This window comes from Melozone crissalis, unplaced genomic scaffold, assembly GCF_028551555.1.
Source record: "Melozone crissalis strain CALT ecotype California unplaced genomic scaffold, PUWL_Pcris_2 ptg000016l_1, whole genome shotgun sequence".
Taxonomy (NCBI): Eukaryota; Metazoa; Chordata; class Aves; order Passeriformes; family Passerellidae; genus Melozone; species Melozone crissalis.
This window is the reverse complement of record NW_026535794.1, coordinates 18768039-18912217: the sequence shown is the minus strand read 5'-3', so window position 1 is coordinate 18912217 and position 144179 is coordinate 18768039. Positions and strand designations below refer to the sequence as shown.

The 144179-nt window shown below is 39.5% G+C and overlaps 1 protein-coding gene across 2 annotated transcripts; it reads right to left on the bottom strand.

Moving 5' to 3' along the window:
- Nucleotides 1–27988: 27988 nt before the first annotated feature.
- On the bottom strand, nucleotides 27989–136202 carry PIP4K2A (phosphatidylinositol-5-phosphate 4-kinase type 2 alpha). Of its 2 annotated transcripts, XM_054274129.1 has the most exons (10): nucleotides 135942–136202; nucleotides 78491–78588; nucleotides 77285–77381; nucleotides 61062–61214; nucleotides 49195–49341; nucleotides 46534–46572; nucleotides 36922–37035; nucleotides 33218–33461; nucleotides 32018–32121; nucleotides 27989–30297 (listed from the first exon to the last, which is right to left on the bottom strand). In XM_054274129.1, exons 1-10 carry the CDS (start codon nucleotides 136080–136082, stop codon nucleotides 30217–30219), a joined length of 1218 nt encoding a protein of 405 aa, XP_054130104.1. In that variant the 5' UTR covers nucleotides 136083–136202; the 3' UTR covers nucleotides 27989–30216. The 2 variants fall into 2 exon arrangements, with proteins under 2 accessions (XP_054130104.1, XP_054130105.1); XM_054274130.1 differs by lacking the exon at nucleotides 46534–46572.
- Nucleotides 136203–144179: the final 7977 nt, after the last annotated feature.

The window sequence follows — 144179 nt, the reverse complement described above, 5'->3', positions numbered from 1 at the left end:
AAAAGGTGCTGACTGGGGTGATGAGAATGACACTGCAATGAAGCACCAATAATAAACAAATCAACTAACATGTGAGGACCTTGGAAAACCAGGAAACTTTGAACTTATCAGAAGAGAAAAGACATCAAGGACTTGACCTAATCCAGCTACCAGGATTGGGAATCTGAATTACTGTAAAAGAAATGGTGTCAAGGAGCATTTGGATAAGTCAAGGATGAGGTAACATTTAGAGATTTCCCTGAAATTATAAGTGAAAAGGAAAACCAGACAAGAACAAATTTACACATCTTCTCTTTCCATGATTTCAAACATTATTGCATTGATTAAAATCTCACCATGCTGTTTTCTCCACATTTAACTAGTGCTTTTAAAAGCCAAAACAAACAACATATGTTTTGTCCATGGGTCTCTCTGATTTACTTCAGATTGGATTAGATTATGCCATATATCATTTTTTACTGCATTCTGAACAATATTAAACCTTTCTGTTGGCACAAAAAATTGAGGACTTGCTGAGAAATACTCAATTAAAGAGAAATTAAAAACTGAACTTTCTGAGAAAGAGAATCAAAGCAGCAATAACTTCAGAATCTAAATGGCAAAGCTGTTTCATTTTTAAAACCATATTTAAGATCTCACTTAAATAAACATCAACCACTTCACTTACGCAGGCATTCCCTTTGAAGTCAATGGGATTAGCCATGGATAAAATTCATCCTAAATTCTGTGTAGAAAGACAGGTACAAAGTCACTAAATCACTTAAACCCCACAGAGTCTCAGGCTTAAAAGCTGCAAAGGTTCCTTGTTAGTCCTTTGGACCGGAGTGCTTAAAAATGTGGAAATCTGGGGGGCAGGATTTGTCCTCAGTGGAAGACGCTTTACGTCTCTGCAGTTACATTCCTCTCTTCCATCGAGCTGCAGCTTCAGCACCCTCTTGTTCTCTCCATGCAGCGCTGATGAGTTTACAATGATGCTGTGGTGCCTTTCTGCAGGCAGTGCAGGGAAATGTCATGCAAACTCCATTAATAAATCATCCTATCGGCAAAAACTGTTTGAATGGCACAGCCAGCTCTACTAGCAGGACAAAGTACTGCATGGTTGTGTGTGCGTACAAAAGTATATATACTCATCTTTCAACCCCAAAAAACCTGATCCATGTTTTTATCTCTTTTTTCCCTCCTTTTTTCCCCTCCTCGTTGAAAACAGCAGCTTAGTCAGTAAATGACGAGGCATACAACGGGATACAAGCTGTATAAGTCAATGGTGACTGGTATAATACACCTCTGGCTTCCACTGTAAATGGTGTAACTATTCAGAGCTGTACTTCTCTCTATGCTTTCTTATTTCTAGTTCATGAAAATAAAGCCCAGATAGAATTTCAATATAGGTATAAAATCTGCCAGGATTTAAAAAGAATTTTAAAAAGAATAAAAATGAATAAAGATGGTTTAATTTACTGGCATGAGAACTGAGAGCTGGGAATGTAGCTGTTTGAAGGCTGTACTGCGAGCATTTGGCAGTCCTCAGAGACGGAAAACCAAACAAATTATGGCTGCTGACTCCCAATATTCCTCTTTAATTGGTGGGGGTTGTCCTGGAGAAAGATACATGAGCCTTTCCCGGCGGCAACAGGAATTTGCCGTATATAAATACAGGGGCCCATTTGCGTTTGGGTCTTTCACGCACCCGCGTGGGAAGCTCGCGCAGAGAGGCGGCCCGTGAGCCCCGGCACCGCTCCGTCCGCGGCTGCGGACCCGGTCCCGCGGGGCTCGGAGCCCGGCTCGGGACGCGGGACCGGCCCCGCTCCGGGAGCGCTGCCCCGCCGGGGCGGCTCCGAGGGCTGCGCGGAGGGAGCGGGGGCTGCGCGGAGCTCCCGCCTGCCCGGTTGCCATGGGACCGGCGCCGCCGCCCCGGGGCCGCCGCTCCGCGCCCGGCACCGCCGCCCTCCCGGAGCCGCCGGCCTGCGGGAAGGGGGAGGGGGCTTCGGGGCGCTCCCGCTAATTTTAACATCCTTCTCCTTCTCCTCTCCCCGAAATCAGGCGGCCGAAATTGCCAGAGAAGCGCCCCCGCCCCCGCGGCAGGCGCTCGCCTTTGTTTTGCTGAGCCCGGCAGCTGCGGAGGCGCCGCTCGGTGAATGGCAAAGTGTCTCCAAAAGGCGCTGGAGGGCGATGCCCGTGCCTGGCCAGCCGGCGGCGGGAGCGGGGGGCGGCCGGTGCCTGGCGCTCGGACACAAGAGGCGCTTTGGGGGGTTCAGACACCTTTCTTTCCCCGTTTAATCCCCTCTCACCCTGGCGTGACCGGCACCCCGACACACTGAGTGCCGAGTGAGCCGGACACACAGGGTAGGCAAGGGCGCATGTGTGTAATTAATAAAGTAAATTAAAGGGTTTTAAAAATTAATTCTACTCATTTAGTCACCAGTCTGTTAATGAGGCAAGGAAAGCTCCCGGGACCGATAGTCGGGAGTAAAGCCGAAGTAGGTGAAGGAGGTGCCTGCTGAAAGATAAAAGCTTTATAGAGGAAGTATCCGTATCTCAGGCGATATAAATATATATAAGAGGATGTGTATAAATCTTTGCCTGCTCTGGCGGGGTCTGGATTCCATCGGCGAGGTGGAGGCAGCCGCCGTCTCCCCTGGTTTATGGGGCTCCGAACTTTCCCTTCGCCGGTACCGCGGGGCTTCAACCTTTGCTCCGCCGCATCCTCGCAGCCACAGGAGCCTCTGGCTCCTACCATAAATATTAATACTCTGCGCTAGTGCGAGGCATAATTATCTCCCCTTAATTGCAAATTCAACCAAAAATTGAGCCTGCTGTCATTCAGGCACCTCTAAATTATTGTAATTAGGGCTTTTTTTTATGTCAAGTGAATCTCTGGGCTGAATGTTAGTCCTTGTATGCAGTAGTGCAACATGTAAACCATATGCTGTGCCGCTGCTCGGGAGAAGCCGGCCGGGAGAAGCCGCCCCATCCCCGCTCCCGGGGAGCGGCTGGGCTCCGGGAAGGGCTCCGGGCGGAGCGAGCAGCCCTCCGGGAGCCCCGCAGGCTCTGCTGGCCCCGGCAGCATCTCCAGCACCGGGGGCGATGCGGGCGCGATGCTCCGCACCAGCACCGCGGCTGCCTCCCCACTCTGGCACCGCCAAATCCCCTTCGGAGAGCAGACCCGCTCCCCCTGCTCCCCCTGCCCTTTGTTCCGGGCCGGAGGGGCCTGGGATGGAGCATCGGAGCCGGGCAGGACGGGCTGGGGAGCGCCGGTGCCTCAGCTGGTGCTGAACCAGCTTCCAGTGCCAGCGCGGGGGCTGCCGTCTGCAGGTGCTGCCAACTCCTGTCTGTTCCCTTCGTCTTTTGGGAGGGGGAGAATGAGTCGGTGCCCAGCACAGGTGCCTTGAGTGGCCTGGCACCGTGTCACTGAGCCAGAGGTGAGGCTGCAGGGCACAGCCAGGGTGTGTGGATACAACGCTCCAGCCATGCCTTTCCCTCAACCAGCCCTCCGAGCAGTGGGCAGAGCACAGCTCCTGCAGCCTGCAGCCCTGCCCAGGGCACCCGGGGGCTGGGGTCTTCTTCAGGCTCATGAGAAAAGCCTTGTCTTTCCCCAGAGTGCCTTGGTAGCTGAGGACACTGCTCCTGACCAAGGGCATGATCATTCTGTCTGAAGCTGGGCTGCTCCACCAAAAGGAATACCAGGTTTGTTGGGCCAGCAAGACAGACAAGAAGGGAGCCCAAAGTCCGTGCTGAGGACCTTCTGCCAGGATGAAGGGACTCTGGGTCTCTGTCCTCTGAGATTTATACACTTCATGCAGTAATTCGCATACAAAATATATAAGCAGCCTTTATGTCAGATGCTGGAGTTGTCCACTTGCATGTGGTCTGCTGATGATACTGTTTGTGAGTCTTAAATCCTGCCTTCCAAGCTGAAAGGGTGAGAACTAATTGTTCATGTGGAAACTTGCCATGTGGAAACATGGCATCAAGCTTTCAGAAAACTGCTTAAAACCACAAGTTTTTAAATTGGTGCTCAGGAAATGACCTAGCACAGCACTAGGTGCAAGAGCCACGTGAGCACAATGTGCTTCTGCCCAGAGAGAGAGATGCTGCTGGCTCTAGTTGTGCGTGATCTCACTTTTGGTGGCAAGGCTGTGCAAGGAGCTCTTCCCCTCTTATCTCCAGTTTATTCATTCCTGTCCTTGTGCTGCCTGCTGTGCTGGACTGGCAGAGCTCTTTGAGTGGTGGTGAGTGATGAAGAACTGTTCGCCCCCAATTCTAATGACTCAGGAATCTACAGGGAAATTGTGCACCTCCCTTTCCTTTCCTGGGCACATCCCTACACTGGGCCTTCATTAGCACAGGCTACACAGGACTCACCTGCAGCTTCTGATTTCCCAAGATGGAGTGCAGGATAGATGGAATTATATTCAGCAAAAAGTTTACTTTTTGTGATGTGTAGTGTTCTCAGTGCAAGGTTTTTTCTGAGTAAGAAATTCACAGAATAGAAATCAAAAGAAAAAGTACATAGAATGGAGCGCTCAAAAGTAGGAAATAACAGGATGAAGCTTTCCTCTGCAAATTAGTGTGGCCTTACTATAAAGGGCTTTTGGTCCATTTAGATTTTGAGATTTCACCTTATCTTTGCTGCAAGACTCTCATTTAAAGCAGAAGATGCCTCCTGCCCTGCAAGTGAGTCCAGATTGGTTTTTGTCCTTCCCTGGCACAGGCTGCAGGGTTGGGCAGGCAGCAGGAGCCGGCAACTCTTTTCCTGAGGGGGAACCCACAGGCAGCAGCTTTGCCTTTGGGACAGCTCATCTGTCACCTGGGCTGGCCCTGTCACAAAATTTTCTGACGTGGCTTTTCAGTGCAGTGCTTAGTTCTGGTCCTCAAAGAGCAGGTGAGACCTGAGGTGAAGGGGACCTGATTTGGGAAAAGCTTCTGTTTGAGTTGTTGAGAGCTATGCTGTGAGTTCATGAAGCACTACAAAAGGTGAAGATATCACAAGACTCAGCTCTGAGGGGATTTAGGAGATCCAAAACTCAAGGCCCTGACACATCTCACTGTGTCTGCCCAGCCTCACCTGGGCCTCCCTGGCCCTGCCCTTGGCCCAGGGCCCTGTGCCAGCCCAGTCTGTGGCTGTCAGTCCCTGCCCCTGCCCTTGGCCCCAAGAGAGCAGCCAGCCCTTATTGCTCCCTGAAGAAAACCCTTCAAAACATCTGACATTTCTGCTTTCATTTTTTTCTTTCAATTTATGTCTTGCATATACAACTAAGAGAATAATGCCACCTTGCCTCACAGTGATGTAGTGCAAATACATCAGTATTTCTAACAAAATGAGCTGGCAAGGTGGGAAGGCCAGAGAAAGACCCACAGAGAAACTGGTGGCAAAGTGAGAGGCTGGAGAGTCCCCACTGGAGCACAGCTACAGCAGCTCCCACCTTAAGTTCTCCACATGGGAGTGAAGAACTGGTGCTTCTCTCTCTGTTGTTTTGAGCAGCTAAACTGCTTAAAAACAAAAAGGTCCTTTGAAAATCACCAGACATGTTAGCGGCTCTGTATATCTGAAATTATGTTACACTGTGATATTTTTCAGTCTGTGGCCTGTTACTTGCCTCCTTCAAAAGTTTTTACTTTGCAATGGCAGAGGCGACCTGTTCTGGCCCTGTTGAAGTCAATGGGAATTTCCCTGTGACTCATGAGCGCGAGTATTTCCCATGGGGTAAAAAAATTTGCATTCCTTTGCCTTCTTAAATTCAGCCCAGGTTAGTGCAGATTTGGTGAGTCCTAAGTGTTACAGAAAGCTCTTTCCATGAGCCTGCAGATACTGGCCCTGTTTGAGATAAACTGAGTTGTGTGTTAAGTTCCAATTTTAGAAACAAACACAGATGTGATAATTACCACCTATGAGCAGGAAACCAAGATGGTGTAAATGGGTCAACATGCTGCCTGGGCTTGAGCCAGAGAAGTGTTTTATTTATATAGCAGAAACCATAGTGTGTTTAGAAGGGAAGTTTTAGATTCAATCATAGGCCCTTAGAAACAGCGACAGTCAGTGAAGCTTGTGTTATTGTTAGTTCTCAGTAATTCTGCAGAGTTAACATCTGCTGTATATTTTATTTGTTTTGTATATTATTTGCAACAGTATTAATAACATTGTTTGCAATATTAATAATGCAGGATTTCTGTGAACTTGTGCTGAACCGTGTGCAGAAAACGGGGCCAGTAACATACCACCTGTGAACGTGCAGTTATCAATCAGCAGCTTTGGTGGGAAGGGCCACCATGCAGGAATTGCTGCCCATGCTCTCAGCCTGAGCCTTGCCCGTGGGCTGCATCCCAGCCCGAGGGGCTCCGCCAGGAGGGAATGGTGCTGGCTCTGCAATGTGACAGCATGGAAATGGCACTCAGAGTCTCTGGCCTCCTTGGAAACAGAGGAGGATGTGAGGGTGAGCTTCTAGAGGAAAGAGGATGCTTTTCTGGAAAATGTATTTTTGCGCAGATGAAGAATTCCCGCCGAGTGCCTCGGCAGCAGAGAAAGGCGGGTGATGAGATGCAGGAGATGCAGAGCTCCTCCGTGCCCACCTCGCACGGCGCGCTCCCCGCCGGGATCCAGCCCTTGCTAGCTCCACTAACAAAGTCTCAACCCAGATTTTCTTTGTGTCGGAAAAGAAGCGATTTTGGGGGGCGAGCCTTGCGGCCCGCAGCTCAGGAGAGGGAGCAGGAGAGGCACCGTATCCCATGGAAACTGCAGGGGGCACAGTGTCATTACTGCAGCGCCGGGATAATTAGATGCTGCTAACTCGCCTTCCCTAACGACGAGCTCAGAGGGGCTGTGGGTGGCAGGAGATGCAGTCCGGGCTCCGATCACCACGGCAGTGCAGGTGTGATGCTGAGGCAGATCGGGGCCGGGGCCGCTCCTTGGCAAGAAGCCCCCTGTGACACCGGGATGCCACCCGTGTCACCCTGGGAAAGGCGCTCGCTCCTGCCCGCAGCAGCAGCGACCCGGCTCGGGAGGATGCGCTAAACACCCTGGCAATTTAAGGCAATTTAAGGCAATTTAAGTTTGCCTCACCTTTTCAAAAATGTTAAAAAGCACTGGATATAAAAGAATTCTTGTTAACAGCATGCTTTCAGCTAATGCAACAATTGTTTTATCTTCAAAATATTTTCGTTTGGAAGCTGAATACATTCACTGTTACTTTTTCCTCCTCACCTGTTCTGGGTCAGCAGGATGAGGCATTTGCTTTCAATGTGAGACATACATAGGGCCATTCAAACGGTATCTTGTGGCTGGTTTTTTCCCCTGCAGAAACGCTTTGTATAGTTGACATCACTGGTTCAGCAATCTACAGTGCTGAATAATCATAAACATGTTTGTCCTAGTTATTCCCCTGGAGGATTTTTCCACCTAAGATATTTAAAGGAATATATTCTTGCTGTGACACAGGTCTATTTTAGAAATTCTGTCAGGTTATCGTGCTGTTAAAGTTCATAGATTTAGTAATTGTTTTCCCACAGCTAAAACCCAAAAGGTTTTGCCTATAGATACAGGGCTCTTTACCAGCTGAAGACATCATAGCTGTCTAAGCAAAAACATTTATTCTATTTACATAAAACATCCTCTCATATTAAATACATATATGTGAAATGACTGTTTTGTGGTCTTAGAACTGATAAAGTAGCTCTGGAAATATTTTTTTCTCTGTGAGTCATTTCTGTGAAATATAGCTGGGTACATAATGAGTTTGATATTGCCTGAGCACTTGCTCTTTCTATACACTTCAGATAGTGTTATATTTTGTAAACTTTTTCCCTCTAATACTTGTCTCCAGGACCAGAACAAAAATTACAGCCTTTTCTTTTTTCACATTATGTTTAGGAAAATGACAGTCAAACAAGAGAAGACTACTAACAAATAAAAAAAAAGCAATATAATATTGCTTACTCTTATGTAAACCTAATCTTTGTGAAAGCAGAGGAAAAGAAAAAATTATTGGGGAAATGGTGTTTCCTGAGCTTCCAGGAAGCACTGTTAACAGTTTATTAGAATATGTTGTAGTAGTTAATAGAATTTCAATGAAAGTATTAATAATATGTATAGTATTTAATAATAATTATAAACAAATTAGTAATCATTAATTTTAGTTGTTTCCTGGTTTTGTTTTTATCTGATACCAGTGTTATTTGCAGATTACCAGTCATGTATAGCATTAGGATTTATTCAGATACTTTATTACAGTTAAGCTAATTAATTAAGGAAGTTTATTAAAAATTATCCAAAATACACTGTTTGTAACAGTACAGTGGGTTGGACCATGTAGTCTCCTAGTTAAAAAGAATTATCTAGTACTTCTGCATATATTTAACAGCAGAAGGATTCATTTAAGTTGGTAGAGGTTTCATCTATGTTGAGGTGACTGCATTTTTAGCTAGTAAAGGAATCAAGCATAGAAGAACCTGCCAACTCCTTTCACAGGTGGAATTAGGAAAGGAGTCCAATGGAGAAGAATCTTCTGAGTACTTTTCATAAACTGAGTTACTTATAATCCATTTTTCAGCTCAGCAGGTTCCTGTGATGGAAGGGAACTGTTCAGAGGACATAGGGGTGGGGGATTCCTGCAGGTGAAGCGTGGCTCAGCTGCAGGGAAGATGAACCTTCCCCACAGTTTCTCCCCTCTGATGTGGCAGCACCCCCTTGCCCAGGCCTGGCCAGCTCTGCCCTGGCTGTCCTGGAGCAGTTGTGCCAGGCACATCTCCCAGGGGCAGCTTTCTTCCCCTCCCTTGACTTCTGATCTGTCAGCACCTTCCAGCATCTGGGGCTGAGCTCTGCGATTTCTGAGGGGAACCAGAACAAATAATTCTGCCCATCTGCCTTCACCCCTTCCAGCACTTCCTACAGATTTGTGTTTTGTGATTGATCCTGAGTTCCTAACGGAACTTTGCTGTGAGGAAATATTCCATGGTGTCTCAGTTAGTGGCTGTTACCTTGGGGACTTACACTTTCCCTTGTGCAGGGTGCTTAGTCCCCCTTTTCCACCTGAACTTCTGTTCCTCTGAAGATGTATAGGAACTGGGTAGCTCAAAGCAATCTGCACCTCCCTGTTAAATTTGGTAAAAGCTGGCCAGAGGATCTGGATGAGAACTGGATCAGACACATCCAGAGACACATGGTGCCTTTGCGTCTCGGTTTCCTTAGGAAACGAAGTTAAAAAGACATCCGTATTTTTCCTAAGATCAGAAGCCAAATTAATGCATCTGTGTCCACGGGGAAATCCTTCCTCTGTGACTCCTGTACTAAATAGCAAAAAGCTTAAATGAAATACTTGAAGAAAATAATAGCTGGCTTCATGGGAGGCTAGAAAACATACAGGTCTGGCCAGTGTCCATAAGAGCTGGGTAGAAAACTAGTTCCAGGGTCAGGAAGAACAGCAGCTATCCAGCCCAACTTAGGCATGCAGTTGTTCCTTGGCTCACACTTTTATGACTTGTTTTCCAAATTTTTATCACTTTTGTAGGGCTGTCTGTAAGGAAGCTGAGAGATTTAAAAAAGTGGGCATCAGGATTGCACATAGTAGTGATCTTGGGAGTGAATTGTACTGTAGCAAAATCAATTCCTTTCACTCAATATTTCCATTTGCACCTTATGCCACAGGCTTGTGTTCTGGATGGCCTTTTCAGCTTCCCTCTGAGAAACTGATTTTCAAAGTAGTCTTCTGTCCTTCCAGCACCCCTTGCATTTCTGATTTCCATTAGACTTTCCTGAAATTTCCTGTGGGGCTGTGTACATTTGTCAGAGCACATAAGAATAATGTGTTCACTTCTTTCTGCAGACCTTGGTTTTAGTGCCATGCACCAGCTCTACTGACCAAGATCTTGAGACTGAGTAGACCATCAATGAATAGATGAAAAGACTGAGAACTACACTTAGGAGGTTCTCCCAGGAGAGGCCCTTTCAGATGTTTTCTCATTAAATGACACCTTGCATTTTGATATTCTTAATTGAGATAGTTTTTAATCTATATGTGCCTTTTTATCATCATATAAAGTATCACCTGTTGTGTGGTTCCAAGTCAGACACCTGGGAGAGATCCAGCTGTGCTGGCATGGCCTCCTTCTGCCTTCTACTCACTGATGTCAGGCAAAATGGTCCTTAACTTCTGAGGCATTTTTCCATGTTTTAAAACAAGGAGGCACAATTTGGCATTTTCTGTACTTTTGAGGGAACCAGGGCTGTCCAGGCAGTGTTTGAGCTGAGAAGCTTGGTGTAGGTACAGGGGCTGTGATTGAAATGCAGAGTGGAGGATGGGGCAGAAAGGGGTCAGTCCCAAGGAGAAAGACTGGAAGTCTATGTTGATTAAAGCAGGGATGGGATCTATGCTAAAATTTCTAAATCTTGCCTTTCTCTTGCAATTACAAAATAGCTGAGACCTTTTCTGGTGAGTTGTGCCATGTGTTTCCTTCCAGGGCTGGTCCATGCAGATGTGACAACCTGCTCCTGCTGCCAGCTGCTTCCTCACCTCAAGTGGCACAATGTGTTTGTGGTGAACCCAAGGGTGTCAGCCCAGGGGCTGAGCCATGTGGTTCATCATCCATCCATCCATCCATCCATCCATCCATCCATCCATCACAACTGCAGCTGCTTGGGGGGTTTGCCTTCAGTAAAATATCTTCATTTGCCATAGGGATGGTATAACCATTGTTTAATGATTAAGGCAGCCAAATGATGGTCTGGAGAACAGCAGCCTATCCTTGCCCCTGCGGGGCTCTACATTTTCCTCATCAGATTACTATTTAAGCCAAATCTTTTCCAGGCAATCACTGTTTTCATGTTTGCAAAACGAGGCCTGTGGGAATGCAAGACACTCAGAGGTGGAGTTGGCATGATAAGACCTGTTCCTTGAATCTATGAAGTCCTGTATAATGTCCAATGCTTTGAAAATAGGTTACAGGCATCACAAAATTAAAATTTCCCCCCCTAATCTGTCTCCAGTTCCTGGTCTATAAAATGGGATTAATAATGGTGTCTCACATCTGACGTAGGAGAAAAATAATACAAAATTAGAGAAATAATACATCTGATCCAGTGATTAATGTCCATAAGGACGTGAGTAATTCCTTTAGGATAGTAGAGTTTCAATAGCATGTACAAATAAAGTCTTGGATTACACCTTGAATAACAGGAAGAAAACAGAATGCTGGTTTTGTGTTTGTTAGATTAACACTGTCTTCTCTGCATGAATAACATAAAGACCTTGTGGCTGAACAGTGTGCCTGTAGTCAAAGATCATATATTAAAATCTGATAGACAGATATGCATCTGGAGGCAAGTCAAAGTCGCACAGATCTTTAGTTCTATTATTTCCCCAAATCCAGGGTCAGAAATCCACTAAAGTGTTAAATATTTTATTTCAATAGACTGCCTGAAAGATTATTTATCAGAAAACCACGATAAAGAGCATCAGGAGTGGTTTTGTGTCCGTCTCCCCACACTCCCTCCCTGCCTGTTGCCTCATCCATGTCGTAAATCCTCCACATTGTTGCTCTCTAAGGAACTGTGCAACTGGTTCATTGTTCGTTTGTCAGTTTGCATATGCAAATGGCACGGCGCCATACATTTCAGCAGCAGAAAAAGCTGTTTCTATAATCAGGAAAACTAGCAATTAATGAGGTGGGAGTAGGAGCAGATATTGCTATAGGCAGGAACAGCAGGCTTTTGTGCCACTCCTCCGCCACTTGTCGTATCCCCGCCTGGGTTTCTGAACTGTTCTGTGGTGGAGACAGCCCCTGGTCCTTGTCTTTCCAGTCACTGCTGCCTTCCAAGGGCTCAGCACTGTGTAAACATGCAATTGAAAACTCATTTGCTCTGAGAATTAATTTGAAGGTGAGGAGACTGGATTTGAAGCGAACAGCCTAACTGAATGGCTTTCAGAAATGTCATTTCCTCAGCACGTGTGCTGCTCTCTGGGCTGCCTGAAGGTGGGAAAATAAGAAACTGCAACTACTGAGGCAGACAGTGGCTGGAGATGTGTGTGCATGAGAGCTGGGACACCCTGCCTGAAGGGGCCATGGACAGGAGATGCTTCATTCTGGACATTTGCTCTGCCATATTTTCTGTGTATACTTCCACATAACCCCTGTATTTATCTAGTAGCACTCTACTCTGGTATAAACTGACATATTTTACGAATGGTTTGGATTGCAGCATGATATTTAAAAGGAAACACAGATGTTAGAGAGCAATTCAGAGAGGAAATGAAAAGAGGAAGAGCATCTGGAGACTTGAGTCTGGGCTGGAGCTCTGGTTGTTGGTTGATTTACTAGTTGGGGCTCTTTGCAATCAGATCTGGCCTTTCTGCTTTTAAGTAGGTGCTCCAAAGTATTCCCCAGCACACCTGACTTTGTTCTGGCTATGGGACCATGCACTGTGCAAGGCTCTGGAGAAAGGACAGGCAGAGGAATTACTTTGATGCCAACTCCAGTTGCAATATTCACAGCCAAAGGTTTTAGATCCCCTTCAGATCTTATCAACCTTCTAGTAACACTGGTGTCCACCAGCAGTTGTCTGTTTTAGGAAAACATTGGCAAAGGACAGTCACCCAAAGGGAAGAGATTCTGGGGACTCTACCTAAGGGTTTTGTGTTTCAGTCACAGCTCTGAGTCCAGGTAAAGCTGGCAAGCCTGCTCCTTTCATAGGTTTAATAGACAGGTTTGTGAGCATCTGCACAGCAAACTGTTCCACCACCTGTGGCAATGATAAATATTTTATACTGTGCAGAATTTGTGACTTGGTTACCATTACTTGCATGTTTTTGTTGTGCTCGTGTCTGTTTGCTGAGTTTGTGCAGATGGTATCTGTGCATCTGAACAGGCTTGACAGAAAATTCTTGTGTTATTCATCTTCTCTCAGGCTGAGGAATAGAGAGTTCAGGAGCAGTTTTATGTTGGAAATGTAGTGGTGCAATGTTATTTTCACTCCCTGGTACTTGTTGGGAGAGGGGTTTCTTTAACATCCTCACAGCCTGGTACATTCTCTCCCTCAGCCTCTCTTTGTCCTCAGTGAAATATGAGATTTAATGAATTCTAAGGTTTGCACATTGCCAGTCTCTTTTCTCAGCTAATTTTATTATTTAAACAAACATTCTGTACCCTTCCACTGACTTTGTTAATGCATAGCCCTGCAAATACTGAGTGATTTATCTTTTACTATCAGGGATGCAGTTCATGTCTCCTAATAAGTAATATAGCCATTATCTGTGTTTAATGTAGAAATTTCTTTCTTTCCTTGAGGTTTGGTGCTGTATATTATATGCTATCTAAATCTAGTCAAACTTAAAAGCATCATGGAAGACATTTGATGGAAACCAATCTTAGGGCCGGTTCTTTGTTGTCTTTGGAATTTTTTAGGAACAGCGTGAAGGAAAAAGTAGAATCAGTGAGACAAGGAGATGCAGGGTTTTGGGTTTTTTTCTGCAGATTTTTTTCCAATTTATATTTAAACTTATAAAAAAGTAAATTCTCAAGACAGAATCCCCTTTTTAATTTGTTTGAGGTAGTTCTTCCTTCCATTTTAATTTTTGTTGGAGGAGGAGGAATAGTTTACTCTGCTCTGGAGTATTGACCACTTTACTCCTCTAAACACAATATCCAAGCCTCCTGGATGTTTCTGCCAGTGCAGCTTACTCAGGCTCCCAGGGCTGCAGTGAGGGAACAGCATGAGAATTCATGCAACACTTGTGGAGGCCAAGGGCATTAAAGGGAGGGGTGGCTCCACTGAGGGCTATTAAACATAATGGCCCAGATGCAACTGTGGTGTTAGTGGGGATGTGGACTCTGAATGCAAACTCATTGGTTAGATCAGAAGATTTTGTGGTAGTATATATGTGGGTTTGGAGATATTTTTATTTAGTGTGTGTCTGTTTTCTAGATAACTAAATCATGTATGAGTGTTGCAAGTGTATCGGGGTTTTTATTTCTAAAAGATAGAAAAGAAAATGTACCCTTTATGTAGCTTCCTTTAAATAATATAACATGTAGAAGAGTATAATAGCTTCAGCTTTAAGCAGGCTGCACAATACTTGTTTTTGAGGGAATTGTTCTGTTCTTTTGGAAATCCAGTAGAATATTATCAACATGAATAGGATTGAACGGTAAATGCTTAAAATTATCAAAGCTAAATACATGCAATTTAGCCACAAATTGCATACAGTAACAAAAATATCACTAGCAGAACTTGTAAAGGAGTCTACATATGGGTTATGGTGAGCTTCAGCATTTAGAGGAAGAATGATGAAAAGAAAGAAGAAAAGCAAGCTGCTTATGGAAATCATTTTCTGGCTATCCTGGGTCATAAATAATCTGTGCCAAAATGCACAAAAAGCACTAAAAAGGTTTCTTCAATGCAAGTTTGACTGTTCTAGTATTGGACAAAGCAGCTAAGTTTGCACAATTGCATAACTGCTGTGTGCATAAGCTATTTTTTTCCTAATTTTTAAAAAATTGTTGTTATCCCTTCTGTTGTAATGAAGTCTCTATAGCTAGGATATAGAAAAGTTTGCAGTCTTTAACATTTTACAGAGCTAAAAATAAAGTCCGTACATTAAAAAAAATCTGAATTTCTTTATAAAACCAAATGACACCTCTGTTGATTCTATGTGAACAGGAACATGTAGGTTGTTTTTACCCCACATTCATTGTCTTTTAAAGACAATGCAAGTTTTGATGGTGCCTTTATGTGCCGTGATTCTCTTCATATTGTGAAAAATGCTTTCATGTTTCTGATAGAGAAATGATAATTTGCAATCTTGAAGAGATTGTCACATAAAGGAGACTGCATGCACTGAGCTGCATCTGCTGCACAGATGAGGTAATGTCTGTGGTGCACACTTGAGATTAACCTGTTTGAAGCACAGAATACCATTTTAATGATGAATTAAAAACCAAAGGGGTGTGTGTGTGTGAACATATTACTTTGGGCAAAAAGGTGAAATCCTTCTCTAAAAAGGTTAAACGTGAAAGAAAAACACTGTGCTGCAGAAATGAGCTGGAGAATTAATTCATTGTCAGGAATGGACATTGGAGGAAAAAAGAATATCTTCTCAAGATGACATATGACTTACTGAGGGGCTGAAGAAATGTAGTGGAGGTGTAGAGGGGAAATAGATAAAAATAATTCCTGTTTCCTCTTACCATCAGACTTCCAGGTGTTACATGTTTTCTTTGCCTCCTGAGTCTAATAAAAGACTTGTGGGAGTCGATGAAAACATTTTTGCCTCTGTATTCTATTTTCCCCCAATAACAGAAATTCTGAGGGGAAAAAAATGAAACACCATGGCAATCTGAAAGGCATTTCTTTAGTTGATGTAGATTGGAAATTATTTTCTTACAGGACAAGAAGTGCAGTCTTGGGTCATAGTTCAGCTTTTACACCAGTTTTGATCAATTTTCACAAAATCAAGGCTTTAAGAAAAGTAATTGCCAGACAGCTTCAAAATCTACTTACTATTGCAAGTGATACATTGAAACATACCTTTTTGAAAATAATTGGGGTATCATCATTGAGTCCATATACTACTGTTATGAAATATACTGTTTTATATACAAAGAGGGGAAAGAGAAGGTTTGATAAACTACTACACTGAAGCTTTAGAAATGCAGCACAGTACTGCATATCTAGATAGACTCAGTAATTGCTGGGACTTTGTAGCCTAATGACTGAGTCTTTTCATTTTCCAGATGTGAGGAATTTCAGCCCCTGTTATGCAAAGAAACTTCTTGCTTTATTTGTATTTCTTTTAAACTGAAATTGTAAGCTACTTCACTAACATGCTCCATTTATCATGCTCTTAAGAGTACACCTACAAAAGGGATTTTGTGTAACTGCAGAAGGGGAAAGATGAGAGGTAGTTTTAGTAATCGAAGAAGGTTAATGGTGAACTTCTTGCATGGATAATAACAAATGTCACCAAAACTTCAATTGTTTGCTGGTGTTCCATTGCCACTAGTTACAATAATAAATGTTATATTAAGAGGACAATTATATTAATATAGAAGTCCTTAGATAATTGTTTTTGTAATGATAGTATCTAATTCTGGATATGCAGGTGCAAGAAACACCTATAATTAAACAACTGTACATAATGTTGATGGTTTCATGCCAGCCAGCAAGAATATTTCCCCTGGAAAGGCAGCCAAAATACCAACAGAAGCATGATGCAGGTCAGTGGGCTTTAACTCATGGATTAATGACATGAAGGGGTGTCAGGGGAAGTTTAGGCTGGATAGCAGGAAAAGGCTCTGCCACTGGAGGGTGGCTGGGCACCAGAGCAGGGTCCCCAGGGAAGTGATCACAGCACCAAGCCTGACAGAGTTCAAGAGGCCTTTGGACAAAGCTCTCTGGCACAAGGGGTGACTCTTGGGATGGTGCTGTGCAGAGCCAGGAGCTGGGCTCGATGATCCTGACGGGTCCCTTCCAACCCAGCAGATTCTCTGATTCCTTGCTACTTGAGGTCAAACTGCACCTGCAAGTGGTGATTTCTGTGGATGCACCTTCCTGTACAGCATCTAGAGGAGTGGAGGGAGGAGTTCTTCTTGGATTTGCTTCATATTACTCTGTGGAACAGGGGTTTTGTTCCATTAATGTCCTTGTGTCTCAGCTGGTGTCCAGCACTGTCAGTGATGCAGCGGCCGTGCCGTGTTCTCTTAATGCACGGAGTGAAGGCTGCTGTGCCACCCAACCCCTGTGTGCCGGGGTGTTCAGACAGAAACTGCTGCACTCCTACTCTGCTCAGCCTGTGCATGAGCCTGAACCTTCTGGGAAGTGTTGGATTCACTGTAAATGTGCAATAAATTTAGCACTCGGGAAGCATTTTGGGCTGACTGTGAATGTGTGAATCAGTTGTGCAGGCTGCTAATGGCAGATCTGGAGCTTCCAGGCAGTGTCAGACCTATGCTGTGTGAATGTGCAGCCACAACCACAGCTGGCTTGGCTTGGGAGGGACCTCTGACGACCAGCCAGTCCAACCCTGCTGTCATGGGATGGTCACCTCTCACTAGCCCAGGCTGCTCAGAGTCCCTTCTGGCCTGGCTTTGAACATTTCCAGGGATGGGGCACCCTCAGTTTCTGTTGATGGCATGTTCACCTCCCTCACTGTAAAAAAAATATTTTTTACTCCTAATCTAAACATCCCCTCTTTAGATTAAACCCCTGATTTTATCATAGTAGACCAGGACAAATCTGCAGGAAATGCATTTCATTTCCAAATGACAAGCAGCTGTAAAAGTGGCCTTGTTTGGGAAAACCTGGGCTAAGGCAGTCCAGCACAGATTGCTGTAGAGCTGGTCAATGCCTTCTGAAAATCAGAGAGACTTCAGCCTTATCTTAGGTTTGCTGTTCCTTTAAGAGGGCTGTGTAAGGCCAGGAAAAAAAAAGAAGAAGAAGAAAAAGTAAAAGTTCCTTATGGCTTTGCATTGTCTTCCCATAAGCTGCATATGAGGCAGTGATGGAGAGGAGAATGTGGAGTTCCTGGAGATGAAGCATTTCAGGGGAGCAAGTACAGGTAAGCATCCAAGAAAGCAAAGTGTGCTTTGCCTCTTTCTATGAATCAGCTGAAGAATGGATTTTTTTTTTTTAATCTCATTGGGAATAATTTTGCTGCCTAGTCTTGAAGCTGGAGGCTATTTTTAATTTTAAGAGGATTTCTCTCTTGAGGAGGTGATAACCTAAAATGGCACAGGAGGATCAAATGCAGCATGGTTTTATTCAGGGACTCTTGTTTTACAGTCAAGCCTAGCCAATATGAGAAGGAAGCTTAAAAAGAAATTGTTAACTTTATTGATCCAAAGTTGTTCACTTATCTGCACATGTGTGTTTATGGTTTTGAACATTACACTACAACTTACATGCCAAAGAAATACTTGGATCCCATCATGCAGTCCTCCAACTGCTAATGCATCTCCAGAATGTTGCTGTATATGTGGAAATACACATATTGCACAAAAAGCATCTTAGAGAAGTAGTTAGGGAAAGCTGTCCAGCACAGGACAGGAGGGGATTTGAGGATGGACTCCTAACAAAAAAGTGAAGAAAATCATCTAATAATAAAGTTGTTTAGGTTGGAAAAGACCTTTTATATCATTGAGTCCAAACATTAACTCAGCACTGCCAAGTCCACCACTAAACCATCTCTAAGTGCCACCTCTAGGTGTTATTTAAATACCTCCAGGGATGGGGAGCTGTGAAAGACTGAGTTGTTAAGTGATAATGGCTCCAAACATTCCCCCATTTGTGGAGTGTGCAGAGGCCTTTGCTCAGATAGAAGTGAGCTTTTGGTGTGTAATGCCAAACCTCTGATCTGGTAAGACAGAGAGAATGAGGGGCTTGAGTGAGAGAGGAGAGGATCCTGTGCCTATGGAGATGGACTGTGCTTCTCATCACGATAAATTGTCCTCCCCTGCACAAACCACAGGGCTGTGGGGCTTCCCCTCTCCCCGGGGAAGCAGGGACACTGCTGGGCCCTGAGGCTGCTGGTCTCTGCTGGTGGGGCACAATCCACTCAGCTGCTGATGTGATGAGCAGCTGGGCTGACTTACAAGGCATCCAGGGCTCCCAAGTGTCCCAGATCAACACTATTGCCTCAATCTCCCTGCCCCAGGGGAGGTCCCTGGGTGTTCCTGAGTGGTTATGAACCCAAGAGATCATGTTCCCCACAGATTTTCCCCACCACTTCTTAGGGACTTCCTCCTCCACCTGATGGATCCAGTCTGTGACCAAGACTGCAAGCAGCCAAGTTTTGTTGCAGGGCCTGTGGGTGGTGTGATCTTCACTCTGGTCCCTTCTCTCTCTATTTATTTTGTGCTTCATGCTCTTGTCCTTTCTTTTCCCTTGTGCATGTCCTTGGATGATGTTGTTGTACTTTGATATTGCAATGCTTTTATGTTGTTCTATTAGTGCAGATAATCATAAGCAAAATGGCTCCATACCTGCTTTCCTCTGCAACCAAATTGTTTCACAATAAACCCCACATGTGTGCTCACTGACACCAAGCCTTGCGTGTTGCTCCCCTCTAACCTGCCCCACGGGATCTGATAACAAGAACCTGGGTTGTTCTCACCTTCTGTAGGGGGTTGGAACAGGATTCCACCACTGGGCAGCCTGTTCCAGTGCTTGATAACATTGGTGAGGATTCTTTTCCCATTAGTCAATACTTAAATCTCCCCTGCTGCAACTTCAGGACATTTCTTCTTGTCCTGTTACTTGGGAATAGAGACCAACTCCCACATTTTAAGTAGAAGTACCCCAGGAGAACCATGACTAGCAATTGCAGGGCTTCTCCCAGTTGCTTATGGAATTTTTCATCTGCCTCTTCATCCTGGCTGGGAGGTCTGTAACAGAATCCCATCATGGTATCTGCCAGGTTCTCAACCATAAAGATTCAATCCCGCTGGTACCCTCATTAAACTGCAGATAATCAAAACTGCCCCTAATACACAGAGCTTCCCCATCTTCTCTCCCTCCTTCCATATCCATCCTGAAGAGTTTATACCCATCCACTGCAGTTTTTAGTCGTGTCAGCCATCCCACCACTCTTCTGTCACAGAAACGTGTCTCAGTTTTCCTGCTGCACAACAGCTTCCAGCTGCTCCTGTGAGCTGCATTGGTGCAGATTTGCACTGGTCACAAGGTTAAAGCCCAAACAAAAGGCAGAGGGCAGAAGGAATGTCACCACGTTGGGAAATATGCACTCACAGCTAATACTGTTGCTGCAGATGGATTTTCTGGGCACAATAGCTGGGAGCTGTCCCAGAACAAGCACAATTGGTGCTTCTACCCTACAAACAGCTGATTGTGGGTGGTGAAATTGCTGCCTTAAAATCAAGTCAGGCCATGGACATCCTTTTTCTTTGCCCTTATTGCTTCTCTCTAGAGTGACTTCCAGGGCATCTTTAATAACCTTTCCTTGGCACATACACCAAAGTTATCTATTTTTTTTTCACTTTTTTACCAGAACAGCTGCATATTTCTTCCTGTTTGCAGCCTCCACCCTCACCCTGAGGACATGAGGTAGGCTATGAACTTCTGAAGTCAAGGATCTGCCCCTTAACTGCCATAAAAAGTAAAAAAAAAAACAGAAAAAAAATCCCAATCAACCTTGGCATATTTTTCTAATTGATGTGAATGAGATGAAAGGGATAGCTGACTCCTGTGACCTCTGCCGGGTAATTGTGTATCATGTGTTGCATGAATAAAGGGGTGTGCCATAGCTGCAAAAATGGGAATTGACACCATTCTGCTCTTTAACAACATCCACTGGTGTGTGACATCCAAGTACATTAGCAGCTGTCACCCTTCATTTCTCTTCTGCTCCCCTCCCACCTTCTTTGTTCATTTGCATGATGAAACTTGCATGGTGAGCAAGACAGTTTGATGCTTACAATTGTTGAGACTCTTGTTCCAAAATATTTTCATAAATGTAACTAATTATTAGTCTGCTGATACTTTTTCCATCTTTACCAGAGCAAGACAGAAAGAAAGTCAGCAGAATATCTGGGCAGGTTCTTCCATATCTTGCAGTGTTGGAACATGGAGGAGTTCTTTGACAAAGGTCTACATTACAGACAAGACATTCCTTTGATTGCTTATCAAAGGTTCTTCAGTGGTGCAAACTGACGTGCATTGTTAAGATTTAAATTGCTCTCCAATGTTTTTTTTTCAAAAAAACTATTTTGAGTTGATTTTGTGGTATTTCTTTCTCAATCAAGAATGATTAGTATTGAAAATGTTTTGAGAAAAATCAGTTAATATTGTATATTTGTGAAAGAAATATTTCTTCCATGTTTTTAATTCATTAAAGCTTTTGTGTCTGGCTGCAAACCAAACTTCTGTCATGTCTTACTCTTCCATGGAAGGTTCTGTAGCAACAAAAGCTGAAGAGCATTATCTTACTACACCATTTCAGTCAACTTAGTGTTGAAATGGTCATGCTTGTGTTTTAAATTATGTATTTAAGTATCTTTTGGAATTGAGAAGTCTAACACAGTGCGAGCTTGCTTTCCCTTCCCTTGGTTAGGGCAGAGAGTTCTCCTGTTGCATAGAAAAGCTGCATGGTACTAATTACACTGCAGGAAAACTAGCTCTACTCTGTGTGTGTGCTGGAGCTGGATTTGTTCTGCTCTCATCTGGTCTGTGGGAATTTATTTGACAGTTGAAAGGATGTTTGAGCTGGCTGTTAAGTACTACAAGAGCATTAGGCAAACGGGTCTAAGATTCTGTTCAGAAGGTCTGCTCAAACATCTGTCTTGCTAAGTCATTATACTTAATATAGTTATAGTCAGTAAACCTTTTGGTGAGAAGTTTGACTCTCCTTTTAAAGCTGCAGTTATGCTGTAGAGCTTTTAGTACAAGAATCATCATAGATCTTATGCTGGTACAAAGCAGAATAACTCCAACAAGCATCATAAGGAAATACTGGGGTATGGGCTAAGAACAGAATTACTTTTACCAAGATGTATCTTGATCCATGGTAAGAAAGACTGGAAATACAAGTTTATGCTGGCACAGTTAAAACAGCAACACCTTTTGGTTTCACAGGACTAATTTGTGTGAGTCATGGATGATGAAAAGGTTATGCTTGAAGAACCTGGTTCAATAACTATTGAATTTAGATGGAGTCTTTCCTGGGCTTTGGATCAAGTTATAATTTCCAACACAAGTTATTTGTAAGTTAGAAAATATTTCAAATGCCTCTGGATTTCTTTTGATGTGTTGAACATGTTCCAAAGTGAATAATTTGAAGGAATAACATGTGCTTGACAGAGTGAACTTCAGAAATAGTAAAACTTGCTTTTTACCATGGTAAATCTTTGCTATAGGAAACTCACAGCTAAAGCCAGACCTGATTGTGACTGCACAGGGGGCAGTGCAAAGGAAGTTGATGAGACCATTTACTAATATTCTAATTAAAAACCAGAGCAGTGCACTCCAGGCTGTGAATTAGTCTGGAAGGCAGCATTTTGATTTGTGGAATAAACAAGAAGGGGCTAAAGAAGTTTTTGTGAGCAGCTTGCTTAAAAACCACATTAAGCCATGTAGGAGGTCTGTTTAAAATTACTTTGTTTAGCAAAAAGCAACAATTAGAATTAGAAACAGTTTGGCTGTTAACATCTAAAACTAATTTCCTAGTTGAGACTTCATGGCAATATCTGTATTATATGAAAGACCTAAACCCAAACACTGGTCAAAAAATCCTGAAAAGGTCCGGAAATATGTTACTATGTGATCCTTGCCTGGTTTCTTTGAACTATCTGAACTTTTCCACCTTTTATCTTCAGGAGAAACTGTGAAATGTAGCCCTCTGGTTATGCTTGGTTGTGACATTATGTTTCCAGGAGCTGGCAAGTCCCTTAACTCTCATATGCAACCTCCCTTCTTTAGCTGCCCTATGTAATGACAAAATGTGCGCTTGGAAACGTCGCAAGCCTGAGTACAGGGACTTTCTTTACAAGCACTCCTTTCTCCAACACAGCCCCTGTGTTTGTGTGGGCTGGGGCTGCCTTGCAAAAGCTACACCTGCTCTGGTGCCCACGAGCCCCAGCAAGCACAATTCTCTCTGAGCAGGGTCCCAGCAGGGTTTCTGTGCTGCTCACAGCTTGTGCCACTCATTTACTCCCTGACTTCGGTTCCTCTGATCCTATTATGTCCCAGCTGCATTTTTCACACTGTCTGCCTATAAAGCATGGATTAATTCAAGCTGATAATTTTGATCTATAAAGCATTTAACAGCATAAAGCTTGGCTGTTTGAAGATCATCTTCAGCCTTCACCTTCTGGGTATCTGTGGTCAGCCACGGTTCACTGTGTAATGTTTCCCAGCCTCTTGCTCTAAATTACAGATGTATACTTGTTCTTACTAGGGTGCAACCTGCTTTGTTTCTTTGTTTGAAAAAGCTTATGTTTTTGTTTGAGCATGTAATGGAATTTGATTAGTTCTGTAAATTCTTTCTCCTCTGTGAAGCCGTGTTTGTGTCAAGAATCCAACAAATCCTGTTTCAGTAATAATCTTGGTAGTAAATGTACAGTTGTTCAGTGGTCCACTGTGCCTTTGGAGAGGGTCTGGATAATGAGCCCTGTTCACCAGCACAAGAAAATACATGACAGCAACTCTTCTCTGGATGTTTTTAAGTACAGAATGCCATTTCAGGAAAGCATTTTTTTATTTAAAACATTTGTATTCTAATTTTTCAGAATAACCACACATTTAAAGCACGAGCCTTCAGCTGCTCTGTATATATCAGACTAGGTGACTTCTAGGGTATGAGCTGTGATCTGCTCTTCCACTGCAGCATCATCCAGTGAATTGATGAGACACATGATGCACCTTCCCCAAGCAGACAAGTCAGAGCCCTGTTTGCTACCTTAAAGGCTGAACTGAGGGTTCAAAGTTAATTCCCAATATGTGAGAAGGAAGAGCTCCTTCCCAGTGGACCTTAAGAGAATGACAGCCTTTTCAAAACCGTCTTCTCATCTGAAGACACTGTTCCTCTCCTCTATCAGCTCTCCCTTGCCCAAATGTGCCCATGAAAACAATTGTGTCAGGCCAGGCAACTCAGCACTCTAAAGGAAGCCACAGAGTGTTTGTGGGGCTGTGTCTGATGGAGAGGCTGAGTTAAAATGTGGGGAGATGCAGCGACACAGGGCATGAGGAAATGTTTCTGTCCAAAGAACATCCCATCCAAACAAAGCATTTCCACAGACTGGTTTGGGTCACTGAAAGAGCTTATTTTGATGATGGAAATGTTCCATGTAGCCATCTTCCTGCTCAGTCTTTTCTTTATCAGCATACTATAATATGACCCAAGTCCAGCAATTTAATTATGTTTTACAGGGATATCTCCTTGAACCTTTTACTGCATTGCTTCTAAATATGCTGTGGGTCTAGGGTTTTTTTTTTAGGGTTGCTATCATTTGCTCTCTAGGCTGATCAGTTCTCTCTGATTAGCTCTACTGCTCTACTTCCAGCCTTACACCACAGCACTGTTCCCATTACTTCAGATGACAAGGTAATTATTGTAAAATGCTTTTATGGTGTTGTCAACATAGTAATTTACGCCTTTCCTTTTGCATCATAATCTTTATGGTCTAAGATTTTTCTCTGCTCCCATAAGGGACTGTCCTCCCTGACCCCAGAGCAGAAGCAGATAATGCCAAACCCAGTGCTGCTTCTTTGTATTTTGTTTCTTATTCTCAGATTTATTTCTTTACTAGCCTCAGTACTAGGCCTCTCTTCCTTGCCACTTCAGAAAAGGCTTTTTGGTTTGTGCTCTCCTCTTACCCTAAACCCTCGTTACTGCAATCTGTGGAACCCCCCTAGTGACAGGTCACCAGTCTGATGCCACTCCATGCTCTGTAACCCTTTGTGCCTGAGCCATGAGCCAGCTGCTCACCCATCACAGGATGTGTTCATCCAGCTGTGAGCTGGACATCTTGTGCACAAGGGCTCTGTGAGAGACAGCACTGAAAGCTTTTCTGAAATCCAAAAATCTCATTACATCAACTGGTTCCCCTTGATCAGCCCCATGGGTTACCTTGTCACAAAAGGAAATCAGGTTGGATAAGCAGGACTTTCCTCTCATGAAGCTGTGCTGGCTGTGACCAGTGAGTGTGTTGTACAGAAAACACGTTTTCCTCCCTCCAGACCAGCACCTCCAAAAGCATCATTGTACTGCTGGGTGCAGTTTCAAGGCCACAAACACACTGAGCTTTCTCTCCTTCCACTGACTCAGTGCCACCCCACTCCTGAATGCTGGGGTGAAAGAGCAGCCCAGCACAGAGATGCTGCAGCCTGTGGCATGGGAAACACAACTTGCGAACTTCTGCTCCAGAGCCCTTCACAGTGTAATCAGATCAAACACTGCAAGTCCTGCCACACAGATCTTGGCTGACTGAGGCTGCAGAGCAGTACTAAGCAGGTCAACATGCCTATCACTGCTTAACTAAAAGCAGATTATTTCCAGTCTACCCTATGAAGAGATGATCAGCATTGCACAGTACAATTTGATATTTTAACATCTTAAATACAAAGTCTCTGGTGCAGCTGATGTACAAATAAATTTCTATCTAAGACTTACTTGGTTTTGTTATGCAATTCCACAGTGTGAAAGAAGATGGGGACCTGACCCAGAGTGTAAAGTTCAATTTAGGATAACATGCCTGGCTGAAGTAGGCACTAATTAATCAGACCTCTTTGGCAGAAAGGATTCTTTTTTTATCACTTGAATCCAAGGTGCTGGGATAAACAGGCACATCTCAGGAACAGAGGACTTTCTCTTAAACTGAATCAAACGTGACCCTGTTATCCTCAGGTGATGGAAGACAAACCAGAATTGCTGCCAGCCCAGCCACTGCAAGAGGGAAGAGCCCTTTCCTCTGCCTTGGGAGGACACATCCACTCTAAACATTAGAGTGACTGAGAGATTCTTGTAACAAAATAGCTTTATGCATCCACTTAAAAATACATAAAACTGAAAAGAAAGTAGAGTGCTTTGGCCTTGGGCAAGGTGAAACACCAGAAATGTAATGAGTTAAATTACCTTCCAGGCTTGTGTGGAAGTGCTAAACCTCTTCAAAACACAAGGTTCTTACACAAACACCATTTATTCCAATAGGACACACATTGCTAAATAAAATGAGTCACTATGAATGAATCAGATTGAGTTGAAACAAAGTAGAAGCATTTTATGAACTTGAAGCATATGGAGAATAACTAAAATGCCTAAAAATATTCAGAGTACTGGGTAATAATGAATTTATGCCACCTTGCAAGAAGTATTTTTTGTACCTTAATACTTATGGCCAAATAATTATTTTATTTGATTATCACTAATGGAGATGAGACAGGAAGCTGTGAAAAGGGAATGTGATGAGAAAAAAAACTAAGATTGTGATATTGCTTAATTTGGGAAAAAGGAAAAGCAGCATTTTACTGCAGTTATAGCCACAACTACAGCCAAGGATTAGCTGTGCTCATTTTGAAACTGCACTTTGTGCACACAGGAATTATGAAAAAATTTTTTTAGTAGGTGGTAAATGAATGGCTATGAAATTCTCAAAACAGAAATTCAAGAAGCACAATTTTAACTTTTTTTTTTTTTTTAAATTAGGCATTACAGAAAATGGAATAGGCCATTCTGCCTTGCTCAAACCATTCTGATAATTTTGTTAAATAAGAGAGGAAATATTCAATTTAAAATGTGCAAAAGCTAATATTTGCATTGTTCAGTACACAGAGGCAGGATCACATTAAGAGAAACTGGAAGAGGAAGAGAATAAACTGTTCTTAGAGTCCTCTGTAGATAGAACAAATATTAATGAGCTTAAAGCATAGTAATGTAGTCAGGTAAGATTTCAGAAAAAAAATCTTTGTAATGATAGAGCTAGTGAGGCATGGGAAGAGAAATCACAGGGAAGTCATGGAAGTAGCTCCCTGGAAAAGATAAACCCCATTCTCACCAATGTTTATTTACAGCTGAACTGCTCTGGGACTGACTATTATCAACTTTTCAAGTCCTTTCCAGACCTGTTTTTTAATAGTTTTAATAAAGCAATTTTTAAATTATTTCACCTCACACACAACGCCTTTATCACTTGGCATTGTAAGGGATGTGCTGACTGCCAGAAACAGCTCCTGCCACAGAGAAATCAGGGCAGACAGAGACGAAACAGATTTCTCCTGTAAGTTAACTGCTCTCTATTCTTGTATTTTTTCCCCCATTAAATACAAGAATTTGAGGGAAACCAAAAGGACAGCACATATAGAGAGCAGACACTGGATAAAGGCAGGCTTTGCATCAGAATGCAATGGTCCCACTTGATGCAGGGACTTGCTAACCAGTATTCCTTTGGAAAAGAAGTGTGCACAAGGGAGGGAGCAGGAAATTCAGATTATACATTTAGGTTATATAGTTGACATAGAAAATTATTGTTCAAGAACTTTAAATTTAATTATTTATTTTGTTGCAGCCCTTGCAGTGACAAGCCAGCTGGATCTCCTACGTGGAATATCATCACTGCCTTCAGGAAAGATAACATTTCCTTACACATTGCCATGTACCCACTTGTGCTAAAGGCAGGGTCCTGCAGCTGCTTGCTGCCCACCGTGGCTAATGGTCCAGTAATCTGAGCAGCATTCCTTGGGCACCATGCTCACTCCAAACTCTCAGCAGCTGCAGCAGCTGTGTGAAGTGCAACCTCAGATTACCAGAGACATCATTAAGTGAGTAATTAAGAAGTTGAATCTCTCCAGTCTCTATTGTTTCACCTACTTTTAATAGAACAGCTCCTCAGCCCCTTGTCTTTGGGGTATATCTACTTTATCATTAATTCAGGCATGTATTTTACACATAATACTGCCAAAAATATTGTTGTGCTACATCTGTGCAATAAACTGAAAAAAACAGAGTGACAAATGTATTAAAATAATTAAAATTTAAGTCAGAACAAAGACAAAAAGACACTTTTCTGCCATTTGCCCACAATGTGTAGCACAGGCTGTATCATGCACTGAAAGCCCCAACAATCAGTGTCCTGAAATTCGAGACTAGAAATCCCTCCCTCCTTCCCATGAAAGTCTGGACTTATTCCCAAATATTTTTTAAATGATTGGTTTAGTATAAGATCACAGCTAAAAAATTTCTGCCAATCCTTCTGTCAATTAACTATCATGGATGATCTTGCTGTTTTGTTATTATTACTAGGATTTAGACCACAGATTTGTCAATTACAAACCTCAGTATTTGCTCTCAGAGCCAGTCTCAGCCCAAAACCCCAGAGACTAAACGTTTTAAGCCCCTTAAAGTAAGCATAGAAGAAGCATATTAAAATCTAGTGAAAAATCTCAAGTTTAAATTTTGTCTTACTTTTTTTCCTTTGTGATACAGGCATTTAACATCCAAAATTCATCTGTAAGCAATCAAAACCACAGGTGAAACACAAGAACAAAGAATTTACCTAGTGAGTCATCAAAGTGCTTTATTTTATAAAGCCTTGCTCATGTTTGGAGTGTAATCTAAGCACTAACATACACAATAATGAGTCTTCCTTGCCCTGTCCAAATAAACAGTTTATCAACAAGAGTGAGTGACAAAAATGCTACACAGACAAAATGAATGCTTTGCTGTAAATGTCTAAAATGGTCTAAAATGTACACTCGTTGGCCGTAATTAAATACGTACTCTGAGTACCTTATTTTTACTCCAGGGTCTCCCTGTGGCCTCATACCTTCAGAAGCTTCAGAAAACGAAACTTGGGTGAGAACATAGACAACCAGGGTGTTTAGGGAGAGGAGAAAAAAAATAAAATCAAGCCACAGTACCAACTTATTTAAATACATACAATACAAAAGTATACACATACATTACAGTGCTGCAGACATCACTAAGTCAAACGTAACAAAAATCCCTGTGGGAAAGGCTGGGGAAAGGAAGAAAAATTAGTACACAGCAACAGGGATAGTATTGCCTTTGGCCACTGGAAGTGTAATTAAGGGGCTGCTGTTGCAGGGGCTCCTCTGAAGTGAACCACAACACAGGTTATGCAGAGTTGCAGGCTGAGCAGCACTGACACTGGTTATGGAGAAGGCATGCTGGCACTCCTGATCCCAGTTAGAAATGATGAGAGGGAGGTTTGACTTCTCTTATGTTGCCTACAAAATCTAACAATTTCAATAAAGAAATTTTAAAGGCACAGCTTTAGCACAGTGTATAAGTAGATAAACTTTTAAGCATATGTAAATTTGTCTCTTTCAAGCATGGAGTCTTTCAGGGAAAAATACAAGAGGAGAAGGAATACAATGTTGTTTAAAAATTTTAAACAAGTTAAACATGATCAGCAGAGTTTCAGGCAATGTACTATACAATCAAAATTGAGTAAATGGTAGGACAGGTCATTTTGATGCTGAAAGACAACCTAGGGAAAAATCCCTCCAAAATATCCTTTCGCATTTTATTGTAAAAGAGTCTATCATGGAGGTGAGCGAGACATTCACTTCAGTACACTACTGCATATTACCTCTTGGAAGATGACAAACATTACTTCATTTGTACTGCAAAATAACTTTACATGTAAACTCAAAAGTCTTATATTGTACACGGCTCTGAAATTCAGAAATATCCCTGCTTTCCTAATAATGTAAACAGTAAAATTCAGGGTTCATTTTTCAAGGGATAATCTATAATAAAATACTGCTATTTCAACAGTACAACATAAGCATTTAAACTTCAAATTCCCAGTAAATTACAAGGGAATGGAATTTCTATCAGTGTGCACATCTTTCAGGATGGGTAGAAGATGGAGCTACTATTGCCCAAAACTATGCACTTCTTCAGATAAGCTACTTTTACACTTGTAACATTATTAGTTCCTATATTGCAAGAATATAAAACAAATGAAAACTTCAGGTAACAAAGAGAAATAAGCAAAGTTTTCCCTTAATGTAAGTTTACTATAGCAAAAATGTACACATAGCATGAATGATGTTAGCTCTTTCTAAGGTAAGAGATGCCAGCTCTCAGATGTCTGAGAGGCTGAACTTCCTGATGCAATGTGCTGAAAAAGAAGACAAAAAAGAGAGGGAGGAAAGAAAAGGACAAAACCCAACTGCTAGGAACCAAATGGGAAAAGCCTCCGGCACCAAGGGCTGTTGCAGCTGTGTTTTTAAGGAGTGCCAGTGTGCAGGGTGTAAGTGTAACATTCGCAGTAAGGTCTTCATTATTATCACCATCACCATCATCATCATCATGAAGAATACTGTCATGTATCTTTTTTCAAAATATAAACTGATCCACAGTTTACAGTTTGATATCAATATTGTAGATTTAACATGCATTTACTCTTCCCCACCCCCACCCCACACCTCTTTACTCATTTATTCCATTTCAGCTGGTAGCATCAGAGCATTACTGTCACAGTGCACTCTGAGTAAGCTGTTCTATTTATTTAAATTATTTTAAATTTTTTTTTTGCACACACAAAAGAGTCAGAAATAGCTAGAACTATGCTGGGAATATCAGGCAGCTGTTAAAGCGAGTACTCCACCCCACTTCAGTCATCTTAGCCAGCAGATGTAAACAAAGGGGTTGCTTTCTGTAAGATGAGTGCTTCTCTGAGTTCCTTTTTTTCCCTACACTTGTAGCCATTGCTGCTGTCCCCAGGTCTCGTGTCTGTCCTATGTAACATGATAGGTTACGTCAAGATGTTGGCAATAAAGTCCAAGAAGCGCTTTGAATACTGTTCTGGATTAACAGTTGAAATTTCTGCACCAGCCTGTACAGAGAATTGGGACAAGAGAAGAAAGAAGGAAGAACCAGTGTTTTAGTTGATGCTTTTGTCATTGAAAATGTTAATAAATTTCATGTTTCAGATTTCTAGAACCAGAGACTAGAAACGCAAACCGTAAATTGCGACCCTCAAGTAGAATCTTACTGGTGCCTTTTTAGGCTTCACAGCAGGACACTGACAACCAGTGCTCATCCCTGTGACAGCTATCATCCATTTCTGAAAAATTTTCTTTTTACTTTCCATGCTTCTCTTTACTTTCATTGTACTTCAGTCTTCTATATGAATTTTTACAGCACATTAGCCATGCTACCCACTGATTCACCAGCAGATTCTGGTCCCTAGAGCAGCAGTGCCTTCATACAGAGAAGACTGAATTGCCATACTTACATCTGGCATGTCAACAGTTGTGTAACACATATTGTTATCTGAATGCTACACAGCCTCGTTTGAAACACATGGTAAGAGTAACACTTTTTCAATGTTTATGCATTTAAATCTGGACTCACTGAATAAGCCATATAATTGTTATTTCAATGAAGTAATGATTTCATTAATATTTTTGAGTTTTTCAGAGCCTTACCCATGTTTTTCTTTGTATTTTTTCTGTTTTAGAAAAGAGGCAAGTTGCATACATGCAATTAATGAATGAACTTCAGTGTCATGTGGCTCAGGATGGAGACAGAAATAAACAAAATGAATGTATGAAAGTAATGTTCTGCAATAAGTTCTAATCACAATCAGCTTCAATAATCATAGCTGTTGCTCACAATATATTTCTATCTGTTATTTAAGCCAGAAGTGTGAGCTTTTAAAGTCTGCTACTTTCAAAGTTCAGAAACAACTGCCAGATAATGGCTGCATATGATCTGCATCAACCTTCAGTGGCCCAGAAAGCAGAGAGTAATGAGAGCATTGCTTTAGAGAGACAAAAAAATACCTCCTACAGGCCTTTGCAGGTCATATCATTCTCTACTGTAACTAAAAAGCCCAGAGCCCTTTGCCTAAAATTTCTCACTATGCCCTGACCCTTTAGACACTTAGACACAGGAGGGATTTAAGCCTCATGAATGAATATGCTCTTTTTAAGAAGTTTATGAAATTTGAATGTTAAATCACCACAGGAGTGATAACAGTAGACATAAATCACAAATCTGGAAGACTGGGCTGTTTCACCATGGTTCTTTGGTGTCTGCTGCTAAGCAGCAATTTCAGTCAAAATTAAATAATGGCAGTCAAGCAGAAGCCTTCACTGAACAGTCTCTGAGTATTTAATATGTAAATGAAATTTTCATGCCTGATTTTGTAAATTGCACTTTTTTTTCTGAAGAAGTCTTCTAGAGTGAGCCACGTTATATGTTGAAGAAGTAACTTTCAGCAGGCTGTACCAAACAATGAAACCATCACTAGGGTCCTGCATCTGAAATTAGATTCATGACAGCTTTCATAGAGTGGTGAACAGCTTTGTTTGCAAGAATAAGGTGCAAATCTCACAAATTTAGGACAAAGTCTTAAAAAGCATCTCACTAGAGTTCTCTGTGGGTGGGAAAGCTGTGCACACAGCTGAAAAAGGAGTTCTACTCTCAGTATGTAATGTAGGATTTATTTCCCCTCTCCCTAGCTTTACTGAACTGTCCCCTATCAGGGCACTAAACAAAAACACAGGAATATAAATGAGTAAGAGGAAGAAACCAACACAGATACTTACCCCATGCTTTACTGTCTTTGCAGCATGGGCAGCTTTCTTTTTTGCATCATAATGAGTAAGAATGTCAATAATGGCCATGAAGTACACCTCCTTCCTGGGAGCATCTGCCAACAGCAAACAGGGCAGTAAGAAGGACTTCTGAAACATCTTAACAACGAGTTCTAACAAAGGAGACTTGGTACAACTCAATCAGCAGCTAAGACAGGTCAATGTCAGTCATAATCAAGATGTGTAAAAAGCACAAGCTTAAGCTGTCCTTAATTCAGAGTTTAACTGAACTCATATATAATGCAAAATCCCCTAAATGAGTGTAAAACAAAAAGCTAGCATACAGAAATAGAAATTATTGCTCAGTTAAGGTAACATGGATTTAATCTTTGTGGAAAAACTATGAAGTTTTATATGAAAGGTAATGCTTCTGTGTCAACAAAGAGAATTACAGAATAAACTAGGCTGGAAAAGGCCTTTGATATCATCAAGTCCAACCTATGACCTAACACAAGGCACTGAGTGCCATGTACAGTCTTTTTTGAAATGTGTCCAGGGATGGTGACTCCACCATGTCCCTGGGCAGACAATTCCAGTGCCCAATCACACTTTCAGTGAAGAATTTTTTCCTGACATCTAACCTAAACTTCTCTTGGTGCAACTAAAGATCATATTTTCTTTATGAATCAAACCACACATTTATCCATGTCAATGCTTATAAACAAAAAGAAAAGGTAACTTTCCTGTATTGAACTGCCACAGGTACCCAGTTATACTTAATTTTACACACTAACATTAAACTCAGTTTTAAGCTTCTTACATACTCCTTATGAAGACTTTATTAGTTGCAACACAGAAATTGGGTATGACTGCAGAAATTTTCAAAAAGCAACCAAAAAAAAGAAATATAACTTGGAACACTGCTTTTCTCATTCTTTTTAGACTGTGTTTAACAGTGTTATCTGCCAGAAAAGACAAATTATAGTTACTAGACTTTCTGAAAGGGATGAAAACCCCATGAATTAAATGCTGAAGAACCAGAATAGCTAAGCATTATGGAAATCTTCTTCTTTCTGCTACCACCAAAGAGTAAATTTCCACATAGTCAACTTGTTTTTCAGTTTACATTTGCCTTTACATGGTTGTGAGGACTTTAGAATTCTGATGCAAGGATCAAACCACCTTAACATAGAAATATTTCTTGCTGCTTACTTTCATGGGATTTTATTCCATAAACATCAATAGCTGGATCAAATTCCCCTGGAGCCAAAGGCAGTGAGCTGTTCAGTGTATTTCCTGGACTGTCTGGAGGGGTTCCAATAGGGTGGGTCCCATCACTTTCACCTTCCTCTTCTCCATCATTCTCTTCACACTCTACTTCTTCCTGTTCAGCTCTTTCAACATCATGAATTCCAACCAGCAAGCTGTAGTCCATGAGTTTTAACTGAGCAAGGAACTAGAAAGTGATAATAAGCATTCTATCAATATTGCTGAAGAACATAAGCTCCACTTACAAAAAGGTGTCACCAATTGAGAATAACTTCTAAGACAATTCTGAGAGAGAGCAAAGGGAAGATTAAGTGATAAAGCTGGCAAAGAGATACCTGATTTTACTAAAATGTATTAGCAGCACAGAAATTACCTGAAACTTATTCTGTAGCCCACTCTTCCAAAAGCCTCAGGGAAAAAAAAATCTGTGATTAGTGAAGACCAGTGTGCCTGCAAGCCAAAAACTGTTACTCCTGACTCATGTTTCAGTTAAATTAGATTCATAGGATAGCCTGGGTTGGAAGTGACCCCCAATGACCATCAAGTGAACTCTTGGCCCTGCTGTACAGAAACATCCCCCAGAGTCACACCTTGTGCCTGAGAATATTGACCAAATGCTTGTTGAACTCTGCCAGGCTTGGTGCTGTGGCACCCCCCTCTCTGGCCTCCTTGGACAGCTCTCTTATGTTGTGGTGTCCAAAACCACACACAGCACTTGAGGTGGGGACTGCTCTGTCACTGCTCAGTGTCCAGAGCAGCCTCTGTGCTATCAGGTGTAGAGCATGCTATGATCTGATGCTGAACCCAACCTCTTAATCCCTTTTAAGTCTTATTAAAGAATCATAAAAAACATTCAAATGTTCTTGCAGTGGAAAGCTGTGAAATTTCACACCCTGAAGACATGAAATGATGTCATATTCTCTTCACAGTGACAGGCTCATGATTCACATCACGAAAGCAAAACATGTATGTGAATGAAAGGGTGGCTTTGAATAAAGAATAAGGATGGGAGATTTTAGGAAATTGAAAGATAAATACACTCTATGTACAAACAAAGAGTTATTTTAGTTGAGGAGAACAGCACAAGGCAGAAAGAGGGGGGTGGAAACAAGGAAAGTATAAAAGCAGAAAAATGGGGTAAACAGCTCAAGGGGGCAAAGGACAGGCAGGACAGAGCTGTGCTGCAGCTTAAAAGCAGCACTGTGATTTCAAGCTTGTGAAGCCCATGCTTGTGGTATGCAGAGAAAGTGGCTGAAAATAAAAATTGCTACAGTTTTTATAAACTCTAAGTGGTTACAAAAAGGAAGTCAGAGCAGACCAGGACAGAAGGCATTCGAGCTAGACTTTGGCATAGAGAGAGTGATAGGGATGAAAAAGGTAAAATACTGGGCAATGAGAAACTCCAGTTTGTCAAAATCTGATTCTGAGGAAAGAGATGAGCTGGAGATAACTGTAAATTCAAGTGCTGGAAGAAATATTGTGAGATTGAGAGGAGGTTTTAAGAAGAAGAAGAAGAAACTGTTTTTTAAAGATTTCAGTATAATTTATTTCAATATAATGAAACAATAGATTCTCACAAGACTGGAAGAGATCTAAGTTTGAAGAGATGATACACAACAATATACAATACAAACAAATGAGACTGGCCAAAGGCAATGGGGTGGAAGCACTCCAGGCATATTATTCACTACTTGGTAAATACAGGGAAAAAAAATCTACTAATAATAATACAGAACAGTATGAGAGAGAATGGACTCTTGGGAAAAAACCAGTGAGCTACAAGTTAGAAGAGAATGGCTCTTGGAAAAAAATGTGCTGCTGCTAACAACAAAAAGACTTAGGGAGATCAGCAGAAGGAAAAAAAAATCTGATTTTAAATGGAAAAAATATGTAGTTTTTCTCAGGACACCTGCAATGGAATAAGGAGATGGGAAAACAGACAAGGGAACACCAAAACAGCAGGAATAACTTGTGTTTGAACACAGGAAGGGGACACAGGACTTGATTAGAAGAGAAATATTGAAACAAACATTAATAAAAAACAAGAACAGATATAAAGCTATATAGCTGAGAATAGTATCCCATGATATGTTTAACTATAAATACTGTCTGATAAGATAATCATATATTAAGTGTTGTGCATTTCTTTTCATTGTAGTGAAATGTGAGCTTTTACACACTGGTTACAAAGTGTGTCTAACTGTTATCTAATAAGGGCAAAAAGAACCAACAAAAGAAAAGCAAGGTTAAAGAATAGCTTGCCATTGTCAAAATCAGGAGCCAGATCACTTCACACTAGTGGCTTACATGGATATTAAACATTTCTCTGTATAAACTTCAAACCCATAAAACCAACCTCTCAAGTCATAATCTGGAATCTGCCATTATATTCCCAGTCTGGAAAACGATATAGATCATACACAATCTACTTTTCAGGGTAAGAAAGTATCTTACACATTCCTTCCACACACTTAAGATGTTATCTGCAGCCTACTTGCTGTAAAAGCAGTAGTCAGCAAGAGCAGCACATGTTAAAAGAGCACAAAATTTTAACCCAAATAAACTTATCTCTAGAGCTGTGACATCAGTAGAGCACAGTATTTTAAATATAAAATAAACACACATTGATATTTCACAAAGTATTTATGTTTTCATCATCCTCACCACCATAAATTTCCCATTGTTACTATGACGGGAAATTATATTTCCTCAGAAGCAAATTATTAGGTAAATTCTAAAGTAACAGTATTTTGTTTTGTACAACTAATGAGATAAAATCTGAAGAATTTGGAAAGTCAATTTACAGAGCTCTTTTGATATAAATAGCTGAAAGTCTTATTAAGTCACAGACACATTTTGCTACCAAGTCTTTTCCAAATCTGTCTTTTTACTTGAAAACAGATTTTATTTTTTGAGTATAAAGCTGCAAAATACTGTGTTTAGGAAAAATATTTTAAATTATGCAAACTAATGTCAAGTTGTGTGAACAAGTTAGTCTGATATTTATTATTTGAACAAAATCAGTGAAAATGTTTCAATAAATTCATACATTAACACTTTTCTTACAAGTATTTACTATATTCATCCAAGTAAAATACAAATTTATATGAAAGACTACATTAGGGTAATGAGAATCCAATTACTGTATTTAGATTATTGAAGCACTCTACTCTTGTGATACTTAGAATGATTTAAAACTGGATTACTAACATGAAACAAAAAGGGCATGCACAGCTGTGAGCAGGGCAGATGCCCCTCCTCTGTTATGGACTACAGCCCATATTTGGCCTCAGCTCTGGTGGAGTTCCACCTGTAAAATACAACTAACAATACTCACCTCTCTCTCAGGGGCATTGGGAAGCACTAGGCTTGTAAAGCATTAAGTACTAAGCAGTACCAGCATTTTAACATCACATCATCAAGGCAGGAACAATGTATGGCAACCAGCTATGGCAGCAAGCCATTTATCACATCAGCAAAGCAGTGATCAACTCCTGAAAGTTTAAATTGTGTTTCATTTATAACAGTTAGTTTTTACAGTTTTATAAACAAGAGCTTTAATTAATGAATTACAGGTATGATTTCCTGGGATATCCATAATTTGCCACACATTTTAATTACATGTAACTGAACAGGCACATTCTTACCTCAACATCCTTTTTGAGTTTCTCAAGGAACATCTTTTTGTCATTCTCATCAATATGAATCTTTTGGCCATCATTAATAAAATCATTGTCTTTGAACGTCGGCAGCTCTTTGGCCTGAAACAAACCAAAATTCCTGTAAGAGCACGATTGTAAAGAGGAGTGCAGTGAAGCTGCTGGCCCTGTGCCTGAGAAGGCACCCCCGAGGTGCCTCCATGGCACACAGCTCTCCATAACTGCACCTACAGAGCTCTTTGCTCACCTTACCCCTCCTGGAATGGCCTGGAAGGAATGTGTTACCTGGGCAGCAAATGCAGTCAGGACAAAAGCTCCACTCAATACCACATTTACACCAAACACTGATTTGCATCCAGCTTCTTCCAAGATGTCATTTGTCAAAGCAACTGGCAGTAAGTGAAGTTAAAACAATCCCTCACAACAAAGGGCCTGCATCAGGTCTTACAGAGGAAGTCAGACAGGATTGATTGCATTTTGCACAACCACTGTGGATATTCACAAGTGCCTAATACCAAATAATCATTGGAAAGCATCAGATGAATATTGAATTACGAAATTCTGCTTAAAAGCAGCAAATGCCAGAGAAGACCACTGCCTCTTCAACATGTAATTAATAATCCTGATGTTGGAGCAACTTGATTACCTTCATCTTCAACTCCCTCATGAAGTGATTTGCAACACCTCAAACAGGCTCTGTTTTTAATAGACAGTGACTGGAAGTCTACTCAGAAGGCCCCAGCAAACTGACAAACAAAAGAGCAGTTCCTTCAGGACATTTGGTCAAGCAAGCTAGAAGTAATACTCCTGCAATCAGAGCTTTTAAATACTAACTCCTGCAATCAGAGCTGGCCCATTAAGAGCAATGAACAGCCTTTCTCCCTGCCCCACCTTTAACCAATAGTATGGAAGAACAGGTTTCCTTTACAAGGAAAATGTTACAGAACAACCAGTGCTGCAATTCCTATGAACTGTCAGTGGTCAAGAACTAGCGAGTGCCCTGAATAAAACAATTTCCCATTAATCTGAAAGTCCTTCTCCTAGGAATAAAAGGCAGCTAACAGCCGGCAGGAATGTCCTCCATAAGTTTAACTAGTCAGACATTGCTTATAATCCCACTGGAGATGGTATTTTTCATGAAGTTTATTTTCTTCCTATGACACAGCAAGGAAAAGAACCCGAGAGCTTCTTTCCTCTACTCCCAACAGGTATATCTTGGAAAGCACAGCATTAAAATGTGAGCACCACAGCAGACTCTGGGAGGTCCTTATAGATCTTCACAATGGCTAAAAGTTTTTTTTGCTGTTGGGCTGCATGCACTGAGGTGGCCAAAATATTCAGTTCCCCAGCTGTCCAAATTCATTTTTTTGACCTGGAATTTGTGAATTGCTTGAGATCCCACAAAGCTACTTTTGTTTAGAAAAATGATCCTTTTCTTCCAATAGCTGCTCAAAACCACTTAAGAAATTAGTAACATTGTAACGGTTACAAATCCATTATTAAATTCATAGCATCCCGATATCTATGAAGTTTGGAAAAAAAAAGGTCCTAATCTGGCTGAACTGAATTATTATTGTCTTGCATTTAGAACACTCTGATACATTAAAATACCCTCTAATAGTGATCCTCTATTTATATTTAAAAAAAAAAAAAACAACAAAGCAAACACCTAAGCTGCTGAGATGGAGCTAGAACCATTCATCTGTCCCAGAGTCATTCAGCAGTGCTCTCCTGCTTTACTCAAAAACAGTGCTGGCCACTTTCTGAAGCTCACAATGAATTGTTTACCACAATATGACTGCACAGTGCACACTGATGTTCTTTCTGGCCTACTCAGTAAGAGGTTTAGGACAAAAAGGAGCAGGGGTAACATCAGATAAGCATTCCAGGCTAACAGCTGTAGAGATTACCATACTCAATTGAGCAGAGTGTCCCATGGACAGGGCTAATTGCACAGAGGCAGGACTGTGGATCCAGGGACGTTGCCAACACTGGAGGATGGAATCCAGCGCGTGGGATGCTTAAGAATGGAGAGGAGATTTGGATGAAATAATTTAAGATGAAGCAATAATGAAAAGAATGCAGGAAACCAAGCTTCCTTTATTTTTAGCCCAAAATCACTTAAAAAAATCCCCCAGATTGTTTTTCCACCTAGTATATCCAAGTTATTGATTAAATTAGGCAGAGGTTAAAGTGAAACAAACCCATTAACACAGAAATCCCCCCCCTGCTAGTGCTGTTTAAAGCTGGAGGGGGAGCACAGAGGGAGGATGTGCTGTGGTTAAGATGCTGAGATGCTTGTTTGCCTCCAGGCTGTGCCGCAGGCTGCCCGCAGAGCACAGCCCAGCCACACCGCGGGGCTGCCAGGGGAAGCTGCCTCGCCACGGAGGACAGTCCTGTGGTGGCAAAAATAAACTCAAATTACAAGCAGCGTCTTCTTTGGAAGATGCTAGGGCTGGTAAGCCATTTGTGCAAGTGCCATACTTCACTTTAACCTTGTCTCTAACCTATTTTTAATAGAAGTGAGCAAGCAAAGCTGATCTGCTGCAGTTCTTGCCTGTCATCACAGGACCCAAGGGGCACTCCCAAGGACGTTCTGGGCAGTGAGTCAGCACTCCCAAAAAGCCAGACTTCACTGCCTTGGATGCAGGTTCCCCCAGACCACGACCATCCCTCTGACAATATTCATCTGAGGTAATCTTTATTCACCCAAATACCCATAGTTACAAAGACTTGGCAAGCGTAGAACCATGCAAGTTAAAAGGCAGTTCTGAAGCAAGCGAAGAAAAAGGACAAAGTAAAAGCAGTGGATCCCATCTAATGAAACGAAAAAGCCCTGTGTCAGTGGTTGCCCTCACTACATTATTTGCATGATGCCTCCCAGCCTATTCTCTTCCCTCTTTCTAGGTGCTACTAGACAAACCCCTTTTTCTGGTGTACTAGGCAATATTATTCTCCCCATTTATTTGAAGCTGAATAGTCCCAGGATACTGGTGCAGTCCCACATATTACTAATGACAGACACTGGTAGAAGTGTTTCTAGTAGCACTTTAAATGAAATTTGTCTTAAAATTGATTTGTGAATTTAAGAACCAAAGCCTATGAAATATTCAACTAGGAGGGGCTCTTGTAGTTATGCTGAATTAATAACACATTCGTTCATGTTGAAAAATCCCACTATGTAATTTCTTATATGCTGAAATAAACACAAATAGAATCACATTGTGGCAGTTTAGAGCATTATCTGAATTGAAAAAAATTGAGGTTTTGCTTTAATGAAATAATTGATATGGTTAATTTTTTATGATGTCTCAAATATTTCCAATGAAGCAAAATCCTTGTTGGAAAATGATTCTCCTAGAATGTAATTCATTATAATGAACATATTACTGTCATTAAAGAACTAAATATTTTAAGAGCTGCACAGGAGATGAGCATCTAACTACTTCCACTAAATTAATAATAGATTTTCTTTCTGAACCACCTCCACTGTTTTTAATCTCCTACTTAAAGATGCAAGAAAGGCACAACAGATTTTACAAATATAAAGTATGTATTAAAAAAGCATGTTATCAGCACACTTCAGGTTTGCATTCCAAAGTTTGCCATGGTCACAGAGAATTTTAATGGCAGGAAGATTTCACTGCCTTTGAAAGGCTGAAAAAATCAATAAGATTTCTTAGTAACTAAGATGACAGAATGTGCAAAGCCTCATTCAAAATAAAAGTATAGTGTAAGAGCTGATACTGTTTTGAGTTTAAAAAAACTCCTTGGAATGTAAGAACCAGGTGAAGTTTTATTTCTATGAACATGGTAACAGTTTTTGTGTATTTCTTAGGACATCTCAACTCAGCATCCTATCCTAATGAGTTGAAATGAATATTAGCAGTTTTGTTTCCCCCAAAGAGATTTTGCATACCTCATGACAACAAAAATAATGGTCACAGCTAACATTAATGCTGGCAATTTTGGAAGCAGCTTGATAAAACAGCTGTAGGTCAGGTAAGTTTCCAAATAAGTGACTGAAAAAGGAAAAAAGACTAATTGTCCTCATGATTTGGCAGCAATTTCTTATCTAACAAAGACAAGGTTTAGATTTTAGGAGGAATGCTGCATAGCAGCCTTATTTTTTTCTCTGGAACTAGCCACAAGTCACATTATTCATGCAGCTAATCATGGAAAAATTTGGCTTACAACTTAGAACTTTTGAAAATTATGTAAAACATCTGCCAAGAGTGAAGGTCCACACCCTGGGCTTTTTTAACAGCAAATGACCCACATACACCTTCATTTTTTAAAGTACTGGGCTCACCAGCAGATATGGAAGGCAGTGTTTGAGAAAAAAAGGCTATACTACTAAATATAGTTTGTAATAATTTGGAACAGGTGATTTTGAATTGAATCAAAACTCTGGAGTCACTAGATCTACAAGAGGGAAGAATAACTTCCTTTAGAATTATGCAGTTTCTTGCCTGCAATAGCTCTGTGAGCTGGATCCAAACTTTTGTTGTACAAATTGCCTTGCCCTAGACAGGGGCTCCCATATGAAGGGCCTGCAGCTCAACTTACAAGTCTGTAAAAGGCAGTGGAAATACAGCTGTAACCTCCAAATAGTGTTTGAGGGTAAACATTGGAATGACTTTAGCCAGTACAACAAGCATTTTCTGTAGAAAAAAAAGAATTGTGCAGGATGCTGTAGAAGGGTTAAGTACTCAAGCATGTACCAAAATAGAAACTGTCTTTTCAATGCTCAAGGAAATCCATCCAGAATTATCCTTAGCATTAATGTCTTCCTGCTGCAAAATGAACATGTAACATATAAAATGCAACACAAAATTCCCCTGTTATTTTTTAAATTCTTTTAACATATGGAAAGCAGACTTCTAAACAAAAATGAAACAAAACACTCCCACCCCTCAAAACCATACCAGGGCAAACAAGTGATTTATTTTGAAAAACTGTAATGGGGTTGGTGTCACAATAAGGCTAAATGCTGAAATCATAACCCTGAATGTCTCTCCCTATCTTTGGAGTATGATGTTTTGAAAAGTATAATATCTGTACATTGCAATGTTTAGATTTATTTCACAGATAAGTGTCAGACACTTCACAAGTCTCTTGTGTGAGACCAGCACATAAAGTGGACTGAAATCACTAATTAAAGTACAAAAATGTTCTGAAATTAGTAATTCTAAAACAGCAGGAAAAAACAGGTCAGATGTTGGAATGATCTCCCTTGAATAATGTCTTACATAGTGACACGAAAAGTAAAAAAACCTGAGTCAAGACTGAATGATCTTGTTCCTATCTTTCTCTACTAAAGCCCTTCTTCCTTAGGTTATACTTTCCTCTCAGAAATCAGTTAATTACTATATGCTGTAATATATAAAGTTAAACACAAAGCTACCACCCAGTGATAACTTCCAATCTAATTATCACAGCTATGTACTTTGCATACAATTTAATTAAGATGTAACATAGCTGTCAACTATGGCAATCTTTTTCTCAAAAGAAACTTGAATAGAAAATCCTTTATTTAATTGTATTGACTATAATTTTACTGCACTTATGAATGGTGATTTATGAAACAGCACATACTACAGAGGTGGCAATGCAACCAGTTTTAGATTGATTTAAAAACACATGATAATCTCTGAAATTGCTTGAGAAAGATGAAATGTGGTGGGCACCAGTTCAGTTAGGATTTATTTTTCTTCTTCAAATTTCTTTCTGAACTGCTCACTCAGAAGCAAGAGCTTAGATTCTTTTATCAGTACAAGTAGACTCAGCTGTTACTGCTAATTTGATCTTGTACTGCAAGTATGGCATAACTGTGAGCAGCTAGACTGCCTGGGGAGTTCTGCATTATCCTCATTTCACTTGAGAGGGCAAAATTGTCCCAAGAATGAATAGAAAATGCCCACTGCTAAAATAATAAAAATTTTAAAAAGAGTAGTAAAGCCCAAAAAGTCAAAAGGAGCAGCTGTCAGAATTTGACAACTGTTGAAACATACTGTTCTTTTAAAATCCAAGGCGCCTGTACATGTATGTTATGATACATGTTGCCAAGAAAGTGATGTCTTTATTATTAAAAGTATCATTTGTAACACAAATGAAAAGCATTGTGTGTTAAGGTGAAATTTAAGGGATTGGTGCTTGTTTCTGCACTGATTATCAAAAAACATTGAAATGACAGTTTTGGAACTGCTTATCCATATGTTAGGATATTAAACAGCTGATGACAGTCAAACAGGAGGTAAACTGCAAACAGGGTGGAAAAATACCACTCTCAATCAGGCAACTTTTCATCCTAAAAAACTGATTTAAAACAGTTTGAATAGTAATATCTCTTTTACACTACTAAGCTAATGAAGAGTTATACCATTTTCTCTGATTTCTTATCCATTAAATCTTTTTGCATAATGTCTCTTCTTTATTAATTGAGTAAATAACTTTTAGTTTGATAGGAAGAAGATTCAAGAACAGAAATTTCACCAAACTTGCCTTTACAAAGTAATTTATCTAAAATTTACAGTCTGCATTAGAATGCGACTGAAAGACTTGCTCTTCTGTTTTCTGTCTTTTGCAGCTTTAAGAGAAGTAAATATATCATGCTTAATATTCTGAAAACCATTTGATTACTTGAATGTTGTAATTTGAAACTTGATATGAATTACTTAAAAGCCCATTTAAAAACCAGGCATTGCCAGACAATTTAGCCATACATTTTAGTACCAAAAGCTTCCTTTATTACTCTCACATGTGAATAGCCATACAGTGACAATAACTAATTATACTGTCACTAATTGAAATTTATTAATATTAATGTCATTTCAAGATAGTATTAATAAATTGATTATTTAGCTTGCATCTGGCTAAAAATTAGCTAATAATTTACTACACAGCTCAGGTTTTCAGATTGTCTGGTTTTGTTTAATCCCTATGGGCAATTTGTTCTATGATAGGAGATACCAAAATCTCTTTGGAGAATTTGTTAAAACACCTTCCCTCCTTCCCTTCTAGTCAAACCTTTCTAGTTGCTTCCAAATCTTAAGATTGATTTGAGATTTTCACAGATGACAAGAAAAAGTTTGAAACATTGACATCTATTTAAGAAAAAATGGAAGTAAAAAACCATGCTACAGGGCTCCACTTGCCACTCAGGAATAATGGATCATCTACATATTCAGGTCAAAAGAGTCCTCAGGCCCTGGAATCAGTGGCACATGTGCAGAGATACCTCTCATGACAGCAGCTCTTTGGCACTGCTCAGAGTTTCAGAACCAAACTTCCCTTGTCTATTCATATAAATATACAACACCCTTTTAATCTAAACCTAAAAGCTGTATGTTAGATTTGAGTACTCTAAGTGAGTAAATCTGTTGTCATGCTTACTGCAGGAGATTCAGATCATAGTGATGACAAACCTTCTGAACATCTCCAATGCACAGGGAAAATGTATCCTGGCCCTTTCAAATCAACCAGCAGACTCTAGAACTTAAACAAAACCCATGAAATAAGCAAAATACTAATTCTCCCTTGTTTAAATCCCTAAGAGTCTCAAAGTGTAAAATGATGTTCCCTCTATGAATGTAGAAGGCTACCCAATAATTTCCTTTCTTAGCAATCTTTTTTTCTGAATGCAAGCTTGTCACTTCCCTGCTGCATTGCACTGGCTTTGAGGGGAATGCTGAGTGACAGAAAGCTGCTTCCAAAGCCTCAGACTGTGTGCTTACAGCATCCATAGCCTTTGTGCAGCTCCATCCCCAAGAAATCATACCATTAAAATAGCACAATAAGAATTAGGGGGATGAGGCTTTTATACATTATTTTCAGAGAAGTATTCACAATCAAAGGAAAGATTCTAGATGTGAAGTTGATAAGAATTTTTGTTATCTGCCTTATGGAAGTTACGATTTCACATTAGATTTACAGCATAATTGTTTTATGCAGTTATATAAAACAACACACATTTGTTTCATTTTATCTATAGCAAATTCAATAGTAATTCTGCCATGAGCTTACAAAGGAGCAAAATTAAGGCACTGCTTCTTTAAGGTTCTCACTCAATGTATTAACTACAATATAAATGTACTATTATTAATCTATCTATTATTATGAGGCATATTCCAGAAATTGCTCAAAACTACTTTGTTAAACATCTGTATAGTATCAGATCCTGTATAGTGACCATGCATAATATTTTTAAATTTTTATGTTACTAGTCCAAGCATTTATGTTGCAACCTGAAGCAGTCCAAACCAAATAATTTGTCCTCATCCTTTCTATGAGATTATTTTAATAGTACAGCAGAGGTTTTCAGTGACATGAGGTATTGTTTCTAAGACAGTGAAGGGTTACTTCCTGCACATTTAAAACACTACAGTTGCCACTAAACAAGAACAAAAACAGATGACAAAAGAAAGAAGAGAGAGCATTCATGACATGATCTTGAGGGCCTGGTACAGCAGAAGAGAGCTATTGCTGGCAATGGTAACTGCAGCTCACAGGTGGGGCTGTGGTACTGCCTAATGCTCAGAAGAATTTTAAGTGTTCCATCATGCCTTAGGAAAGGTGAAAAAACCTGCACAGAGTTTTTCATGCAGTGAGAACTGACAGCTACTGCACGTCCCTTACTCCTTTAGTGCAGCTGTGTGAACTGTAGAAGCCTCAGAAAGGCAGGTATGGCAAAACTATTGCTTAGGAGAAAAACAAATGATCTGAATGGAATTTGGGAACAACAGCAAATGAAGCCTCTTAAGAGAACTCTTGAATGAGCTCATGCTAATTCAGGAGGAATATGCTTGAACAAATTAGGAAAACAAGGGCCATGGGTTGTTAGAGCTTGCCCAAATTTGAAATCTAAAACGTCTCAGATGATGGAGACTGTGTTACACTTCCAATTATCTGTAGAATCTCCAGAGAAGCCTCTCCTAAAATGCCATCTGGCTATTATGCTAAAACCACAAAGAAAAACTGAGAACACTAAATTTTCCAAAAGAACTGAAGTTGGAGGTGAAGAAAACTAAAGCAATCTATTTCTGTTTAGAGCAAAGTTTCAGCCCAGAATTTGAGGGAGACTGTCTCTCATTACAGCTACATGTACATCTAAGTCTGTCAGTCACTTGCTCATTTGTATGAGCTTTACATACCCAAGGGTTCTTATAATTCAAGGTTTGGTTCATCCTTGCACTCAGTTTAGAAGGGGTGTCCCATCACATAATTCCATTACTTCCATTACTTGAGTATTCATAAATCTCAATATTAAATAGGAAGAGAAAGAAGATGAAGAAGGAGAGAAGGGAACAAAGCTCTGATGTTTTCCTAGCACAGGGCAGGCCCTGAAGAAACTAAGAGAAGAGAAAAGGAAAAGGAGGAGGTAGAGGATTGGCTCACTTACCTCTGAAATTACAACACCTTTGCAAACCAATATTCAAAGGTCTGCAGGAAATAGAGGACAGATAAGGGAGGGATAAGGTAGAACTAAGAGGGAAGAATATGGCAGAAAAAAAGGAAAGGGTCAGAACAGCACTGGTTATGTTTGTTCTGAGTCTGGCTAGAAGGTTAATTAATTGAAAAAGAAACAGAAATGCACCATACCTTTTCTTTGTCACTGGCTTCTCGAGCCACAGTAGAGCCCTGAAACAGAAAAAATGGATCTAAAAATGTGCATATGTCAGAAACTAATTTGAAAATGTTATAACAGGTCAAAAAGTGGATGAACTGTATCCTTTAGAACTTGAGAAATGATTTAAAGAAAGGTGATATGGTAGGTAGAATGTCCAGGACTGCTGAACTGCTGCAATCATATGAAGAAGATGAGAGAAGAAAGATGGATTAAATCCTCAAATGCTCTACTTCTATTGTCCTTCTAATTCTTGGAGCTTTTCCTCATCTCTCATCCTCATTTTGAGTGTACCATGCTGGAAGTTCAGTTTGCTTGGCAGACTTCTCATCTTTTTTTTTGTGCCAATTTATCTGTATGGGTATGGACTAGCCTATTCAGTATAACTGTCTGAACATTTGTAACACACATTTGAAAAGGATGTCACACAATAGAAACACAAAAAGTATTTAAAAGATCATAAAGTACAAACAAGAACAAAGCATCTCACAGCAACACGGAGTAAAAAGAGAAGAGGATTGTGGATTCACAGGACTTACAGTGCTTGCCAAAGACATTTTGGATTTTCTTTTTATATTTAGTTTTTCGATTAAAACTAGTGAGCAATATGGTGCTTTCTGAATAACCTGGAGCTGACAAAAAAGAAGACTGAATATGTTTCCTTAAAAATTTCTTGGAGCAAGACCACACTTGTAAATGCCCAGCACGTGTTTATCACGTAACAGCACTGCAAGAAATAACTACAAATATGGTAACTGGGCACTGAAAGATGGGTAAATTAACTCTGCTATTTGTTAAAGGGTGTGCATTGTGTAAAGAAGTGCTGGAGTGGAGTCCTACTAGCTTAAAGAATGTGAGGATCCCCAACCACACCCTTTTATAGCATGTTTTATTCTGTTTATAGAAAGAAACTTGGAAAACTCAGAAGTGATGGAGAGAAAAGATATATAGGCCAGATTATGTATGGCCCTGAAGCAAGGACTTCATTGAATTATTCTTAACTGATAATAAAGCCTGGTAAAAGCCTAACATTTCAGTTTACTCAGGAGAAATCTTTTATATTGTATTCTGTGCTCCAACAGATTATTAGGCCAGAAAAAAGATCAAGTGAAAATCAAACTGAAGGAAAAGGAAACAAGAGTCACAATAGTAAAAATTAGGGAGGATGTCAAATTTGACATTTGGTAAAAAAATGACATAGAAATAATTTTAACAAAATGCATCCATGGCCAAAAACCCCTTGAAATCCTATGCTAATTTGTGGTCTCTTTTTCTTGTATCTACAGAGGTAAGACTCCTGCTACAAAGTGAGTTCTAAACTGGTGTCAAAAATATTCATGTACAAAAAAGGACTCTGAATCTACAACTGCAGATGATGTGGCAAAGAATATCAAGAAAAAGTAATTTATAATAAATTCAGTGTCACTATAAATCTGTTCAGTGAAGGAGTTTGTTTTGAGTAATATGATATTGATGTTAAATTTGAATTGCATGAGAAGTTAAAGCAATGCTGTCCAGCTGGACAAACTGAACAGACTACAAAAGCATTCACAGAGATAAATAACATAAAGAGCTGTTGACACCAATGTTAAGAACATAGTGTATATAATTATTTTTTCTTTCTGTTGTGCTTTCATGCCCTTTTTAATGCATCTGTACATTATGATGCTCTAAGTCACAGTTCTCTCAAATTAAAAAAAACAAACTTTCTCTGCTAACAACTGCTGCCAATATTACTGAATATCAGAAAGTAAATTGCTGACAATCTGGAAATCAGTTCTTATAAATCAAGTTCAGTCAACTATCTAAGCAATGCTAAGGAGACTTGACAGTAGGAAAGGATGGTCCATCACACAGCATTACAAATCTCCTAATACAGAATGATAAATGAACATCTTAAAGCAAGCCTGCAGATGCACTTAGTGGTTCAGCACATAGAAATTGAACATATTAGAAAGAAGTAGGTTTCTAAGGGGATACTTTGCAGAGGAAATTCAAATACCATCCCTTGGGTAGAAAGACTAAGATTTTGGGTATTTGTTGTAAGCCCTGTATACTAGCTACTGTAAAAATTACAATGATGGATAAAACTTCTGAAACAAAACTAAAACAGATCTTATGATAAAAGCAGATGTTTTGGTTTTTCAAAGACTCTTCTTTTCACTTGAGGTTTTTTTTTTTAAATATCAGATAAATTATTAAGCTTTTGCCATAGTGGTGTACTTTGTTAGCAGGATTTATTGAAATGATGCTATTTAGATGTTTTATAAATGCCCTCTGCAGAATCAACTGTGGCTTTCCATAATGTTGACAAAAACCTGTAAGAAGCAGAATTATTATTGTACTAGTGTGAAGGGGTTTACCTCTAACCACTAGCAACATTTAGCAAACATACCTGGCTAAATTGCTGCACTTAAAAATGCACAAAACAGATAAATTTCTACAATGTCTATAAAACCACCCTTTAGTTTTGCTAAACCTAGGTGTAGAATGAAATAAGTTATGCTGGCTCTTGCATGACACAATTTTAAATTAATTAAAATTCTGAGCAATATTCAAGCATCAGCATAATCTAACATTTATAGTAAAGATATTCAGCTACTCTGTCAGTTATTTAATCAGCAGTTATTTCTCACCTTTAAATCATATTTTCTATAAACAGATAAACGATGGCTGAACACATTCCTTGTGACAACCATATATACTTCAACTCCATCCACAGTAAGCCGGTACATGCCCAAAAACTGGGGAAGAAGTGTATTCCCATGACACTCCACAATAAACTGCAGAATGAAAAGAAAACAGAAATTAGGATTGACATATATCACATAAATATATATTTAGATTTTAGATATAAAATACCAAAAACCAAATTTTTTTTCTGAATATTTGTGTGGCGACAAACTTTCAAAAAATTATGCAAAAGCAAACCCCATCATGAGGAAGTCATTCTGCTTTGAGGCCAGTGTTTAAAAATTAAAATCATAAACTACTGAACTTATAACTCTTGACTTCCACAGACAGTCTCCTAGAAAGAGGAGACTCCATTAGACAGACCTTTTATGTTAACACAAAAAGCAAACCTAAGCAGACAGCATATATTCAAAACCCAAATATTTTTTTGAACATCACACTGCTGTAAACCCATACTGTGTTGTCCCAGATCATATTTAAATTGTATGTTTCTTCATTCTGAGTATTTGCTTATGATGAACACTCATGGTGCTGTCACCAGCAAGGGGTATTATTTATTATCACCAACTTTCTGTCAGTTCCTATGTGGTGGTTGCATTTTGGGGTCAATAGAGGAAGTGCAAATTCCCTGTATTTTTGAATTCATGAATCCTTATATTTCCTTAAGGCCACCATACTCCATTACAAATGGGCTATTAACCTTGAAAAAATTTGCCACCTGCAACCTGTCTTTTTTTTTTCTAATCATTTGCCTTACAAGTAATTGTTCTATTAGAAAGACCACTGGAGGAAGCAGAAAAAGCAGATACACACTGATGATGAGAACTATTGAAGGATGAATTTTTATTCCCAGAAAAAAAATGTCCATACCATATTAATCCTACTCAGAAACATTCACTTATATATTTTGTGGAACCAAGGAAAAGTTAAGCCACAATGATACAAACCAGAAAGGACTTGCCAGCTTTCCTCTTTCTGTTAGTACCAAGTCTCAAACAGGAACTTGGAGAAAATGTAAAAACCCAAGGGCCACATAGGAAACATGAAATCTAACCAACAGCCAGCTTTTAAACATTAATTGCATTCTGAAGCTGCTGTTCCTTTATGCCAAAGTGACCCACTTATTAGAAACACAGATTTTAGAAGAATTTAAAACAAGCCAACTGAATAAGCAATTTCATTTGTTTAACAAAGGCAGGTAGTATTGGTAACAAATACTGTAACAAAGCTCTTGAACCTCCTGAGATTTTGCAATTTTAGGCTCCTCTGCTAATTTGAATGAATTATTCTCACTAACTTTATACTGGAATCTGCACATATCACAGACAGACCTTTTAATTGGCAAAATAAAAACTGACTTAAGAATCCTGAAAACAATCCTGTCCACCAAGAAACAAAAGGAAATGAACGACAAATATAGAAATTGTTGACTGTCAGTTGAACCCAATTTTGACTGACTGACAAACCCTGTTAAATCTTGCTGGCACATTTTGGGCTGTAACTCTGCTTTCTGCCTGCCCTGGAGCTGTACTGGAGGTTCAAACCCTAAAGCACAGAACACAGTCACCAATGTAGTTGTGCCACTTCACAGCAAAGCACTTTTAAGCTCCAGCTGCCTATGAATAGGCAAATTATCTTCATGTGCTGCAGAGACTCAATGAATACAAATAAGAATCTTAGGAAAGGAGTAAGATTGTATGCCTCAAAACATAAATAGAAGTTTGGCAATAAAAGGCCACAAAAGCAAGGTCAGTCATGAGAAGTGCACAAAGATTGATCAGTTTGCACCTGAGAAGATTTCTGTATTTAAAAAACACCGAAGTTTTAAGTTGAAGTTCTCAGTTTGGAGGATTTTCAGTGTCATAGGGCTGTTAACAACATCACAAAACAGTTATAACACATTACAGGATATACAACCTATTTTGACCATCCTTTCTGTTAAAGATCCAATCATAAAAGTACTAATCCATACTAGCAAAAATGCATTGATTATTTTTTAACAAATGTTAAGTACTTGGCATATGTTCTAAAAGTAAATACTTTTTAAAGCTTTCTATAAAGTAAGAAGGGTTGTTCCTATAAAAACATTTATTAACTGACTTCTACTTTAAGATGATTATGTTCTACAAGATGAAAATGAATCTAGCTTCCAACAAGAATTTAGTGTCACAGAACTTCTAGCTACTCAACTCTTTAATAGACCCAGCCACTCCTAATCTTATGGCTTTTAATTACAGAATTTGAATTAAAATAAATGCCATTGTTCCAGTTTTCCATATGGGCATCTGAGATGCAGAACCTCTACCTGAGATGATACAGAGAGTTTGCGTCATGTGAAGGAATGCCAGCTAGGCATCTTGAGCAACAGACTAGTAACCCTGTGCCCTTCCTCTCAGCTGTGACAGCCACAGTACTGACACTTAAACTGTCTCTTTAACGCTAGCTACTGCTAACACTCCAATTTTAACCTTTCTCGTCCCAATTGTACCCATCTGTAAAATGGCAATGCCATTACCTGAGCATGAGCACCATGCCCACTGTAACATCACACAATAAATTACTTGGTTAGCAGTATACAACCCCCTCCCAAACTGCTCTCTACTGTGTAACAAGGACAAAAAGGCCACTAGTGAGGGTTGCTTCAGTCCTGTTTGTAAGTTAGGGTTTGCCCTTTGCCAGCACTGTTGTTTCATTATCTTAGTGTGCAAACAAAGACATCTGAAAGGGCAGTGTTACCAGCATGGAACACAAGACATGAGAAGCTCTGCTAGTATTGCTCCTCTTGATAAAAATGGACATGGCCATGCTCTCCCAGACTTCTAAGAGACCCTCTCAAAGCAGGCCAGGTACTGCACAGTTGTTTCCTATCTGCTGCTGACTGTGGGCACTCATGCCATTGCAATTGAAAGAAAATCCTCTAAAATTGTTTCAGTGTTTCCTATGACAGTATTTCTTATCCTGATGGGGAGACAAAAGAAAGAGGGAGGAATGCCACTTGCTTTCAGTATCTACAAGGTTGGTCTAGAACTTCCTACCTTTGCAACTATCAATCCCCCATATCTGCATCACAGAGGAGGCAAAACGTGTCATCTGTTTGGGTGGGAGTCCAGCAGGACTTGCACTGGTGACTGTGGTTGGCAGATTTTCAATTTGTCCATCTTGATATAAAGGAAGTAGCAATTTAGTCACCTCAAGGTGCTTTTTAGGAATGATTTCCTGAAGTTTCCCACTCACAGCTGGAAAAAAAGTGAGCCTAGAAAATAAGCCAGTACATGCTTAACAGGACTGCTAAATTTCAGTGAAAAAAAAGACCTTCACTCCTTTAATTTTTTGTAAAAAGAACATTAAAACAATTTTGCTAAGCAGACTTGCTAAATAAAACTGTAATACTCAGCTAATACATTTACAAGTCTATATGCAGCAACAAAATCATTTTTTAAAAAATGAGTGTTGTAATAAACACCCCATAATTTCTTTTTGTTAATTCAGACAATTTTCATGTTTGTGCACAGCACGAGGACAATATTATTATTAACACAGTAAAGTAACATCAGCATAATGACACATTTTATCAGCTGTGCAGCACATTGCAAATAAGGAAATTTCTGAACTCTCTTGAACCCCATGCTTCAAGTTGAAAATTAGTAAGAAATTCTTTATGAGTCTATTTTCTCATTAATGTCTGTATAAATACAGCTTCAAGATTCTTAGTAAGAATAAAACTTTACCAATCTAACTAGCTTCTTGCTTCCCTATGGCAATGCTAGTAAGGTATCAGATACATAAAAGGATAACATAATGCATACCATTAATTGGCAAAGAAGTTATACTACTTTTGGCTCTTTTTGGAAAAACACAGAATAAAATTTCTGTGTCTACCATTTCTCCTTCTCCACTTGGAGATCATCTGTGGAATGATTTGATATTGGTGCAGATTAAATCATGAATTATATCTATCTTCATTCTATGTGAAAAGTCAGCATTCCTATTTCTCACAGCCCTATTTGGTAAACATTAATTCAGAAATACACAACATGCTCATTCTCTGCTACCCCTTTATATTTTATTTTCACAAATTTTGGTATCATGATTGGTATCATGATTTGGTATCAAGACAAGCATTTGATAATTCAAGCAGAATTATGTGACAAGTCTATATGTTCACCAGGATACTTCCACTAGAGAGACTGAAGAGCAAGTTACATAATTATTTAAAACTATTTTAGACATTGTGCAGGCCTAGACATTGATAGTAATTTTTGTGCTCAACTTGTTATTTTATATCCTCTTGTTTGCAGTCAGAAATATCCTTCACTAATTTTGTGTACAAGCATTTGTATTTTGTGTACAAGCACTGACATGTGGACTCATTCCCTCCAAAAAAGACTAAGAACTTGTTCAGTTATAAATATTCAATTTATTGCCATTTTCTTGTACCCTAATAATTCCACAGAATATGATGCATTGGGTACTTATGTGATACATTGCAAGGATTAATTAGTCAAATTACAGCATACACTAGAAAGTTTTCAAGGCATATAAAAGGCATACACTACAGATTTTCAAGGCATATAAAGCTGTTTTCTTCAAATAAGCCATGTAGGAAAATAATTTCATTTAAAGAAGTAATCAATAAATATACAGGTTTTATATATAAGCCTTGTGATTCACAGCCTTACACATCACATTGCTTCAGACATGGCCAGTTATTTTTACTTCTGAGTGCAGTGCAATCTCAATGTTACCACCACACGATTATCTAGGCTGCAGATCTGTTACCAGGAACATCATACCTCATACTGCTACAGCTGACTCACTGTGGGGATTGATCTCTTCTGAGAAGTGCTGTGCACAACATCAATAACTTATATATATAAAAAACAATAGAAAACACCTGCCTGCTGAAACCCAGGCCTCAACAGAGCCAGTGCAGCCAAGACCATTCTGCCGTTTTGTGTAGTTATTTACCTATGAAATGTCTTTCAGGGAAGACTTTCAATGTGGTTTTCTTTGTTACAATTCTAGTCTGTGTGATCCCTTTGCATATCGGCCCTCTGCAATTCCATCTGACAGCCATCCTAGTGAGTTTCCCATTTTTAGGGTCACCTATGAGCAGAGTGGGCCTGTTGGGGGCAGGTGAAACACAGACTGATGAGAACACACATTCTCATGTCTCCTTTTTCTGCCTCACCTGTTTTTTCAGATCAAAGCTGCTTTAAGTCAGTTATCTTAGCACAGGGCAGAAGCTGTGTTCTGTGCTACCTCTGGATTCTCACACAGAACTGCTGAAAGGTTTTTTTCACTGCATTTCTTTGCAAACCTCCCAGAAATCTTCACCTCCTACTATCTGAGGACATACAGAGTCAAGGACACCATTACATCTTTCTTCATTCAGATCTGTGTTTAAATAACTTTACATTATACTGCCTTTTTACCTTTTTCCTTTTTTTGTGATACATATGAACGAAACTCGCATAGCAAAAGCAGAGATGGGGGTTGGGAGGAAGCCACTGATAACTGTGCAGGTACTGATGTGGAGGGAGGATGACACAAACTTTAATGAAGCTCTGATTCAGCAACCTACCAGCTTGACAAGCCCATCTACAGCAGTGCAAATTCCTAGGCACCCAGTCCCCACTTTGTTTTCTGGGCTATTCTCCAGTCTATGTTGACATCAAGTTTTTGTCAAAAATTGTTTTTAACCTACTATAATGTTTCTCTATTTCAATATTTATCTATTTATGATTTTAATTTTTCTCCTACATTCCACACAACAATCTGCTGCTGTTCCTTGATTCCTGTGTAGCCCTGAACACTGTTACTGGTGCAATTTCTCCCATTTTCACCTTATTGCCTACATTTTCTTCCCTTTAATTTGATTTCTTCTTTCTTTAATATTTTTCCCCCTCCAGCAGCTAAGGCAGCATTTTCCTGCTTTTGTTTTGTCTTTTATTTCTGCCTGTTTATGCCTGTCATTTCCTCTTTTTTTGCTCATTCTATTCTTTCTTCCCATTCACTTCCCCGTGGCTGCACTGTTTGCTGTGTCTGGTAGATGGGCAGTCCCTCTCCTTCACCACTATCCACTATTTCTGCTGGTTGCCAGGGAGACAAACAGGCAGTGCAATAGGTGTCAGTTCTGCATACAATTACCTGTGCAGGGAAGAGAACTGTGCCTTCAGCAGGGACAGCTGCCTACAGAAAACCAGCACTCAGGTCCCTTTCAGGAGCTTTATGCTGCAAGGTTTGTATGCTAACAATTCTTTCCTGTTCACCTGCTTTGAGATGGCTTCTCTTTTCTTTACCAAAGTTACTTGGGTGTAAGCAATGAGAAGCCGTCCCTTCTGAAGTAATTTTAATGAAAAAGAAAGTGTTTGAAGGAGACATTAAAATTGCTTTATTTTATTTTTAAAAATTTCTAACCTGCCCATCATCTGTTCTCAAAGAGCAAAGGACTCCTCTTTTACACCAATTTAAGATTTAAAGCAAGTTAATGTCACTGGAAAGGGCAGAATGTCTTGATTCTGACATTTCAGACACTATAAAATCTGCCTTCAGAATTTTACTCAACTGTTACTGATTTCTGCCCTTGAAAATAACATTTGTACTTTAGAAAATATCTACAAATACAGTAATATCTGCAATAGATATTTAATATAAATTAATAAACTTTTTGCACAGGACAAGATTTAAAATATATATGTATATATAAACATAATTTGAATATATGATGAAATTGAAAGTTTTCCTTTAGGAGGACGGAGGGTATTATCCATTCCTTAAACACAGGTTGAAATTCTGACAACACACTTATCACAGATGACTATGCTGAACTCTTCCTTAACAATGCCAAAGGTAGCAATAGGTTTTAAATGCATTTTTCTGGTCCACATTCTTGGGGTCAGGAGGCTAGGTTTAAAACATGATTGGACTAGATTTGGAGCTATTTCCATTGAATATTTCATTTTGCTCTCAAATACTATTTAATATAAACATATTTGATTAACTTGCACAATTTTAAGTAGTCCAACTACATCTATGAGCCCATACAGCAGTAGTTTCCCTAACACTTGGAAGTCTGACCATTTTGATCATATCAATGGTTCTACTGCATTTGATAAGTAAATGACATTCAGCTGAGTAACACTTAAGAGTGGTGAAAGGAGTTCTAGTCATAACTGACAATATACCAAGAAGCAGTCCAAACTGATTGCAAATTATCAATAAATGTGACTAAAAGCAGTATTTCAAACTATGTACCAAAAATTATGACAGTAGTTAGAAACTGGCTAGAATGGCCAGTCACAACACAAGAACCTAGCAGGGCATATATTTGTATTTATCCTAACACTTCAAAACCTAGCTCCAGGCCATTTTGTCTTTCAAACATAGATAGAAGGCTGATCCATGCATGATGGTCTTTAATAGTCTTATCATAAAACACAGGATGCTTTGCTGCTTTAAACATGGTGAAAAGTATAATTCCTCCTATTTGCTTAACGGTTTGTTTTGCTCAGTGGTTTTTGTTTTGCGTTTGTTTTTTTTTTTTTAACTTTGGAAAAGAAAATAATTATCTCTAGTGTTTCTACTCAATACTAAAAGTGTCAGACTCATCTGATGAGTTGACAGAATGTGTCAGTGTTTAGACTGAAGTGTTCACCATCTGTCTGAGGTTGTGGGCCTGACTGCTACTTAAAAAAAAGGCATCATAGGGTAAATGATTTTGGAAGCCCACGATTTTTGAAAACTCATGATTTTGAACAGCAAGTATAATTTACAATTGTCAAGATTATTTACAATTCAACAATTTTAAGTTGGAATAACTATATATACACATATATGCTGTTTCTATAACTTCTAACAGTCCTTCAAGCCCAGTTCACTTTCAGTTATTTACACATTTCTAGCATGTAGCCCTGGGCTTGGAACTTATCTTTGATCAGATCATCTTTGATGATTTAAAAACACCACTCTAGATTTGGGATTTTTAAGCTTACAACTGTCTACAGGCTATGAACTATTCCTGCTCCTTTTGTAAACTCCTACATGTACAGACTGTGTAATTAGAACCTCAGCTCCTCTGAGCTCCAAAGAACAGACAGGTTATTACACCTTCAGCCGTATGGAGAGAGGAAGGACTAACAGAACTGCAAGGGCTTGTGAACTATTCATTTCCATGATGGCCAGTTACTGACAAAATAACCTTCATTTCTATCTGCCAATGGCAGTGTACATGTCTGTATCTAACCCTCTGTGACTTTCCAAAAAAATAACTGATACCTGGAATTAGATTTTGGAGGTTCATGGGAAAAGCTGCTGTGCTATATTCCTCTGCCAACCACACAAACTCCTAGATGTCTCATTGGTAGCTCTGTAGCTCAAAAAGGTGCAAGGAAAACAACAGCTTTTTTACAAAAGCCAAGATCAAAACTGTTTTGGTGAATGAAGGACACATGGAGTCTCACACTTCTGCCTTGTGATGGCTCTGTCTCAAGCATTCTTTGTTTCAAGATAGATGTCTCCTCTGGTATTTACTGTCAAGCAGTTCAAGCAGTCATGGAAAATATTTGACAAGGCTTGTTTGGTCCCTACACAAAGACAGAGGTGCTTTCAAGGTCTAGAATGATTCTATCAGCCTTAATAAGGAAACAGGTGAGTAAATATTATGGTTTAAATGAAACTCATTCAGAGTTTCAAACAGGGAAAGGAACCTGGAATGAATTTGCAGAGGGGAGAAAAAACCTGAAAGAGATTGTCTGTCATAAATGGCATGAATTTCACTCATACTTATGTCAGAAGAAATGGCAGATAATTACTGCCTTCTTGGACACTTGAAAGAGGGTGCAAGATAAGGGTTTACACAGATCTTAATGGACAGATGATCTAACTTCAGCTCATTTGGGGGAACAAGGGAGAAAAAGCCTAAAATTCACATAAACCACTTCCCTAGACTTCATGCACCTGAAAAAGACTGTCTTTTCCAGGATGATCCCTGTACTACCTAACTGGGTATACACACTCCCCTTCCCAGAAAGCTGAATATTTGAAATACAGCTCTGCTCTCAGGGCAGACTGGCACAGGCTGTGCTGCAGGGGCATGCCACTAGAAGTTCCAAACCATTCCCTATCCCACTTGGGCTGTGGAACACAGCTCGGCCAGGAATTTTCACGTACGTGATGAGTGATGCTGACAATCAGAGAACTGAAACTGGAGAAAAGCTAACTAGCAGACTTGTCCCTAAAAATCCCATATCTGGCACTCTAGTGTATAATTATTAACAATCAAGAAAGATATTGGACTGTAAGGCATGAAAATCAATAGAGGGAACTTGACAATTCCTGCATTGGCAGAAGAGAGTATGCCAAAATAAAACTGAACTCATGAGAACTTGTTTTATTGACAAGGATTTCTACAAGAGTACCAGGACAGCATCTGAAAAGTCTTATGCCACGGCAACTGTGCCATCCTACAGAACCATACTGTTATATCCACACCAGTGAAACAGACAGGTCTTGGAGTGTCCCTAGGCATCAGTTCCAGCTGGAATGGAATAACTCACATCTAAGTTATTAACCTCCCCTCTTAAAAAAAAGGATGCTTACATTCAAACTCCTAAGTAGGCATTTTAACTCAATTAACACCTTTATTCTTGCCCAGAATTATCTGGGAGACAATAAGCTGACCCAAAGGAAAATCACAACAGGTACCACTAATGAGCTGAAGTGCCAGTGGATGGTATCTGGCATTGCACTGCTTGCTAGCAGAAGGCCCATCTGTGTGGGACAGCTTGGTCAAGGGAATAACAACACCTTTCCACCAGGACAATGGGTTTGCTAGACTCTGAAAAGCAAGTGAAGATAACCTTTGCATGCCTGAAAAACATCTAGAGAAATGGGAGTTAGATACAAGCTGCTGTATCTAGTGATCCCAAGCATTCAACATTCAGCAGCAGCACAGAGGACACTGTGTCAGCTGTCATTAGAGCTAGTGGATTTAATTTAGATCTTGTTCAGTACATTGTTGAAGATCCTGAAATGAATTTATTTAAATTAAAAATCCAATTATTAAACTGTCTTTAATTTACTTTGTACTTGAGTGCTTCTGTATTTAGTTTTGTACAGTGCTTTCAAGTTCTGAGACAAAAAGAAATACAAATTGTATCTTTATGAATCTCTTGGAGGCATCAGAGAGAACTATTTTATATGAAAGATTTACTAATATAAAGAGTAATTAGGCGCCTGGTAGAGATAAATTTCAGATCATTATTCCTTATAACATAGCCTAATACGAACCCTGATGTAGGAAACCATTAATGAAAAAGATTCCAAATTATGAAATTCATTAATTTTAGCACTGTCTTCATTGATACTCTTGAAAAGCAAAGTCACTGTTTGGAAAAGCAAAATTACTTTTTTAAGTCTCAAAATCTGTATCACTAATACTAGCTCCTAATGCCAAATATGAAACAGACTAAAACTTTAATTCTGCTGTACAGTTTCCCAGATCAAACCCTTTCAGATGAAAACTAAAACAGCAAGTTGGAAAAGTCACATAAAAATAACCCCCAAAATACACTTGGATTTAAATTAGTTTTAAATTTTTTTACGGTAAAACTGTCATTAGGAGAATGTCTTAAGAAAATTTCTGATAGTAATATTTATTCATATTAAAACAAACACATGATGGTCCCACGTGTTGTTTAAACAGAGGAACACCACAGGAAGAGAGAAAAGAGTTAACATCTAACATCCTGAGGGCTTCCCAAGTTACTCTGGACTTGGAAGGCCTTCAGAGGTCTCCCTTTGAAATTTACAAAGACGGCTGGCAATATCTTCAGTTCCAAGTACCCTGAAAGAATGCTTTGGCTGCTCACTCAGAAGTTAAAACCGGTTTTACAAAAGTAATGTATTAAAAAAAACCTACTACAAACAAGAACATTGCACAACAAAAAATAAAGCACCTAAACAACAATAAAGAAGCCCAACCCCGAATGTCCTTAAGTCTTCACCTGGAATTCCAACCCACAGAAAGGAGAAGGAAGATGGAAAGAGGGACAAAACCCCCTTCCTATTGCATAGCATATTTCAGGTGATTTTTTAGAGGCTTTCGCCTGACTTCGGTAGCTTTAGAACTTATTTAAACAGATGTAGGGCTAAGAAACCTAGCACTAATTTATTAAAGCCTTTTGTAATTCCCAGGTTCTGCTTCCCTCTGTGTCAGCCACACAAACTATGCACCAGCACAGTATGGCAGCTATCAAGGCTGATTGGAGGGATCTCTGCTGCTCACTTTTAACTTTACAGTTGTGTAGGAAAATTCTCATTATCAAAACCATTTTTTTTGAAGAGTAGGACTTTCACATTAATCATATCCAATTTTTAATTTCTTATATAATACAACTTTAATCTTTGAAATCTGTTGTGAACACAGAACATTCACTAACTAGATCAGAAATAGAAGGTCACCTGCAGCACTCATACACAGACATCTTCAAGCAAGCCCAGAATAAAATACCTTCAAGCCTGGGAGTGCACCAGCCAAAAGAAAGGCCACCTTTTTAGTAAGGACCTTATAGCCTCCAAGTTACCTCTATAATGTAGACATTTCTTTTTTATGAAATGCTAATGCAGGTATTTAGAAAAGTCCATCCTTGTGAATTACAGACATACAGTAAATTGCTGATGCAAAAGGGAAAAAGTCTGAAGTGACTTTTTCCATAATAATTAATTTAAAACTTTTAAGCCTCTAAAAAAGATCGGCATTCTAATATTTAAGAAGACATCTCACATCTCAGTAGAGTTCATTTATTACCTGATGGTACTTCTTGAGTATGTTGTGCATTTCTGCTACATCTTCACTTGTTATAGTTTTGATGATATATCTTTTGTCGTAAGATGTGTGAAAGCGGGCACCACTGCGTGCTTGGGAATCATTGGCAAGGGGTGCACTTCTTGTCAATGAATTCTGTCAATTGATTTAAAACAAAAAAAGCATCAAGTCAGACAGAAGTATTTAACTTCTATTTACAGCACATATAAACAATTTACACTTATTTTAAAATATTTTTCAATACATCTGCACCAAGTTGAATTCTGAAAAGCATGTATTCACAGACTACATTATCTTGAGAAAACACCTCAAAAAGAAAAGCATGAGAAGAAAGGCATGTTTGAGGAGGAAGGTATTGCTCATCAGTGGTTCAAACCCCATGCTCAACATTTAATAAGAATTTATTGGACATTGGTACACATATATTATCAGCTTTGGGGAAGAAAACATACAGTAATTAAAATCCAGAAGGAACACTGCATTACACCATAATAATCATAAAGAGATGATTCATCCATAGTTACAGTTTCACTTAACATTAGCAGGATTTGCTCCTGAGACAGTGTGATCTGGTACACAACCAAGATCACAGTTACATTTCTGAGTTCCAGTACCAGGGCTATTCCAATGATTTCATATCTAGATTTAGGCAAATAACATTGTACAATACCTCCATACTATCGCAGGGGAGAAAATTAGTTAATGACTGTACAGCATTTAGACGAGAGATTAAGGACTATTTTTAGAGTGAAGTTTAAAATTACTGGTGCTTCAACAGAAGAAAGAGATGCCCTCTGCTTTTTTTCAGAGAATAAGTAGTATCTAGGTGAGATTTCTTTATACTTATAAAAACAACCCCCCAAAAAATTAGAATAAGTATAACAACTTTTTGCCTGGAAACATCTTTCTTTACCAATAAAAACATATGTCAATTGTTATGCACTTGAATTGCACTAAAAAAAAAAAAGTAGTAACAGCAGCAACACAGCCATGAGAAAACAACGATGTTTTGGACCCCTTGTGTATTTCCATAAATACAAACATACTCTGAAAAGATTAAACAAGTTAATGATAGACTACTGGAACACTTCTATGTTTATGAAACAAACTTGCAGTAACCATCTGGTATATCCCTACTTGTAGCAGAAAACCCCAGCTCCTGCTATGCTTCCTCATTGTACCATGCTGCACAAACAGCTCTTGTTAAATTGAAATATACCTCCCTTCTTTCCACATTCACATAGCATAATCTTCTCCCTGCTAGGTGAAAAGCCATTTTATTTTCAAAGATAATTTAAATAAAATGTTATATAAAAATGCAAACATTGCAGATTCCTAAACAGCAAAATTTCAGCTCCAAGTCACAGAATGAATGTTTGTGTGGTTCATGTTGTGACCATGAACTAAGTCAGAAAACAGATTTGCACTAGAAGAACAATGATGCTCTGAGAGAGTAATTACCAATACACTCCATCTACCACATTCAGGTACCAAAACCCACACAACCTTATTTATGTAGGACTTATGTTTTATTTGGAGGTTTTAGTCATTGGTAAATCTGTTTATATGCTCTATGGACTTCAGCAGGAGCTGGACATGCAGATTCAAGCACTGCAACAGAAGGTCAGTAATTACTATAAAGTAATAACCTCAACCAAGAAATTAGGGTAACCATAGGCCCCAGTTTAAGAAGACATAAAATTATGTCTTTGTATTTTAGAGATTCATTGATTTCAATAGGCCTTCAAGCATTGTTTAATTTATCTCAACTGTGGGGTGCTTTCTGAAATCAATTTAACATGAAATAAAACCATTTTCCCACAAGGTTACCTAGTTCAACAGAAATACTCATGAGTGGTGGGAATAACAGTAAATCACGTAAAAGCACACAGCTCTACAAGGGCTTATTAGAATGAAAACCTTAATTATGACATGTAGGAGAAATAAATCTTTTGCACCTCTTTCTATATATTTCTAGGCTTGTACAATGAACCAGAATAATTACTGATGTCCATGATAAAAAGTGACACCTTTCTCTATTATGCTCTCTACTCAGTAATGAATGAAAGGATGTGGGTGCTTCTTTAAGGTTTATAAATCAACATTTTTTCTAGACTAATCAGAAGAGAGCTTTAGGTACACCACTACAGCTCCTTCTCTACACTGGCTTTTGCACAGTCAATTTCAACAAATACATGTCTTGATACAGCATCACCTCACACAGTATTGAGATCATGAAGAATTCAAGTATTACAGCAGTTTTCTTTCCTGTTTTCAGATTTTTTTCTGTTGAAATTGATTTCCCACCACTCCATTACTGAAAAGTTTTAATGTACTGAAGTCTATTCAAGGAAACAAGTATTATAAACTGATTAAATTTTCTTAATGCTACACTTGATACCAGCACTCCATTAATTTTCAGATTGAATTGTGGAGGTAGTGGTAGAAACTCTTTGTGCTCTACAGTCAGAAATTAGTTTTGTTTCCAGGCCTATATTTAATAGTTCAAGATGAAGAGCTGATAATAAAAGTCAAGATCAAAAAAGAAGTACAAATTCAGTTGCCTTCATCACAAATTGAAAATATAATGTAATGTAATGATTATTTTTAATTTTAAAAAGAAGTGAACACATGGGTAACCATTAGTGTATGTAATGAATTAAACTACTGCTAAGTTATTCAGCTATAATTCAGTTAGTAATAATAAAGGCTACTGAGTAATTACTTGTTATTGTTCCCAGCAGAAAAGGGTACATTATTCTGAGGTTAACTATTGCAATAAAGCAGTAACTACAGTATTCTGAATGTATTTTTCCTACAGAACTCTAGTCTTCAGACTATAATCCATATAATATAAACCTTGAAAGCAATTAACCTGGCAGGAGACTTAAATTGTTTAGCTATAAAAAGCTGCAAAAGAGGGTATTGGCTGGTCAGCCACTAAACATCTGAAGGAGGAGAAGGAGGAATATGTGAAGTACATGAACTCAAGGTTTCAAGCACTCTTAAGGTGTATTTTAATATCCTTCATGAATAGATTTTCATATTTGAGTGAAACACAGGCCTGGGTTGTACTTGGTATAAAAGAGATGCTAGCTGACCGGACATTAGAAAATGTGATGCCCACCTACAAGAAGATCCAGAGAACTACAGGTCTGTCAGTCTGACCTTGGTGCCAGGGAAGGTCACGGAGCAGATCCTCTGGAGTGCCACCACACAGCACACACAGGACAGCCAGGGGATCAGGCCCAGCCAGCACAGGTTTGTGAAAGGCAGGTCCTGCTTGCCTAACCTCATCTCCTTTTCTGTGATGAGATGACCACTCAGTGGATGGGTGAAAGGCTGTGGATGTGCCCACCTGGACTTCAGGAAAGCCTTTGCCACCATTGCCCACAGCATCTCCTGCAGGAACTGGCTGCTCAGGGCTTGCCTGGGGCTCTGTTGCATGGGTGGGAAGCTGTTGGCATGGCCGGGCCCAGAGGCTGCTGCCGAATGGAACTGCAGCCAGCAGTGCTGCCCAGGGCTCAGTGCTGCCACAGCTCTGTTCAATGTCTCTGTCAATGATCCACAGGAGAGGATCCAGGGCACCCTCAGGCCCTGCAGACACACTGAGCTGGCTGGGAGTGTTGAGCTGCTGGAGGGCAGCAAGGCTCTGCAGGGGGATCTGCACAGGCTGCGCTGATGGGGAGAGCCCAGAGCTCTGAGGCCCAACAAGGCCAAGGGCCTGGGCCTGCTCCTGCCCCTGCCTCACAACAAGCCCTGCAGCTCCAGCCTGGGCAGAGTGGCTGCCAAGATGCCTGGAGGGAAAGGTGCTGGGGGTGCTGCTCAACAGCAGCTGAACATGAGGCACAGAGTGCCCAGGTGGCCAAGAGGCCAATGGCATCCTGGCCTGGCTCAGCAATGGAGTGGCAGCAGGGCCAGGGCAGAGATCATCCCCCTGATCATCCTCACTCAGCACTGGTGAGGCCACACCTCAAATCCAGGTTCAGTTCTGTGCTCCTCAATACAAGAAGGACATTGAGGTGCTGGGAAGAGTCCAGGGAAGGGCAATGGAGCTGGGGAAGGGTCTGGAGCACAAATCTGACGAGGAGAAGCTGAGGGAGCTGGGGATGTTTAGCTGGAGAAAAGGAGGCTCAGGGGTGACCTTATCACTCTCAACAACTGCCTGGAAGGAGGGTGCAGCCCGGTGGGAGTCAGTCTCTTCTCCCAGATAATAAGCAAAAGGACAAGAGGAAATGGCCTGAGGTTGCCTTCATCTACACAGATCCCTGTTTTTCCAGCAGTAGCTTTTTCTTCCCCTAATGAAAATTTATTCTGCCTGATTGCTAACTATAATGAAAATCAATTTGCAAATACAACTATCATACCAAAAATGTTTCTAACAAGAAAATACATCTCTGGATAATTACTTAGCTGCACTTTACTTTTTATTAATGCTTTAATGGGCTACAGATAGTGATGCATTTATTTTTTAGTAGATGGTTATTTTATTAGTAGTTATCTATATCAAGATTAATTAAGAATGCACATAGCTATCATTTTACCACATGCATATTAATTTGTCAGAATAAACCAACCAACTTCATGCTAAGCAGCATCTTTCCATACATGCACAGATAACCCAAGTGCCCTCTCTACAATTCTTTGTCTACTAATAAATTAAGAGCAAATGTTTAAACATTAAACATGTTTAAATAAAAAACAACCTCTACTTAAACCTTTAATTAAAGTCTTTGAGGCTTTATTTTTACTAACTCCCCACTCTTGTGATAGCTCTCTCAATACAATGCACTTTTCAGGTACAGAATGCAGTTACTTGGAACTTTAAAAGCACATAGAACATAGAAGGCATTTAATATTACTATTTTCTGTGTTTTCTTTTGATACTTGGCCAAGTTTGTTAAATAAGTGTGGTTTAAAAAGAAGAAAAAAGAAATCTAATTATATCATATTATGCAGATTACTAGTAATTGCCACTTTCTTGTGTTGATAAATACATAGCTGAGTTTTGTCAGTAGATGATTCTATTTGCAATGGCTAATTCTCCCTTCTGTGAATAGAGAAAAGTTCAAATTCCTTCTCAAGTAAACCTTCCAGGTACCTTGCAAAATATCCCATCTCTCAACTATACTAGTTATACTTGTTTATAGATAGAAATCAGTCTTCAGTAAAACACATCTACTGTTGCCTGGTGATAACAATGAATCTTTAACTAGAGCGTTAACAAGAATTGGCTTCACTGGTAAAGCATCATTAACAAGTAAGATCAAGAAACAGCTTCACTGAAAGGATCAAACTAGGAGATTTTAGGGTCCTCAAAGAGGAAACTCTATGGCTTTTAAAATCCACTATGATTTTTCCCTTTTGATGTAGGTGAAGCTAACTTACCTGTTGGACTCAGACTGTTCAGGCATCTCACTGAGCTAAATACTAATATTAACACTACAATCATTAACAACACTAATAGTAACTAAGTTAACAGTACATGTTTTGGAATTGAAGAGATTCTTCATTAGAAAATGTTTTTTTAAATATTTAAGACACTAAATGGCCAAGAGGGTCCTACACTTAAGCCACTTTGAAGCACAGACATTAGAAAACCTATAACTAGTAGGAAATATTAGAAACACCACATGTGGTATCAAATTTCACTTTTAAGTTAGACTTTATATATATCCAGATAAGTTAACAATTTTAACTTACTCTGGGGTTATCTTGTGCAAGTTTTTAAGATCTTAAGGCAGACAATAATGAGAAAGTTATGCAGTCGTGCTCATTAGACAGACTAAAAACACACATTTATTTGAGTTGTACTGCCTTGTTGTTCAGACAGCTATTGGTCACATTATATAGACTCTTCTCTTACTGTTGAATGCAGTTTTGAGATACAAATGGTAGCTTCTGGGATCCAGACAGCTTTTGCCAGAACACACAGATAAATTTCAGCGATGACTTGTACGAAAAGTAAGAAAGATAAGTTGCACTGTAGACATCTGTGCACAAATTCCTTGGAAGCAAGGTTGATTGAACCTGTCTCAAGAGAGCAAGCTGTAGGCCCCTTCCTCTGCTTGAATCCTGGAGGAAATTCAGCTAAGAGACACCCACTGGGGTCCCTGGCAGAAATATCTCCTTCTTAAGTGAGGCATCTCTAGTGGACTAGGGAGGAAATAAATAATGAAACATAAGCATCTCCCTTTTCCAAAAGGAAAATATAAACGGGGTTGAGAGAGGGGGAAAGGAGAGACACACCATGGCAAATACCAGATTGAATTCCCTCTGGCTCTGCTTCTTAATTAGGGGAAGTCTAAGTGGAATATGAACAGATGGGAAATGAGCCACTCCTCACTTAGCACAGACAGATCTATGAGCCACAAAGCCAGAACAGGGAGGATATCCTTTAAAAAATGAAGAGACACAAAAAATACCCGAGTCTTACCCTCCAAGAGACACAGGTTTGATGCTGTAACAACCCTTGTACCATCACTTTGCTAGGACACAGCTCTTCCCTACTGTGCCAGGAGCCAGCAGAGCATGTCTCTAGCTGCACAACGTTGGAGGTATTAGCCCCATTAAATTAATAAATATCAGCTGCTTATACAACAGCATTAGGGAGCTCAAAATTCAATGCAGTAAGGGTCAGGCTGCCCTGTACTCTTCAGATTTTCCCAGCCTTCTCCAACTCTTCCACGGTGTGCCTTGGATCTCTGGCACAATTAAAACATCTGTCAGCTATGCATACCCTGTTCCACTTAACAGCTTCACTTAGCAACTCCCTGCAAGTCTCCTGCTCAGAGTGTGCCAATTCCCCATCCACTTCTCATTTGTGAAGTTTTAATCTTGTGCCTGCTGGTTTTTGGTCTCAGGAGAAAGAAAAGGTTTTGTACTTTTAAAATGTGAATATTTTCATGAGGTCATTTAAAGACCTAAATTACTTGTGTAATTACTTATACAACTGAAGACACATTTAACGTGCCAAACTCACAGATACCTTACTAGATAAATTTCTCCATACATTCCCCTCTTTCTCAAATAGTTTCCCTCTGACAAGTCACTATCTGGAAGCTGAAGTGCCCTTACATAAATGAATATATATATAAAAAAAAATCATCCATACTGCATTGACTAGCAGGCAACTAGAAATATTCATAACATCTTCAGTGCTGAGAAGCTACAAATCACAAAGAATTTGTCCCATACACATAATTAATTTCTGATAAAATGATAAAAGTAAAAAAAAAGTAAAGAAAAAGCTTTAAACATAAATTACTGAAAGCTACATCATTTTCTAGCACTTAGCTTCCCAGAGAGTTCTTGAGAAAAAAAAGTTAATGAGTACACCCAAATTACATGTCATCATTTCACCCAAAACCAGGATATTGTTCAGCAAATTACATAAAAGGTTGTTTAATTTCATTATAGACTCACTCTCTCTTCTTTCCCAAACCCTCAGCAATCTGCACAGAGTTTTATTGCCTACAACAAATATCTAACAGGTATTTGAAAAAGGAAAAAGGTTTTTTCCATAGGTGTTTTTAGGAGCTGATCTACAATTCTTTGACATTCACAGGAGCTTCTTCTGGAGATTTCAAGAAAATTTCATAAATTAGAATCCAACAGAACTTCTTCCATCAGAAGCTACTTCATTTCACCCAGCACTTCCTAATCCAATCTCTACTTTTGGATTAGGTAAGTTCCAGAAAGGCAGTCCTGATTTTTTCTATCTTCAAAAGACCGAGATCTACCACAACAGTTTTTCTAGTATTTAGCCATTTGCACTGCTGGAAAGGTGAGTTTAATTCTGAATTTTAATTATTTTCTTCTCTGGTCATTCATATTTATTCCTGAAGTACCTAAAAATACTCACACACTACTTCTTAACTCTAATTTTTGCAAGTGCAGCAGGTCAGACTGTCACTCCTAACCAAATGACATTTTCTATGTTCTTAAATTCCTTTGACACTTTTCTGGTATTTTTTCTACATCCAAATTTCAACTTCCTTTTTTAAAGACTACTAGCATCAAAACTACATATAGTATTAGCTTCAGGTATAAAACAAACAGATATCAAAAAGAAGTTAGAACACTTCTGGATCTTCTTTTTATGCCTTCTAATTTATCCACCCTAGGGTGCAGTTACTTCTAATCTGAAGGTCCTCCTAGTACTAAATTCTCATCCTCTTTGACCTCTTGTTCCTTCTCAGAGCTACCACCTCCCTGAACAAAGCCCTCATCTCTGTAGTTCTGCACTCCTTTTTTAATCATATAAGCATTCATCTCACCATATTAACAGAATCTCATTTGGACAGGCTCAGAATGCCAGGTGATCAAAGCCGGTTTTGTACAAAATCTTTGACTTTATTCTGCTTCAACATTTGAATGGATTTTGCATCCTCTGCAAGATTTCACTACATGAAATGTCAACTGCTTGTTGACAATTAAATTTTGACTGTTATTTAATTATCCATTATTTATATATTTTTTTTGTTTTTATTATAAAGCTCTGCAATAATTAGCATTTTAAAAGTCCAAGACAAAATATCACGGCAAATAGTTTGTAAGAAGAATCCTCAAGAGTCCTTAGACACCAACTCTTCTAAAACTCTTCTAATGCTTTATCCTTTGGAAATTTACTTTTACCTTACACATTGGTCAATAAAAATAGCAACCTATTGTAATTCAATAACAGTAATGATCTGACACAATATCAGATATCAACAAAATTAAGCTAATTTCCAGAAAGGCTTTGATTATTTCTAATAGTAACAAGTTAAGCTTGTTTGGAACTATTTTATCTAATTCAAACTATTTTTGTGAAGAAAACACATGGAGCAAAGCCACTGAAGTACAGGAAGAACTTGTCCCCCATCTCACATCATAACTGCAAGCTATATTTAAAACTGGCAAAGCATTGCTCCCCTCTTCAAAGACAAACTGCTGGTGAGGCTCTTCTTCTCTGCCCACTTTGCTTAAAATGTTCACAGCATGAATTTTTATCTCCACAGTGGGAGGCCAAGGATTAGCCCCAGTCTCCAAGAGGGTGGAGAGATTTAAAGGTCAATTTAATTAGCTCATTCTAATCTCTCGTACGCCTAATGTAAATGTCATTGTTTTCTAACTGCTACTTTAGCAGACAAGATCGTATTTTAGAAACTTTGAACACATGAACTGAGTGTTGGATGTAATACAAAAACTGTGTAACTAATTTTAAAAGGGATCCTAATAAAAATTGCCATTGAGTCAGACCTTTTCCTAAGAAAGAGAAAAAGGGCAATAGAAAAATTCTGGTGGCAAAGCATAGAGAGCTTTAGAAGAACAGTAATCTTTCAAACTGACTGGCTTAACAGCTTCTCATTGATTTAAATCTTCCCCGTTTCAAGACGTCTGGACAAAGGCAAACAACAGTTACTGGTGCTGTGATCTCATCCAAAAGCTGTGGAAAACTAAAATGAGCTTTGCAAGCTCAACGTACCCTAAAGACAAATCAGATCGCATCCCAGACTATTTAAGAGTGCATCTGGGCAAGCTTTGCATGAACAAATAGGCAAAAACAAGTGCACAGATGATGCTCTGTGATGACTGAAATCATAGGTCAGTGGAAAAGCCTGACCGTGGCTCATGGCTGTTGGAGGATGATGCACACACGGTCTGGCTGCTCTCCTGCAGCACAAGTCACAGTGCTGCTCTCTGGCCCAGGCACAGCTCCCCAACAACACAAAGCTGGAGCTTCCCCCAGCCTTTTGTAAGATTTTTTTACAAGACTTCAGGAATCATGGATATGGAAATTAGACCAGGATTACTGATTAAGAAGGACATCAGAGAGACAGTGTCATACAACTGACACAGATGCTCCAAAGTGATGTGCTGTAATTTGAAACAAGTAGCCCACTTCTGAGATGATTTTCAGGACAATGTTTTGTCAGTGACTTGTAGAGGGAAGAAAGGCAAAGCACTGGGCTTTTTTTAGAAACAGAAGCACCAAACCCAGAGATATCTGAGTGGTCATACAGGGACAGGAAGGGATGATTTTTGGGTCTGTTTTGTATGGTGACACTGCTCTTGTCATTAAGCAGGTGCTTACCTGGAAGTCCTGCTGCAGAAGCATGACCAGGCAACACTCATCTCTGACACTGGAAGGTCTATAAGGAATGGAGAGAAGCATACCTGACCTAGTAACATGCTACAAGCACATTCAAGGGTGTAACCTCCCCTGCCTTTGCCAGATATATGGACAATTTTGCATGATGATTTCTTGTCAGCTCATAAGCATGGCTCTCAAAAGGCCTATGGTGAGTGTCATGGCACCCCCAAAGGATGAAAACAGGGCACCACTGGTGATGTGCTGCACCCATCAAAAATACAGAGCTCCTTCTATGATCTGGATGTGGATGCACACACTCCAAACACCTATGAACATTAATAAAAAAATTGTATTGAGGGAGTGATTACTATGGAGAAAGATGTGAAAAACTTTGACAGAGAAACACAAACAACTTATTTTTTGCACTGAGCTATCCTTCCAGGAGAAAGGTGATGGGTTCCTTGACTTCCTTGAATAAGAGTTAATGAATAAAACATGAGAGTCTTTCCTAAATCAAGCTATCCTATTGAGACCATAGATCTGCATTTGGAGCTGTCAGCTTAAGGCATGCTCTTGCTTTGGAAAGAGTTGTGGCTCTTTTTCTGGAAGCCTTTTCCCTTTAGCCCTGCAAAGCTTGGCTTAATGCCTTCCTTTCAATATCGCTAAGAACTCAGGAGTACCTATCAGTTTGTTCTTTTGATGTTGCCAGCACATGCTAAATTATATTTTCCAGTTTGAATGTCCAGTCGTGAATGATACTCAGTTTAGCAAGGAACAGCCAAAAGCAAGGCAAATTAAATGTTTTCTAGGGAAAATTGAGAGAAACCACAAATTAGAATTTCTGTTGCCATAGGTACTAAGGTTAACTCCCACCATCACTAAATTATTATTTGGGTTGACATTAAAGGCATTAAATCTTAGAACATTAGATTTAGATTGAAAACTTCATTTTTTACATGCTAGAAAGACTACCAACAGCAGAGGTTTTGTTACTACAGCTGGTTCAACACTTTACTACCACCACTGCCTACACTCACATCAAACAAGATGTCAGCAGTTCTGAATGGTGACACCAATGTCTTGGTGTCAATGTCCATTTGGGATCCACAAACTCTATACTCTGCTATAGGAATCTCATCTGACAAACAAGCCCAGGAACTTTTTAGGCACTGACAGACTTACCATGCTAAAATAAAATGACTAGCACTGGTATTTTCTTTACAAGACAGTTCTTGCTTTGATGACTTTTAATGCACTTTATGGAATTAATTGAAGAGATTGTCTTAGGAATAAGCTCCAGCTTCTAACATAGTAACTGCTGACCTTGCTGTGTGTAGTTTGATGCTGAAGGTGGCTTGTTCTTTCCCAAATCAAGGGTCAAAAAATAAAAGCATGAATTTTAGTGCAGAAGCACCAGCTGAGAGCATTGATTAGTATTTGTTTGTCTGAAGAAACATCTCACCTTGGATTGCGAAGTACTTTAAGTTAAGATGATGTATTAAGATTGGATAAGTCATGTAAAATGAACAACAATATTTAGAGATTGATAAGAATTTTGATGATCTGAAGTTTACATACCTCAAAATAAAATTATATTGAAGGCTGACATCTGAAAAACAAGCCTGGAATCGGCACTGTTTTCCTGATGCCTTGCTATGAGCCTAGACTACAAATCTTTCTGCACAGAAAGCTCTGGGAGATGTTGAAAACAACCTTAACAGCCTTATCAGAAAATGTTGGACATGAGTTCATATGGTTTGTTGTTAGAGAAATTGCTTAAAAGCAGGAATTCTCAGTAATTATTTTGGATTTCAAGCTTTTATATGGAAATATAAAATATCAAGCATAGGTAAATGAAAAAGAACTTGCAGAACTATCTGCTGAAAGTTCTTCATTAATTCTTTGTCCTGTACAGAGAATCTCTACAAACTGCTCCTGCAGACAGGAAAAGTCAGCTCTGAGCCTGTCTCCTACTACCCTGAGTGCCAGAACCTGCAGGGCAGTGAGCTGTGCCCTCCCTCATCCCCAGCAGAAGGCTCATCAGGTACCCTGGGACATGGCTGCCCTCTGGTATCAGCAATTGCACTTTACTGGGCAAGAAACCAGTCTTCCTCTTCTGCCTGGCAGAACCCAGATTTAGGATTCAGCAAGAACTTTAAGCAAGAACAGATGTGTTGGAGCACAGTAAAAGAAGTTTCTCTTCCCAGAGCAACAGCAGCAGAAGCATTTGTAACAGTAGTAGATCCTATTTTTCTACAGATTGTTGGGGGTTGTTAGGCAAGCTGTCTGCCTGTTAATCTCTCATAATTCTGAAGTTTACATAAACTAACCCTTTAATTCTTCTAACAGAACTCTACTCTTGGATTTTCTAAGGTAACAAAGTATGCCAAATGACTTGAGAAGCAATCCCAAAGAAAAGCAGCTATCCCATTAATTGGGATGGGGGAGAACAGGGTGGGGGAGCTGGTAGAGGGGGTAGAAATCTTTCTGTAGAATAGCCTTTACGGTGTCTAAAGCTGAGGGGGAATGCAAAATTAAAATTTAGTGCTTAGTGAGGGACTTTACAATATCTGTTTTCTAATCACTTTTTTTCTGTCCTACTAGAATCAGTTACTGCTCTCAAGTATTCTCCCGTGAACAGCAGAAGGATTCCTTTTCAATTAAACAAGAAAACACTAACAAAAATACATAATTTACCCTATAAAGGCAAAATCTGCCATTACTTAATAATATGGCTTTTGGAATTGACACTTTAAAAAGTAATCTTCAATCAGAGATCCATATATGCTTGTAACATTCAGCAGTACAAAACAAAAGAATAGTCTCTTTCCCTTTGATAATTTATAGTCTTTGTAAGTGGCTAAAATGGTTTTGAAGTTTTTCCATCATTCAAATGCAATTTTGATTCATACTGACTGATCAGCAGTTGTGTTCCCCCTTTTAAGAAAAAACAGCCAGACCAGTTTTTAATTTAATGCAGTAACTGTTTTAGAATTTTTTAATATAAGAACAAAATTTCTTAACCTAGATTAAGGACCTCATTTATCATAACAAGTTTGTATAGGCAATCTTTGAATGAAACTCAATGTTTCACTAACTTCATACTATATTTTCTACACTGCTGTTCATTATAAAGCCTTAAGCACAAAAAAGTCCACACTGTATTAGCAGTTGCACATGCAGCTCCACAAAACTTCAGTCCCAGTTCAGTACTAAATATCTCTTGGAGATGCTCAACTAGCTAAGAAATATAGACAGATGCAGGACAGATTACCAAAACATCTCAAAAAAGGGAGTTGGTTTGTGTCATGTCAAGGAAGGGAGTTCATTCCAGGAACTGTAATTGCCATTACTAGAAATGGCTTCCTGTAAGGCATGAACCATACACAATTTAAGGAATTCCTCTGATTCCTAAGTCCAGACTACTTGCAGGAAAAAGCCATGTACTTTGTGAGATTTAAATCTCTCTTCAGAGACATAAGGAGATCTCTGTAAGACAAGTTCCATATATTAATTATTTCACATGTGAACTAAGTCTATGTGTTAAACAGTCCACAAAATTACTACAAAATGAGAAACACAATGTAAAGAATTAAAATTAGTATAGCCCACTACTTAGAACATATGCTACCAATTTTTTTCATGAGGTAGGTTTTGTTTTATTAGTGCTTACTCATAAGGAAAGACTATTTGCCCTCTGGAACACCTCATCAAGGATATCAGCAGAACATTCTGAAAACAAAGGCATTTAAAATGAATGTTCTTTGAGACTGTGACTGATGTCTGACTAATGAACAAGGTAATTGGTTTATTTATCTAAACCAATCCTTTCTGGCTCAATAATGGGAATGACATTGTTCACAGTTGACTAGGACTCCCTTTCTGAGAATCACTATATAAGAAAAACTATCAAAGAAAGTAACTCAATATTTCTTCCATAAGCTTTCCCTTACTTTTACACTGCAAACAATTTTTCAGTTCCAGGTTTGATTCTAAGAAATCATTTTAACCAACAATAATTGGAATAACTTCCTTGAAGATAAAGATTATCTGAAAAAAAGTATATATATTACATTCCCTTTTTAAATCACAGAGACTGTAACAATAAATTGAAAGCAACTTCTACTTTTAATAGGGATAATCCCTATCTTACACGTGAGGAGACAAATTTTCTTTATGTTTAGTTCTGTAAAAAAATTTAATTTTGAAAATGAGTTTAAAATACATTAATATTCTAAGCATTTATTTTCTTTTTAATCAGATTAGTCCAGTAGAAAAAGAATTCAGAGTGATAAATTGGTTGGGCAGAGGAAAAAAGCAATAGTGAATTATCTTCCCTTAGGTTAAAATTAACTATCTTCTGTTTTTCACTAAATATGCTTTAAATACTAAAAATCATGAGGTTTTTTTCCTAATACATAATTCTGTTGTATCAAAAACCAGGATGTAGTTACATGTTCTTATTTTGGGTTGTTGATTGGTTACATTACCAAAACACATAGCTACAAAGGAGTATTTTTAGGTTTAATCTGAAAATATGGACAATTTATCCAGTGACAGTTACTTAATGCTGCTTTATCATTGTTATCATGAATAAATCCAAACAGTAGTATAACATAGTTACAACAGGAATTTCTGCTGCAGAACAGCAGTGCATTTCACAGTGCTGTGGAACGCAGCATTTTTGATTATGCCAAGTTTGCCAGTTTTAACTCACTGTAGCCTCTCAAGTGTTCTACCATTTACTGAACTCTACCTTCCACTGTCTAGTAATGTCAAAATGCTCTAAAGACAGCAAGCATGAACTGACATCACAATTTTAAGAGCAATCATGTCTTCCTTCTTTGTCAAGAAAAATTAAATCTTCATATAAAGGGATCAATTAACTTCTCAAGCAGTAGGATCCTGCTTGGTCCAAGAGCAGAACTGAACCAGGAGTGCCATTTGATACATCTATTTAAACTGCTGGCCTCAGCCTCGGTGCATTTCCTTTTAAACAGTTCTTCATAAACAGGATAATGAAAAACCATGGAACATGATCATGACAGCTCCAAAATAAACCAACAATCCTTTTCTCCACTGACTGGCAAAGTGTCTTAGCAAGGCTACAGTGCCTGTAAACTGAGACTCATAACCTAATCTCTGTCTACACCCCTGCACATTTTAACCCACCTACACATTTCTCCTGAAATGTATACATTTGATCCTGAAAAGGGGCAAATTGGTAAAAAGAATTGTTGAAGGACTCAGATATAGATTTTGGCTGCAACATTCAGTTTACTCCATGGGCAAGAATGGGAGTGTTATTGTACAAATGCATTTTGTACCATTTGTTTAGCTACTTAAAACCATTTCTTAAAAATTCTCTTAATATATCTTAGTGACATTATAAATGTAACTGCAGCTCACATCAAAATAGTTTAAAAAAGCAAATAAGTATGAGAGGAAGCAATTACACAGCAAGCATTCCTTAGTTCAGGACATCTTGCAGTGTGACTGCAGAAGCAATTATCCTGTGACTGAAATGCTGTGCATTAGGAACTGTTAATGGAAAAGGGAACTATCAGTGAGAACTGGCAAATCAGGCTGAAGCAGAGTTCAGGGACTTTCTTTTGCAACGGCAGAAAAACTCTGACTGCATGGAACAACCCTGCCAAATCTAGAGCAATTTCTTGGTTTGCTGTATCTACTTTACATTAGCAATTTGTTTCCAGATCCTCTTAACGTCAGGAAAATGAGACATGATGAAGTAGGATGAAGCTGGCAGGCCATAGGTCACTGTCCTGTAACCAAAAAAAGCATGAGGGAAAAAAAAAAGAAGGAAGGCTGTGGTCATTTCAGAAACCACATCTCATACAGACAGAACACGCAAGAAACTGCTATCTAAGCCACTGGGCTGAATATAGAATCTCTTGCCAGAAGTTTCCAGACATTATTTTTCCTCCTTATTGCAAGAAGTCTTACCCTGCAGCTTCAATAAACGTGGCTTATATGGAGGCACTCTAATGAGGAACACAGAGGACTAAAGATGGCACAGGGGCAGGAATCAGAGGAAAGCTGGGGCAGGCTGGAAGGTTAAACAGAAATGTGCATTTCACCAGTCTAGGCTTTTTCAAAGTGAACTTACCTGAAAGTCCTGATCATCAATTCCAAATCTCTCTCTCAGATTCCGGAAAACCATTGGACAATATTCTTTAAACTTGAAATGACTTGGCATGTTTTCTCTGAAAGAAGATAAAACCAATTCAACTTCATTACTTCATTCATGCATATATAATAAGCAACTTGAGAATTTTGTCTCAAAGCTGTTCATAGAAAGCTCAGGATAACAATCCTCTTACAATTTCTCTTCTAATGCTTTATTTTTTTCACTGAGATTGGGTTATCTAGTTTTTCTTCACAATGCTTAATGAATGTTTATTAGCTTACTATAGCATCATTATGTCATAGCTAAGGAACTACAACAATGATGAAATGAACGCAAACTGCATTTTGACAATTCTGAAACATGGACTCAAAAGAAGAAAAGAATGCTTTCCCACTGCCCTAAACTTACTTCAAAGGTGAAATCTTAGATTGGATTCTACAAGAACTACTATACCATCTGCGACATCAAAAAATACTAACAGTGCCAAAACTTCAAGAAAATTTCATTCATTCAATAGAGAACTAGTTTTAATATCCTAGTATTCATTTTAGACTTATACAATAGAAAAGTTATTTTCACCTTTGTCACTGAGCTGAAGACCCAAAGTAGCAGAATTTTTCTTTTCTACCTATATTCTTGAATAAAATTCAGGTTATACACACATCAATATTAACAGTTTTGTATGTCTGTACATACTGTTCATTAGGCATTTTATTTTTAAGAGACAATAGATACTACATGAAATTACCATAATGCTTTTGAAACATCTATATGATGGGTATGATTTTGTATTATGGAAAATAAAAAGCTGAACATTATTCACATTTGATATAGGCTTTAGATTTTCATTCTTATTCAAATGGAACACTTAATAAAGAGCACATGAAGTTATATTTTTAAAATACACAAATTCTTATACAGCCATAAATAATCACACCAAGAAAAGATCACCTTCAGTATCTAATATACTCATAAGGCAATAATAAACCATATGGAGGAAAAAATTCTACCCAGCAGCCTTTGCTGTTGCTTTTTAGAACAGCACAGACGGTTATGTTTATCTCAGGATTAACTTAATCATCAAAACTTCAGTTCCATGCACTGAAAAATAACAGAGTTCATAGTACTTCATAAAAATATCACTACCACTATCCACTTCTGCACAAAACTGTTACTTGTACTTACTTGTTGAAAAGGTGATTGTCCACCTTTATCTTTGAGTATGCTTTGAAATCATCTGGCATCAACATAACAGGGATTTGAACATGGCTCAGTTCATTGATCTAGAGAAAACAGAATATATTTAGTTGCTGCTGTCTTTGCAAAGAATGCTACATATATGTCTTAATCCTGAAAGTCTACTATTTCCTGTGTATATATCCCAGGAGTGAATGCAGGTAATGGAAGAATGTAAAAGCAGTGTTATTCTTTCCAGATCAAACACAATCTCAAGAGTGACACTTTGGAAGAGAAGAAACAGCATTCCATATTTAGACTTGTTTCAGAAATAAAAAAGTGCTTTAAACACAGCTGGAGCGTACTTTTTATGGAAGGTCAATGACAATGCTACCAAAATCCTTTCCTATACCAACACATTGTTCTTATTTTGCCAGTCAAGTTATGCCTTCCAAAGATAATTCAACTTTTTATTTCCAATGAGTTTTTACCCCTGCAGCTTATGAAGAAATTTTATATGCCTGTGTCTTGAACGGTTTGTAGAAAGCAAAGTGAAATTTTGTATGCACGTGAATGCATGTATTTTCAGTTCCATAAGCAGAAGTTTGTTTCTTACAGTAGTGCAAAACTCAGATGAGTTTTTGTAAGTCACAGTATTTAGGCTTTTTTTGATTGTTCACATTAGACAAACCATTTAATTAGATAAATTTTTGCTTAGAAATAAAGGTGCACGTTAAGTCCTAAGGTTTTTCTTATTTTCTTACATTGATGTGAACCACCTACTCTCTTCAGCTTTGAAATTAACATTGTCAGTATTCTCCAGATTAGGAATTTTCCATTTATATTTCTAATTTACTTCTGACCACATCTCCATTATAAAATGTAGACAACTTTACCATGACCTAGTTTGTAGGTATGTTTTTGGTATTGCATGTATTAATCTACCCTTACTTGACTTAAGTTTAAATAGAACATGATAAATACAAGACAGAATTGTTAAGGTTGCACTGGTCCTTCCAAACCAGGAATGACATACCCATTATAACAACAGTCACCAAATACCCATGACATATGTTTTATCCATGTTTTTATGGCACTCTACACTCTGGTCATGCATCTTAATTTACCCATTCAAATCTTTTTGCTCATACAGAGCCCATTTTTCTCAGCAGCTTTCCACAGGGTTTAGAGGAAAGTCCCACTCTATAAGAATGGAAATGTACACTGGGGCTGGAGGCAGCAACACAGGTGTGCTCCTCTGCTCATCCACCAGTGCTTTCCAACTAGGAAGATGTTAATTGCCTGTAAATGCTTAAGAGAGGCTTTTGGAGAAACCTTCACTGAAACAGCTATAGGTTAAAAATACTGGAGAAAAAAAAATGCACTCCCTGCAAGCATGACCTTTAGAAGAGCTGAAGTTAAAGCAAACAGGAGAAGAGTGAAGAGTCCTCTAGCTCTTAAAGAGAAGAAAGAAACCTTCCTTCTGGCAGGAAAATCAGGTGGTCTCCTTACCTTTCAATACTTTAAAGCCCCAGTGATGTTCCCTGCTATGTCTCATTTTTGTCATTCTGATCTTGCAAGCCCACATGAAAAGTGCAAAGAAAGCTTCTTTGGAAAGACCTGAAAAGTTTTTGATAGAAGGATGGCAGCTCTCAGCAGAGCAGGGAAAGGAAAGAGAGAGATGTTGGGGATGAGCTCAAAGTGCTCCACTCCTTGGTGTTGTAGGGAGAATGCTCTTTTCCCACTCCAAAGGGAGAAAAAGAAGAAACTCCAATAAATTTTAGAAAACACAGCTGTACAAGCCTAATAAATCATGATGACACCTCATTAAATACAACATAAAATAACAAAATGCTGATTGAAAAATCACTACACCCAACATACAGGCTCTTTACTGACGCTGATACTGCTGTACATCAATCTCACCCTGAAGCCACAAGGCAGCTCACGAGTCTGCAGAACCAGTCCAAATAAAACTAGGGACATGTAGATATATTACATAGAGATACAAAATTCTGAATTTGTTTTACAGAATTACCATCTCTTTCAGACTGCCAGATCACACAACAAATTTCACACTTGAACGAAGAGTAGCAGAAATGTACACACAGATACATTACAGACAAAAATGATCCCAAGAACACCTTCTGCTGAATACTGTAAGAAATCCTCAACTATCTACAACAAAGTTTGCTTGCAAAATTACATTTTAGGTTATCAAAACTGCATTGATCAAATTTTTATGTGTACTTGCTTTCTTAATTTGCTGATATGAAGTTTCTCTGCATACATCTACAGATTAGCTTTCATGCTGTGGATATTTAAATTTGTGCTATGTAATGGCACAGTTTTACTTGTGCCTGTAGGCCTTGCAAGCATCACCTACACAGTGGAATGAAAAAGCCTTTGTATGTGTATACTCTCAGGATTCTTTGATTTTAAGAAAAAAATTCCAAAATACTTCTCCTAAGAAATTCCCTACAAGATGTAACTGCACACTCTTCCCATTCCCTAGTCAGAGGTTTGATGGTTTTGTTCTTTTCAGGAGGGATGCATTTTTCAGGGTGCTTTTTGTTTTGTGTTTTTTTATTTGTTTTTTGTTTGGTTTTGTTTGGTTTTTTGTTTTTTTTTGGTTGGTGTTCTTGGTTGCTTGCTTTTTTAAAGATTCATCCAAATCTGAGGTTAGTAAAAGTAATTTCTTTAACATTTTAGGGAATTCCTCTCTAGCAGAGTAGGAAAATAAAAAAGCAGGTGATGAATACACAGTAGAAGTGACCTTTGGTGTAGCACACCAGCTGAGTAATGGCATATCCCAGCAGCACAGACCATTAATTAATTTAAACCTTTTGAAGTATAAGGTCTAGTTCTCTCTGCAATAGGACATTTCTGGACAGATTTGATGAGGCCAGACTGGAAAATGTGCACAAGAGAGAATGGAACACCCGTGTCATTAGATCTTGGTGGAAACTGGAACCACATTGTGGGGGGAGGGAGAAGAAACAATATCCAAAACACCCCCCCCAAACAGCTCTTGAAAAGCTAAAAGAAAAGGGAAAGGTCAGAGGGATCAATTCTCTACTTTGCCATCACTGTGTGGAGAAACAGTCACATCTGAAAGACACTAAATATGAAATGCAAAAAAACCATTTTGAGTCTTCCAACTTATCTCAAATGAATATTTTGCTTCTTTTTCTGTGTTTGAAAGTTCAGCACAACAGAAAATGTGTTAAGATGCATGTGATACCTTTGACAAGTATCATGTCCATCTCTTCATGTTACCCATTAAATACAGCGAGCTCCCTTAGCAATAGCAAATGAGATGTGTGCATGAGGATGAAAGTTCAGCATTCCAAATTACAACAGAAACTGTTACAATAGCTGTAATCATTACATAAGAAATACTCATTTTCCTCTAAGGAGTGCTTTTGAATGTAATAAAATCATAACCAAGAAACAATTGCCCAAGAAATTGAGGTAATTTCTTAAAAAACAAGAGATAATTGCAAAGCACAAATGAAACAAAAAGAGCTCACTGGACAGAGGACTGAGGGCTTGGGATCAAATATTCATTTAACTGGAATTACTTCTGAGCAATCTACATGTACAGCATCTCTATAATAAATACATGTGCATCATATTAGGAAAATTCTTTTAGTCCTGCAACCTACATCCTTTAATTGCCTTGTATTATTGTTGCCAATGCAAAATTTTGCTCCAGTTTGTCCTTTTTTGAAAGGGACAATGCTTGCTGCATCTTTGAGGAATTCAAATCCAATAAAATAGCCTTAGAGAACGTATTACTTTAAATATGAATGACTAAAATTTTAGTTGCACAGTAACCATGTATATTACGTATAAATACCTCATGTGTATTAATAACATTTGTAAACTCACGCACACATGATATTAACAAGTGACCCAGAAACCTCCACGAAGTAATTCATTCAGTATCTTTTGTGATATTAGTATAAACACAGGTGGTTGTGACACTTGGAAACATCTCCAGACAACTTACAAGCTTTAGGACAGAAGAATGTTAAAAGTCTTAGACTGGCATTGCCCCTTTAAACACACATGCAAAAAATTGTGGCTCAGAGTGGCGGCTTGGCCATGGGAGGTGAGAGAGGGCCAAAGCAAAAAGAAGTTCTCAGGCAAGAAACGACTGATTGCAACTCATTTTGCTCCTGCAGGTTTAGCATTGAATTCACACTGTCAGGGTAACAGAGGTTGTAATTAAGCTGCAAATAAGGGAATAATAAAAGCCTACTGGACATTGAATAAATAGTAAGACTCAGCTGGTAATGATTTTGAAATTAGCACACAGAGAGGTGTTCCCACAAAGCCATCTTATATTGGTGACATTTCAAACAAGCTTCTCTAATTTATATGATTTGAAATCAAGCAATGACTATATCATAAATTGTTAGGCATTATTAATGGCCCTTATTTAATTCAGATACATTCACCCTAAACAGCACATTACTAGGGCAATGCATAATTAAGCATTAGTTTTCATTCTGTCAGAACATAAGCAGCAATAAATTGCTTGTATGCAAAGCAGACAATGAGATATTTAAACTGCATATAATAAAGGCAATTTACAGCATATATTGCATGTTTAGCTACAAGAGTCAGAACAACAATCCTGTTTTCCAACAGATACAAGCTGTTGCCCATTGCTACAATGTTACAGCAAGAAACCTGTGTAACACATTACAGCTGGTATTACTCATTTAAAAACCCAAATCAAGCAAACCAACCAACCAACCAAAAAAACCCCATTAAAAAAATAAAAAATAAGCCATGTACAACATCCAAAATTTAATCCCAAGAAGACCACAAATCATACTCAGACTACTTAGCAATGCATGGTTTCTTTTGAAACTCTCTTCCTATTTAAAGCCTTTATACTCTATGGATTTGGGGTTTTCTTTATTTAATGTTGCAGCTTTAGTATACAGCATATATACTGTTTCCTTTTATTTTAACATATCAGCCCACCAGACTCACTGAAACTATGGAGGGATGAGGTGTTTTCACACTGAACAGCCTGATGAAACATCTCAATTGCAGTTACAGCTCTTGGCAGTTTCACAGACAGGAAAATCCCTGCTGCTCCTGATGCTGGATATGGCACAAGTTGTGGAAGTGCTACTTCTTTTCAGCTGTTTATCTCCCAGCTCTCTTTCTGTACTGAAAGCTAATTCACAGCAGTCTGATCTGTTGAGACAAACAAGCTTCAGCTGGTTTGTTACTCTAGGAGAAAGTCAAGCTCATTTTTCACAAATTTGTGTATTCTTAAACACTGATTTTGGAAGAAGTGGGAGTGATAGAGACTTCAGAAGAAAGAAATTATTGGGATGTAAAAATAGAACTGAACTTTTAACACCACCAGCAGTACTGAGATTTTTATGTTCAGGGTTTTACTTTCTGCATTACAGCTTCTACTTTGGCAAAGAAACTTGCACAGAAAACTGAAGAGAAAAAAATATCAAACCTTTTTTTGGTTCAGACACAAAGTCACCATTTTGAACAGGCCACAGACTTCCTCAACAGCACAGTTAACTCATTCACTGGTAGGTTAATGCTTATGAAAGCAAGCCTATGGGCTTCTGGTGGATTGGTCATACAAAACAGGGCTGTAGAACAAGAAGACAACAGAGGAAACTCTTTGGAGTATAAAATTCCACATTTAGGGTCTTCCAGCACCTTCTTGATACTGAACACCCTGCAGGTCTTACCAAACAGAGCATTTTCCTGCTCACTAGAACAGGCACCTACAAGAGAAAGTTTCTTTAACTTATTCATTCTATTGTCCCGTAAAAAGCCCTTTCCAAAGCCATTCCTATTTTGTAAGGAGCAGAGGTTTAGGTTAAAGCAGCAGGCCGAGTGGTGACAGGCAGAGCTACAGGCAGCATTTCCATCCTCTCCTTCCCAGATGTGGAACACACCATGCTATTGCTACCAGGACAGTAAACGCCTTGTGCTGAAGTATAAACTGAAAGTGAAGTGATTATTTTACAACTCTTTGAAATCTACCTTGAAGGGTCTGAAAAGGGTGGATGAGGTCAGCAGCTAATCAATTTTGTGGAAGACATTTGCCTGTTACAGGGCAAAACCATCATTTGATAAATGTCATTTGACAGTTTAAATTACACTGAAACCCATTCTTGCAAGAGAAATAAAAGGTTAAGTTCTGCTGTAGAGAAATAAATCAGTTCAGCAAAATACGCCTTAATATGTTTTAAATGAGGTTTTCATCATTTCAATCACACAAAAATTCATCTCTTTCCCCTACCTCTCTCTGCTACCCTGCAAGGTAAAAAATATCCAGGCTTTTTTTTTTTTTTTTTTTTTAATTTTGCAATGTGTTAGACTTTAAAGGGCATAGAAGACTTCTATAAAAGGAATATCCAGTTACCTATTCAGAATCAAGTCCCAAAATTAATGCAATTATATGACTAGGAAAAACAGAGGGTAACACATTTAACTTTTTCTGAGTCTTTGGAATCATTGCAATTTAAAGTATATGAACAGAAAAAAACCTCTAAAGTAAAAAAAACCCAAAATCAAACTTAAACCACCCTGCTGCCAGGCAGCTACATAAAAGAATCTAAATTTTACATGTCTCAAAACATCTACCAGCAATTACCAGAGCAGCTTTGTGTTTTTTACAGTTCAGGTGATGCCTATCATTAGATTTCTGGCTTTAAATAAAATTCAGTAATTTACTATTGGAAAAGTATGACAAACTGAACCAAGAGTATTCCAAACTGCCTTAACATATACTTTTCCTGAAGTATTAACCACAGGATATATGAAAGACTCTGCAAGAGTATTAAATATGGATCATATTTAGCAATACTAAAAAATGAACAGCTCAACAACAGCTATCACATTTTATCAAAAAGAGTAGCAAGACCTTTGTGAAGTCTTATGATCTTCCTTTGAATTAAAAGAAAAACAAAAGAAAAAATTTCACAGCAGACCCCAGATACTTTCATGAGACTTCTTGGCTGCTGGTTTCCACAGGAAAAGGATCTGTTTGGGCAGGGTAGGTCTGTAGTACATGCATCCATGTGGAAAACAGGATATTGTGACATACTCAAAGAAAGCTCTGGACAGGATATTGTCCAAACACAGTCCTAAAACACAGCAAAGAAATGGTTTCCAAAAAGCATTCATGTTTGCTTTTAAATTTGGAGTATCAGGGTCCAAAAAACCAGACAAAGGGTTTTATAGCTTGGTTATCACTCCTGATCAGAGAGTTTGGAATGACAGGGTTTAAGAACCTATAACAAAAGCACTTAAATTTCATTTCCTTCCCAACAATTTTGATTGCAAGCTTTTAAGTCTTTCAAGTCTCTTGGACACTTGCACAGTCTAGAATATCCAGAACAGCTGCTGTACACTATCAGACAAGCATTAAGTCACATTTCTACAGATTTGGTTAAAGTTCCCATGAATCCCCTTACACATTTCAATGAGTGCAAAAACTGACACTTCAAAATGTGCCAAATAATCAAAGGCCAAAAATAAATTAAGCAGCTCAGATACAATGTCTGTCATGATAATCCCTCACTCTCCTAAAAGCTAGGTCAAATGCCATAATATGTACAAATACATTAATGCCCATTAATGAACTGGGAAACAGAATAATAGAAATACGACTTGTTTGTAGTAGAGATTCTTGACAAGCTGAACACTTCTAGTAGCAAACATCACACAAGAAGAAAGTCCTATCTCAGACCAAAAGAAAATTGTAAAGGACTGTAAGCTCTTTGTACTTGGATGAGTTGTGGGGCACACTTTAGACATGAGCTCATCCTTGTTTGCAAATGCAATTGTTAAGAAGACAACAAGACAAGGGACACAGCTCAGACAACAATTTGCAAGCTATTAGCTTCCCACAAATCTGATAAAAGAACATTTTATTTTTTGAGCAAAAATATCAAGTCATCCGCTTGAAACTTAGATTTGTGCTGGGAGGTTGATGTACTTTGACAATCTTTCATATCAATGGGTATCCTCAATTATTGTTTGCATAGTGATTCAAAATACACACACTTGTCACAAGGTCTGATAGCCATCTGGTCTGTATTTTTCTAATTAAAAACCAAAATGCTTATCTGGCAACAGATAAACTTTTAGCTCACTTGGCTTTGTCCTAAAAGCTTCACAAAAGAATGACCAAAAAGAGGAAGATGATAGGAGGCACTAGGAATTTATTATGACATCGGGAAAGGTTTGAAGAAGACAAGATCAATTCTATATACAAATCAGAATTATAACTCATAGACAGATGTTCTGCCAAGTCTCTAAATTACCTATTTATTGTGGATTCTAGAAGAAAAATTTAACAAGGAAGAACACAATGAAATAAAATTATACTTATATTCCATGAATCCTGTTACTAAGATCTGGGGAAAAAACAAACTTGCCAACCAACCAGAAAACAAACATAAAGGAGTCTATTAAATAATGCTCATCTCATAGTAGCTTTTAAGATTATATTTTTCAAGTATAATATTTCTGAATAAGAAAAATGAGGTAATGAATTTAAACATAAAATTCCAGCATGCAGTTGAACAAAAAAGGAGATGCTGTAGCCTTACCTGAATGCTGTAATTGAAAAATGAAAATCAATAGGAAAAAACTTCTCTTCAATACAGAAAGGCAAAGTATAATGGGAACAGAAACCTAAGGAATCATTTTGCCCATAATACTCATCTGCTTAATGAAGAGAAAGGCTTTAAGAGCATCCTGCCTAAGAAAAACAACCTAGGAAGTATGCAGAACAAATGCTATGAAGCAACAATTTAAGTCATGAGATGGGCCTCATTAATTTTCACAAGTTATAACAAATGCAGAAAAGCCAATTTTTTGCCTATTTTTACACTGGTATAATGAAGGTAATGCATTTCACATTATTATTAGTAATAGTAGTAGCAACAGTATTAAAGAAGACCAGTTGTGAAGGGGGTTTAATGTCCTCTCACATATTCCAACCTCACAAATACGTTATTATTTAGAAAACTGTTGACTTGTGAAAAGATGACATTAAAGCATGATTCCTTCTGGCCATTTCTGACTATGCATTAGGTGAAGGCTGGAGCTGTGAGGCAAATTTTCTGCAAACAGCAGCAATGTTATTTGCATTACATAAATCTAATTTAAAAAGTTAATTAACTGACGAAGAGTGACCCTGGAAGTACATGAAGGTCACACCAGCCGTATTCCCATGCTCTGTAAGGTGATGCAGCAGTTGCTCCCGGTAACATGGACCAACAGAATAATTGGAGAGCACAAGGGACAGAACTTGCTCTGCCAGCATGTCTTAGCCTGCAGCTAAATGAACCTTTTTTAGCCTCAACCTAAATCTCTCATCCTTCAGGAGAAGTAACAACTTTACATGTAAGCACCATGCAAAATATTATCCTAGACGTCCAATGGGTAAGAATTGCATTTCCTCAGTTTAGAGAAACTCCTCCATTCACCTCTCTGATGCATCTTGGTTGTGGCACTGTATTTGTCTTGCATTTACCATACAGTCTTTCACTTCAAAGTAATGTAATGCCTGATGCTGGGCTAACAGGTCTGTAGTCACCAATGAGGGTTATCAGCTTTCCAGGTTTTATCACTATTTGAGGTGGTGCGTTCCCCTCCATACCCTTGTCAGGCTGCACTGTGATCTGAGAAATGCTCATTAGGCTTCAGCCTTGAAAACAGCACCTGGGCTCAGCTCCTCTTGAGCTTATCAGAAAGCCTATCTACTCCCAGGAATGGCTAACGAGCTCCTGTTTCCCTTACGAACAGCCTTGGAAAATTCTTCTTGCCTGAATGGCACAATGTTCCTGTTCTTACATTTTCAAAGAAAGTGCTGACCCAAACTGTGGCCAGGATGAAACTGAAACAAATTATGACCAAAAAAAAATTGTTTCAAAACAAATTCATTTGTTTTGAAAACAAATTATGACTAAAGCCCACTCTCTTGCGACCCTATAGACAGTAGTCCAAAATGAGCTCTTCTGGGCTGCAGTGGGCTGTGACCAGTGACCTCCCTCTGATTGGGGCCTCTTAGAGATAGAGAACCCTCATGGTCTGCCAGACTCGGAGGAGTGCTGAACCAGGAGTCCTGGACTTACACCTCCACTCCTCGAGGCTCAGCCTTTCACCCAACAGGAGATCCAAGGCATTCAAAGTGATTCTTTCACTGACCTCCAACAGGAATTTTTCACAGGTGCCTTGCCTGCACTGACTCTTTATGTCTGTGTGCATTTGCTACAGCAAATTTGAGAGGAATGCTGCTTTCTTAGATGTTTAAATACCCTGGATATTGAAGCAAGATAGGCCTGTAAGTAAGCTTGAGACATATGACTTAACCTTACTTAAATACTGCTAAATGTTGTTCTTTCGCTGAGTTGCTAAGTATAACTTCTTATAAAGTAAGGTTAAATGCTAGTAAGTGTTATTCCTTTATTAAATTGTCATGATTCAGTCATTATTTGGTTTAAGATAAAAGTAAAGTACTGTTATGTTTGAGTGCTGTTAAATGCTGTTTTAGGCCATGTTCTTTTTCATCTCGCTCTCACTGCAATAATGCACACATCCCTAGACAGTTCACAGTTCATTTCTGTTTTGTCTGGATTTTGTTTGGTTTTGTTGTTGCTTGTTTTTCCTTGCTGTCCCTTCTGTCCTGTAAGTAGTAGAGTGCATCTTGCCAATGAACTTTGTCATGGTGTCACTTAATATAAACCTGGCTTTTGCTGATACCTTTGCCAATGATTTTTTAAGCCATCTCAAACACTCCTTCATATCAGGATGCCACCCAGACAGTTTTTGCTGCAAGAAGCCACTGTATGGGCTTCATTTAAGAAAATGCTCTCAGAGCAATAGCAGAAGCTCTTGCTGGTCAAGACACCATGACATCTGGAAGAAGATATGAAAGGCCTTAAAGTCCCAAGGAAACCCAAAGATAGCCTGAGCTGAGTAGCAAACTCAGAACAGACATCTGGGATTGTTTAAAGGTTGTTTTAGCACTCTCCTGCCCACCTCGTGGTCACTGACTTCTCCTGTATATAGTTTCTAAATATGCATTAACCTCTCCTTCTCACAGACAGTAAAACACACTTATTTGGATGTAAACTCTGCAGCTTCTGGCTACTGAAGCAATGAGTTTATGTGCCACTTCTTCAGGGTTTGGGAAAGACCAGTATCCAGGTATGGTTATAAGGAGCTGGGTTTTGCTATTGCTCAGGATATCCTTTTTCCTCACAGAATCTCAAATTTATTTTGGCAGTAATACCACATACAAAATTTCATTAATTTATTATCATTACTTATGAGATATTAACTGCCCAGATATAACAACTCTAACGTTGATTTTGCTGAAGGCCGTGTACTGCGCATTATTTCCAAACCCCAGAAAGCCTTCCCAGCCCTGCAGAAGAAGAAGGGTGTAAGGGGAGGGTGCAGCAGAGCCACCAGGGGCTCATTGTCTCCCAAGTCCTGTCACCCTCCTAGTTCAACTAAACTGTGAGTTGAGATAATTATACAACTCAAGGTAAGCATCTTCTTTATCCCTTGATATGAAATAAAATATAATTTCTTAAAAGCAACATAATATAATTGCGCAACCTTTTGCCTCTGTTTACAGGTCGGAATTTTGCTATCAGAGTATTTCCATAAGCTTAGGGGGACAATAGGACACATTCAATGGGCAAAGATGACACAAATCCGCTTTCTACTTATACTTTTTATAGCCCATAAATAAAAAGTAACCCCAGTGGTTTTAGTGCTGTTAATCTGAACATGTACCAGGTGCCACAGTGCCTCTGAAAGGAGATCAAATAGAAATGACCAAACTTTGTTATTCAGTAAGCACGACAACAACAAAACATCGCTTCAATTGTAAAGACAAAACCAAACTGTAATGACACAAAGTTTTCTGCAGCAGTTTCTATTATGCTAGCCATGGTAACACTGCTCCAAATCCAGTCAAAAAGCATTTCCCATGACGAGGTGGCTGCTGACAGTATTTGATCAGCTGCCACTCATTTCCTCTCCTGAACCCAGGAATCACATTTCATGACTCGGAGCAGAACCACCCCACAGAAACTTTCTCTCATCACTGGCATTCGAGTCAGGTTATGTATTGCTAATGAACAGTATGAGAAAGAAAATCTACTTTTTGATTATTTCCATATGTGAAAATCCAAATTAAAAACATTTAATGATTTAATTTATCCCTTAAGCAAGAATTTCATATACATACATATTTTATATATGCACACAAATAATTTAATTAAAAAAGCCCTGAGCTGCCAACACGCATTTTCAACCATTAATGCTAATCTGAACACAGCAAATTCTCCAATGCAAATTAAAAAACCAAAAAAAAGCAAAATGAAGAGTTCTGAATAATGCACCCACAGTGAGCACAACATTGCATTTTTGAAGAGCTGAAGCCACATGGTATCAAACCAAGCAATATTTTTGGGACCAGAGGCAGGAGCAGGCAGCCTGCACAGCACTGGGGCTGGTTAACTGGACTCACAGCTGCTTTGCATCACTGCAGCAGCACAGGCAATCTGGAATGTGCACCCTCCTGCCCTCCACGTTCCTCTGAGCACACAGACTCATTTTCCCATTTTCAGGCTAAGAAATATTTTTTGAAAAGCAGCGTTAAAAAGGAAATACTGCCCTTAGTTTTCATTTATATTTATAGATCTGAAAAACATACTTGATTTTTTTTTTGAAAGAGAAACTCACAGTAAGAACTGCTGCCATTTTTCTCAAGAAGACTCAGACCACAAGCTGCCATACTTTGTAAAATACATCATAAAATGAGAAGTAACAGTAATCTGCACTAATGACAACACAGACACTGATTTCCACAGCAGCAGCAAAGTGAAGGGGCTGCAGGGTCAGGTGTGATGTGTTGGCCCTCCAAGCCATAAGGAGTCAGAGGGAAGTTCACATGCACCAAGTTAAGCATCCTGCTTGTCACTTATAATTCATCAGGTAACATACAAAACCAGGATGAATTTAAAGTATCTACTTCAAGCTTGTAAGCTCCGGCTTTTGTTTCTGGTATTTGATGCCCCACCATTATTTATGGAAACATTTATGATTTTGTACAAATTTAACTGAAAATGCTCAGTTAATACTGGGGCAGTTTACAGGAAATCTAGATGAAACACCTCTGTCTAGTTACAAGAAAGCTTTTGAGAAGAAAACAGGCTCAGTGAGCCACAAGTGTTCTCAGAAAAACACACAAAGGCCTATGCCTAACCAGTCAGTGTTGCCACCATCACCACAAAAGAAACATTTCAAATCTGACCCATTTTTTCCTGCTGTTGCACCAAGATTTTTCCTCTTCTGACATGCCTGGATGTGTTGTCAGTTGTGTGACAAACCACAACTAGAACCCAAACTAAATCTGCCAAAAAAGGACTTTGGTTCATTTGGATGACTTGCCAAACCTGCTCACTGCAAGGCTGCAGGAAGTGGAGGCAGCAGAGAAATGTTTCCTTCTGCAATTCCTTACCCTAAAGTGTTTGGACTATGAGCTAAAGCCCCTCAAGCTGGGAGCGCTGCTTGCAATCTGAGATATGATTATTACAAAGTGAGGAAAAATTAATCCAAAAATGCACTTTAAAAGTTAAATGAAATATTTAACTTCAATATCTTGTACAACATATGACAAAATGAAAAATAACAGTAACCAAAACTAACGACAGAACCTCCTGCACATAAACCTATTTTGACATTTGGTTTTGCTGCCAACATTTAAGTACTTAAAAAACCCCAAGTTTACTGAAATGCAAAACTAACTTTGGGTAACAAACTTTTTTTTCAGGTGAAGACAGAATATTTTCTTCATTTCTGCTAACAAAGCTGAACAGATAGGTCACTCAGAGTTGAGAAACCAACTGGGACTCAAAAAAAAGACTTGTTTTCCTTTTCTTGTCTCCTAATTAAAAAATGTTATGGAAGATGAGATCTAGTTTTGAAATCTTAAATCATGTTTGTGAGTTGAACTGATTATAGTCTTCAGATAATACTTCCTTTGTTTAAAAAAAAATATTACGATGTCAAGTATAAAACTTGGTTTGATTAACTTATTTTCCAGTTTGTGTATCCAGGACATTTAAGGCTGCTTTATTTAACTTAGGAAAAAGAATGCTGGTTTAGTGCATTGCTTTGCAATTTATCAGATGGAGCTTGACAAAGGGATTTAAAAAAGGATCTCACTTAAAAAAGAAACTCTTGCCTGCCAGTCCACTGTCAAGAATCTTCAGAGGAGACTGGCATTCAGTTGACTTTCCTATTTAGATAGTACTGACTTCACTAAATACAAATACAAAACTGAATTAAAATTAGTTACATATCAATACCAATCAGTTGCTTATCAATTTAAGCTTCATTTAAATTTCTGCTTTAGAATTCACTACAGTCTGCTGTCTCAGAGTCACTTGAGCAGAGCCTTGTTTGACATGTTTTTTGTCTCATACTATTTTTTAGAACCCAAATGGATGAGATTTCTCTAATGCCCAAGTAAACAGAATTTCATCTACTCACAGCAAGAAAATGTACAATTGCAAAGCCGTCGTCAAGAAAATAGAATAATCCTCAATTCTTGGCTAAGACCTGCCATGCCTAAGCATCAACTAGACTGAAAAAGTATACATAAATTGAAAGAAAAACATTAGGTTTCTTTTTGTCTTAAAATATTGTTCTTCTTTAATTCACGTCTGTATGACAAATTTTCAATATTTATACATCTTTCCCAGGTAAATTTACTCTCTCAGTATAAAAAGACTTGTAGAGACTTTGTATATTTGTCAAATGCAAGACAAACATATCCTTTTTTGGACAGCCAGATATTAGAAAAAACCCATTTACTCTAATATTTCTAAAGTTCTACAAACTTAGTGTTAAATTTTTCCTTTTAATGTTTGAAGCAACAAATACTGACACACACTATCTCTGCCTAGGCTTGCAGGAACAATTATGTCAATAAAATCTTTATCAGCCAACCAACTTTGTACCACAAACTCTAAAACTTGAATTCAAACAGCAGTGAGGCCAAAAGCTCCACTGAACTTTTGGCTAGGAAGATTATCTTTCCAATTCTTGTCTCTGTTTCCCTTAGACTGAAGACATCTTTGCAGGCTTCAAACACAGGAAGGCTGCCAGCACTGTAAGGACATCTTCCTGTCTTCAGGCTCCTGTATTGTCTCCCTCCCACCTCTACTGTCTAGCAGTAGATAAGCCCAGAAGGCACGACAGATCAAGTAAAGCCAATTTTCAGAGCTGCACTTGGCACAACATGAGGAATATGTTGTTTTTATAAGGTCATCATCCAGGGGGAAAAAACCCACCAGAAAAAGGAAAGGAAAAAAAAAAGGAGGTAAAAAAGAGAAATGTTTTGGACTACAATGTGTAAAATCAGTCGGATAAAAATGACTCATACTGCCTGGCTAGCTCAAGTGACCTCAAATACTAACACAGATACCATTAAAGAAAACACGAAATAAATACACATTCTAAAATAACATACCATCTATCTGCCAGTGCTAAGAATAGCCTTGTACTAATCTTTTCAAATACTGAATGATGGATAAACAGATGCTGTCGTACTGTGATCTCTCTAACCACAGCAGTGGCTGTGCTTACCCGACCCAGGACTGAAAGATCTGAAAGCAAGCACAAGGGTTTTGTGCATGTCTGCCCACTGCCTAAGAGAAAAGGTCCTCCATTTCCTCCAACACAAGGGCTCCTGAGAACCTCCCGCAGTGCAAGTGGGCTCTAGAGGAACCACTGTACAGGTATTCACAAACAATCAAGGCAATTTATCTCTCTCTGAAGAAGCAGAGGTTTTATTTCTCAGAGTCGTCTTCATGAAATAAAACATGCCAAAGAATACAACTAGCTCAGATGAATCCCACAAGGAAAGCAGCCCAATTTCCTCAACAGTAAGGTGGAATTAAGGACTAGCACCAACCAAGGCAGCATTTGAGCTACTTCTTTTGAAGTGTTAGTCCACATGAAGCATATATACAGAATACCATATTCTCATATTTCATTTTGGTTTACCATCTGGAAATTAGTTTTATTCAGGTTGTAATGCAGTTATAGCTAGCTCTGCACTTGACAGTGTCACCAAAAAACCACAAAGTAGGCCTAATTTATGCCAGCAGAAAATTGCACCTCTGCCAACATAGCTTACTTCATCTCACGTGAGCTGGAGACATCCGTACGAGCTGTTTCGGAAGGAGTGCAGTTTCACAAACAAATCAAAAACACAAAACTGCTCTTTATCAGCTATGCTTGTCAGAAACCAACTCCCTTTTAAAGCATGGCTGGTGCACCTGGGTCTTTTGCATCCAACCTTACACGGATTTTTGGGTGCCCATTTTAGAGTACTTCTCACCTGGTTTTCAGGAGAGCACAACAGAAACAGCTCCCACTGACTCATGTTCAATTTTGGGAAGTCTGGGCTTCCAAGAATTAGCTTGACGATGTTTCTAATTAAGGTTTGAACATGAAAAATCAATCTCTGCAGATGAGGTTTAAGTCAGAGGTTTCAAACTGAGGTAGCATTAATTGCTATTGAAACGTCTCTAAATTACAGTCAAAATAAAAATCCACTATGGACATAAGTTAGCATTAAATTAAGAGTTTATTACCGGCTATTGGTACTATACAAGCCATGCTTTCTGTAAAATATACAGCTCTCACAGCCTAAAAGTAATAAAAGGTCAGTGACATAAAACTGGAATAACTTTAACTTCAGAAAGTACGAATTATGCTATTGAAAGAATCTCCTGATAAAGCAAATGCTGGAGAGTGTGATATGAAAACAACTATTGTCCTATTTCCCTTTCAGAAGTGCTAACTCACAAACTGTCACCAGCTACACGTTTTCTTTGTTTTTGAAAAACCAGGAACAATTTTTAAAACCAGTATCACTGTAATAACCTCTCTTTCAGCTCCTGACACCATCTCACACAGCAGACATTTCAGCTCTATTTTAACGAGTGCTCTGGAGGAAGCAAAACATCCAGAGGACTTAAGGCTCTACCCAGAGATAAGAAATGCATTTGCAGTAAAATTATTGAAATGCTTATGTGGCTCTTTAATAGCATGTATCCCGTCTTTATACAATTAGTCACTTGAACTATTCTTTTATAGTAGATTCTTTGAGAAGAAGGTGTTTAAAGGAAAGATGTTCCTGAGGTCACAAATTACTGCAAATTTGTTGTTTTATAGAACCTAGGGGAAAATACAAGTATAATTTATCCTTAAAACATCCACTTCATTGTTAACACTTTAAAAGTATATGGAAAGCATTTCGAGCAATAAAGAGGAAAATAATATTCAAAACATTAAATAAATTGTTTCAACAAAGAAGTTTATGCAATTTGCTTTTTACCTTAATAAGAATTACAGATTGCCTTCTTTCCTTGTGCCACTAATGTATTTGAATAGCAGGCTGAATTTGGCCACAAAGTGCTTTTTAACAGAATGCTTAAGTGCTCTGCTTACATTAATGCCTTCGGGCAAGCAGTAAAGCCAAAAGCAAATCTGGCTTTCACTAGCTGAGGTGTAGGCACTTCCAAAGCAGTTTAGTTGTGTGCTTTTACTAAAAAAAGCCCAAACAAACATTCTGCTCCCGAAACAACCCCCACGACACCGCACTAGCATCTCCTTACCTGTCAGATGGTTGCTGTTCCAGTTGCTATGACACACTTCCCATTCACCAGTGTAAATCACATCCAAGATCCAGCCTGCCAGAGCCTGTTACCAGCTCACAGCTATACAGTGACCAAGAGCACCTCAAGTGTTCACATCAAATTGTTAACAGCCTCTTAACCTCCTCTCTTCTTCATCCCATCCAACCAAAATCATCTTTTAACAACTCCTGATGTACAGGAAATACAGCAAACACCCACATAATTTGTCACTTGCTTCACTTTCCTTCCTCTATCATCCTTCAACAAACTTTGGTCTTCTCCAGATAGAAATTACATTGATTGAAGGATTAAACTGTAGGCTGCTTAAGGATTCAATGCACTCATTGAAGTTGTAAGTAATTAATTTTGCTACTATTAATTAAGCAGAGTTCAACTGATAATGGAAATAACAAGAGATGAAGCACAAGTTGGTAAGTGCAGCTGGGCCTTATCATGATGGTGACCTAGACAACAACAAACTGGGTCCAGAATGATCTTGCTATGGTCAAGTATTTAAAACAGGACATAAGATAGAATGACCTTAGTGCAGAGAAGGAGGTGCTTTAATTCCCAGTGGAGTTGAGAGTGACTAGTTCAGCTCTACACATCTGCTACTGTAGAGGCATGGAGGATTGATTGCATTTATCATTCCTTTGCTGCTCTGCTATTCAAATATTTGCAAAGCACCTACTTACTGGGAACTCTGGTGTAGTATGAATAACTTTTGGAGACCAAGGATAAAGACTGTTGACTCTCATGCAAAATACATTTTACCTCGCAGAGAACACAAATACACACAAGCAAACAGCCAGGGGGACATGCAAAGGTGCTAGGAGAAAAAACCCACACCAGACACACAGCAAGCAGAAGGTCTGGCAGCAGCTGCTCTTTTTGCAAGAACCAGACCTCTGCAAGTGCTCTGAGCTATCAGCAATGCTCACCGCAGGCTGAGGAGGGGAAGAGAAGGAAGGAAGAAAAAAATACAAAGCCTTAGTTTTGGTTTCTTAAACTTGATTTGATGAGACTTATAAATAAGCATGTGTCTTGTCAACACATTTCAACATGAAATATGCAGTGTTATTGACAGAAAATATTTTCCTGGCTCCAAGTCTGAATTATCTATCATTTATATGTAACTAGTTTGAGATCTGTTCTCTTTTTAAATAAGTATATTATGCTTCCTGAATATTTTTCTGATGTTTTTAAGTTGTATCTTGCAATTAGTCACAGATTATGAACTGGTTTTTAATAAAAGTACAGGTAGGGAAAAGAGGGGAAAAAAAGGAAGTCATTAGTTAAAAATAATCCTAGACTAGAAAGAGCAAGTAGCAAATACATTTATGCCACCAAAAATTGTTTACTCTTTTCTGAAGTCTTAACCAGGCCAGACTTTCCACCTCACATGGAGTGAGTCTAATTTTGTGATTAGTAGATGGTTAATGAACTGGAGGTGCTTAACTATACTCCAGGAAAGAGCTGACAGGCCTTAGATCAGCTCTTACAAAATGCAACACACCTTTATCCCAAGAGCACAGAGGGAAAAACCTGCTGCCACATTGGTGAGGAGCCATTTAGCAATATGGTGACGTACAGCGCCCTGGAAAGCTTGTGCTAAAAATATCCACTTTTTCTTTTTCTGGAAAAACCAAAACATGCTCAACCTCCAGAAGCAGTAATCTGCCTTATCAGAAAAGGAAGACTGCAACAACAATAGTAGTCATAAATACAGTTTCTACATGCATTACAAATCATTAACTGATTACAGGATGGATGTGCTTTTTGAGAGCAAGAACAATCCCAGGAGGATGCTCTGTTCACAGTAGCCATTTACCTCCCAGTGTTACAGCTCCAGTGAAGATCTCTGCCTTTGGGCAAAGCAGCATTTAAATCCAAGCATCTTCATTTCCTTCTGCCCCTCCCTCAAACTGTGCTCTACAAGGAGCCTTAGACCAGGTGTGACGAATCTGTGGCTGCAGACACAATCAAGTCAAGTTACTACAAGAAGTGCATAAAAGTTTACAGTCACAAGAAAGATTCCTTTCAAACACTTTTCAGCAGTCAGGAACAGGGACTCATCTCAATGGTATCTTTGATAAATGCATGTCAGGGTCTCTTTCAAAATAATCTTTGTTTTCTGCCGAGTCATCAATAAAAAAACAACAACCCATAACAGATTAAACTAGTTTCACAGCAGGTTTTTTGCGGGTAGCTTTCCTCTCTCTCTGAAATGCCATACCACAACACTGAACTCATGATAAAACAAGCCAGAGCCTCTAAAACAGAAAGAACAAAACAATTCTTTTATCTAGAATAGGAAAAAAAACCCACCATTGTTTGCACAACAAAATGAATGCTGATGGCAATATTCAGTTTCAAGACCAACTAGTACTGTATGGAACCTCCAAGGTAGGACAGATACCTTAAAGACAAGACATTTGAAGTGCCTTTGACAGGAGCCTTAAGTCTTCAGACAGATAAGCAGTGCTAAAGGGACTTTCAGTGTTTCTGCCTTTGACATAACCACTGCCATGAGTGTCTCAGCCAGTATGTAGCAGCCTGGTGTCCCCTGACACCAAACATTATGCACAGACATCATGTTATAAGCTGCTGCTTGAATTTGTATCCCAAAGGCTGTGGATCAAAATCATCTAGGATGAGGTCTGTGAAACAGTCTTCTAAAACCACTGAAATAAAAAGATGAATCACACACTTAGGGTCTGTCTTCCCTATATCCAAGAGAATGAGGGCTAGGCTGCAGAATTGGAACTACAGTAAATTAATGGAAATATCCACTGACACTGACAGGTTAAGAGAAAGAAAAGCCAAGAGCTGTGTAGAAGGAATCTCTCTCCTAAATGAAGGAGAGAGAAATTCAGTGGTAGGAAGGAAGAAACAAAAAAAAGAGAATCCAGGCAACTCCCAAGGTATCAGCATGACGCTAACCTAAACCAGCTATTTTTGGAATTACAAGTTGTTCTGGGCACATCACCTGCCCAAGCATCTTTGTAGTTGTGCATGTTTCTAAAATAAACAAACCAACAGAAGGTTACCTGGCCTTTCATACACAGTGATTTGGAAGGAAAACAAAAGACTGAATAATAATATGGGTAAAATGGCAATTCTGCATTGTAAGCAAAGCATTGCAAGTTCATCAGTGTTATTCTTGTTCCAGCCTTTTCTGACCCAGATCTTGTTATTGCAAGGCAGAGCTAAATGCAGAGCTAAGTCAGCTGCTTCCTGAATTAAATTTAACTGCTTTTCTATAAGCCGAACAACAAAAATTGTAAAGCCTCAGGAAGAAGAAATGGCAAAAAAGCCCTCAAAATGCTATTTCCTTTTTTCCTGGAAACCACTTTTCCTATGAATCCTAATGTCAAAGCAGTTTTTGGTGGGGAGCTACAAAGAGCCTGACACTCTAGAGCATCTCACCCTGTGCCTCTCCCCTTGCTGAGCCACAGGAACAGCTACTGAGATTCCTCCTTCTCCCTTCAGTGGTCAACCTGCTGAGGTGGCTCATCACTGCACCACATCAGTGCCACAGCCAGCACAAGATAGCAGGACAGGGTGACACAGCACCACGGCAAGCAGCAAATTAGGCAAAATATTATACTGTTGTACAGTATTTCATCCTGAGCAGTGCCCAGCATGACCCCATGACAGTTCTGTCCATATCAAGGCTTTCCATTCATTTGTGTCAATTTATCAGCTGGATCTAAGCCACTGGTGTCTTGCCTCAGACTGAAGGGGACATTGCCAGGAGATCAATGGGACATGACTGTGGCAGTCTAAATTGCTGGACCACAGATATAAATAAGCAAATGACAGAGCACATATTCTGAGCTTTCCAAGCTTTCAAAGACTGAATTAAGAAAACTAATTCTTCTCATATTATCCTATATTGCTAAGCTAGCAGTAGGTTCTAGCATCTGATTATTCCAAGTTATCTTCAGTTAACCAAGAAATCCAGAGATGCTTTTCCCCGATGTTAAAAAAAAACACAAAAAAAAAAATAAATTCAAGCCGCCAATAAAAAACAGTGTTTGTAGTAAATCCACTCCAAAGCCTGCTTAAACAGGGGTATTTAGTGCTCACATGGAGTCTACAGTTCACTCGATTTTTACTTTCCCCCTTTAGATAATATTTGCTTTCTTGAACAACAAAAATCCTTATGAACCATCATATTTATTGGCTGATATTAACTCATGTAGTAACTCCCACTGTATTACATACATGCAGCCATAATAAATTATTAGTATTATGAAAATCACATCTTTTTAAACTGTTATGTCTCACTACCTGTTTGGAGAGCTACCAGTGTGAAACAGCACTCCCCAGTAGTAGCTACCACTATTTCTCTGGAAAAAACCCAATTAAATCAGGGATTCTCATGAGAAATTATGTATTTGATTACAGCACTCATCTTTCTGGAAGTTTAAAAATTAGTTTAAAAATATCGTACCCCAACTTGAAAACATAAACATGCATTGAAAGCCCCACGGGTGGCTCAGATCCAATAAATCAATCCAAAGCATGTCTTCAAGATTTGGGAAAACAAGGTAAGATTTTTGAGTTTCCTCTAGCAACCCATAAGAAAGCAAGCAGTAAAGCTGAGAACACACATTTAAGTGATTTCAACCTTATCAGACCTGCAGTTTTACCTTGGTGTACACAGGGGCAATAGGGAATCACACAGGTGTATATTTAAATAGGCCCCACCGGCACAACAGTGAAACCCTGCCCATTAGAGCCTCACCCAGGGCACAGAACCCATCCCTGAAGCTATAAAGCTTGCACTGCTGGGAAGCACAGAATCTCTGTTGCTCCTGCAGCAGCAACAGGTGAGTCCAAGTAACACCACTCTGGGTGTCTGTAACAGCATTAGAAGTCCCTAACCCAGCAAGGAGAGGTCTTGGAGCTGGATGCTATAAGCACTGATGTTAAACCTCAAAGCAAAAAGAACTGGGACAGAAATAGAAGGGTTGAGTCTGCCTTCAACTATTGCTATTTCATTATTTTAGCACATTAAAAAAAACAGTAACACTCCCTCCAACTCAAGAACTTGAAACTACACCACAATTTTGTTCTCGTGTTAAATACTTATCAGTACAGATGTAAGAACTTTAGAGTGGACTATTCTAACAAGCCCTTCTAGTCTCACTTAATTCAGTCTTGTTTTGACTTTTTAACAGGAGTTTCTTATCTATACAAATCACATTACATTATCTGAAGATCAATGAATAAGCTAGCATGAACTCAAGACCCGCATTTTTTCCCCAGAATTGCCAGATGATAACAAGCTCACTTGTGCAAGTCTACTGGAGCACACTGGCACACACACTGCCAACTCCTGACTTTCACACATCCCTACTGTCCTTTTGAGAACTACAGGGTGCTGCAGCAAAACATGTACTCTGATTGAACTAAAGGTTTAAGGACCTTTTCATAAAAAAGAACAAATGCCAAGCCTTGCTAATTATCCCAAAGACTTCAAAATGACAAAGATATATTTGAAATAGGAATAGTAAAGTCACACCACAAAATACTCTTCCTCTGTCCTTGCAGAGGTTAGGATTAAAGAAGTAGTGCAGGTCTATACTCTGCCTATATTTTACTCAGTGCACACTTTCAAACCAGTGCCTGATAAACAGTAACTTAATGGAAGTATCCACTGACCCTGACAGGTTAAGAGGAAGAAAAGCCAAGAGCTGTGTAGAAGGCATTTCTCTCCTAAATGAAGGAGAGAGAAACTCAGTGGTAGGAAGGAAGAAACAAAATTAATTACTAGTTTTAATTACTGATAAACAGAAAACCAAACATCTAGAAAATCTGTATCTTACAGATTTTAATGCATTGATTTTGAAGATCAGTTTATAACAGGCAGGCAATATAACAAAATACTGCAGACCTGGTTTTTGTCCTGTCCTACCAAGTAAGTGTTAAATATAATAAAGAGAGCTTCTGTACCTCCCTCACACACTTTCTGTTTGGTAAGGAAACTAGACAGACCAAATGTAAGAAGCTGACTGTTCATTACATGAATCATTTCTTCTACAGAGAGGAAATTCCTTTACTCCTTCCTGAAGCCCATCACCACTGCAGTTTGGTACCCCAGGCTTTGCAGAGCTCCCCCCAGTTCCACCTCTTTGGCTGAGTTCCCTGCAAGCACAAAAGCTCAGGGCAGCAGCTGCCACTCCGGTTATGGGCTATTGGGCTGACTGATCTGTTTTTATTTCAGAGGAGAAAGCACTGCTGTCCAAACTGCTGGGCTGACTACAGACAAGATTCCCTTTCCTCCTGCAGTAGTGATGACACAGAAAATGCAGGGCCTGTGCAGCTCCTGTGAGGCTGAGGGCAGTTTTGGGAGATTAACTCCACAACCACTGAGCACTGCAAGCTGCTGGGATTGTTTTAGAGCAGTCAGAACCACTGCCACCTGCCTTGCCACTGTCTTACAGCTTGCCTCGGTACAAGGAGAAAGTGAATCATGACAAGGACAGTAGCCAGAAATCACCTTAAGGATGCAGTGACTTTTTTTTAAAGCATCAGAGATGAGCGTGGGCTAAGAGAAGCAGACTATGCCAACTCTGATCAGCTACTGTACGATGCCAGAATGAAAAGGAGCATTTTTCTTCCCTTCTGCACAATCCTGAGCTGTAGAGATCACACAGTACCACAAGAATCTCTGTTCTGTTTCAAGCCAACTATCATCAGCTGACAGCACGGCAGAAATCAAAGGATCCATTTAATTGCTAACCACTTGTTGTCAGATCAGCTGTAGATGCTTCTCTGACAAGGGAGCATGTAATTTAGAAGAGAGATATCACAACAGGAATGAGACTTGATATTTCATAGTAGGATGATGGTGCTTGTGTACAATTTTTTCATTGATACTACTGAACTTGTTATTTTTGATACATCCTTCAGCCCATACAAACAGAGGCCTATTTTGTTTGCTCTGGTGCTTGATCAAACCATCACACGTTCCAAACACTTCCATGAAAAAATGCAGAATGTTACAGAAGCCTTGCCTAATTTTCTTTGAAAGTTTACAGCTCAGTAGCAGCTTACAGAGGCATTCACACGCTCCAGTATTCCACCTTTTGTCCTTAGAATCTCCACTTACGTTCTGCAACCAGGTAACTAAAGAAATCTCTTTGCTGGTTATTTGTATCACATGAAGAAACTAACTTTTACAGTGATACAAGTGTATGGAAGAGCAGCAGTAGCAACAAAAAACCCAAGAGGTTTGAAACTCCTGAGGTCTAGCTGCAGTGAATTATAAACACCACGTTATCCCAGCTGTATCTCAAAATGTGAGGAAGGTGTAAGTAATCAAGTCCTAAACAATGAACATCTGCTGAAACAGAGACTACTACTACCGAGGGAGGTCCTTCTCCAGAAAGCAAATTCACTCCTAAAACATCTATTGCTGGTAAGGGGAACAATATCTTTTGTCATTTACACCCTCTTTTTCAACATGCATTATTTTTTGTCAGCAAAACATCACAAAAAAAGATTAACATACTGATTTTTTTCCCCCTGATTTCACACAAAAAGAAAAACTATTAAACACTTCACTGATAAAACTTCATAAGTAAGGAGAAAACAGCACAAATATTATTACTGAGACATACCACTTGGTTGACTAATGTTTTTAAATCTTAAGGAAACCATAAAAGTGGAAATTGAATGCTGTTTCCAGCACCAAGAGAGCTAGGCACCAAGTTTTTCTTAGGTGCTCACTAACCAATCTCTATCTCCAAGATGCTTAAAAAATCCAATTAAAAGCACCTTATCATTTGACTAACTCAGAAGTAGTCAAAACCAGATATCAGAACAATTAACATTCCCTTTATTCCTTTTTTTAATTATAACAGACATTTAGGATAGAGAGCATAAATGCAACCTGTTACCAAGATAGCAAACTGACCTGCTCTCTAGGGTACATCACATGAGTACAGACTCTTTGATTAAGGAAAGTATTGACAGCAAGTTTCTTGGCTGGTAACAGCTCATTCTTTCTTTCTGGAGGTGTTTGAAGGAGTAAGGAGGGAGTGAGATCCCATGTAGCACAAACCTGGAATCCTCCACTGAAATCCCCTGCACATTGTCACAGCTGCATCAACTCCTACTGCAGGAGCCCCCGCTATTTACTTCATAAACATGTTATCCTGAAGACAGTATCCAATTCTCTGAGCAAGCAGTAACTGATATTCCATTCCATTTCCAGACTTCAAGTCTCTACAAGTTACTTAACTCTGAATTTCACATTCCCTATGTTTTTAAGTTTCCACAGAAACTTGTGAACAAAGCACTATATTCTAAAAACCAAATAACTTACTGATAAAGGTTATGCTACAGCTGGCTCATTATTGTTTCCTCTGGGGGCTCAATATTTAGGGTTTAAAATGAGATTTCAGTGGAAACTGTCAGTTTGATTTCTTTCATTAAATCATCAATTGCCTCTTTATACAAGGATGTTTTTTCATTGTAGGAGGATCTGTACTAGCCATTCCCATCTCGGGAGGAACATGGTGTCATTAATTGTCACACAGTGCTCTGAGGCTGCATAAACACTGCCAGGCTTGGCCAGTTCTTGCTCTTTTTAAGTCAATACAGAGGCAACTGAAGGATCTAGACTAATTTAGCTGTGAAAATATTTAAGTGTTGGTCTGTAAGCTGTATTTCTTCTTATTTTCCTGTCACAAAAAAGATGTTATTCTAAACATTCATCACTTGCAAAAAGCATTTAAAAAGAGAGGCATGATAAAGTCACTACAGCTGCTATTTATGATGCATTTAAAAGTCTAGCAATAGTATTTTAATTGAAATAGTACCAAAAATGTGAAGATCAAATTCCTTTTAATAGCTCAAAGGCATGCATTATGAACAGTCAGTAACAAAATTAGATTGAAATATTTTAATGGCAACCATACAGAACTGTAATCCTCCAGTCCAAAACGGCAAATTCCAGAGTAAAGTGATTATAATCCTTAGTAGAACCACGGTACAGCCTGACTTTTTCTACTGACAGAGAACACCCCCAGCCCCACAATCCAGTCTTGTCAGTTTGGAGTCAGATGCCATCATAAGAACCACCCTGCATAGACAAGAATTTGCAGTAAAACTTGGCTAAAAAAGTAAGAGAGACTGCTGCTGGTGTCAAGATGCAAAATTTCTATTCAGAAACACCTTTGGGTTCTAATACTTGTGGATTAAGATGTACAGCTGATGGCAAGTGAAGATACCAGACCCACCCTAGACCAAGCAGTTTGTACCAGATCCTTCCGTGAGGTTAAGAGGTTAAACTCTGCCTTGAGCAGCAGCATGAGGACCTGAGCTGCAGTGCTCCTGCAGCACCAGCACAAACCCTGCTTCACCTGCACACCAAACACCTGGAACCGGCAAACATTGCAAGAGTGGCAATTCTCCTTCAGCTGAGGGAGCAGTTAGAGCCCGATGCATGTTGATAAACCAGCCCTGTGGCCTTTCAGACTTTTCAATAAAAATGCATTATTAACATGAGGAAATGAAAAGTGAAACTTTCACTGGGTGGTAGAGAACAATGGCTGATGGTCTTGTTGGAGAATTTTGGGTTACCTTTTTCTTCTCATTGCTTGACCATGGTGGTGATAAGCAAGCAAGAATTATCTATGTTCATCAACCATGAATAATTAGCTACACTTATAAACCATCTTTTCACACTTGCACAGTAATATGAATGTCTTTGGTTTCACAGAAGTAATAAATACTATTAAGCCTTTGCTTTCAGCAAGAAAAAAAGGTTATTTCCTAGAATGAGGTGCAGCTTTCCTTTCTCCCTGTCCTTACATGTGGCCATAGAGTGTCTTGCAAATGCAGATCACAGATCGTGTTCGCTCACTGTCTATCAAGAACCACCTCTTCTCCTCTGCAAGTCAGAGCATTTATATTTCTCTGGAGTTGGAGGTTTTGCAAGTTCCTGTATCCACTTTGGTTCACAGTTTAATGTGGTAGCTTCACATGCCAGTACATCTGGCATATCTCTGTGATGCCCCTTGGCATTCCTCACTGCTTCCAGCAGCCTCATGTAAGGCTGTAACTATGAGGGCAGAAGGACACCACAGAGCCCTCCAATGATTTACTGCAATTTGTTCCCCAGAAATCTTTTAGAGCCAACATACTCAGGCAGCAACTTAGGTGCTCTTATCCTCAGTTTTTCATCAGAAGTGCTTCAAGACAAATGTTGAAGATTCACCAGGAGCACTAGGATAGTCCATTCCTAGATAATGATGGCAGAGAAGGTGCTACTTCCCCATGGTAAATACCATCAGCATGACAAGGAATCTCAAATTTACGATTATTTCCTTTTTTATGTATAATAAACACTACAGAGTTCTTAGCTAACTTCCTGTATTATCTACCTACCTCCCTGCATAAAGCTGGATTAAAGGTAAAAATACCTGATACTGTATAGCTTCTCCAAGTCCAGGGATCTTTCAACCCATTTTTAGCAAACTTAAAGTTCTCTAACAACTTCAGAGGTCAAAAATAGTAAAGTAAAATAGCAGTAAATTAAATATTTATCTTACAGAAAGCTATTGCAGGGGAATTCACACCATGCATTCCAGTACAGGACTACAGGAAGTATAAAATAAAGGGAAAAAAAGCAAGTTGATTTTACACCTTCACACTTTGAGATTTCACTCACTCCCACACAATCCAAAGTACCAAGATGCCGTTTCCACCACAAGTTTTGACAGAAAGAAAACAACTAATCTTAAAATTTTTGGGGTCCTCAACTGGTGATAAAAAAAATAAATTTTAGGCCTTTTTTCCCCTGTACTCTTTAAGAGTCATTGATTAATATCAGGTAGTTCTTTGTCTCAAAATGACAAACATCAGTCTCAGTGAGCATTAGATCAGGTTGTCAGTCCATTATCAGGTTTTCCTTCCCAGTTAAGAGGAATGGGGTACACACGGGGCATGCTGCTCCTTCATAACTGCTATGAATAAGAAGCTTGACTAGGCCAATATTCAAGCAGCAATCAATTTATTATTTAATATGGTAAAGTATGAGCAATACTTTACAGCGCTGGGTACAGTGGGGGAAGTTTTCCCTCCAACTGCAACTGATAATTGATGGTTACAGGTATTTATAGGGGTACTCATCCGGTTTTTTTCCAGCAGTTTCTATTTCTAATCTTTTACTCATCAGCAATTTTTATTCCAAATTATTACATCCCAATTCTATACACTATTGTGATTTAGTTTTTCTCAGGATGTATCTCAACGGAGTATCCCCAGATGGTGATGGTCCAGTTTCCAAAAGAAGAAAGACGAATCCCATCTAGTGGGATCTAGCTCCCCAGATGTGTGTCCACCTTTTAATTGCAGAGACTATAAATCTCATAACAGTAATGTCCAGCTTCCCTTTGGTCGAAACCATAAACCCTTGAGGTGATGTTCATCTTCCTTTCTCAAGCTGTTTTTCTCTGCTTCAATAAGGCGTGAGATAAGCATGTTTCCTTTATATATATTCCAAAGCTATAGTTTCAAGGATACAAGTATTATTCTAAAATTATACTTCAAAAGGTTATATTGCAGAGCTTTTTATGAATTAAATGCAAGCAAAAAGCAACATCTTTAACACCTCAATCCCCATGCTCCTAAATCAACTAGGATTAATTGCAAACAAAAGACAGGTTCAAAGGCCTTTTTCCATGCTTTATTTTCCTCAGTTATTATTAGAATTCACAGCTCTCCCATTGTTGCGGTCCACACATTTCACATTCACAAATACACACATCGCCTATTTGTACCTGACACGAAACACAGCTTTGCATCTCACATAACTGCTCTCCTGGTCCTAGCATCCTCAGGGCCTTCTTTCGAGCCTTTTAGTCTTGACAAAACCTGCACACCCCTCACATTCTACAGCTAGGAACGGTGACCTTGGTTATCCACATGGGCCACATTCTGAACCCTTTTTTCTGTAGTTTTCTAAAACCCTTACTATGCACACTTCTATTCATATTGCATTTGGATCAATCTTAATGTTTCTTTCACAAAACTTCAATTCCACAATTTTTTCAAATGACCACAGAGTTCATGCCTACATATCCTTAAAGGATCTGTAAGAGATCTTCAGGCTTTTCTGTGTTCTAGTTTTGCTACAGAAAACACAACATATCTTGTTCTTTCTCCTTTTGACTCTGCATGTAGATGCCCAATAGTGTATTAGCACTATTTCAAGCTGAAAAACTTGGTTGGGATGTCACAACTAACCACTTGTAGCCTTGAAGCTTGTTGTTCAGCAATAAAACGGTAAGAGGTCAAAGGAAAAGCTTGTTTCAGAGCAGAAGACTACTGTTGCATGAAACAGAATAGGTATAACATGAAGGGATGCATCACCCACGTCAAAACCCCCTTGATTTATATAATACCTATTAATCTTAATGCTTGGGCTTTAACTATTATTTTAATTTACCAGTGACTGCATATACTTTCCACTGTATTAATTCTATTTTTATGTTTTGCTGAGTTGTAAGGTATGTGCAAGCACACATGTAAATTTGTAGAAAACACAGAAAAACTAAATACTTTCTTGGCTTTTTAGAATATTAGAAAATAGCAACTGTTTATCATAAAATAGCTTTTTAATTCAGAATTTTTATAGCTTACTGAAAAATAGCTTTAAAATGGAAACCAGCCCATGATAACTGCCTGAACAGTCTTGACTAGTGACTGTAGCAAAGCTGCTTTTTACAAGTTATCTGTGCTTTTCTACCCAACTTTATTAAAAGTAACCTAAGTTACTTTTAATCACTTTCAAGACTTTTGAGGCAGCATATTTCACTCTCTTATACCTCAGTTTTATTCACATGTAGAGCAAGAAAAGAAAAATCTTCAAACTTTAAATTACCAAGCTAAATAAGTTTAAATAAACAAAAAACCCTTTTAACACCTACTAATAGACCTCTGCCAGACAAAGCCAATTTTAGCAGTCTGAAGTTGTAATCAAGGTACTTGCTGTACATGAGGTTTTATTCCAGTTTAGCATTCTGATCTTTAAAATCTGAAAAAAAATACTTGAAAATTTCAACCACTGTAGCACTACTGGCACTACCACCTTCAGCTTTAGAAAATGACTGACATTGTTGCCTAATGAACCAATTAAACACAAAAACTCCTATTTAAAATGCAATTTTGACCATATTGTGTAAGAGATGACTGCTTGCCTGAGTAACTTATTGGTGCAAAGGCATTAAGATGATGCCTTCATTGGCACCTCCTTGTAAAGTTATTTTCAAAACCCTAGACAAAAGCTCTTGTTTTATTATTGTTATTCTTCAATCATACCTTTCACCTCCTGAAGCACCAGGACAAACTCCTAGCTGGGGAGATGTGGTGAGCACTAGGCTTGAGGAGGAGAGCCCACCTTCCCAAGGGAGATGGGAGCCACAGGGGATGAACCTTCACATCTCTGCTTTAATTAAAGCCAGCACACATCCAAACAACACTTTGCTTTTCAGTCCATACTCTGTGTCCAGATAAAGCTGCTGACAGTCCATTTGGCAGCAGAGTCAGATCTGGGATGAGAAGGGAGTGCCAGAAATAATTTTTACATTGAGTTGGAAGGAGAATCAAGTCCCTTGTGTCCCCAAAGCCATCAGCAAATGGACAGAGTGAGAATCAGAACTCCATTAGGATCAGTTAGTCTTATTGATTAAACTGGAAACTAGATAAAGCCTTAGATATCTGATTTTATAACAATGCTTTTCTACTGTGCTTCAGTCAAACCATGGGTTGTCCCACTGGGAAGCCACGGTACACCTTCCCAGAGGAATCACTTTTTCTGTAATTTCAGTTCCTACTGTATTTATCTCCAGTAATGTCAAATGAGACTATAAATGCATTAGAGAAAATAAGCCATATTTATGCTCTTATCACATTCTTCATTCTCCTACTCAAAAATGATTTTATGAGATTATTTAAGTGTTCAAGAACATTTCTTTAATATTAAAAGCTCAGACTCTACTGCTACACTTTAAAGTTGATGGTGACCATTGCTAGGAAGAAGACCTGGCAATCAAGTGACCATACACCTTCTGCCAAAACACACCCAGGCAGATCCTGGGCAAACCAAAAACCATTGTTGGTGCAGTTTATTCCACTGGTGTTTTGCCATGAGCTCTTACCTCTACCACCTGCTTTGTGAATAATCTCTTGATAGGTATCTAAAATGGTATAGTTACAATAGGTTAAAAGAGTTACTGTCTTCAAAAACTAAGATACTCTTTTCTTTCCCATCAAGGAAAAAAAAAAGCATCTACTATCCAAAGATCTAAAGAAAAAAGCCATAGTAGCTTCATATACTATAAATAAAATCCTTACTTGCTCAAGTTACATACAGAAATCCATTACTACTGAATGTTATGGTGCAACAACATTGGTTTGAAGTTAGTAACTCCTGCTAATTTATAAAAAGTATTACCAGAAAGTCACAGTTTCTAGGATCATTGCTGATTGTTTCTATATAAGAGCAAAGTTAATGTCTTGTCCACATGCTTGAGAAGCCCATGTATATAATATACCCCACAGAAGTTTGAAGCTAAAAACAATCACTGAATGAGTTTTAATTTTTGTAATTTCTTCCCATTTCACATTTTTTAGACAGAGCTAGCCAGTTGACACTGCTTTGTAGGTAGTGGAGACATAAACTGAATTTACACCCTGGGACAATCTCCTTCTAAGTTTTAAAGGGGCAGTTATTTAAAAACCAATCTTTTAATTTTCAAACAGCCTCCTTTACCTTTTACAACTCAGTCTGTCCACCAGGAAAAAGCCTGAGCTTCTGCCCATCTTTGCCTGGTGCATTCAATAATCAGCTGGATAGAGCAGAATTAATTCTGACCCTCAAAACAACACTACTGTGTTGTAGTTTTACAGGAAAGGATGTCAGGAAGAAAAAAAAGTCCCATCTTATCCCCTCTCCAGCTTCATCTGCTATCAGTCAGATTTGTCCAAATCACCCTTTAGAAATATGGCATTGGGGGCAGTTGGGTTTTTTTGTAAAAAGGGGGAGGAGGAAATGAAAGGAAGAAGAAAGCCAGCAGTGTTTGGTTTGTTGCTTGTCTCCTTTAAAAAGAGCTGCCCCACCATTCTGCTGGATGGATTAGATGACACCTTTTAATGTATTTTCTCATGACATATGTTTAAAATCCCTACATTATAAACACCAGAATCTAGATGTTTATAAATATATTTCATGCACTCTCTAAAAACTGAAAGAAGCCATTCATCCATCTGGGAAATGGAATGGGCACAGTGCTGACAGGTCTGTGGCATGGAGGGCAGAGCTCACCCTTGGAGAGAAGAGGTTCTCCTTTACATCAGCACCTCAGCTCACCTGGTTCTGACTCCATGCACTTCAGGAAAGTTTCAAGACATTACAAATCTCTTAAATTTCCTTTTGTTTTTGATATTTCTATTGTTTGCTTTTCCCCTCTAAACAAGGCAGAGTTATTTTTAATTCTGGGGGGGCACTGACAGCTGTTACTGATGAATTCAGGCTGCAAAACATTTCAGGGAAATTTTAATTCAACAAAATCTCAATTTTGATACTTATCAAAAAAATTCTGAGAATATTTGCAGACATAACATCAGGCTTAAACCTTGTAATTTCACAGGTCTTTGTACTTGTGTCAGGGATACAAAAGACAGGAACATAACTTGCTTCAGTATCAGGAACTTAGTTTTGAAGTTTTTGCTAAAAATTTGTTAGTGTGATTAAATTTAGGACTAATTTGACCTCTCTCATTCACTGCAACAGATGTTTTCAACACACAACGGTTTGAAACAGGTGTGCTTCTCCACATCCCCTCTGGCCCCTGCACACAATTATCAGTAACTAATAGCTGAACACATACATGGAATCCTGAAGAATGCAAGAACAGCCTTCCTTTTCCTTAAACTAAAACACATTTACACTTTTAAGCTCAACATTTTTCCTTAGTACAGAAATACTTGCTCCTTATTGAGGCCAGTTCTGCTGGGGAGTCAGCCTTGCAGTATCTTCTCCCATGTGCTTTAGCCACCACCCAGTGAGTGCATTCTACTCAACCCAGCATTGTTAAATAAAATTCAGCCTCCTGCTCCTTCTTCCTTCTAGAGAAGTCATCAGATGAGACTGTACACACAAATTACTCTCTTTTCTTGATTATGATAAATAAACCTGCACTAGATTGTTCTTCCTTCAAAGCAGCAGAATTTAGTCAAACACAGGAGTTCAATGCACTTTTCAGGGATGATAGTAACAACTGGAGCAACTTTGCCAAGATAGGAGTCCCTAACCAGAAAAACAGAACTGGTATCACTTCTACCTGATATTGGTAACCTTATGGATTTTTAATAGTTTAGCACCTTCTAAAGGTATGGCTAGAATTTGAGACCAGACATCTGTTTTTAAAGATGACTCTACTTTCTTGTTCTTTCTTTCTGCATAGATGCAAGAGATAGAGGCAAACAAAAAACAAAATCTTCTATGTGTGGAAATGATTATAAAGACTTAATGTTACTGGAGCTAACAAGATGCCATCAGCATATGAGTAAACTACAGGAGTTAGAACTGCAGTCCAAGTTCTTTTATATACTTTGAAGCCTTACAGCAATTTACATCAAAGAGCAGAAACATTGCCAGCTAACAGCACAACACATCAGACCTGTGTGAGGCTAAGGTGCTGCACAACCAGAACTGCCTTGGAATATTCATTAAGGTCCAAGACAAAAGGATGGGACTCTGATGACCCTAAAACACACTAAATATCCTCAAATGACTCTAAAACATGCTCTAAATACCCTTTAAATCAAACTACAGATTACAAGTCAACAATGCAGATAGTATTTTTTCAGGACCATGACATTTTTTCAGGAACAGTTTTGCATGTTTCAGTAACCCTTTGTGACGCTGCCTCATCAAGGAGCAGAACCAATGCTGTCCACATCCATGAAGCCTGATGCTGAGGAGCTTGCAGATACAATTGTTTAACTTGCAAATAAAACAAGTGAGAAACACAAATAAGGGAGAAGCTATCACTCAGAGAATACCTTAGGTACATTTTTAGCCTCTATCAGGCACAACAATTAGATTGACAGGCTACTGAGAATACATGCAAGCTTATTTATAACCAAGACTGCATATAGTCATGTCAACAAGATTTAAGAGGTTTTATATCAAATTATGTCTAACTATCAGCTGTATTAATTTTTTTACAAATCATCATTTCCTGTAAGCTCAGTCTAAGCAATTTAAATTATAATCTTACAGAACACGAGACCTGCATTATAAGTGGGCAAGTGAATCTGATCACAAGCTATCCAGAAACTGCAAGTCCAGAAACTGCAAGTCCACACAAGGCATTTAAATTTCATGTTGTCATATGAAAGCCTTTTTTATTACAATATTCGTCTGAATAATAAAAAACCCTTTCACATTAACAAGAGGACACTGAACAGAAAGCCTTTAACTACACATCATGTAGAGAAGTAGGTAAGTAGTCATTAATTGATTTCCTTTAATGCTTTGATGTTTTGTCATAAAGTCATGTTAGTAGCTGCTTAGATCCTGTTAAAGCCAAAGTAAAAGCATCAAAGCAGTTTTACTATTCTTGTTAGACACTGTAAAGAGATTGCATAGTTTGCACCTTTGACCACTCATTGTAGTTCCTCTCTTTCACTTCATCATTACATTTTTTTCATTAAGACTCAAACAGAACAAGCGGCAACCTCAGACTTTGATAAAAGGTCACTTCTCAAAATTCTGTATTTTCTTCATCTCCTAAAAGTTGTATGAAAAATTAAAATTACAGCTCATTCTTATATCTCAACAAAAAGTAAATAATGATATCACTCCATGCAAGACCAGATTTTAGTTATGCTTACAAAAAATGGTACCTGGTGAAACTAACACAGCACAAATACACATATGCCAAAGGAAGCTAGTGGTCATGGAAGCAGGCACTGCTGCTCCTGGATGGTGCAGCAGTGAGGTGAAGTTTTGAAACTCATCAACTGTAAAAATCCTGTGTTTAAAAAAGCTATTTAACCAAGCTGCCAGCTACACGATTTAAAGAAAGCAATCTTTAATTTTAGCTGACATGGTGTGTTGAGGACAAGGGCAAGATTTACTTCTTATAATCAACTCTTCAGCAGAGCTTTCCCTCCATCTGTCCCTTTAGAAGGGTCATCTGTTCAATTATTCAGATGTGCAACTGAAAGCATCAAGAGTAGATGGTGAAGCAAAGACTAAACACAGCTCTTGATTATCAGCTACCTTGCTCCCAGTGATGAGCTTTTTGTATAGTGTCTAACAAAATTCATTAAACTCCTACAGCTTAAACTGAGGGAGAGAACATTAGGCTTGATCAGAAGAGCATTCCCATGTAAACTTGTACAAGCGACTACAAATCACAACTACAAACAATGGCATTTTTCTTTGGATTTTAATAACAAATATGAAACACATAACCAAAGTTCAACTCATCAGCTAAGAAAGACTTACAGTAAGAAAAAGAAACATTAAAAACAAAGGTAGCCTTATTTTGGATTGGTTTCAAATTCATTACAGTAAAATCATTAGAATCCAGTTAAGTTGCTACTGTGCTATGTTTAAGAATTAACACAGAAAATACACATTATTTTTGAACTGGAGGAGCAGCAATAGCTTGTCATTGACAAAGTAGAAGTCTGTGACCTTGATAGTTTAAAATTCAGTCCTTCTCTTCCAATGTAGACAGCAAGTCTATTGTACATCACAACAATTTTGTAAAAATCAACAGTCTTTATTTCATCTTTGATCTTCTAAAGTCTCAAATTTGCTGTATGAAGAACCACTTGGTGGTTTTGAACCCGACTTCTACATCTTTAATGGAAAACACTTCCTGCCCAGTCCCCACTTTAACTCATAACTTTTGATACTTCAGATCTCCTTCCTGACAAGTCTTGCTGCTTAGTCAAGTATCTACACCAAAGCTGTTCGGTATTTTTCATCATCCTTCATGCCCTAAACTGAGCTTTAAGCTCTACTATACCTTTTAGCAGGAGGAGACCATACAAAGTATTGCAAATGCTGATTTACAAACTGGATTTATACAGTAACACAGAAACCTTTTCTACTCTACTCAATATTCCTCTTCTGGTAACTGACAACTGCTTGTTTGACACCTACTAAATAGTAACAGCACTAAGACCTTGCTCCTGCACAGTTATGGCCAGTTTAGCATGCACCCCTGGATGTAAAACTGAGGCTCTTCTCCTCAATGCAGCTACCTATTCTCCTGACAAACAACAGTACTGGAAATTCAGTCATATTACTTTCTCTGTGGTTCTTCTCAGCTGTACCTCACCCTTACTATCCCCATTAATTTGATATCAGCAGCAAGCTTTCTTCCCCACTGGTCACCAGGGCTTTTAAGTAATTCAGCAAAGTCTTATATTCCTACAGCAATTTGCTGATACAGCCAAGCATTTATTTCCACATTATTTTCTTTACAAATTAAGAAATTATTTATCAGCACAAAGACCATCCCTTATTATGCTATGGCTTATTAACTGCCTTTAAAGCTAGTGAGGGACCCTCTCAAAATTCACTCAGAAACTAGAGACACCTAAATCACTTTTATCCACATGCTTAATGACCCTCCATCAGCCTCCATAAAGTTAGAAGCAGGTTTCCTTACAAAAGGCACATTGATTGTAAGAGAGAAGGCCGAGACTACAAGGACAGAAGTAGTGGATAGCTGCATAAATAACACCATTAACTGAACTGTGTCAGACACTTGCACCAGAGCCTTACAAATGCTAGTCTGCTTTACCTAAATTTTGGCACCCCACCTGCCATTCTCTATAGCACTGGCTACACAGCAGATTTATACAAGAATTTACACATCAGCAGCATTCTGCTATTTCATCTCTGAGTATTTAGAAGCAGAGTGAATACCACCCTGTCCTTGTGCTGCACTGCTGATAATGCTATCAGCTACATCAACTGACTCTTCTCCTGCCTCCATCATGTCAGACACACCAGCTGAGGAATCCCTCACAAAGTTCCAAAATTGAAACCTTCCATTTCCTCTCCACTGAACTAAGACACAAGTAATTTATTTCCCTGCAAAAGCTGTATCTACTATATTTGCTTAATTTACATCCTCATCCTGAATTCCTACAGGCAGTGGAACCCTTCTCATCTGTAAGAAGAAAGCATCATTATCGGTTTTGATGCCTTTTGTTAACCACAAACTTCTCAGCACATTTCTAGGTTAGATTACTAGACTCATGATTTTCACACATTTGAACATTGCTTCTGCTCTTATGTTTGTTTGTTTTGAAGGCAGTTGTCTCCATGCTACCCAAGTTTCTTCTGCTCTCTTGTAATTCTGCTAGATGGCACACACTGGCACTCTGTTTCACAGTCCATCTCCATATGTACCTACACCTCCTTCACTGTGCTCTAGGTAACCTTGATAGATTTAGATTTAAGAGCTGTCTGGTTATTTTCTTTTTAAGAAGGCTTTTTTCCCCATTTTTATACCATCTCTTTGAATGAGATGGACTTTTGTACACCCTCAAATACATGTATCAAAGACTAGAATGACTTAAATCTTCCTTTAAAAATGCAAATTAGTCTGTTCTCACCTACCATTTGTTTGAAATGTGCTGTGTGGTGATAAGTGTGTAATAAGAACAGCTGGGCCACATCACATGTGGTGTACAGTTACAAAAGCAGACACTTCCATTGACTCAAGTAAGGCTCCAATATCCTTAAAAAACCAAAACCAAACCAGGGCAGGAAGGACAATACAAAAAAAAAAAATCCCCAAACTCACAGAAGCATGGATTTGATAAAGTTAGATTTATGGCTCTCCTAAATCGCTGCCAGATTGTTTTTTTGTTTTGTTTAAAACACAGAGTGGTAACTGAACTTTATTTGCTCACCAATTTATACTCTTATTCCAAGACATTAGCACTGGAATAAATCCACTTTCCACATAAGTAATTCATATGCACCTATAACATTACATTCAAGTTATAAAACAACATTAGCAACAACAGTTAAAAGTCTGTAAGACATACAAAGACTAAACAGTATTATTTCATTTTCCACCCACAGACTGCAGACTGTGCATCACTTCTTATAGAAAAGAGATATGAATAGCTATAAGTTACACCACAACATTAAATTTGCATTAGCTATAGAATCAGTTCTCATCAGTTTCCAGAATAATGGTGTTCAGAATGAGACTGATGTATTTCAAAACAGTTTACCTTATAGCACAAGACTGCAAAGGCATGACCTTGATCTACCCACAAGACAAGGTGGAGGTTCAGAAATATTATTTCACAGTGTTTAAAACAACATTTTAGTACTTGGCATATTTAACATCCAACTGACAGTCACATTTCAATTCTCAATATTCAGTATTCCTTCAGAGTAGAACACTTGCTTTAAAACACACTGAAATAGGTGTATCTAATGCTCACCACATCATAGCAACTAACAAGTCACTTAGCTATATTTTTTCAGTGAGAGACAGAAGAGCTCCCTAGTTTCACCTTCCTTAGATTTAGCCTTAGTCTCAATTTTTTCCAGCTCCTCTACACAATAAACATTCCCATTTTTGTAAGAATCAAGGTACTACCCTGCACATAATTCCTCCCCTTACTACAGAGTCTTGGTTCACCTCTTCAGCATGAAAAAAATGTATCGTGAAGACAAAGGAGTCTTGCTTAAAGATTTAACACAGTTAAGTACTGCTGGAGTCTCATTAAATTTTGGGAAGTTTAGCAGAAGCTTTGAAGCCTTGCTACACACTTTCATCTGTTCACTTCCAACAATTGCAAGCTAACCAGCATAAGTAACAAAAGTACGACTGGAGAAAGAAATACAGCAATAAATCAGATTTTTTTTTTCATAACCAGAAAGTAATTATTTAAAATTCATAGACCTCTATATCACATGTAATGGCACCCTAAAACATTGCAAATATTACAGAATTTAACAAAACTGAAGGCATGAAAAGGCATTTCAAATATACTAAAAGCTATCTAACATCACTGCAATTACATCACAGTAGTATGATCTATTATTAATTGGGAAGAAAAATCATTTAATTAAGAACCTAAAAAGTTTCTCAAGTAATTCACATGGGTGGCTTCTCTTACAGATACAGCCTTCCTTGAAGGTTTCTCATCAACAATCCTTTAAAGTAATTTTATTGAAGCATAGCTATTCATTTTTGTAGACTAATGCAGTTCTTGCATTAAGATATTTTCCATGAAAAGTATTACTTCACCTTTTACTGCTGACTTCAATTAGATTGATGCCTTGACCTGAAAAATTCATAAGGTAAAAAAAAAAAAATCTAACACACTTTTATGTAGAGAGCTGAATAATCCAATATATGGCCACCTACTCTGTAGGACCATACCAGCACTCACAAATGCTACAGTAATCTACTTTTCCCTTGTCTCAAACTATTGGTGGTATTGATGTAAAAAGCACTTGTAGCCTTTTAGCAGTAGTGCTCTTGCAGAACTGAACTTGCCTTGGCATGAGCCTGGCAATTCCTATGAATTTACTCTTTGGGGTTTAAGATACTTCCCATTTCTTCCAAATTAAAAGAATAACCTCATCCTAAAGCCATCTTACTTTATTCTTTTCACTGAGGTATCTGGAAGTACAAGGGATTGCCCTATGAGTCCATTTCCTTGCAACATTTTCAGCTACAGTAAAATGGAAAAGCAGCCAATCCCGCAGGCTCATGTCCAAACTACCACCCTGAAGTCTTGTCAAAGACCCCATTGACCATGCCACAATTCTAATATATTAGATTTTATTTTTTGTAATCAGTTAATTATGTCAACTGTAGAATGGATTTCACATAACTAATGCAGCAGTGTTCCTTGGGAGGCTGCAAGGCTGCCAGCACAAATATTTCAAGGCTTTTACAAGAGCTAGTTTTTATGGTAGGGCTTCTCTCATGCTGCTGGAGTTTCAGTCTTCATTGTGCTTAACATAAAGGAGAGATCTATGTTGTGAGGATACTGTAAAGCTGCTTTTGAGTATTAAAACAGATTTTAAAATTAAATATTAATTGTTAGAAAAGTGTACATTAACACATACAGAGACAAGCAGACCAAGACTCAGTGGCCACAGTAAATTTAATCAGAACCCACACTCCATTAACAGCTGGAAGAGTTCCAGAGGCCGCTTGTGCTCTTGGCCATCTGCCAAGACCACTGATTGTGTTTTAAGTCCCCTGAAATTACAAGGATTTACTCGAATATGCCATTCTCCACTCTTGGTGCAGTATTTACAATTTTCTTTTGTGGCACATATAAAAAGTAGCTGTCTACCTCACCACCAGTACACTTGCATGCTACAGATGTACACAGCCAGACATTCTTAATGCCACCTAAATTGCAACTCTGGTACATTTAGCAAATGAACTGTAGAAAAGGCACTAGAGACACCTAACATCAACAAACCATAAGGAGCATCTAAGATTTGAATTCAAGTATGAAATTTAATCTATTGAGACAAAAATTGAAAGCTTTCAAGCATTTACCAGAGCTGTCTACAAGTATGTTAGAGACAGGCTTCAAAATGCTCGTCTCCAAAGCTTCATTCACATCTACTGCTCATTAGTCATGGCATGCACTAATACATAACTCTTACAATAGCGTTGTGCAGAGAATCCTGAAAGGAGGAGGAAGTGTTAAAACTAATCACAATACCTGAAAGTCTTTAATATCAAAATGAGAAGTCAGTTTGGCCACAATCCAAGAAATCTGGTGAGTATATCTCCCAAGAACATCTGCCATGCAGTCACAAATCTCTTTAGTGACCTTTATATAATACAGTATTTTACTTAGGTAAGATACCAGAACATCCAGGTTATGAAAAGAAATAAACACCCCACAAAGCACAATGGTGTTTGTTCGCTTGCAGGTCCAGAGTACTCTGGAAGTATTTGATGCACATGTCACATGTGGGGTCAACTCAACTCTGAATTCCTCAAGCCCACACCAGGGTCTGCCATCATTAGAGGAAGAGCTAGAATATTTGCACAAAGGGTGTGCATTACAGCTCACACCACAGACTAGAAGCTGCTCTTGAAAGCACATCAGTGCAAGCACCTGAGTACTGCCAGGTACCAGTTTTGATGTTGCCAGGTATCAGGTTTGATGTATGGAACCCAACAGCATAAGAAAGGGAAAATAGTCATTGTCAGAACAACTCTTCCAAGCCCACTGTACAATACAATGCAGCCCCAGAGTGCTAACTGTGCTCACTGCCTTCTCCAGTGCAGCTCCACAGCAGTGACCCAGCTTGTCAGCCAGATCCAGCCTCCCACCCCCTGGCATTCAACATGCCTTTTGTTGAGCTCAGCTGGTGACCTACCCAGACACTAGCCAGCAGCAAGACCAGCTCAGGCTGTGGTTTTCCAAGCCTTTTGCTTCCCAGCTAAGCTGAATTACATGATTTGCCACTTGGCAAGTGGGAATAGTCTTGCCTCCTTTTCCCCTTTCTACCAATAACCCCTAAAACCAGAAGGCAAGTTGATTCAGCCTATGAACCCAGCAAAAATGAGAACAAAATAAAAGCCCAAAACACAGATTTTTTGCCAGATTAATCTCTGGTCTTTTAGCAAGCTGAATTGATTTACTGGATCATCATCAGGCAAATACTAGAGCCAGCATAAACTAAGCAGTAGGAACTCAGCCTCCTTTTATTGAAGCCACAGCCACAGCTGAGAAGGGCTTGATCAGAGTTATTTATCCCTGTACCTTAAGCCACAGGTAGCACTGCTGCTCTGCTGCAATTCACACTGCTGGGACACAGCCTAATAGAAAGACCACAGGAGAAAATACAAATAGGTCACTCAGGAGAGAAAGCACTTGAATCTGAAGCACATCTCTTATTGAAGCAGCAGAGAGAGGAGATGTCAGTCTCTAAACAAAGGGAAATTAAAATGGTATGTTGGACCAACAGTAGGTGCTGAAGGTCTTTTTTAGTAAGCCAGTTAACTGTTAGATGCATCATGTAAAACATATGGCAGTGCACAGTGGCTGCACAAACATATGTAATTTCAATTAGAGTTCTCTCCCTTTTTCACCCATGTAGATATTATACCTGCTTGCCAAGGCACCCATAGAGTAGCACTGCTGTGAGAGTCTACAAGTGCTCCCAGTATGGGAAGTTAAAAGTGGGATGCAGGACACCAAGCCAGTTTGCTCCTATCACAAGGGGACAGACTCATTGCTCCTGCATCCCACTAGGCAGCTCTGCCTGTCCCTTTTCCAGGACTGCAGTACTTGTCAGATCCCACCAGAAACTAACTGCTCAATTTCCTAAAAATATTTCCTCCTCTCTATAAAACAGTTTGGCCAAAGCTACAAGGTTGGGGGCGGGGGGGAAGAATAGGACCAAAAACCAACAACAACTGTTGCTGAAAGAAAGTAAAAGCAAATCAACACCCGAAAATGAACCACAAGCTATCACTTCCAAGCCTCCTACCAGGAGCATACAGTCAGGGTCCCTAAGGACACAGAGATGCAAGCAAGCTAATACAGCTTTACCTATCTGGCAAATGGTTATTCAGAGTAAGCATAAATTGTTTCTCAGGGGAAAGATTTACCAGAGACAACCCTAAACTGGAAGGGAACACAGCAATGGAGGTGTAAGTGATGTACATTCAAAAATAGACAGGAAGAGACTCTAGGCATGGAAAAAAGGATATAATTTCTGTGAAGATTTCCAATAGTCTCATATAATGCCAGGAAGGAGTCTCATCAGAGGATTAACTGAAAGAAGAATGACTTTTCCATTTCTTGGCAAAGAGGCAGGAGAATGGTTTGTTCAGGTTTCCTTATCATTTACTCCAAAACCCACAACACTAAAGACAGTATACTGCCTTTATGATGGACTAAGTCCAACACATTCATTTTTAGGTTCAGCTGTAGACTAAAACTGGTGTCAGTGCCTCCCACTGGGACAAGCAGAAGCACTTGCAAGATACCACAAGCTACCATGGATATGGACTATCTATATTCCAAAGGGATTTTTACAAAATCACATACCAGAGACTTTCATTATACTTTCATTTCCTTTGCATTTTAGTTGCCTAGCATTTCTTGTATATACATCTAAAAACATCTCCCCTAAAAGACTGATATTGAAACTGGCAATATCAAAGTTGTCAGATTTTAGTGCTTCTTTTCTTGACACAGGAAGCAAAAATTGATTAAGTGTTAAGAGACTTGGTATCTGTTGTTAGAGGACAACAAGCTAGACCATAAAGAAGCTTATTAGAATAAGGCTGCTGGTAAAGCCTATAGAAGCAGTAACTTCAAGCAGCAGCTGACAGATTTCACTTTTTCATCTATTGCTCCTCCTCTTGAGGATCACCATTAAACTTTCCAAGTTTCAAAATCACTACACTCCATGCAGGGAGAGAAACCAACAGAGTCCCAAAAAGGAACTATGTGAACTATGCCAGTTCACAGCTGGCACAGATAAAGGCTCAGCCTTATCTCTGTAGCAAGGCATCACACAGCTCAGTTCCCAGTGTGCTCTCCTGCCCACTGTTCCCAGCAGTGCTTGCATCCCATTCCTGTCCCTCCTGCTCTCCCCTGCCTGCCTTCACACAGAGTTAGTTTCCAGCAGGCAGGCAGCTGACCCAGCTGACCCGACACACACACTGCTGGAAGCTGAGCTCACCCCTGGAAAGGACAGGTTTTAGGGAGGCCCACACTCACGATGAAGCCATGCTTTTATATAACAACTTGGCCAGAAATCAGAGAAAGACAACTGAAAGCCACGTAAATCCCCAAACAAAATTCCCCTCTAGTCTGCAAAACACCCTTCCTCTTCCACTTGTGGAGAGTGAAAGTACAATGCCAGCTTTAGTGCTTTGGAAATCTTCAGGAGTGAAGGTATTAAACTGCAGTATTCCTGGTGTCAGGTTAAGTTATTTCATACTTCCTGACCTTAAGTACACCTTGGAAGGGGGTGGGGGGAGAAGCCAATAAATAATTGAAATGGTTCATTAGTAAATCACCATGGAAAATTAACAAGATTAAATGTCTTCAGTTTCATACTGCTGGAGCTAAGTGACAAGAAAAGTGCCACTTAGGCAGAAGATGTTTATACTAACACAGGATATATTTCATATTTACAACAGAGAGTCATGCAACAATTTTGCAGTCATGGCCTGGATAATTGAAGATGACTAACAATGTTGTGGAGTTTTCATTGGTGGTTAGCTTAAAAAATTGTGCACGATTACTTCAAAGTAGTTATTTCATTCTAATTTTTGGTGGTGATCACCATTCCAAAACTTAAGACATCCACAGCATGGGCACCTCTCTCTGATCAGTCACCCTGGATGCTTTAAGAGCAGATTTCAATGTCCATGACCTGTGCCAGCTTGACTGGCCCAAAGGCAGAGCTGCAGGCTGGATTTGTTTGACTGCACTTCTGTCACTGTTCCATTTACCATGGCCCTCCAAGGTGGCTGCAAAGCTGTCTGCTCGCTGGGGGAGCTGTGAAACAGGTACCTTGTGCAACAGTGAGCGCTGCCAACTCCACCAGAAGCCCCAGTCAAATTCTCCTGAGCACTTTCCTTTGTGCATTACTTATGCAAATACATGTAAATGCATAGGATCTCAAAGCTTTAGGAAACATTTCAGAAAGCAATAAGTTAATTAGGCAGGAAAGCAGCTTATCTGTCCTGGAAGATACAGTAAAATTCAACAACACCAGTCCTTTGGACAGTCCATTAAAAAAAAAAATATAACTTGCAAGCTCCCCTCAGTTATTTAGCAGCAGTGCTGTGACTCACTGCACACTGTTTATTTTATGTTCAAAGAGTCCAAAAGCTGAGCATTTTCACTCCTGGTTTGTCTGGTCCCTTTTATCCACCCTACCTCAAGCTCTGAGATATTAGATGTATCTGAAAACTTAAATAAAACTGCATGTTTTTTAAAGAGTGGTCATGAAGCCTAGCACAAATTGTAGAGATTGCTGTATGGCATAACTACATCAACAACTATGCTGTAACAAAGTTTAGCATTCCTGGACAAAACAAACTTCAACAATTGAGAGAACATTTCCACAAACTAAGTACCCTACATGGTTACAGCCCACAGAATTGTATTTCAAGTAGTTGACATAGTCAAGGAGTATTTCTCACTTGAGGAGAGAGACAAACACTACTACCCCAACAACTACTATTAGTCCATATTGCACGGTGTGGAAAAGCAGGATGCACCAAAAGCATGGAGCAAGGCTCCACATACAGTACCCAGAAAGATTCTGTATCCCTCAGCAGAGCTGCCTGGCATGGGAGGTAACACAGCAACTTCTGTGAAAAACTTATATTCAAGTAAGGGGAAAAGCATAGCAAGCACGAATCTGACAAACCAGTTCTGAGCTCAGACTTGCTAGCTAGTGAAGCAAAGGTAAATAAGTAGCAGAGAAAATGTAGCTCAAGGATCATGCTTTACTATCTTGGCTCTCAGTTGCTTCTTCCACCTACTTGAAGCCATAGTGTTAGATTTCATCATCCAAATGATCCATGCCAGCCCACACCATTATTTGAACCTGTTTGCAATAGCAGGTGACAAAAATCAGGGAAACCTTTGCAGTAAAACTTTGTCTTTACAGGTAGCTATACAACTTGATCCTGAAAACTCCACACAACCAAATCTATGTTCTTCCTTTAATGAAGGCCTAGGTTTTTATTATTTAAATACAGAGAAATCAGTGTGTCCCAAATTATCTCATTTCAAAGCCTTTCACCAGCAATTCAAACGTTCATAGAACATTTCACACTCAGCTGCTTTTTTATTCCTTTTTTTTGAGGAATAGGCTAGATGTACTTCAAGACTATCAGTAAGACACAGAGGATCCAAGTTCCTTTCCATTTTGCTTATCAAAAGGCCACTATTGGTGAAAACACAAGTCTGACTGAAAAACAAGCAATCCTGAAATCTCAGTTATGTGCTTATATGTGACACAGATCTCCTGGATGATGTCTTTAATTCAAAAGGGGCATGGCAACACAAATAAAAGCAAGCCAGTTACTTCAGTTGTTACTTTCCACCACCTGAGGACACTGATGTCTATGCCCTTGTGTCCAGGTTCCACCTGACATCTTGGCCAACTCAACTACATAAAGTTACACCCATTAAAATATGATGGTTTAAATCAATGTCACCTTGTAAATAAAAAAACCACACAGGATCTCTTAAGCTGTGGAACAGTTTTAAAGTCAATTTTAGCTTTGCTACTGAGATAATCATATGCACATAGTAACAGCATGAATTACTGTGTGCCAGCTAGACACATTTCTATATCCCTCATCTGTTTTTCATTTCTGAACTTTTCAGCATTGTGCTGCCACAAGAACAGTATTCTATCTAGTGACAAAAATCAAACAGTGTTTTCACGACACTACAAAGTCTTAAGACACATGGATGAAACAAGCATTTTTACATGTCAAATACTATAAGGGTGGCTTAACAACTTACTGTAAAACAGTAAGAAACATGGCTTTCCAGGAAAGAGTCTCTACATCTTGAAGGGCATTTATAATGGGGTGAAGAAGACCTCAGGCACACTGCGCCAGAGCAGTGAGCAAGAAGCAGCCCATTGTAAGAGAGTCATCACCCATCAGAACCCAATAAATCTTCATCTTTCAGGTGACCAGCACATCGTGCAGGAGCAACCACTACTTTCAGGCTCTTCCAGTAACTTAGGTGCTTAACCTTTTATTGTGAAGCAAGTCACATTCAGTCAGGAACCTCAGCAAGTCGCTCACTGGAAAATGAAACACTTGACTTAAATATTGAAGTCTGGGAGATTTCCTCAAGACAGGAATATTAAAAATATCCTATGGAATGGCATCTTCCAAGGAGAAACTTGCAATATACTTCTCTGATAGAGTCATGGAGTACAAAAATAATGTCTGAAGAGGAAAGTGCAAAAAAAAAATAAAAGCACCAATAGCAACACTGGGTTACTGTTGTAAAATGGAAAAAAAATCTTAACAGATGGGAGATATTGTGGAGAAGAAGAGAAATCCACCACACTCACACCAAGAAAAAGGCATACTGAATTAGCAATAGTCAAAATACTCAATATTTCAATACTGTTTTGTTTTGATGTTCTGCAACAGAGCAAGCAAAAGAGTGACAGGGGGTGCAGGATTCTGTGAGCTCACCGACATCTGAACCCTATTAACATCCCTGAGCCAACATAGCCTGAAGGACATTGCTCACTCAAATGAAATAACCAGCCACAACCGCCTGCAGCTATAGGTAGAAAGAGAAAGCAGCATTGTTGAATCAGCTGGAAAAGCTGCTATATCAGGAACAGAATGGGCAAGAGGTTCCAAAATCAGTGGTTGCAGTGCTTTTTGCCTGCAAGCAGGTACATAGGTTTGTTAACAAGCCACTATGGTTTTGTTTCTGTAAATGACTTTTACCACTTGTCTCCTTTAAGCCTGAGGAATATCCAGAAAGCTTTTCTTGTTTGGTCCTGTCCACTGTGTCATCACAGGAGAAGGCTGGTTAACATACCACACACTGCAAAGCAAATCATGAGTCAGACTGAAAGCACAATGATCTGACAATTCTGCTTAAGACCTAAAAGAATTATTAAACGAGAAAATTTTTTTTCAATTCTCCTCTGTACTAAGGGCAGGGGGAACACACACTGAGAGCAGCAGGGACACCCTAATTAGCATCAACCCCAAGGCACTGCATAGGAAGCTGTGTCAAGCATCTGACACCACATTTCAGTTTGAGTGAGTCATTTCTAAGCCCTCTACCTGCAAGTTTGCAGTGACTGAGGAGGTTTGGAATGGACTTTGCAGTAAAGGCAGCTTGTCTGAGACTGCTGTCTTTCCCAAAAGAAAACCAGCTCTTTTGAACAGCCAGCTGAGACAGCATGTGTTGGTAAGTCCTTCCTCTTCCAGAAATAAAAATAGATATCCCATTCCTCAACTCAACCGTTGTCTCAATTTTTGGTGTTTTGCAACTTGGTCTCCCAAAACTAGCTTAATGCTCAGCTCAAAACACAAAAAGTCAGAAAGACCAAAGCAGGAGCTCAGAGATTAGCAACCTTGCTTTTGTTATGTCAATCTTCCAACTTTTGCTCAGCTCCAGGAAACCATAATACATGAGATTTGCACATTGTAAAGGGCCCCAACAACCACAAACTTTAACAACTATTTCTCTCTTAACTCCTCTAGAAAGTTTTGTTATAATCACTCAGAACCCAACCCACAAGGGTCACACCACACCACAACACCAATAAACACTAACTACAGAAAACTTACATTTCTGAGAGAGAAAAGCATACTGAACAAATAAAAAGCACAGCCAGCAACACTGACATCATAACCTGGCGTACCAAAAATGCTTTTGTTACCCACATGACCTAGCAAGGGTCTACAAAACACTGAACAACATACTTATTGAGGCTTGGCACCAGAAGCTAATCAGACATTTCTAAATTTCAGTTCAGTACAGTTAAACTATTAATAAGCCACTTTCTTTTAACTGGTCTTTGGCTAACCAAGCTGGGTATTTTCCTCCCTCCCCCCCCACCCCAAAAAAGTCAGTGACTGCTACAGCCACATACTTGATAGGCTGCAGGAGACTATTTAAAGGTAGGATTCTCAAGAATTATTATTGTTTAGAAGTTCTTCCAAATGTTGGCAGTCACCTCTAAAAGCAACCTCAAAAATTCCAGCCCCTAGGAAACCATTACAACTTTTCTGAAGACATTCAGTCTCTGGATATGCAAGTTATGAAGTTAGAGGTTTTACCATGTTCTGTAGATAACCAGAAACCAATGGGTGCCATATAGACAGTTTTGTCTTTTTCAAAATACACTGTTTCAAGAGACTAAAATAGTTGAGAAAGGTCTCCTCATTACAAGTGCAGAATCCAGTGAGAGTTCTCTACTCAAGTGGGTTTTTTTACTGTGGACAACAGTTTAACTTGAGTTATTACACATGAAACTGAGCTATAGACAGGAGACAAGTGGTCAGCCAAACTGCCCACTCTAAAGCTGTACAAGTCCCTGCAACTGTCCTTAAGCTGCTATAAAAACTCACCTCTAAGTATACATACATCAGACTCTTCCCTTTATGCTCCCTGCAGTGTTTGCAATTCCTTTTTTAAGCTGGGACTGGCACTTAAAATATGGCCTTTTGTGGTACACAAGTCCTACCCCATTCACTTTTCTGCATTTCTTTTTCTGTTAGCGTATCTCCCAAATGAACCTGCCATAGGATCAGACCAGTACCAGAGAGAATGGAACCAGTCCAGCAGCCCCAGCTTCAGCAGGCTTCAGTATTATGGAGGTTGTAGTTTGTCTAACCTTACACTAGCTTAAACTGGCACTTCCTTACAAGGAAGTTACTTTCCTCCATCCCTTCTGTTTTTGCATCAACTCCACATTCTTTGTGCTGGCACAGCTGTTTGCATAGCTGGACCATGAACTTCAATGAATTATGGTCCATCTAAAAAACCCCTCAAAATGTATTATTTTTGCTGGATTATCACTTTGGAGCTGAGTAATAACTAATAAGGAAAACAGACACAGCTGAACTTGTTAACCAGGAAGACAGTAATGGCAGAGATTGATAAAATGCAAACACAGGTATGGCCGAGTTGTGAGACAGCATATGACTAAGATATCAGGAGGGAGATGAGGAAAAGTGAGACTAAACAAGTTAGCTCAAGCAGCTGAAAGGTGGTTCTTAAAGTCTCAATCTCACCAAGGAGATCCACAGGCCTTCTAATAATGGCACATAAGGGAATGGAATTTTTTTCCAGTTTTGTCTTACAATCTAAAAGCATCATGCATATACTCGCAGTTGTGTTAAGAATGTTAGGATTGCCTTGGGAACTTAAATGCACACTAAAGAGCTGGATTAGACTGATTACCTTGCTTCAATACACAAGGTAGCTGTTCACCAAACCAGATTAAAATCAAGTACTCTAAAAGGTGTAGGCCATTAAGTACTTTTACTGCAAACTATTCAACCCCATCCTTTGAAGATAAAGCTAACGTTTTCTTTTCGGTTTGAGATCCATCACTACAGCATTCAGTTACTTCAAACAATTTTCATACCACCCTTATTAAGCAATCTCTCAACACAGAACTAATTAACTTATTATAGAGGCTCAACAGGAAGATCATAGGACAGATGACCACGTAGCAAACCACATGCAAGAAGTCAGTATCTCAACAATTCAAAGCTAACCCATTTCACCATGCACCAGGATGCAGACTATGAACACTAATAAGGTTTGTCAGTCATTACCATCCACAGCAAGGCAGCCACTTCTTAGACTGCTCCAACTATTTTGCTAAGTGCAAACACATGAGTTACCAATAGCAAAAATGAGAAAGGGAAATCAGAACTTGTGTTAGATATTGCATAGTTGGTACCAAGTAAAAGAAATGGAAACACACGGAAATATGCCTTGGAAGTAAAGATAAAATAATGAATTCATACTGGAGTATGGAGATGAAAATGTACTCACTCCCATTTCAAACCTTTAAAACCTCATAGTTAACAACCAAGATGACTAACCTCTCAACAAGTCAAGATATCCATAAGCCAAAATGACTACAACTCCCAAGTGCTTAGTTTTGGCAAGATTACATTGAAGACCTGTAAATAATGGGTAGTTTCACCTTATTCTAAAGTTGTCATGAGGTTGCACAATGTACAGCCAGTGTACAGATTCCTGAAGCACAAGATGTTTTCAAGGAAGAACAGAAAACAGGACTGTAGAACAGGAACTGAATAATAGGGTGAGTCAGTTATTGTAAACAAAGTTTGCCACCCTGAAACTACAGGAGGAAAACAAACATCTACCAGGCCCTGGCAATGGGCGTAATGCAAGTGTCTGCTTTAATGAGCAAGGAATTAAAAAATAATACCCTAGAGACTCTTAAGGCATCTGGTGCAAGCTACTCAAATAAGACAACTAAGTTGAGCCAACAAAACCAATTCACGCTGCCTATTTGCTTTATGGAACATTGTCCAGCCCTTTCTGCTGAGGTTAATGAAACTCAGTTTCAAAAACCCACAGGGGAAAAAAAAAATGACCCTAGCCTTTGCAGCACCTTATCTTGTAGATTGGAAGAAACTACAGAAAGTAGTTTTGAAACTGCTATCAGAGCTCTTTCGTAGCTCTCCCACTCTCATCCTTAGCAGAAGCTATTGTATGTGTCCCTTTCAATAGTTTACAGAAGGACATGAAATATCACTCCCATTTGTATTTCACGGAGGCATGTTTACTATCCTTAACCTAACCATAATATTTACAATTTATTTTTATTAGTCCATCCACTCAGTTGCAAAAGCAGTATCAAGTTAATTTCTTCAGTACACAGAGCTTGACACCCAAAAAAGAACCAAGTTTTCAATAAACAGCTCTTCCTGCTCTGCTTCCTTCTATATGCAAGCATCTGGGCTGAGTGCCCAACTGACTAGTTTAAAATAGTTTTAATTGCTTTATTATCTGCTCTGATGTAATCAATGCTTTTTAATACATTGTTTCTTCTGGCTTCTTAGAAAGAGCCTTCTCCCATAGTCTAACAACACCTTCATTAAACAATTCAAAATATGCTTTTTTTCCATACTCACTGTTGGAAATCTTGATTAATACCTTTAGGTTTACTTTGCCTTAGTTTTGAAAAGCCACTTATAACACAGCTGCAGTAGTGATGTTTTGCATTAAACACAAATAGGAAGAACACACCTGACAAGTGATGAGTAGCCCTCCCCACCCTAAGAGAGTTTCCAACCAACCTGCTGTACTGACAGCCAGTGCCATGAGTCAATATCATGGTTCCATATCCTCAGGGCACCACCAGTCACATCATTTATGACTACATTAAAAAAATGGACACAGAAGTTATCAGTTCCTGTAACTTCTGAAGGCACACCACCAGGAGTAAGTGCTGTGGGCTTGTTTAGGCCAACCAATCTCATCCTTTCTTTAATGAAAACTAATCATAAGCATGGAGGTTGTATTCCACAGGGCATCACCTAGTTTTCAATTACTTAGGTTTCATCTTCCTACAGAACAACTCAATAACAGCTTTTCAGTGTCATTTTTCTACATGTACCATGTGTCAGGACAGAAAGTTCCTAGGAGAGATGCTAGGTAAGTCAGGACTAAGAAAAGTGATTTATGCCACAACCAAGAGGTTCCACTTAACCTAACAAGCTCTCCAGTGGCATGTTAAAATATAAGGACAAGTATTAATTAATAAGTGAGCTACTTGTGTATTTGTCTGGATGGAAGTTTGTAACAGGAAAGATCAGTATACTAGCTGAGAAAACCCCCCCAAACTGAACACTGACTAGAACAGACATTTTTTAGCTTTCTGCAGATACAGGAACATTCTCAAAGGGATCAAATATATCTTACTGCATGAGAGGGGAAGATGCATTTACTTGTCATGCTTTTTTCCCCCCCTCCCAGTCTCTAACTCTAAGGTGAAGGAACCCAAGAGGTACACTGACAGACTGGAGTCCCACAGCTCTCTTTTCATTATTCTACCCTGCTGTTGTTGCACTTCTGTAAAAATATCAAGCAAGAATACAAGGAACAGTGCAACAGTAGCATGAAGCTCACAGAGCCTCATGTGAGCAGTTGAAGAAGGTCATGGAGTTCACTGTGTGTTGAATTCTTCAGCCACACAAAGTACACGCCTTCTGATGTACTCCACAAAGTGCTGGGGGGGAAGTAATTTTATCCATGTATTCTTGTTTCTCCACACTTGCTTATTAGGCAGCAAGTGCCATTGAGAAGTCAGGCACTGTTAAATTTTTGGATCAGCTTGTAATCATCCAAGAAACAGATGGTGATTACAGATTCCAGGGGCTGGGGCGTGTGGGGGGGGCCGGTTTGTTTTTGGTTGGTTTTTTTTTTAACTTGTACAGTATGCTCAATAAATTCATTAGGCATCCATGCTCTTCTCCTAAATACATTTAATTTAATGGTTGACACAGTAGGCAAGCTCTCCAGCAGTCTGTTCTTCACCTCAAAATGAGTTAGAAAAAACCCACTTGTATTAGTTTTCTGCCGTCTTTCAGGGTGACGTTTTGAAGGACCTAAGCCTTCAAATTCCCAGCTTTCCTAAAAAGCTCCTAACAGAAGCAGGCAACCAATTCTAGTGAGAGCACACCATCATTTTGCCTGGGATGATTATCAGAGGATGCAGAATATGTGACTTTCATTTTTAGGCACAGAAAACAAGTTACATGCCACCTTCCTTCCCTCTCCTCCTTCCTACCATTATTGGAAATCCAGCAGCAGTGACAATATAGAGGTAAGAATGTTTGTTACCACATCAGTTGTAAATTAAATACAATTATGGTGCTAGCTAAAAATACAGCTGTAAGTCATACTAACCACTGAGTTTAAATATTTATTTCAGTAGCAGAGCCAGATTATCTTTGACACAGGGTAAAAGACCAAGATAAAATCAACTGTTAATGATGCAGATGCCTGCAAGATCCAAGCACTGACAATTAGTCTTTGCTGCTACAAGTCATCAGTATTATAATCAGATCTACAAAATGGGACACAGTTGCTTTCCCTTTCACTTAGCAGCAAGCTTCATTCTACAGCATATGTCAGAACACTGAGAAATGAATTTACAGCTCTGAATGTGAACACATTTTTTTCTTGCTTCATAAGACATTGGGTAATGTTCGTGTGTTCTCCTCTCACATGCCCTTTGAAGTTTACTGAATTTGACTGTACAACCAGGCAGGATTTTACATTAGGTATCTCTCTACTTCTACCTAAACAGCAGCAGCAAGTTGCTTACCGTTTCTTGAATGTGTGGGTAATTGATAAGACCCTTGGGTAACAGACATGCCTCTGCAAATTTCTTCCCCCCAATAAGAATTCACACCTCTGCTGTTAGCCCTCAGCTTTGTGACATCAATGTCTAGGTTTTCCCTTTAGAGTCATGTTTCCTTCTAGGTCAGGAGAGTTAAGACAATAGTTTGTTGGGTTTTTTCCTTAACTTCTTTGCATTCAATTTCAAACTCTGAAAATCCTCCAAAACTCAACAATCAAGTGTAGTCCCAAGATTAAAAAGCTAATAAACCTGCAGAAAAATATTTTTCCTTTTTTAATCTTCACCAAGTGTTTCCTTCCAAAACAGGCGGCAATGTCAGAAACATAGTAACTGCATCTCAGCTTCACTGTTTCAATATATATACTCATTCCCCAAGACAGTTAGTAAGACTGAGACTTCTACTGTCTCATTAATTGCCAGGCACTACAGGCAGTCTTAAATATAATTTTTCAGATTATTACTGTGTTCTAAGTTTAATTACTCCCATAATGAACTATGATGTATGCTCTGTTCTTAGTCTAGCCTTTGCTTATGGATTTCTGTTTATTCTGCTAAGAAACCTAAGGATTCCTAATTCCTCTTCTTAATTAATCCACACACATTGTTTGCATTTCTCCCATGAGAAACTCTTATCTGTGATAACAGAGTTAAACCATGCTGCACACTTATTTTCATTTGCTGGACATTGCCACATGAAGCATTACAAAATGACAGGAAAAGCATCTAACAGAGGAGCCTGCAACACTTCAATGCTGCATTCTTGGCCAAGAAGAGATGTTTAATTTGGACGCATCAAATTAACTTTTTTTCCATGCTCTCTCATTCAGCAGGATTTCACTTCCACAGGGCCTCCAAGCATTACTCATGACTACATTTTGCAGCGGGATAAGGAAATGGAATGCCATCTGCAGAACACAACAGATATTCACACCTACAACCATCACCTTCATGTGAATGTGAAGCCTCTTTTCTCTGAGCCTGTAGTGTTGCTTGTGTTTTTTTTTTTTGAGCCTCTTCAAAGAGGATTTCAGTTCATAATTTTACATCTTCTGTGCATGAACCAACACACTTTATTACATTTTCTACCGGGGACAGCTATGCACACTACAGCACATGACTGCAGCATGGTGAGGATCGCATATGGTGCTGCATTTGTCACTGTATACTTGGTTATTACCTGTAGTGAAGAGGTCCTTCCTCTTAAAGTAGTGGTATTTCCACTGTGAACTCACATAGCAACGAGCTGCTGCAACAGGAAAATCTCTGCTTCCATCAGTGATCCTCTCCCTCTCTGCTCAGGGAGACAGTGAACAGCTAGCACATGCTGCCATTCAGTACAAGTCTCTCACCCTGTAATTACTAGCCTGCTTTCTTTCATTAAAGAGGCCTGTTTGGGAATTTTCTATAACACTGGCCACTACAAAAGGAGCAAAAGAAATGTGTGTATTTAAGCCCAAATTAGGCAAACAGAGTATCACGTATTTCCACAATGAAAGATATTTCTGCTTTGTAGATAAATAACTACTGTCCTATCAGTTCATCACATAGGATGTCACTGCTCAGAACTGACCTACAGAAAACTTGAAATCCTTTGTCACCATTTCCTACCGACTCACAGTGCTACCTTAAGCAGACTATTCAACTTCACTGAAGCTTCTCCTCTGTCTGGTACATGCAGCCAAAGCATTTCCCCATGATCCTCACTTCAGGCACTGTGCTGTTTAACGCAGCTCTGACAGAGCTCAGTCTTGATGCACAGACTCCAGGCTTTGGGCAAAAACTACTGAAACATCCACAGAGGTAAAAAACTCCCGGGATATGGATGTGTGGGAAACAAAAGGAATAGTGAGTAATACTACAGGCTGCTCTGTCGGTTTCATGCGGCCGTTTCAAAATTTGTAGTCTGATCTCAAATTGCACACTGACATTCTTACAGGCTCGTTACTCAGCAGCAGACGTAACCCGTGCAAACCCGACACAGGCGTACAGGCTCCGCTCTGCCAGCAGTAGGGAATACGCTCTCTGCTCAACTGCCCTGATACCCGATTTTGGGTGATCTTGGGGCTCTACACTTTTAACTTGCCATGATGGCTATTTAAAGATGCAAAGCTGCGACCTGAACCTCGTAATGCCCAAACCATGTGACATCTTTACCGGGCTCCTGATTTTAACGCAGACCAGCGCCCGCCCGGGGGTTCTCCCGGAGCCCGGCCGCCCGTCCCCGCAGGGTGATGGAGCACTTCGCAAATGGTGCAGTTCTGCCGCCTTGCCACACCAAGCCCTTCCTCTTCCCCTCCCCCGCGCACACCGGCAGCGGACACTTGCCGAAGCGAACTGCACGGACACGGGACGAACTTGGCCGGTTCCCACCGAGAACCGGGATTTTTCCCAACTGCAGCACATCCATGCGCCGCCCGCGCGCGGCCGGCGGCAGGAGCGGAGCTGCTCGGGCTGCGCTCGCAGCACCGTCCCCTCCCGGGCACCTCCCGCCCGCCGCCGCCGAGCGGAACCGCGGGGCCAAAGGGCGGGCACGGGCTACCGCGGGCACCCCGCGCATCACCCGCGCCCGGCAGGGCACCGCAGCCGCTCCGCGCAGCACAGCCCACGCTCGGTACCGCGCTCCCGGCCCCGCCGGGCGAGGGGCGGCAGCCGGCGGGGGCTCCCGGCGGGACGCGCCCGCCCCGGTCCCGCCCGCGCCCCCGCAGCCCCCGGGTGCGATGCCCCGGCGAGGCGGGCGCGCTCGTGCGGGTCGAACGGCGGCGCTTACCGAGTGGTTGACCCCCCACATGAGGACGCTGAGCAGCGGGTCGCTAGCCCGGAACAACTTCACTTTTTGCGCCACGAAGTGCTTTTTCTTGGTCTTGGTTTTACTCGCCATGACGGGCACGATGCTGCTGGGGGCCGCCATGGCGCTGCCGGCGGCAGAGGTGGAAGGGGCTGGTGTGGGGCAGAGCGGTGGGCGGGCAGGAGAGAAAGGCAGGGGCGATCAGCGCCGCAGCCCCGCGGGCGAGCGGGCGGCGGGCGGGCAGCCGCGGGACGCCGGGCGCATCCCGGCCTGGCGGCTGAAATGGCCCCGCTCGGCGCGGCGGCCCCGCCCCGCCCCCCCCGCGGGGAGCGGCCGCCGCCCGCCCGCCACGCACCGCGCGCCCGCCCCGCCCCCGCGGGAACCGCGGAGCGCCGGCTCTGCCGCCCCACTGCGCATGTGCCCCGCGCGCGGCGCCTGCGCGGCCGCGGGCAGCGAGGAGGGGGGCCGTCTGCGCCTCCTGCCCCTCAGGGAGAGGGGGAAAAGGTGGTGCTGGTCCGCTGCCCTCCGGCCCTCACGGCTATCTCCAGTCCTCTGAGAAACCGAACCTCCCTTCGCCCTACTCTTTAGCTAGCCAGTCGCTGACACCGTAACTTCGTACAGTTTATGTGATAGTTACTCTGGTTCCAGTTCTCTCTCTGTGAAGGGATCTGTAGGAACGAGAGGGATCTCTGCGGCACGGCTTTGCCTGCTGCTCCCGCCCCAGCTCGGCTCCCTGAGCAGAGCGGCTCCTCACAGCCGCCGTGCAGCAAATACAGAAAGCTCGGTCCCCTGCGAGAGTATTGCACCCCCGTAACCTCGCTGTGCCACTGTGCTGTTACTCCCCCCAGCAGAACGTTTCTTGAATGCCTCCATGGCCACGGAGGATGTGGTCAGTGACAGGAGACATCCTGCAAAGGCACATCTGCCCAGTTCAGAAGTACCAAACACCACACACGCTCTGCTCCGCTGTATGATGAGGAACATCACAATGACATCTGCCGTCACTGTTCGGGGTCAGTACCCCCGGGTCACACAGAGCATACATCTGTGCTTTTACAAGAGTCATACATCTATCTGCTTCTGTATAATACAAACTGACCTGCCTGCTGTAGATCTTGCTGTTCATTGCTGTTCATTCTTCACCAGATCCTTAGGGAGAAGCAAGAGCAGGGCAGCTCCATGAGGTGGGCAAACCACAAGTGAGGGTCATCCAACTGCACCCAGTGCCTCAGTGACAAGGCATGGGCCCACACTCAGTGGGCAGGGTGCTGGCAAGAGCACACATCACATCAGCAGTCCCAGAGAAACTGAGGAGATGAATCAGGTCCATCCAGGAGGGCACAATGTAGGCACAGGGTCCATCCAGAGCCAGAAACAGAGGTGCAGGCAAGCAAGAGAGAGGTCCAAGGTATAACCAGAACACAGAGCTGGAGACAGGTATACCTACAACATAGCTCAGGCAAAGACCTAAACTGTGGCCTGCCTGAGCTTAAGTGGAGGTCCTGGGCAGAATGTGTTCCCAGGGGTGGTTGTTCAGGGCAACTAAGGTCAATACATGAGTCTGGGTCCCCAACACAGGCTTACATAAATTTAAAAATGTGTTGCACATCTCCATTTCTCTTTTGCCATTGTGATCTCAACAGCAAAGTTATCTGTCTTGCTGGAATCCAAAGCAGTAATGTTTAATCTCCTCCTGCATAGAAACAATTACTGGGATTTATTTTATGGTCCCTTGCCTTTATCTTATGGAGAGTAGGACAAAACAGAGATGTATTTAATTTTCTGTCCTTTTTTTCTTCCCCCCATCAGAATTACTTAGCTAAACTCTAATTTTTGTTCTTGAAAATAGGTTCAACAACAAAAAAATCCCTTATATTCTGCTGCAGTCAATGGAAGCAGCTGAGTAGTCAGCACCTTTGAATAAAAGGAGGTCACTTATATGCCTAAATATAGATTTGAAGTCAGACTTTTGGAAGAGTTCAGTACCCATTTTATCCCTTACATTACACTTAGAACATGACATCTGAGCATTGTGCAATGCTGCACACATCAACATGACTGACATCTGCCACATATGTGTCTTTCTTCATCTTTCCAGAGTAAATCCATATAGTGAAGCATTTTGGTTTATAAATAATAAAAGTAGCAAACATTTTAGTAGGTTTTTTATAGGGAAGGCTGAAGAAGGAAGTTGCTCTTTTTTCCAGAAGACTTTCTTGTCATCTTGGCGTAGATTCTAAAGAGCTCTTCCCTGCAAATTATATAAAGAAAGTTATTTTATCAGAAGAACAAAAGATCTTGGCCATAACAATTACAGCAAAATTAAAAAAAAAAATTAAAGGGCCTGGGCTATCTACATGACAAAGTCTGAGGCAAATATTTGTCCTCTTCAATTTCAAGTACCACAAACAAAGATGGTTGCCTGTACTTGCCTTTCCTGTAGGAACCACTGTGGGCACAGGTTTTCCACTGAATCCACGATAGAGGGGCCACTTGAAGAGACAAAACTTGATTACATTTGCAGCCTAAACTCCTCTTGGGATGTCTTTCCCTCAATTGTAATCCTATCCCTTAAAGGAGAACAGAGGCTGAGGCCCTCCAGCCAGTACCCACAGTAAAGATTTTCCCAGTCCACTTCTTGCAGCCTAGACTTCCCTTTCAAACCTCATTTAACTCACCTTCAGCTGGAGCTCCAGGGCTCTCTCTTCCCCAGTTCTAGCACTGACCCTGAGGGAAAATGTAATTTTGCGCTGAGTCACAATGCAGGGTCCCCAGCCATTGCCCACACCAAAATGTTGTCACAGGCACTTTCTTCTCACAATCTACCCTTTGACATGTTCCCTTTCTAAGCTCCTTCCATCTGCAGCTCTAGGCTCTCTCTGTCCAAATGCCCACATTAACACTAACACAGATCTTTAGACCAGGACTCCAAGCCAATGCCCTCGATAAAGTATTCTCCCTGGCACATTTGCTCTACCCCACACCTTTTTTTTTTAAAGATCTTCTTTCTAGCTCCACTCCAGCTGCAGCTCCAGGTCCTCTGTGTCTCATAGCTCTAACCTTAAGCCTCAGACAAACCATATGCTGGGCTTTGGATGTGGTGCCAGTGCCCACACCAGGAAGTTCCTGCTGCCAAGTTCTTCTGGCAGCAAGAACTTCCCTGGGGCAGTCACTTTCTAGCCCTGAGCCAGCTGCAGCTGTTGTCTCTTTCCTTCTGTCAAACATCACCTCAAACCTCACCCTACACCTAGAAGTTATGTTGAGCCTTGGACCAGGCCCCTCAGCCATTGCTTCCACCACCAAGCTTTTGCAGGCAAGCTATCCCTGTGGCCCAACCTTTTCACTATCAGCTGCTCTCCAGCTTCCCTTCATCTGCAGCTCTAGGCATTCTTTGTCTCCCAGCACCAGCCCTAACCCTCACACAAGCTGTATGGTGGACTTCAGGCCAGGATTGGTCTGAAGAGTACCAGTCACAACAAAAAGTTCTTGCAATGAAGTTCTTCCTGCACCCCAGATGTGCTAGGCCTGTTCTAACTGCAGCACTACACTCTCTTGTCAAAAATAACCTCAGCTGTAACTCCAACCTTAAAAGTAGGCTGGGCCTCAGACCAGGCAACCCTGCCAAGTTCCTTGAACTTAGACTTCCCCTTAAAAGCCCTTCTCTAACTCTCCTCCTGCTGGAATTCTAGGCTGTCTCTTCCTCCCAGCCTTAACTTTAATCCTGATGTAAACATAATCAAATGCCATCACCTCCCTTTTAATTCCCAAGCCAAAACAGTCTCCCAGCCAAGTTCTCCTAGCAGCCCACCTCCTTTCTAACTCAGCTCTCAGTTGCAGCTCTGGCTTCTCTTTCTTTCATCCCTAATTTTAACCCTAGCCTCTATTGGATTTGCATGGCAAGGTTTTGGTTGTGCAGGGGTCTATAGGGGTGGCTTCTGGGAGAAGATGCCAACCCACACTGGAGCAGTCTGCTCCTGAAGGGCTTGCATCCTGCAGAAATGGGCCATGCTAAAGCAGTTTGTGAACTACAGCCTGTGGGAGTGACTCATGTTGGAGAAGTTCATGGGGAACTGTCTCCTGCAGGAGGGACCTCACATGGGAGCAAGGGAGGAAGAAGGAGAATGGAGCAGCAAAGACAGTGTGAGATGACCTGACCACAGGAACCCATTCCCCCACTGGGGGAAAAAGATTGATAAAACTGGCTGAGAAGTTGAACCTGGCTAGGAGGCTCCCCCTGTCCAGTTGAGGAGGGGACTGAGATGGGCACCTGATATCCAGCCAAGGTCAACCCATCTCAGCCATATCAATAAACCCAACCCAAGGCTGAGCCTTGGACTAACATTTACCTTGGGCTAGGTCAAACAGAAAACTTCTGGGAACAAAATTGTCCTTGCAGCTAACACTTCCAGTTATTCATTCTTTCACAGTCCCACTACAGCAGAAGCTTATGGCTCCCCCTCTCAACCTAACCCTGACTTTAACCTCAGAGGCTGAGCTTCAGACATGACCCTCAGCTACTGCCCAGAACAAGAAGTTCTTGAAGCCAATTTCTCTTTGCAGCCCACCCTTCACTTTGAAACCCCTCTTCTAGCCTCTTCCAACTGTCTAGCCTTCTCCTAGGCTTTCTCTTTTTCACAGCCCTATGACCACAGGGTGAACCTTAGACTAGGACACCTCAACAATACCCACACCAAAGCACTTTCCCTTCCAAATTCTCTCTGCAGTGTTTTTCTCTGAAGATCCTTTGTAAACCCATTCCAACAGAAGCAGCAGGCTGTCCTTCCCTAGACCCTAATTCTAAGTAACTGTACCCTAAACCTTGCTGTAAGCTAAGCCTTGGAGACAGGCTCTCCACAGAGAGAACAAACACACAATCCAGGTCTTTTCTTTGTTCTCTTATGCCTTGGGGACAGTTTTGTGCAGGTGGGAGGGAAGTTTTATTCATACAGCCTGTTATGACATGGAAGTTGTATTTCAGTCCATTCACAGAATTTTGTATAGCATGGCACTGTGAGTATATGTTGCAGTCAGCATTCACGGTGCCTATACAGAAATGGGAGATAGAAGATCTTCGGGGTCAGTATTTAAACACTTCAGAGCTAAGACTGAACCTGGTACCATGTTGCCTGTAATGCCCATGGAGAGACATCTCCATTAGGAACCTGGTTTTGTGATGGACTTGGGAGTGCTAGGTTAATAGTTAGACTAGTTCTTAGAGGCATTTTTCAACCTAAATGACTCTAGAATTCTATCTCTTGTATCACACATCTCCATAACTGCATTCATGCTGCATTGCAGGCAACGCTGCTTGTTTCACTTCACAGATAACTGGTCAACAAAATAACTTAAATGTTATGATGATGGTCCAGACACTAACAAAAAAAAATGAAGGGCCAAGATGTGACAGTAAAACCTCTTTTGAAGTTTCCATGAGTCCTTAGCTGCATCTCAGAAATCTAGTCAGGATCTGGTTCCCATGTAAAGCACTTAGGAAAATGGAGGAGGAGATTAATTCTCTGGGTTGCTGTGCATGTCAAATCCTGACTGGAAGTTCCTACTCAACTTTAAAGAAATCCATCCCAAATATATACTAATGTTTGAGACTTTGAATGTCCAGTTTTTTGATAACTGAATGTAAAGATTTTGCACTCCACAAGGACTGAATAAAAGAGCACAACCAGAACAAACTCACAATGCTTGGAAACCTTATTAAAGAGGTGTGATGCCACCAGTGGACTAAGCTGATCTTTTTGCAAGCACAGAATGTACTCTGCCTCTCATGAAGTAGTTTACTATCTTTAATAGAACAGTGTGTATGTAGGAGCATCAATGGAGACCAAAAGGAAGAGCCTCTAGGCTTGTAAAATGGAACAAAGTAGGCTTGGGGTAAACTATTTATTTTGCATTGTCCAGTCTGCTCCATTTGTTCTGCCATTAGTACTAAAATTCCTGCTTTGTCCTATTTTTTGGTGCAAGATAGTCCCAACTGGAAGCTGGTGGACAAGGGAAAGAGAGGAATGATAAACAATCTAGCAAGACTGTGCTAATGAATGGCTATTCTTGACTGGCTTCATCAATGGTTAGAATAAACTAAAGCAGGAGTGTGAGCTCTCACCTTCCATTTTAAGAAAGGTCTGGGATTAACCACGATTAACAAGCTTGCTTCTAAAACCTATGTGCTCTTTTTGGTGCTTGCCACAGAGTTTTGTTTAGCATGGTTGTTTAAACATAAAACTCATTTGTTACTTTATTTCAGTATGAAAAAGTATATGAATCACTTGCTTTTTCTCTCAGTGGTCATCCAGAGCATTTCTGCTGGTGAGTTAGGGTCTCCCCTTTGAAGGACAGGGATATCACATGGTTTGTGAGGCTTTGCCTAGCTACTGGAAGGTAATATTCTGCTTTACAATTATTTTCTGCAGCTGCAAAGAACAGAAGGCTCACAGAGTTTCCCTGGGCCAACTGCCATAGAAACTAATTTCAGCTAAGGCAGACTCATAAATTGTTCCATTACTCCATAAATTGGTCTGGGCACATGTCACTTCAAGCCAAGCTGGGTTACTTTAAATCTACCCTGTAGTTCTGAAATGCTGCTGCTTTTTTAAAAGAGCATGTCTTAAAGACATGATGAAAATAAATAATGTCTGAAATCAGTTAATATGCTACAAGAGCACAAAACCTACAAGGATGTCAAATTATTAACCATTACCATTTTTTTTTGGAAATACAAAAAGACCAGACCAAATATTTTTAAGACAAATACTTTCCTTTATTTGTAGAACAGAAAAGGATAAATAAAAATGCAGACTACTTAATTGCTCCATATTCAGAAAAACAAGTCAATCTGTATGGGGGAATGATTACTGGATACATATGTTTACAGGCAGAAAGCATTGCCTGCACTTTTCAGATGGGCCATTAAGAACTATAGGATTCATAGAATTTCACAGTATTACAGAAGATTCCAAGTGGTCTATGGAACAAAATTTAAAATACAAATTCAAATTTGTTAAATTTAATTTGCAAAGATAAATGTAATAGTTTCTTAAGCCAAAAGGATTCTGACATTTCATTTTAAGCAGTAACCAGTTTATTTTTGTTCCTCAACAGGAAGCACAGTACGAAACCAAAGCCCTGCAAAGAGATTATCAGCTCCAAATTGAGATCAGGCAACTAATGTTTGTGATGCTTTTTCTTTTTTGTTTGGTTGTGTTTTTCTTAAGGGTGAAAAAATAACATCCCACTTCAGTCTAGGCCTGGGAAATTAGTACAGCCAGGTGCAGATCCTGTATTCACAATCCTAAAAACAGTGGAAGCCAGGACAGCTGATTTTCACCTTGTTTGGCTCTCCATAAACAAACCAACTAAGTGTCCCTAGGATCAGCATCCAGCAGCAGCAGCGTCCATTTTCATTCAAACAAAGTCAATTCTCCAAAGCAGAGAAACGCAAAACCCAACTGTCCTGCTCCCTCTGGGGCCCTCTGCTTCCCTTTTATGACTTCCCCACTTAGGCAGCACAGCTGCCAGTTCCACCTCCCAGCAGTTTAACAAGCCACAACTGCCAGGTTTTGCAGCTTATATGGTCTTTAAGGGCTAACCTCTTCCTTTTTCTGTAGAAAAGGCTTTTAACCCTTTTTAGGTTCGCAGGGCCTACAGTTCAGCCTTGTAAGCTGTTTGTGTGTAGCTTTCGAGAGTAACTGAGATTTTCCAGTGTCTCTCTGGAGATTCAACTCCTGCTTTATCAGGTCTTATCAGGTGGGAAAATGCAGAACTGCTCCTGTACATTGTTACTCCAGCTGGGGGGTTAGCAGGCAGTATATACAATATATAAACCTTTCATCCCTCAGCAAATTCCTCAAACTTATAAGATTTCACTATTAAAATAATGATATTTTACAAAAGGCATAAAATATTAGCTTAATAAGGACATTCTGTATATACATTTTCTTGTTTACTCTTCAACTTGAAAGGTGTTTTGCTCAACATCAGGTAATAAATGTAATTTTGAATAATCTATTAATTGCTCTCATGCTAGTATAAAAGCTTTCTTTCCCCCCCCCAAAAATATGCTATTTATCATATTAAAAAGATTTTAAGCTTCTTCTGTCTGCTTTTAATAACCCTTAAAACATAATGGATTGAGAAACAAGATGTAGTATTTAATTCTTTAAATGCACATCCTTTAATAAAAAATGCTTGGTGCAGAGTTTATCTAATTTT

Excerpts from the sequence above, each read along its gene's own strand:
- PIP4K2A (XM_054274129.1), bottom strand. The coding sequence starts at position 136,082 with ATGGCGGCCCCCAGCAGCATCGTGCCCGTCATGGCGAGTAAAACCAAG. Across the intron at positions 61,215-77,284 it reads TTGATGATCAGGACTTTCAG|AATTCATTGACAAGAAGTGC; the intron begins GTAAGTTCACTT and ends ATCAATTGACAG. Across the intron at positions 49,342-61,061 it reads TACTCAAGAAGTACCATCAG|TTTATTGTGGAGTGTCATGG; the intron begins GTAATAAATGAA and ends TTCATTCTGCAG.